Source organism: Heloderma suspectum, chromosome 10 (genome assembly GCF_057233095.1).
Source record: "Heloderma suspectum isolate Gila_16-S chromosome 10, 16-S_ref, whole genome shotgun sequence".
Taxonomy (NCBI): Eukaryota; Metazoa; Chordata; class Lepidosauria; order Squamata; family Helodermatidae; genus Heloderma; species Heloderma suspectum.
Genome location: NC_139467.1, coordinates 4,577,076 through 4,700,000, shown reverse-complemented (window position 1 = coordinate 4,700,000; position 122,925 = coordinate 4,577,076). Strand labels below are relative to the sequence as shown.

Below are 122,925 nucleotides of genomic sequence, written 5' to 3'. Positions count from 1 at the left end.
GCTCCCTTCCCAACTACGAGCTGTTTTCTGCCCTTGATGAGAGAGCTGTGGATGGCTTCTTCCATAACATTGTAAGAAACTGAAAATCCTGGAGGCCTGGTTTTGATTTACTTGCCTGTATGGCAGAGACGGAGAACGGTGGCCTTCCACATGCTGTTGGACTGCAGTTCCTATCAGCTCTAGCCGGCTTGCCAGTGGTGAAGGATGTTGGGAGCTACAGTCCCAATAACATCTGGAGGGCCACACTTTTCGCATCCCTGCTTTACAGTCTAGAAGTCTGATGGCTAGCTGGGAATCTGGATTCCTGGGTTCTTTTCCCAGCCCAGATGCTGCTTTTAACATACGGCCTCTCCATATTTCTTCTGATTCATAAGGCCTCGTTCCAAATATGACACATGTCTATTTGTGGCGTATTTCATGCAGAAGTGCTCATGTTAACATGGGACCATTCAAATAAAAGACCTGTCAGACACATGCGCAAACATCACAGCATATCTGTGTGCAGTTCTTGCAAAACTCTCATGGCTCTGAAGTATCTAGGATCAACTGAACCCATTTGATTGGCCTAAGCAGCAAACCCATGCCATGAGAGCCCGTGCAGTGTAGCGGCGAGAGTGCGGGACTGGGAGTCGGGAGACCCGGGTTCTAGTCTCCACTCGGCCATGGAAGCTCACTGGGTGACTTTGGGCCAGTCACAGACTCTCAGCCCAACCTACCTCCCAGGGTTGTTGTTGTGAGGATAAAATGGAGAGGAGGAGGGTCATGTACGCCACCTTGGGTTCCTTAAGGAGGAAAAAGGGTGGGATATAAATGTAATGTAATATATTAAGTGTAGGGCCACGGTGGTTTAGCAGTTAAGACACTGAATTGCAGACCGGAAGGTCGGCAGGACAGCAGTTCGAGACCCGAGTGCTGCGTGACGGAGTGAGCTCCCGTCTTCAGTCCCAGCTTCTGCCAACCTAGCAGTTCGAAAGCAAGAAATTGCAAGTAGATAAATAGGTACCGCCTCGGCGGGAAAGTTAACAGCGTTCCGTGCACCTCAGTGTACAGTCACGCCGGCCACATGACCACGGAAGCGTCTTCGGACAGCACTGGCTCTCCGGCTTAGAAATGGAGATGAGCACCACACCCTAGAGTCGGACATGACTGGTTGGGGACACCTTTACCTTTAATATATTAAGTATAACCTCTGCGCTCAAGAGCCTGCTCCCAGATTCTGACATCAGAAGCCCCGTATCAGATGCGCTCGCAAGGCTGGTTTCAGCACTTACGATCAACTGGAAGTTTGATGCGGGCCACATCACGCATGGTTGTGCAAATGGTCTTGGCAAGATCTGATTCAAATTACTTTTTTAAAGGGGTGTATGTTTTATTTGGCAGTGTGAAGCGTGACAGAAAATGGGGATACATGTGCAAATGTGTGTATTGAGACATACACTTAGCTAGGACAAGGCTGGCCAGTGGTTTTCTTTCTGAGTGGACTTTGAGTGACAAACTTCAGTTGCAACTGAGTGATGTGAGGACTAATTGGTCACCAGCACAGTGTGTCTTCAGGGAAGGGTTGGGTACATGACTCTGCACCTTTTTAAAAACAGAGTATCCTTTTTTTGTGCCAAGGGAAGCTGAATTTTTGAACTTTTATAAATGATACAAATTAAGCACAATTCTACATAATCTATTCTGCTTCTGCTAATTAGCCGGAGCAGCAAGGAGTTATGGAGAACATGGAAGCTTGTCCCATGACTGTTCAAGCACCTCCCAGAGTGAGATTCCGTCAGGCATCGCCCATGGAATCCCAAGCCTGTATTAACAACTAGCAGGGCCAAAAACTGGTTTAGAAGCAAAAATTAATTAAACTGGTACCAGCTGAGGCTAGCCAAAGGCAAAAGTCAAAACATCTGACTTCTATAAAATATGGCAGGATTTTATTTTATATACAAATTAGGGACCTACACAGCAGTACGTGTCAAAGCATTTCCTTGGACTATGGAAAAGAGACTAGGGGCACAATCCTATGCATGTTTAGGCAGAAGAAAGTCCTACAGCTCCCAGCATTCCCCAGCCAGCATAGCTGGCTGGGGAATGCTGGGAGATGTAGGACTTTCTTCTGCCTAAACATGCATAGGATTGCACCCTAAATATAATTGTTAAGGTGAAGCATTACAAAAAAAACCCAACCCAAGCAGCCTATGGATTCCACCTGTATCTTGGTTTGTAAGGTAAAGGAAAAATATATATGTTAAATGTATCACCCGCTGTCTATAATTCGATTTAAATCCCAAACAAAAAATAAACTAAGATTCTCAGTTTGCTGAACGCTGCGCTTGAGGACAGTTTTGTGCATGTTGTGAGTGCGCGATAGGCACAAATCCAGTTAAGGGTCCTTCCTCTAGAACAGGGGCTGGGAACCTGTAGTCCTCCAAATGTTGGATTTCAAGTCCCATCAATCTTAGCCAGCATGGCCGATGGTCAGGGATGCTGGGAACATCACCTTCATAATTTACCTACTAGTTTTCTCTGTGGGGCCTTTTTGGCTCCATTTCTGCAAACTACACCAGCACAACTGTGTATCTTGATGCATAGGGGAAATACAGTATTTTCTTTAAGGAGCCACAGGACTCTGTTGTGTTTACTGCAGCAGACTGTGGCTACCCCTCTGGAAGCAAGATTTCTGTAGCCCTGTGTTTTTGTACATGTAGAGAAGTGGAGAACTTTTAGGCCACATCTATCTCCTCCTTCCCCAACCTGGGGCCCTCCAGATGTTTTGGACTTGAACTCCCATCAGCCAATGGCCAGGAATTCTGGGAATTGTAGTTCAAACTATCAGAAGGGCAGCAGATGGCGGAAGGCTGAATTCAACATCTCATTATTCAACATAAGATGATTGGAAAGAGAAATATCTCTCTCCAGATCGTTCTCTTACCTTCAGAACGAAGATGTCCAGTTACAAGATGAAGCATCTTTTGTGAGACTGGGACAACTAGGCCACGTTTAGGGCTGCAAAATTTGCAGCAGAAACACAGCATGTGCGGATATTCAGGGCCAAATTTTGTGGAAATATGTGGGGTGAACTGTAAGAGAGGCCATTTACTACGATGTTGGATGCCACTCTTTGGTGATGGAAACGACTCTGTCCTGGTAAACTTTCCTGCGTCTGTTATTCCTTTTTTTTTTTAACTTTATGGTATACTTCATGCTGTTGCCCTTGTGATCAGCTGCCTGGTGAGACAACAAAGCATTGTACGCGCATGGCTCCCCTGGCATTGCCAACAGTTTCTGCAGCTGGGCTGTGGCTTAAATTACGCCTCGGGAGAGCGTGGAAATATATGCAAATAAAAAGGCGCATATTGATTCGCACGAGACTCGCGGAGGGGTGGCTGGGAGGTGGCCTGCAGGCAGAAGACAGGCTCACGGCCCATCTAATTCGCCCCTGCAAACTGCGCTGGGTGGGGCCGTAGTTCAGTGGCAGGGCGCACGCTTGGCGCACGGGGGGTCCAAAGAACTGGGTCGCGGTGCCAAAAGCTTCTCTGGTGCCGGTCAGAGCGCTGAGCCTGGCAGACCAGCGCTCTGGCTCGGCATATGGCAGCTGCCCCTGCCCCGAGAGCGTGCCGCCCTTTCCGACGGGGCCCTGGCCTTCGGGGGAGCTCAGCCGTTCAAGCCCTGGCCTTTTCGGCCGGATCCTCGCGCTCCAAGGAAAAATTAAAGGGACGGCTAGCCGAGCCAGCCGCGGGTGGAGGCTTCTTCCCGAGTTAAATGCCTCCCTTTTGTGAATCATCGCCGCCGCCAAAGCCCCGTGGCGCTGTCAGGGTTGATGCGGTGGGTCCGGATCCTTGTTCGCACGGCAGAAGCGGGCGGGGGGGGGGGCGCGTTTCGTTTCGTTTCGGTTTTTGCCCTTAGTTGCGAGGGAGACGCGCTGGTTTGTCGGGGAGCGAGCGCGGCGATGGGCTGGGCTGTTTCCCGGCCGCAGTCGGAGAATCAAGTTACCTGCCAGCCCTCCCGAGCCTGCCTTCCTTTGTCCAGGTGTCTGGGGCGAGCAGCTCACCTGCCGTGGGAGCCGCGGGAGGCCCGGCAGCGGCTGCTGGGCCGCCCCTCGCCGCCCCTCGCTCGCGGCCAGCCCCGCGCCCGCCCGCCGGCCGGCCGGCCAGGCGCGGGGTCGGGGTCGGGGTCGGGGACGGGGACGGGGGCGCGCCTTGGCGAGCTCGCCGCCGCTGATGTGGCGACCGCGGCCAGGGCGCCTGTTTAATGATTGACAGGCAGGAGAAATGCGAAAGGTCAGCTTGCGGTGCAAAGGATTCCTGCTGCCGTGCTTCAGGCAGACGCTGGAGTTTGATCTGGGGGCATCGCCAAGCCGAATGAAGTCGGGGTGCTGCGTACCTCTTTGGGGAGCGGGTCCTTTCAGGTAAGCTGCAAGCCACACCTGCCAGACCTGCTTTCCAGTACAGGTCACATGCCTCTGATGCGACGCGGAACCCGGTCTGTGGGCCCTCGGCTGAGAACTCAACGCCCGAAGACTTGGCAGCGCTTAGTCTTGATTTGCGTGGCATGAGGCTGCAGACCTCATCAGTCTATTAGTCAGCCGAGGCCAGTTTCAACTGGCGGGGCCGCGGCTTTCAAGGCACATCTTGTGAGGCTGTTTTGGCCCTAGTGTTTCACGGCAAGAGGGCATGAAAAAGTAATACCAAAGGCAGCATTTCAGCACGGGGTGGGGAGTTTTGTTCATTTGGTGAATTCCAAGTTATCGCACATCTTAGAAAGGCACCACTCCCCAGGTTTTCAACCGAATGCCAGAAAAGAGAGAATGGGTGTGGGTACTCAATGATCTATGACGTGCACTCTGTGCGTTCTTGAAGGCTAACTCACTATTGTTCGTGGTGGGCTGGTGCTGCTGAAAGACATTTCTGAGCCATGTTCACTGTCCATACATTGAGCTCTGGGCAGGTCTGGAGAAACAGTCAAATTCCAAAACAGACCCATTTGTGCTGTTTGAAAACCCACAATGACTGGATATGCTTCTGCCTACAGAGCACAATGGCTACTATGCCACTGAGAAGTTTTGCCAGAGCCAGTTTTGAAAACTACTGTTGTGATGGTGTGAAGGGAACCCACAGTTCTTCAGGCTGGGGAAATCATAACATCATCTCGGTTTACTCAAACAAGGATGGCTGACCTATTTGGAGCCGCACGCAGTGTTCCTGAAGGCGGGGCAGCCTCTCTGCTCAGGTGATGGCATTATGGGAGGGATGAATCCCAAAACCTGGAGGCCAAACATCTGCTTCAGGGATTAGGGAAGAGAGTACCAAAGTCATGAAAGGAGTCTTAAGGGGGGGATGAAATGGAGGTACCTAAAATGGTTCAATGGGATCTCTTTCCTCCCTCCCTCGCTCACAACACAGCATCACAGCATCCAGTAGGTTCAGGACTGATCAATAAAGCTCTTCACACATGTGTAATAAACTTGTGGAACTCACTGCCACAAGATGTGAATACCGGAAGCTGCCTCGTATTGAGTCAAACCATTGGACCAGTATAGTCTGCACCAGCTTTCCCCAAACCTGGTCCCAGGCGTGGTCTGAAGGCACACGAGACAGTCACTTCGCTGAAGCTAAGCAGGTCTGGGACTGGTCAGGGCTTTGAGGAGAGACCACCTGGGAACCACCTTGAGTTCCACAATGGAAGAAAGGTGGGATATAAATATAATAAATAAATCACAATTCCCATCACCTCCAGTCTGGCCTGGGGATGATGAGATTTGTATTCCAACACATCTGGGCAGCACCAGGTTGGGGAAAGTTTGTCTATGCTAACTGGCAATGGCTTTCCAGGGTTGCAGGGAGAAGCCTGTCCCCGCCCTACCTGGAGAGCCAGCAGGGCCGGCCCTGCCGTTAGGCAGAGTGAGGCAATCACCTCAGACAGCTGATGCTGGGGAGCAACGACGGCAGCCCTGTGAACATTCCCCTCTATTGGAGGACACAGGGGCCTGTTTGACTCGGCCTGCGGTCCCTGCCTTAGATGGATTTTAAACAAAAGGTTTGACAAATTCACTCAGCTGGAGAGGCCGAATGACAGCTCTTATCCATTATAAGCAAATAGAACCTCCATATTCAGAGGCCGCATAGCTTTGAATACCAGATGTGAGCGACAACCAGGGGTGGCGGGCTGCTGCCTTGATGTCCCTGCTTGTGAGCTTCCTGAAGGTTGGAAACAGGATGATGGACCGGGGCACAGAGCCTCTTCCAGCCAGAGGGCCAGATTCCATGTCAGAGAAGCTCTTGGGCTGCATTCCAGTGGTGTGCGGTGCCAAAGGCAATGGGGATGGGGCTGAAAATACCAGCATATTTCAGCTTCAAGCTTTTCCTGCTGTGAACTAAGCCTCCACTGAAAGGTGTCTCCTTTTTAGAATGGGGGGAAATCACGGAAAAGTCGTGAAACCACCAGTCAGCAGGCAGGGGGAAGGTGCTGGGGCCAGGGAAATGGGGCATGGTCGTCTGGGCAGCCCCGGAAGGCCAGATTTGGCCCACAGGCCTGAGGCACAAGACCCTTGGAGTAGATGGACCCAGCTGGCTCAGAACCAGCAAGGCAGCTCTTATATCAGCCCAGGTGTCTTTGGGCTTGAGCTTCGGCCCTTCTCATTCCGAAAATCCCTTAGTGGTTTTCTCCAATTGGTGTTTCTCGGGATACCTCTGGAGGTGTGATTCCGGCAGACTTTCGAACGGGAAGTCTGATCGAGCCATGAGAGCTATACTTGGTTGTTTACAAATCCACATCTCAACCCAGGAGCCAGGAAATTATAATAAATATGCACACGTACAATGACAAAATACACATTTTGCCTTTGATCAGACGTGCGGGTACCAGATGGCATCTGCTCTAATGATATTCCCCAAAGAGGACCAGCATCCAAACATAGGGAGCAAAATGGACTGCCGCCGACAAAAGCGTAGAACAGGATGCTGCTGTTCCAGTGCAGGACAGCAGCATCTAACAACCCCACCCCGCTATGCGGGGCATGGTAAGCAGACACAATGCCACTGAAAATGCCCCATTGAGATGAATGGGTGCAATTAATTTGCCTGCCCTCTAACTCCATCTTTTGGTCCTTTCCTAATCCCTGTTTTGTTTGTCTAACTGTAACTCATCTGGGTAAGCGTCTCATTATTACATGGCTGATTGCAGAAAAGACACTCTGCATGTGTTCAAAGGTGGTATCATCATCATCATTATTTATTGGCTGGATGCTGGAATTTAAAAACAGTTCCAGGACTGGCTCCACCCCTACCTAGGCATCTTCCTTCTAGGACGGGGTGTCAAACGTCTTTCAGCTCAAGGCCTGAAATCAATTTTGGAGAAGCTCTTGGGAGCTGCATTCCGGGTCAGGGGGAGGGCTGAAGGCAACAGGGGAGGGACCAAAAATGACAGCACATTTTAGTTTAAAGCTCTTGCTGCCTTAGGAGAATGAGGGCGGGGGGACCATGCAAAAACGGGGAAACCAGTAACTAGCTACCTATTAGCTACCGTCTGAGCCAGGTATTGTTTGTTTGTTTGTTTAACACATTTGCATCCCACGCTGTATCATTAAGATTTCAGGACAGCATACAGATAAAATCAATTTAAACAATATAAAACAATAAATAATTTAAACAGCTAAAACATATTAAACCATTAAGCAAGCTAACACCAATTTAAAATGTAAAACAATAAAACAGTTAAAACAGTGTGCTACTTTAGGGAATGCATTTCACCCTCAATGGCTTTGATAAAACGCCATGTTTTAACTTGGCGCCTAAATGAAAACAATGTCTGCACCAATCAGGATTCCAAGGGGAGGGTATTCCACAACCGGGCTGCCACAGCAGAGAAGGCCCTCTCCCACATCCCACCATAGTGTATGTCTCACACTGGTGGGATGCAGAGGAGGGCCCCTCCGACAGATCTCAGTCCTCAGGCAGGAATATATAGGGAGAGGCGCTCCCCCAAATATTGAGGCCCCAAGCCACTTAGGGCTTTACTTGTCATCACCAGAACCTTGAATTCCAACTGGAAGCAGTTGGCAGCCCGTGCAATTCCTTTAAAAATGGTGTTATATGATCTTTACAAGATGTTCCGGTCAGCAGTCTAGCTGCTGAATTTTGCGCTAGCTGCAACTTCCGAGTTGTCTTCAAGGGCAGCCCCACGTAAAGTGCATTTCAATAGTCTAATCGGGGAGTTACCAGCACATGTACTACTGTGGCTAGGTTATCCTTGTCCAGGAAAGGCCATAGCTGGCAGATCAGCCGAAGCTGGCCCCAAGTACTCCGAGCCACAGAGCCCACCTGGGGCTCCAGGGACAGGGATGGATCTAGGAGTACGCCCAAGCTACGCATCTGCTCCTTCAGGGGGAGGGCATCCCCGTCCAGGACAGGCCGTTTACCCAATTCTTAGACTCGGGAACCAACAATCCACAGAGCTTGTGTCTTGTCAGGATTTAGCTTCAGTTTATTGGCCCTCATCAAGCCCATTATAGCCTCCAGGCACTGGTCCAGCACCTTCACCGCCTCAGCAGGCTCTGACAAGGAGAAGAAATAGAACTGAGTATCATCAGCGTACTGGTGACACCCCAGCCCAAGTACAAGGTCTTGATGTTGGCATATAAAGCCCTGAACAACTTGGGACCAAGTTACCCAATGGATCGGCTTCCCCGATACAGACCTGTGTCAGCATTAAGGTCATTGGAGGAAGTCTTGCTAGTTGTACCATGAGCTACAGGCTGCCATTTTGCAGCAACCAGGAAGCAGTGGCCTTCTCTGTGGCGGCACCCAATTTATGGAATGTACAGAATCGTCTTCCACCTGGTATCTGGGAGGCGCTAACTGTAACATGTTTTAGGTGCCAATGAAAGGCCCACTTCTTTACCAAGGCCTTTCCTAAGTGGGTGCACTGCCCAGTCAGGTTGTAATTATGTGTTGCAGTGGTTTTAAACTGGTTTTAATGTTTTTATTAATGTTTTATATAAATGTTTTAGTACTATGTATTTAATGCATATCATGATGTATTTTAATGTTTTTAATTTTCATGTGTCATGTTCAGCGGCTTAGCTGGACTCTCAAGGGCCACACTAACATGGTCTGCACTCACAAAAAGCTTTATTCAGGATGGAGTATTGAGTCACCACGATGATTCAAATATCTGAGTGACAAAGAACGGAATTTTCAACCCTCTGATATAGTTGATAAACAGTGTATGTTAAACCACATTCCTCTGTGCCCTCCCCTTCTGTATTTGCTATTCATCATTGCGGTTTCTCATGTAAAGCAATAATGTGTTACGCTTCTCTACTTGAAGCCTAGACATAAGTTGATAAAGATTATGGTGACTGACAGGAAAACACTAGCTTAACTGCAAGCTCTATAGGAAACTAGAGAATCCCACAAACTACATCCTGTTATGCGTCACCTCCTGCATTAAGCAAAGCCTTCGATAAGTATTCTTGCCTTGCATTCTTGCCCTAATCTTATTACAGCCATGACACTTGTAAACTGCTTAGAGGTATGTTTAAATATGGAGAGCAGTATATAAATCTATTTAATAACAACAACAACAACAACAACAACAACAACAACAACTGATCAGCAGTCAGAGGAAAGTGGTAGGGGCCTGACCCTCTGGGGAACCCTGGAAGGCCAGAATTGCCCCAGGCGGGCAGGATTTGGCTTACAGGCCTGCAGTTCAACACCCCTGTTCTAGGAGTACATCTTGCTGGTGGTTTCTGCACCAATAATTGATTTAAAATTGGAGCAAGCAACTTCCTATCTAAGCTCGGTTTGAGGGCTGCTTCCTATGTCCATAAAGATTACTTCAGATGTGCCCATGATGCCTGATCAAAGATTGCAAATGTCCCTTTCTCCTTGCAGCTAACGAAACTATTCATTTCTCCTGCCACCTTCAGGGGCTTGGATACCATCACTTACTTTTGGACATGGGAGAGTCACAGGCTGCCCTAGCTAGAGACCACATAACCTTTGACACGGAATCCAGGGTCCACAACCCCCGGCAGGTGGGGTAGCTGTGGAAGCAAGGGGGAAAGAATTGTACTCTGTGCATGCTCAGCCCCCCTGCCCTCTTTACTATTGCTTCACACATTCCTGTAAATAGATTCCTGACCGGAGCCCTGGCTTAAATTAAGCCCAGCCTGTCTGCAAGCAGTGACCCTCGACAGTGTGCCAAGGGAGAAGCCAAACAAACTTCAGTATGCTGATATGCATTTGCCAAGTCTGCTGGCAGGGGATGCCAGATCTGCAACAGCCATAAGCGAACCACGTTGTTTGTTTAGCTACAGTGAGAATATTTGCAATATTTAAAAAAGGCATAAGGGCCGATAAGGCAGGGCATGACTGGGGCAGCTTTTGACCTCAGCTGGGAAGGGAAGCTGGGTAGCTAGCACTGCTTTTAAAGAACTTTTCAAGCTGCAAACAACAACAACATGATGCAAACATTTCCTCTGGAGTTCTGGAAGGAAAGGAGAGGCAGATGGAGCTTATTTGTGGACCATGGAGTCAGCCTTGGAATTTGCATTCAGCACTATAGATATTGACAAGAGTGCCTTTGAGAATGTGCAAAGTACCTTTTTCTTTATCACTGAGGATCCACAAACCACCCACACACCCAGGGCTAGGGCAAAGGCCTTCCTGGTTAAAGGGTGTGGCTTTCAGACATGCTGGAGCCTGGGCGTTTCTAGTTTTTCACTGTACTGTCCTGTTTACATTGTATTAAATTTTAGCAGTGCCTGGTCTCTTAAAAACACACACAGAGAGAATGAGAGCATGAAAAAGAGTTGCCAGGGTGAACTCAACTCTATTTGGAAACTGCAGACTTCAACTTGGACGTGCTGCCTGTTAATGCTAGACATATGGGGGCAAGCTGTGGTTATGTGTGTGCATGTGAGTGGGTGTGCATGGCAAGGATAAATGTACTCTGCATATGTTCAGAGGTCCTCTACTTGTCACTGCATATTTTTCTGGGGCAAAGCTTTGGCACTGAAAACAAGTTCAGGGGCTGAGCTAAATTGAGATCCAGTAAGCCCTGGATTTGAAGGCTACTCTTTAATTCTGTTGTGACGGGTTTCCTATCAGGTTTCTGTGTAAGAAAGGGGTGGGCAACTTGTGCCCCCCAGACTGCAACTCCCATCAGCCAAAGCCAGCACAGCCAATGGTGAGGGAAGATGGGCATTGTAGTCCAACAGATTCTGGAAGGCCACAAGTTGACAACCCCTGGTGTAGGGCTGCCAGTAAGTTGCCTTGCTTAGGCAATTCTGACCAGCATCTAGGATTTGACAAAATGGTCTTGATAGCTCATAATATTCAGGTGGCCTGTTTCTTCAGAAGTTAAGATGGTCCAGGAAGGTAATGGTCAGAGACCACTCATCTAGATTTCCCTTCTCTAGCCTGTGGGATGGGGGAAGATGTCCAGTGGCTCCGATGTCAGTGGGGCGGGGAATGCGCTCTGAGTTTCAGTCAGAACCAGTCAGGAGCTTTGTACCCTGGAGAGCTCCTTTCAAGTTCTGACTGTAAGCTGGAACGCATTCATAGCCCCACTGACATCGGAGCCACCAGCCTCCACTGGAGATGTCTGTATGTAGAAACAAGAATAGACTGCCGTTTTGCTTTTGGAGAGAGATTGAGAAAGACACGGCGTTTGGGCTCTGTAACCATCTTGGGGTGCTGGCTGGCCACCCTGAAGATCTCATCTGAAAGCACTGGACTTTCGTTGCCTGTTGGGAGTGTTTCTAGGCTCAAACTGTAAACAAGCATTAATATGACAAAATGCCAGTAAGCCTCCAGTGACCCCCTTCCAAAGGAAACCAAACCTGGGTAGGCGCTGCACCTGTGGAACGTCTACCTACTCGGAGAAGTGGGGTGCACAGAACAATTTTTGGAAGCGGGAAAGTTACCCTGCATCTCACACACAGGGCCTCCAAAGTTCTTGGCAGGAGAAATTAGGAGGAGCAAATGGAGCCAGTTTCCCCCAACCTGGTTCCTTCCAGATGTGTTGGACTGCACTGCCCTCCGCCCCAGCCAGCATGCTGCAACTGACCGCAGTTGCACCCCTCACATCTGGAGGGAAAGGCTGGAATACACCGTTGCTGTTGAGCTACGTGTTGAGCCTTTCCAGAGGTTTGTTTTTCCTCAACATCGCCCGGGAGATCGTGATGCTCCCTGCTCAGAAGGTGACCTGCCTGCCTTTTGATAAACTTGCCAAATCGCTGCTCCCGCAACCATATCCTTTTGGCCTTCACTTCTAACAAAAGCATCGCATCCCTTAAACTGTCAGTAGTAGTGTGTGTGGGGGGGAGGGGGTGTTGCTGTATGAAATGTCATCTCTCCCATTCTCAGTTCCAGCACCTCAGGGTGATATCTGTTACTTGAGAACAAAACCACTATAACAGCAAAGGGGGAAAATACCTGATTTTACTGTTTTCTCTGTTAACCTGGCTTTGCTGTTTCCTTTGTTCCTGCATTTGGGAGGAGGATTAATATTGTTTGCCTTGTAATCTTACCTCTCTCCTTCCCAAGGATAGCCCTGTAACAGGGCAGAGTTGAGGCAGCAGTTAAAGGGTCACAAAGCCCTTTACTGAATTGATTCTTTCTTTATTGTATTGGGCGTGGGGGGGGGGGATTTCTCTGCCATTACTGATCCTCTCATTGAGGTCGCCTAATAAGCTTCCAGGCCCACACTTTGGAGGCAACTGCTTCAGAAGGATGTTTGGGATTCTGGGTGCTTCCAGACAGTGGGCACCTGGCACTACCAACCAAACGCCATCATGCAGCTACTCCATCTTTTCCTCCCTGGTGGATTTTCTGTGGAAATAAAAAAACAAAAAACAGGAGAAACGGTGGGAAAACACAGGAGGGCTACAAATGGAAAGCGACGACATCTGAACCCCTGTAAGATTCTGTGAATGAGCCAGGGCGATTGCACAATGAAAGCTTTGGCTGGAAGCCCTCCTTTGAGGGTGATGTGCAACCAAATTTTGGGGAGAAAAAAACCCAATATTTGCAGATTAATATTCAGAGGTATCGAACTCCATCTTCTTTGCATATCTCATTATCTCTTATTTATTATTTATTTATTGCATTTATATCCCGCCTTTTTTCCTCTTTAAGGACCCCAAGGTGGCATACATAATCCTCCTCCTGTCCGTTTTATCCTCACGACAACAACCCTGTGAGGTAAGGTGGGCTGAGAGACTGTGACTGGCCCAAAATCACCCAGTGGGCTTCCATGGCCGAGTGGGGACTAGAACCCGGATCTCCTGACTCCCAGTCCAACACTCTAACCAGTACACCACACTGGTGCTCTTGCAAGTATTTCCCCCAATTTCCCTTAATTTCTAGCCACTTTCCCCTAATACTCCACAGATGAGGGCTTTGGGGCAGCAGCGCTAGAACAAAACCACAGAGCTGCAAAGTCTTGGGGAAGGTGTTTCAGCCTGTTTGCTCAAGGTGTCAAGGGCCCTCCAACATATTTTGGGAGGGAGTGGGGAGGAGATGGAATCTCAGAAAGAAAGACAAGGCCAAGAACAGGCAAAAAGCTGCCATTCCTAAAAATGCACAGACAAAATCCAAACATTACTTTTTTGTCTTGCATGCTTTCATTACCCGATTTGAACGTCTCTGTTCAGAGGGAAAAATGTGGGCTATAAATGTTATTAAAGGTAATAGAGACAGCCTCTGACCATGTACAGAGTGCATTACCTTCACAGTTGAGTCAGTCACCACAGGGGACAGAGCTCTGTTAGGAGGCTGAGCAGTCCGATGGAGAGGCATGGCGCACTACCACGTAGCCGCCCCCCTTTCTCTTCCTCTTGACACTGACTGTCATCAAGGGCGCAGGTTCCATGCACACCTCTGATACTGACCTCCGTTTGTATTGCTGAAGGTACACCGCGCTGTCAGCTGAGCAGGTGATGCGGAAAATTCTCAACAGACTGTTGGCGTGTGTTTTTTATGGATCCCCAGGGCAATAAACCTGCTTGTATTTGTTTGCTTAGAAGCAGATAAGTGGTTGTCAACTTGGCTACCTTAGCAAGAAACCAAGGAAGGGGGGAGCTGGTGCATTGTGTGGGTTCTTACAGGCATAGAGTTCTTTGTCGTGTCAGGTTTTCACTCTCTGCGGTAAATCGCCCTTTGCCCTCCCAGCTAGCATTTCCATTTCAAACCACTGCTTTCTTTCTCAGCAGAGGTGGCCTGGGTGCTCAAACTGTCCTTCCTCACGGTTTCCCTCCCCTCTAGTCCCAGATGTGTGGGTTGTTAGGTAAATGCACTCTGTGCATGCCCAGAGCACTTACTGTTTTATCCAGGGTTAGGCATATTGTCAGGAACGGGATCAGAGGCCTCGGCCCTCTTCTCTTTAAATGGGCTTCGGTTACTGCCTATCCAATGTGTACCTTTCTCAGGATCTGCGACTGGCTTTCATTTCTTTTATTCCTTCCTTAAAAAAAATGAAACTGTGTTCCTTCGCAGACAGGAATGACAAGTGGATCCTGAACTCGCTCCAGGAACAACCGTCATGTGGCATTTATGGTCTCCCCAGCTCTCTGCGGAGTCTCAGAGGGGCCTCATGTGTCCTCTGCCGAGGAGATAAGAGGGCTGGACAGTCGCAGGAGGCTCTGGGGATGCGGAGGGCTGGGATGAGCAGGGATCTCCCCCTGGGTCGCTGGGAGGATCACAGACGCCGACGCCTCCGTGGGGAGCTGGCACTGGAGCCAGCTGTTCGCGATCTCTGCACGGTGTCTGTGGAGAAGCGGATCAGGTGAGAGGGTCTGTGTGTGTGTGTGTGTTCTGTCTCGCCACCTTTATACCACTGTTGCTACCCAAGATGGTGAACAGTGGGCAAATTCCAATGTAAGTCCTATGCAGAGTAGACCCATTGAGGAACACGGGTCCCATATTTGGGGTGCATCCACCCAGAACACCCTCCCTCAGACCGACTGCTGCCTGACATGAGCAGGCAAGGTCGCCCAGGGAAGACCCTCTGAGGACTGTTGCAGGCCCTTCCCCAATCCGGTGCCCTCCCGAAGTATTAGACTGTAACTCCCATCATCCCCAGCCAGCATGACCAGTGATGGGCCTTGGTGTCCAGCACATCTGGAGAGCACCAGGTTGGGGAGGTCTGGTGTAGGAGGTCCTCCTGTGGTGCCTGGGCACGTCGTCCCCACTTTGGGGAAGCAGGCTAGGGTGACCCTGTGCTCTATTTTACAGAGGACTGCCCTCTATTTGAAGGTGTCCTCTGTTTGAAGGACTGTCCAGTCCAGATTAGAGATAACTCCAAGTAGAGAGAGACGAAGGGGCCTTGAAGGGCTCACCAGCAGTGTGCACCTGGACAGCAGACGGAGCAAGAGGCTCACAGCGCACCTGGTCGCAGTCTTCCTCACTGAGGTGAGATGCAGTGGAGGCTGGTGACTCTGATGTCAGTGGGGAGGTGAATCCACTCCGGGTTTCAGTCGGAACCAGTCCGAACTCTAAAGGAGCTCTCCAAGGTGCTTTGCAAATGTACCTGCTTCAGACCTTAGATAGCTCCTTTAGGGTTCTGATTGGTTCTGACCGAAACCCGGAGCAGATCCTCTGCCCCACTGACATCGGAGTCACCAGCCTCTACTGCTGAGATGTATTTCTATTTCAGTTCTAGTAATTATTTCTACATTTGCATCTATACATATAAACTAGCATGTCCAGATTTTATGCAGATCTGTGCCTTCTCTGACCTTCTCTTTTTTGGGGTGACGTGCTAGGCAAGGCGAGCTTTCCCCCCCCCCAAAGGACTGTTTTGTTTTGTTCCGAAAAACTGGACACTTTTGGATTATCATAGAATCATAGAATAGTAGGGTTGGAAGGGGCCTACAAGGCCATCGAGTCCAACCCCCTGCTCAATGCAGGAATCCAAGTCAGAGCATCCCTGACAGATGGCTGTCCAGCCTCGTCTTGAATGCCTCCAGTGTGGGAAAGCCCACCACCTCCCTAGGGAATGGGTTCCATTGTCATATTGCTCTAACAGTCAGGAAGTTTTTCCTGATGTTCAGCCGGAATCTGGCTTCCTGTAACTAGAGCCCATTATTCCGTGTCCTGCACTCTGGGATGATCAAGAAGAGATCCTGGCCTTCTTCTCTGTGACAACCTTTCAAGTACTTGAAGAGTGCTATCATATCTCCCCTCAGCCTTCTCTTCTCAAGGCTAAACATGCCCAGTTCTTTCAGTCTCTCCTCAGAGGGCTTTGTTTCCAGTCCCCTGATCATCTTTGTTGCCCTCCTCTGAACCCTCTCCAGTTTGTCTGCATCCTTCTTAAAGTGTGGTGCCCAGAACTGGACACAGGACTCCAGATGAGGCCTCACCAGTGCTGAGTAGAGGGGAACTAGGACTTCCCGGGATTTGGAAGCTATGCTTCTATGAATGCAGCCCAAAATAGCATTGGCCTTTTTTGCAGCCACATCCCATTGTTGGCTCATCTTCAGCTTGTGATCGACAACAATTCCAAGATCCTTCTCGCTTGTAGTGTGGTTGAGTCACGTATCCCCCATCTTGTAACTGTGCATTTGGTTTCTTTTTCCTAGGTGCAGAACTTGGCATTTGTCCCTATTAAATGTCATTCTGTTGTTTTCAGCCCAGCACTCCAGTCTATCCAGATCACTTTGAATTCTGTTTCTGTCTTCCAAAGTATTAGCTATCCCGCCCAATTTTGTGTCATCTGCAAATTTGATCAGCATTCTCTGCACCTCCTTCTCCAAGTCATTAATAAAAATGTGGAAGAGCACTGGGCCCAGGACTGAGCCCTGCGGTACCCCACTCGTTACCTCTCCCCAGTTTGAGAAGGTCCCATTGATAAGTACTCTTTGAGTCCGATTCTGTAGCCAACTGTGGATCCACCGGATCGTTGTTTCATCTAGCCCACTTTGAGCTAGTTTGCTCATCAGGATATCATGGGGCACTTTGCTGAAAGCTTTGCTGAAGTCGAGGTATATGATGTCTACAGCATTCCCACGGTCTACAAGGGAGGTTACTTGATCAAAAAATGAGATCAGATTTGTCTGGCAGGACTTGTTTTTGACAAATCCATGTTGGCTTCGAGTAATCACGGCATTGTTGTCAAGGTGCTTCCAGATGGATTGCTTTATGATCTGCTCCAGAATTTTCCCAGGGATTGATGTCAGACTGACTGGTCTGTAGTTCCCAGGTTCCTCCTTTTTACATATTATGAAATATTTTATATTATGAAATATTTTCTTTTAGAATGATGAATAAAATGTTTCAGACAAGGTGTTCGTATATTGCTATCCAACCTTACTCCCCCAGAATGATGTCTAAAGTCTACGTAACAAGAAGATGTTTATAGGAAGAACGGAGATGAAAAATGTCCAGAAATGTGAACCACCAAGAGAGCTTTGGCTATTGGGCAGTGTAGAAATGAAATAAATAAATAATTTTTTTTTTTAATATAAATCCTCTCTGTAAGATTCTCATCATAGTTATTTCTTCCATTCCATATTGAAATTATTGATTGAATGTATCTTTTACTCAGGACCAACCCAAGACATTTTGCTGCCTGAGGCAGACAAGATGGCAACCCTGTCTCCATGCTGTATACAAAAGCTGGCTGGATAAGCCGTTGAATCTTCTTTCGACATTGGTACTGGGATAGCATCCTCCACCACACCTCCACCCTACCTGAGGTAGCAGGCTAGTTTAGGGGGCCCAGAACATGTGTGGCTTACACAGCTCTGTCCTCCCACCTAATGGTGGAGCTGGGCCCTGCTTTTACATTTTGGGATGCTCCAAGTCCTCCGCAGTTTCCCCGCATGAGGCCAGCATCACTGTATCATAATATGTGATGAAAAAGTGCATTCTTGACAGTTGGGTTTTGTTCTACAGTGTCCTGCGTTTCTAGACTTGTTCTGTCAGATGCTGCAGGAGTCAACGAAGGTAGTTCTAAAACCCACATGTGAGAGACACTGTTATCCTGCCACTGCCACCACAGGCAACAGGAACAACATATGGAGTGTCCCACCTATGTTTCTTTAAAAAGAAACTTTAGGGGACCCACTGCCACCATTTTTAATAAAGTTTCCAATTAAACTTCACCATTAGGGAATGCTGCCTCCTCTATAAAATCTTTAATTGCTACCACCGACATAAACCCTCAAGACCTGAAAGAAAACTCAGTAGCCTGGTTCCTATGGCACAGGCATGGGACTGACACCACCACTTGGAGACAACCTTTCAAAATGAATAAAAATGAAGACATTTATTACGGGGATTCTTTTTACAAAAGGGAATAAAATGTCACTCTTTGAATAACAGGTTGAGATGGCTTAAAGGTTTGTAAATGAAATATCTTTGGTTATCATTCTTATCCTAATAGATAAGAGAATCTTCCCCAGCTAAATAAGCTTTTAGTAGCTTTTTCTTCAGACTGGATTTTCCTAAATTCCCCCCAACTAACCGAAACAGATGTTGTGCACCATTCTTCCTTTGCTTCCATCTCTTCTTGCTTCTTCTGGCTTCTAGGATGATTCAGATGTGTCAGGAACTACATGCTGAAGTTTCTAAAGTGTATTATGTATAACTTGGAATGGTATATTAAATTCAAGAGTATAGTATATTCAGGCAATAATTATAAATTTACATTTTGCTTTTAACTGTTTTTAGTTTTAATGGTAATTTTATGAGCAAACTAAATTGTACTTAAGAACAGTATCCAGAAATGTCATTCTGCTAATGAAAATCTGTAAAAAGCGCTAAAATAGTTATTGTGTATTTTTCAATTTTCCTCCAAATTTCTGCGTGTTTTTTACCTGCAACTCCCCTTGGGGAAAATTGGGTCTCCCCCCACCCGCCCCAGTGTCTTCAAAATTTCTGGACATTTTACATCTTTACAACTTCTTCCCAATTTATCTCTGTTTTGTGCATTGTTCAATCGATTTCTTGTCTCCCACCAGAGAGGAACAGGCATGGCATCTACAGAAGGCCCTTCAAGACTTGATCTTCCGTTTCCAGGACTGGCTGTTGGCAGCCGAGGTGACCGTCACCTCCGCCAATTCCTCCCAGGTCTCTTACGCCAATTCCAAGAAAGAGCTGCAAAGGTTTGAGGTAAGGAGGAATCTTCCGGAAGCAGGCTGACTGGCTCTTCCCAAGAACTGCGAAGATGTCCCTTTGCTAAACCTTCTCATCTGGGGAAGCATTTAATAGCTTGGGATTTGCCAAGATTAGTGTAGTCTTTTTATCTCAAAAGGAGCAGCGATGGGCCAAAAATAACAGAGGCTGAACAAACGAGGCATTTAGAAGCTGTTGCCCACCGTTCTGAGGAAAACCAGGTGGAGAGAATGCAGCTTTGTTCTCCCTCCGCTGACACTTGGGTGAATTTCCACCTTTTAACTCCCCAGCAATCCAGGTCACCGCATACAAGAGAGAGAGAGAGAAAGAAAGAAAGAAAGAAAAAGGAAGATGAGAACGGTTTGCTGAAACATTCATAGTATTCCAAGCAAGGCTTCTTGACTGTCAGCCACTATGCTTAATTGCTAAAAGGAAAGTTTCTGGGGCTCAAGGCTACTCAGCAATGTCACACCTTAATTTGTGGTATTTAATAACTTAAGGCGCAGTCCTATGCATGTTTAGACCAAAAAAAAAGTCCTACAACTCCCAGCATTCCCGAGCCAGCAGTGCATAGGATTGTAGGACTGTTTTTTGTCTAAAAATGCATAGAATTGCACCCTTAGTGTCATTGTGCTTATCTTATATTGTAAACACTCTCTCTGCCATGGCTGATTTAATGCTAATCACTTATCTCCTGGTCTCAATTTTGCTCTCCTGTAAAATGGGAGAATTAACTGGTTGCCTTTGACCAGGTCTTTGTGGTCTTTGAGGACCAAAATAAACATTCCTTTAATCTGTAGCTAGCAGCATTGTCTTTGTTCAGATTTACTCCAGAGTACGTGTAGCCCCCCCCCACCCGATCCAGGTCTTAAAAGCCCTCCTACCCCCCATTAGGGATGTATGGATTGTGTAAAATCCATTCCATCTGTGTTTCACGGATTGTCAGGCACCTTTCATTCCATTGTCCACCCAGTGAAGGAATCGGATTATTTTGTTTCCTAATTTGTGCAAATTTGCAAATATGTGCAAATCTGTACATGCAAAAATGCACAAGTTCCCCCCAAATGCACATTTTTGTGCTTTAGCCTATGAGAGAAATGCACAGTTTTGGCCAGGCTTTTTAAAAAGTTGTGTATTTTTCTACAACGAAATTTGCACAAAATTCGGGAAAGTTAGAAAACCCATCCGCAAAATCTGCCTGATAGGGAGAAAGCTGGTCCACTGCAGAATCCTCAGGGTGGATTCAGGAAAATTCAAACTCATTTGTTTCCATTGTGGATTTTTCCGACATCTCTACCTCCCATGCTAGGTGCCCGATCCAGACTGGGGACCTGAGCCTACTATAGGGTATAAAGACATTTTTTAAAAGAAAGATGTAGCTGTGAGATATGGAGTTAAAGCAACGTCTGTTTCGGCCCTGAGAGTATCGTGATAGAATCCCTGATCATCATGCAGATTTTTATTTTAAAAATCGCAGCTTAATGGGGAAATGGGACAGAATAGATTGTGGGCGAACACGTCCGAAACTGACGCAGGGCGGAAACTGACCGACTGGGTCTTCCTCAGTAATGTGTGGTCCTGTTCTACAGAGACTTTTGTCTGCCATTCATCTGACACCCCACTGGAGTTTCACTTCTTTCTTTCCACCAATTTGGCCACCAATTTGGATGGCTTTAAATGAGGGTCTCGTGGAGGAGAAGGCTATCAATGGCTACTAGTCCTGATGGCTATATCCTGCCCCCAGTATCAGAGGCAGTATGCCTCTGTACGCCAGTTGCTGGGGAACCTGGGCAGGAGGGTGCTGTTCCGCTTGTGTCCTGCTTGTGGGTTCTTGGTCGACAGCTGGTTGGCCACTGCGTGAACAGAATGCTGGATGAGATGGACCTTGGGTCTGATCCAGCAGGGCTCCTCTTATGTTCTTTCAGGCGCTGCAAAGGCAGCTCTCAGACAGGCTGTTGCTTTTGGAGACCTTGAACAGGCAATACCATCAGCTGGTGCGGAGTGGTAGCATCACCCCACAGCTCAGATCTACCACTCAGGAACTCAACCGGCGCTGGGATGACCTGCAGACCCGGGCCGCCGCCGTTTACAAGAGGCTGAAGGTGACTATGGGTTGGCCTGGCCCTGAGCGGGAGGCTGAATTGAGTGGAAATACAACTGTGTTGACATTTTATGTTGGGGATGAGAAGCCTCCCGCTGTGGGCTTCGTGCACATGCCGGCTCCAGGTTTTCGAGGGCCCTTGGGCAAGGCACCCTCAGGGGCCCCTCCCTCGGTGAGTCTGCCTCCTCTCCACCATTGTCCCAGCGGCTCTTGCTCCTCTTCCTCTTCTTGCTGGCTTGCCAGGCAGAGAGCCAGGGAGCAAGCGGGCCGGGGCATCTTCTGCGCCTCCTTCTTGCCACTTCTGTTGACTGGGCTGGAGTGAGTGGAGGGTGAACCAGCAAGGGGGAGGAGGAGGAGCAACTAATGGGGATTCTTATCACCTGCCAAGGGTGTGGGCCCTTGGCAGGTTCCCAACCATGCCTGCTCTTGATGCCGACCCTGCTCATGCAGGCTGCAAGGCTCCCCAACGCTTCCTACAGCAATCTCCCAGATTTTAATCTCCATCATGGTATGCTGACTGGAGAGTTTAAAACTACCAAACCTTCAGGAGTGTAGGTTGAAAAATGTCAGTTTGGGTTGGTTCTTTATTTTTTAACATTGTTGTGTTTTTGAGGAAGGGCTTGGCTACGGTTTTGTGCATGCTTGGTTCCCATAAAGATAATGTCCTGGTTCGCACAACACAATAAGCCATGGTGGGTTATCACCCTTGTTTGCTTCACAGCGGCTTGTTGTGATGTCCAGAGTGGCACAGTTTCTTCAGTGTGGTTTGTTAACCACACACAAGCCACCCTGAGAATCCGTGGCTTGTTGTTGGGTTATGCAGGGTGGCTTATGAGTGGTGTGAACTCGGCATGACGGCTTGTGAGTGGCTTGTCCGAAGCGGCTACAGAGCTGCCTGGCAAGAGCAGCGGACAACGTGGCTGCTACTGCCACCTCCCTCGTCAGTGCTCTCCACCCCTCCAGTGATACAGAAATTACACTTGGGAATGTCCATAAGTCATTTGTAACCTTTTTTTGAAATTATTTTTCCATGTTTCGGAAGTATGCGAATATGTTCATTTAAACGAAATTATTTGTATCTTTCTGTTGTTGGCAATTGTGCACATTCACCCATCCACTATTTACTTTCTTTTGTCTTATCAGCAGTACAGATCAATATTGTCAGTTTCCTCCCTCAGACGGAGCTCTTGAGGCGAGTGGGTGTAATAACTGTGGGAGCATGGGTGTGATTACTGTGGGAGCATGGGTGTGATTACTGTGGGAGCATGGGTGTGATTACTGTGGGAGCATGGGTGTAATAACTGTGGGAGCATGGGTGTAATAACTGTGGGAGCATGGGTGTAATTACTGTGGGAGCATGGGTGTAATTACTGTGGGAGCATGGGTGTAATTTCTGCACAAATGGGTTCTCCCCGCCCCCCTGTTTGCAAGTTCACTTGTAAAATAACATTTTAAAAAATGAAACCTATTTGTGCAGTAAGTACATTTGCCCACCCCAATGGCTCTGTCTTGTTCAGCCGCCAGTTCTGGAGTTCAGGATCAAGGGAAGCACTGAAGTGCGGGGAGGAAACTGACGCGTGTCAGCTGAAGATGTACTACTGTGAGAGGATGAACTTGACCAGTAGGATTTCAACACCTACAGAGGGGATATTGCTCTGTATTGCTGATAAGACAAAAGAAAGTAAATAGCGGACAGGCGAATGTGCGCACTTGTGAACGATAGAACAATAAAAATAACTTTTACAAAAACCCAAACTCATTTGCATACTTCCAAAGCACTGGGAAATATATTTTTTAAAGGATTGTGAACAGAAAAAATGCTCAGATAAGGGGTAGCAATCGGAGTGGGGAGGAAGCTAGAAACATTTCCCTCCGTATGGATGAGGATACAAGAGGGATTGTGCTGCAAAGGAGACTGGGATACATGCAGCTGGAGGACTAAGGCCACGACAAGTCGCAGAATGCCTGATTGTCTGTTGGGAGTAACACGGGCTAGCGATCAAACAAGCAGCCCACTGGCTTATTTCAGGATGGCTTGTTGTGACATGTGAACCCACCCGTTCCTTGTCTGTAGATTTTGGAATTATTCTTATGGACTAACACAGCTTACTTTGCTTTAGGTCTGTTTTTATGTTTTTAAATGGCAGTTGAATTTTTGCCCCGTTTTCAATTTATTTGGCTTTTTGTTTGCTACATTTGTATCCCACCTTTCCTTCAAGGAGCCCAAGGCAGCATACATGATCCTCCTCCTCTCCATTTTATCCTCACAACAGCCCTATGAGGTAGTTTAGTGTGAGAGTCAGTGACCCAGTGAGCTTCATGACCGAGTGGGGTCTACAACCTGGATCTCCCCATTCCTAGTCCAACACTCTAACCACCACACCACACTGGTTTTATAATGCCAACAAATCTTCTGGAGCTTTAGGCTGCAATCCTGTGTACACTGATGTGGGAATGAGCACCCTGTGAGGCTTGCTTCTGAGTCAACATACATTGGATTGTGCTGTTAGCCTAACAGTTTTCTCTCTGCAAAGTAGCAAAAGGAGATGCATTCATTACCTGTCATACCATTCCATGCTAGAAGGTTGCAAAAAATTGGTGGTTTGGGTAGCAAAGCTCCCTGCTTTTCTTGTCATAAGAATAACACATACAGAGTGTTTTTGAAGAGCTGCATCAGTGTTCCTACTCAAAGCTTGTCCGTGCAGCTCTGGGAACAAAGGACGGTGTTGGATCTGGCATTTCTTCTCACCTCCTCCCTCAGCATTTCGTGAACCAATGGGAAGAGTTTGAATCGGAGAGAGAGACCATCCAGGTGTGGCTGATGGAGCTGGACCTCCGGCTCACGCATGTGGAGCACTTCTCCAGAGGCACATCGCTGGATAAAATGATACAGCTGCAGGTAAAACTGAATAAGGGCCCATAAGGAAAAATAACAAAAACAGGCCGCACATATGCTCATCCATCCGTCCACAAGGCTGTGTGTTTTCTGAATCGGGGATTTGGCGTCTTGAGCAAGTCAGTATTTCGTGGGGCGGGGGGACAAAAAGTGATGTTTCTAGACCTTAGGATTCTTGCAAAGAAATGTTTTTCCACATATGGGCAGAAATGACGAAACGTAGGTGGACAAGGATTCCCCCGGAAGTGGGGCAATGGGCCGCTAGTGCCATGCATTTTTCCTACCCGCCCTCAATCGCTACACCCTCTGCTTTCCTGTCCTTGGCACAGCATCAGTTTCCTCATCTATAAAATGGGAATAATTATGGCATAACAAATGGTTTGTTCCATTTATTTATTTGGAAAGAAGATCTCAGTCCTGCCTAGAAGCTACAATCAGGGCCTGCCCTACCATTAGGCAGAGTGAGGCAGTCGCTTCCAGCAGGAGATTCAGGGAGATGGCAGCAAAGTGTTGGAGGAGAGCGCTGTGGGCCACGCTGCTTACCCTATGCCCACTGAGCTACCATGCTGCCTTCTGGTGTGGTGAATTCTGTCCCATTGCCAGTGCTGAGGAAAGATTCAACTGCCAGTCCAGTCAGCCTTTGTACATGGAATGGGAGGGCCACCATCCTGTCCCTCGCCTCAGGCAACGAAATGTCTTGGACCGGCTCCGGTTACAGTATGGGGCCAGCAAGTCATCCCTACCTTGTTCCAGATCTGTGTGGGCGAGGACTGCGGGTTTACTCAGATATTTGGGAGTAGCACGCTGCACGTGTGCATAATCCCTCTTGTTTTTCATTTTGTGTTGGCCTCGGTTCTGGCATGCTGAGATGTACAGCTGGAACCAGATTTTTGCTGGCAGAGTCCAGACCTGGGGCTTATGCAGCTGTAATGAGAAGGTTACCTCCGAGCATGGGCAGAGGGCATTTTGTTCACATCAACTGAATAACCGCACCCTACTGCCTTGGGTGTTTTTTATGGAAAGGTGGCAGTATAAATGTAACAAATCATACCCAAACACACACATATGCGGTATACAGGATCTGTTGCCTTCAGGGCGGCTTGGGATCTGGCCCCACTTACTTAATCACTGCTTATATGCTTTTTTAAAGGGTTGTAGAATCTGTAGCACAGGCATGTTCAACCTCAGGCCTGCCGGGAAAAATCTGGCCCTCCGGCCCTTCTCCAGTGGCCACGCCCCCTTTCATGTGGTGATCTCCCAGCCAGTGGCAGCTGGTGGCTCTGATGTCAGTGGGGCACCAGACTCCCCTGTTCGGTGTGGTTCCCTTGAACGGCCCGCTGCCGTTCTATAAAGGGTGAACTGCCTCGCCCAAGGCTTGGCTACGGGCAGAAAGAGTTTCATGCTACAATAGGCTGGTATTTGTTGTACTCTTTTCAGCGCCAGGTGAAGACCTTTTTATTTTGCTAGCATTTTAGCACTCTAGTCTTTTACCTCTGCTGTTTTAAATCTGTATTTTAAACCTCTACATTGCTGTTAGGTTTACTCTCGATGTACTTTTATACTGTGGTTTTAAGCTTTCATATTTTCATTGTTTTATGCTGTACTTTGTGGTTTTAATTTTTGTGAGCCACTCAGAGAGCTTCGCCTATTTGGTGGTATAGAAATGAATGAATTAATTAATGAATTCTCTCTCTCTCAGTCTCTCTCTCTCGCTCTCTCTCTCTCTCTTGGTATTTTGGCCACTCCCCTTTTGCCTTCAGCTCTGCTCACCACTGGAATGCGGCCCCCTGTAGAGCTTCTCCGAAATTGGATTTGGCCCTCAGACAGACAGAGTTTCTGCACCCTTGCTGTAGCGGAAGAGCACACGAGCAGGCCCCCCCCATGTCTCACTTATTCTAGCCTGGCAGAGCAGAACGTCTCCGCACCCGCTGCCCTGTTTACATGCGGGCTGAGGACACCTCCTGCGGGGAGGGCTCTTTCTAGGCCATGATATGCAACCTAAAAGTGCTTCCTGGTATCATTAACCTCTTCCGTTCTCCTTTTTAACTTGGTTCAGGCAGGACTGTGTCTACGGGAACCCCACCCCCAAATTCCAAGAGTTCAAGCATGAAGGTGACCTAGAATTCTATGCTAGTTAAACCTGAATTCCACAGTTGGAGCATGTTAGTATATATGCAGGTGTTGTTGTTCAGTCATTAAGTCGTGTCCGACTCTTCGTGACCCCATGGACCGTAGCACGCCAGGCCTTCCTGTCCTCCGCTCTCTCCCGAAGTGTGCTCAAGTTCATATTCATTGCATCGGTGATACTCTCTAGCCATCTCATCCTCTGCCATCCCCTTCTCCTTTTGCCTTCAGTCTTTCCCAGCATCAGGGTCTTTTCCAGAGAGTTTTCTCCTCGCATTAGGTGGCCAAAACATTTGAGCTTCAGCATCAGTATCTGTCCTTCCAATGAGCAGTCAGGGTTGATTTCCTTTAGGATGGACTGATTTGACCTCCTTGCAGTCCAGGGGACTTGTAAGAGTCTTCTCCAGCACCACAGTTCGAAAGCATCAATTCTTTGGAGCTCAGCCTTCCTTACAGTCCAACTCTTACAGCCATATGTTACTACTGGGAAAACCATAGGTTTGATTAGACGGACCTTTGTCGGCAAGGTGATGTCTTTGCTTCTTACTATGCTGTCTAGGTTTGCCATAGCTTTCCTCCCAAGGAGCAAGCGTCTTTTAATTTCATGGCTACAGTCACCGACTGCGGTGATCTTGGAGCCCCAGAAAATAAAATCTGTCACTGCTTCCATTTCTTCCCCTTCCATATGCCAGGAAGTGATGGGGCCAGATGCCATGATCTTAGTTTTTTTAATGTTAAGTTTCAAGCCAGCTTTTGCACTCTCCACTTTCACCCTCAACAAGAGGCTCTTTAGATCCTCTTCGCTTTCTGCCATTAGGGTGGTATCATCTGCATATTTGAGGTTGTTCATTATTCTCCCGGCAATCTTAATTCCGACCTGTGATTCATCCAACCCAGCGTTTCTCATGATGTACTCTTCCTATAAGTTAAATAAGCAGGGCGACAATATGCAGCCTTGTCGTACTCCTTTCCCAATTTGGAACCAATCGGTTGTTCCATGTCCGGTTCTTACTGTTGCTTCTTGACCCTCGTACAGTTTCTCAGGAGACAGGTAAGGTGGTATGGTACTCCCATCTCCTTAAGAATTTGCCAGAGTTTGTTGTAATCCACACAATCAAAGGCTTTAGTGTAGTTAATGAAGCAGAAACAGACGGTTTTCTGGAATTCTCTTGCTTTCTCCATGATCCAGCGAATGTTGGCGACTTGATCTCTAGTTCCTCTGCCTCTTTGAAACCCAGCTTGTACTTCTGGTAGTTCTCGGTTCACATACTCCTGAAGCCTAGCTTGTAGGATTTTGAGCATAACCTTGCTGGCATGTGAAATGAGCGCAATTGTACGGTAGTTTGAACACTCTTTGGCATTGTCCTTCTTTGGAATTGGAATGTAAACTGACCTTTTCCCGTCTTGTGGCTACTGTGGAGTGTTCCAAATTTGTTGGCATATTGAGTGCAGCACTTTAACAGCATCATCTTTTAGGATTTTAAATAGCTCAGCTCGAATACTGTCATCTCCGCTAGCTTTGTTGTTACTAATGCTTCCTAAGGCCCATTTGACTTCACTCTTGAAGATGTCCGGCTCAAGTTCAGTGACCGCGCTATCATGGCTATCAGGGACATTAAGATCTTTCCTGTAGAGTTCTTCTGTGTATTCTTTCCACCTCTTCTTAATCTCATCTGCTTCTGTTAGGTCCCTGCCTTCTTTGTCCTTCATCATGCCCGTCTTTGCACAAAACGTTCCCTTGAGATCTCCAGTTTTCTTGAAAATATCTCTAGTCTTTCCCATTCTATTGTTTTCCTCGATTTCTTTGCATTGTTCATTTAAGAAGGCCTTCTTGTCTCTCCTTGCTATTCTCTGGAAATCTGCGTTCAGTTGGATATATCTTCCCCTTTCTCCCTTGCTTTTCGCTTCCCTTCTTTCCTCAGCTACTTTTAAAGCCTCATCAGACAGCCACTTTGCTTTCTTGCATTTCTTTTTCTTTGGGATGGATTGAGTTGCTGCCTCCTGAACAATGTTATGGACCTCCGTCCATAGTTCCTCAGGCACTCTGTCTATCAGTTCTAATCCCTTAAATCTATTCATCATCTCCACTGTATATTCATAAGGGATATGATTTAGGTCATACCTGAAGTGGTTTTCCCTACGTTCTTCAATTTAAGCCAAAATTTTGCAAGAAGCAGCTCATGATCTGAGCCACAGTCAGCTCCAGGTCTTGTTTTGACTGACTGTATGGAGCTTCTCCATCTTTGGCTGCAAAGGACATAATCAATCCGATTTCGATACTGACCGTCTGGTGATGTCCATGTGTAGAGTCGCCTCTTGTGCTGTTGGAAAAGAGTGTTTGCTATGATCAGTGTGTTCTCTTGGCAAAATTCTATTAGCCTTTGTCCTGCTTCATTCTGTACACCAAGGCCATGCTTGCCTGTTATCCCGGTTATTTCTTGACTTCCTACTTTGACATTCCAATCCCCTATGATGAAGAGGGATTGTTCAGGCTATGCAGGTGTGCTTACTTTAAATAGGGTGCCAGATCCAGCTTTTCGTGGCATGGGATTTGGGTTGATTTGCAGCACAATTTGTGTTCCTATTTGTAATCTGTTGTTTTGCCCAGAGTATACGCAACCGGTACCCATCCCCATATGTATGGGGTGATGTACGTTGAAAAGTGTGTGGTTTCCAAACAGGTTTGAACCGCTACTCCAGGGATGGGCAACTTGTGGCCCTCCAGATGTCTTGGCCCACAACTCCCATGATCCCTCACCATTGGCTATGCTGGCTAGGCCTGATGGGAGTTGTGGGCCACAAACTGCCAAACCCCTGCAGAACACCGTAAAGCTGTGTCTCCCACCTGCTAAGTTCCACACTAGGAATGAGATTCGGTATTCTGGCCCAGGAGGCCTGAGAACATGTGGAAGATGGACACCTGTAGTTCTCCGCAGGGATAACTGCACCCTCCCCAATTCCTGATGATGCTTTGCCTTTTTCCTTGGTGTCCAGGCATTCCAGCAAGATGTACAAGCCAATGCAGAGCGCGTCGACCGTCTGCTGGTGCGCGGGGAATCTTTGATCCAGAAAAGCCAGCCGGAGGATGCTGAAATCTTGGAGGAGGAGCTGCAGGACCTGAGCTGTTTCTGCCAGGAGGTCTTCCGCAGGGTGTTCCTCTTCCGCTGGCACCTGGTCAGCATGAGGCTGGTATGCACAGCGTCTCCCTTGCTTGGGGAGGGGAGTGGGGAAAGCTGGTGTGCCAGGCTCAGGGCACTATGGAGAGTGAGACTTGGAATGTTATGATTAGGTTCCATCCACACGGGCATTGACGACCTGCAGCATCAAGTGATGACTTGCATGTCTGAATGGCACTATAGAAGCACAGAAGTTGTTACTGGGGTGCAGAATTCAGCACTCTGAGAATCTCGGCTTTTATTTACTTGCTTACCAAATGCACGTTTCTAGCCCTTAAGGCTGTGTGAAGATATACTTGAGGGTGTGTGGGCAAATCTCCGAAGACAAGGCTGGCAGCTGAGCAAAATTTCTGCTGGTCCAGGGGCTCATTGCTTACAGAAATCCTGGTCTATCACCATGACTGCAAGAAGGAGAGTAGATTATGAAAAACAAGATGCTGCACACAAATCTGCTAAATGTCCATGATTTATTAGGGCCAAGCTAGGTGTAACATGAACTTCGTGTGAGCAATCTAAGGCGCACATTTTATTTAGTTACAACATTTCTGGGCTACCTTTCAGGGCAGGAGCCCTCCCAAGGCAGCGTACAACAATAAGACTCACATAATAAAAACCGATACAGCAATAAAAAGAATAGAAGCAGTACGACAATAAAACTCACATAATAAAACCAATACAGTAATACAAACAGTAAAAACAGCAACAGCAGCAAACATCCTAAAAAACAAGCAACAGCAGCATAAAAACAAAACCTACTACATACAACTGCAACTACAACCCAGCCTGATAAAACTTAACCAGGGGAAGGCCAGAGTGAAGTGGTACACTTTCAGGGCCTCCTTAAATGCCTACAATGATGAGACCTGGCAGAGCCCCAATGGCAACTTATTCCAGAGGTGTGGGACCACTGCAGAAAAGGCCCTCTCTTGTGTGGTTGCCCCCTAATAGCCTTCACAGGTGGGCAAATGAGGAGGGCCTCTCTTGCCGCTCTCTGGGTGGTCCGTTGGAGGCCTGCTGGGTTACGGGGCTCAGGACTTTGCCCAATCCTGCATTGCTGGATTTGTTCCCAAGAGGGCTGGATTTGGCCTGTGGGCCTGAGGTTCAACACCCCTGCTTTAACTGGATGACAGCTCTTCCAAATATGCAGTTCCAATGTAACTGATAACAAAGTCAGCCTGACTATATCCTGTTCCCAGGTCTTTGAGGATGAGTGGCTGTCGGACCGGGACAGCGACTTGGAGTCCGACTGCTTCACGGAAGAATCCCTGGAATTAGATCCTGGTGATGCTGGAAGACCCCTGCCTCCAGCCAGTCCTCTGTGCCAGTCCACCCCAAAGAAAGTGCCCTTCCTCCGCTGCAAACGGGGGGCTCCCAGTGTAGGGGGAACCATGGATCTGGAGTGGGATCCCTCAGTGGATGTCGGGGGGTCCACATCCCACGACGAAGAGGACTCCTCATACTACAGCGCCATCACAGGTAGGCAGGGCCCACATGAGAGAGGAGCCTGTGGGTCCCTCGCTTAGGGCACAGAGCTGGCTAGAGACTTGCCCCCGTGTTTCAGACCTGCTGAACATTGGCTGAGCCTTCCTCGCAAGTCTCAAGACCTGAAGCCATCCAATGGTGCCCTCACGTTTCTGAGTCTTCCACCACATTCATGAAGACTAGTCATTCCTGGTTAGGGATGGTTAGACCACCTTCCCCAACCTGGTGCCCTCCAGATATTTTGGCCTACAACTCCCAGCATTCCATTGGCCACGCTGGCTGGGGATGATGGGAGTTGAAGCCCATCATTTCTGGTGGGTAACAGGTTGGGGAAGGCTGGGTCAGGGTGCTAAACTAGGACGAGGGAAAATCTGGTTCAAATCCCTACTCTGCCATGAAGCCCACTGGCTGTGGGCCAGCCACACTTTGTCTCAGCCTAGCTTGCCTCCTCAGAGGTGTTGTAAGGATAAGGGTGTGGGCCGAAGCACATACACCACCCTGAGCTCCTTTGTCAGGGACAAAGAAAAAATCACAGACGGCAGAATTTTGCCAAGTGCAGCTTTTCCCATCATATCTATCCTTGCAAATTCACATCTCTTGGCTTCTTTCTGGTGTGCCCCCCACCCAAATCTTGTGGCACCTGCTTCTTTATCGAATTGCTGCTTTTATTATTTCTCTGATATTATTGCTGCTGTTGAGTTTTATTTTCTTGTACTGTAAACCGCATTGGAAATGTTCACGGGAGGGTGGGATTGAAATGTATAAAATAAGTACCTCAATGTATTTTTTGCATTCAGCTTCTTCTGGCCATCAGGGTTGGGAAGCACAAACCAATGCAGAGCAGTAAAGTGCCTGCGCCCAACACATTCAGCACCCTGGTCATCCTGAAGCTTTTCAGAGCTTTTACGAGGCATCCTCCTGTAAGCCAGCCACAAGGGCTAGAAGCTTGATTTTTGAAAAAGAAAGCTCGGATTCTCAGAAGGTTGTTTATAGCTCAGAAGGACTTAGATTCCTTTCGCCTGCTTTACCGCCTTGCAGGAGTGGGCCAGTGGGAAGAACCTCACGGAAGGTGCAAATCATCCTCTGGTTGGGTGTCCCATTCTTTGCCTTTGAGGTGTGGCAGCCAAGAAGGCTTCTGTGTAAGTACTGGGGAAGGGCTGGCAGAGAGGGGCAGTGGGTCGTAAGCCCCGGGCCTGGCAGAAGGAGCATTGTCATCATCCCATGTTTCCATTTTAAAGAAAAGACATACTCACAAAATATTATCAGTTGCCCTGTTGTTAGTCTGTACCAAATAACTCCCCGCACCCCAAACGTACATGAACTCTGGTTCTCCCATCCTGGAATCTCACTTTTCTTTTTGCCAGCTTAATAAGTTTAATTGAGGTTTCCTGAAAGTGGTTGCTGGCAATGAAGGGGTTCTTTCCAAGAGCTGAGCTCACTACGTCAAAGCAGAGGTATGTTGGAAGGCCTCGGTTCCCCTGTGAGCAAGCAAATCGTCTTGCAAAACCTGAGCTGATAGATCAAAGTAGAGCTTCTTGCAAGACCTTACCTTGTTTGCAAGTGAACAATTAACATTCAAAGACCAAACCTTGCAAGACCTTCTTCACTCCTTTTGTGGCAGGGGTGCCTAAGTGAGATTTTACAGACTGAATAGAAGATGTGAGACTTGAATTTACAGTTCATGGCAATAGCATGATGCATCATGTGGTTTAGTCCTGTGTGTGGTTACTCAGGAATAAATGCAACTGAATTCAATGGAATTTACTTCCAAGAAAGTATGCATAGGACTGAAGCCTTAATTTTATTGCTCTGAGGATATAATCAGGAATAGGATAGGAATGAACTCAAACATGTTAAAAACAACAACACCTGCCTCAATTTTACTTTCATGTTGGTGAGACAATAAGGATAGTGGGTGGGGGTTCAAAACCACATTGGAGAGTATAAGAAAACACAAAAACTGTCTTGCCAGAATAAACCAGCATTACATTGCCAGGTGGGCAACCAAATGGCCCTGGGTGCTCACAAGACAGGGCATGAAAGTTATAGCCAGTGGAGGCTGGTGGATCTGATGTCTGTGGGGTGGTGAATCTACTCCGGGTTTCAGTCAGAACCAGTCAGAACTCTAAAGGAGCTCTCCAAAGTGCAGAGCAGATATACTGCCCCACTGACATCAGAGCCACCAGCTTCCACTGGTTATAGCTTTCCCCTCTTGTTGACCTCCAGCAGCAAGCAGTAAAAGGTAGCCTGTTGTTGAACTTGGAAGTTCCATTCCACTAATGTGATTAATAGCTTTCAGTAGACATCTCCTCTCCTAAATCAAGCTGGCTTAATATCTGTGGGAGGCCGTGCTTGGCTAGCCTCGCTACTCCACCTGAATGTAATTCTGGCATTCCCAAAAGAGGTGGGAGCTGGCTGTCACGTGCAGCTAATGAGCCCAAGCTGCAAAGGGAAAAATATAAAACTGGCCAGGCACAGGCAGAGAGGTGTGGTGGAAGGAGGAGAAAGGAAGGAGTCTTGTGTGTGAAGCTGTACAACAGATGGGCAAGTTTTGTTTGGAAAGGCCACTTGAGCCTTGGACTATCTATCAGAAAAGCAGCCGTCTCCAGGATGAGCTAGCTAGCTTGTGTTTAAAGCCAAGCAGGAGAAAAATTTAGCCTTCTCAGAGAGCTGAGAGAGACTAAACTGTCTCCAAGCAGTATTGTCTTTATGAGCTTATTGCAATATCTTTAGTGTGCAGATATGTGTAGGTCTGCAGAAAGTATTTTGGACAAGAGTAGGAGCCTCTTTCATCATTGCCCCCTCATTTTTTGAATTGTCTGGCAACTTCACAGGCACAAAATGGCTTCCGAGAAGACTGGGAACAGGTGAATTGGTCTGGAACAGATCAGAAAATAAAAAGATGCCCTTCTGGTAAGTTGGCAAATTTACCGTTCAGTGACTTCCATTCCCTTCTTAAAGAAAAGGCTGATTAGTAAATCTAACCAGCCATTGGGGGTGGGGGGGGGGGAGGCTGTGAATTTCTGCCTGTCACTTAAGAGATTGCCTGATAGCCAGCCAGCTCAGTTCCGGTGCTCATCAGGAGATGCCCTCCTGGTGTTGCCCACAGTTTCAGAGGTCCAGTCCATGGAACAGGGCCTTCGGTATCATAGTGCCCAATATCAACTAATAATCATCGTTGCTGGAGTTGAGGGGCTGCAATCTGGTGGGATGTTCTCCTGCACAAACTCCATTGAAACACATGATGTTCCCTCTCTTCTTTCTGAGATTCAGTGCCCAAAGCTGTCTGTATCTGCCTTTGAATTAATTGTTAATTCTTATCATGCTTCCAATGGTCAGAGGCCAACTACTCTGGAGACTAAAGCTCCATTTTTAGGGCAGGCTTTCAACTGGGTTGCCCTCTCTGGTAGGAAATTCACATCCATGGGAGCTAGAGCATCCCTCAAATCTGCTTGCGGAGAAAGGAAGCTGCCGCCCGATAGAACCGATGGGATTTGACCCCAAACGTATTGAGACCTGGCTGGGCCAGAACTGCCAGGAGAAGATGGGAGCACCAGCAGAGACAGAACAAGTAAGCTCTTCTGATGGGGTGGAACCAGATCATCGCAGTGTGTAGAGAACCTATGGAGCTGCCTAATACTGAGTCAGACCACAGATCCATCTACCTTAGTAACGTCCACATTGGCTGGGACAACCCACACTCAAGGTTGAGTATGGGTTGAAGCATGGGTTGTCATTGGAACAGGCGTTGTTGTGTGGTCTGAACCCAGCTGTCCTAACAACCATGGTTTGTTAACCACAGTCAACCCACAGTTCACAACCCAACAACAAACCATGGGTTCTCTTCATGGGTTGTTCATGGTTAACAAACCATGGTTTGTTAGCACAGCTTGGTTCAGACAACACAACAACCCCCATTCCAATGACAACCCATGCTTCATCGCATACTCAACTTTGAGTGTGGGTTGTTGTGTTGTGTGAACCCAGCCATTGACTGGCAGCAACTCCCCAAGATTTCTGGCAGGGGACTTTGGCAGCCATACCCAGAGATGCTGGGGATTGAACCTGGGACCTTTTGCCTGCCAAGCTTGTGATCTTAGTTGTGTTTAGAGCATGGGTGTAAACTGGTTAAACTATATCGGGAGCTCTTCTGGGTGCAATCTACTCGTTCATGGGAGCAATTTACGTGGCCATTTCAGCAAAGCCACTGAGGTTTGCAAGGGTGGTTTAACTCTCAAATAACCCAGGGTGGCCAGGTTTGCACAACACGGCAACCCCCCAATCAGGGGTCACATATTCGAAATGGTGCCTGGCACGTGCCACAGCTCATCGTCTGCGCAAACCAGGCCTCTGTGTGCGTGCCTTGCCTTCCTTTGTAGCTCAGTGGTCGAGCCCCTGCTCTGCATGCAGAAGGGCCCAGGTTCGATCCCCAGCATCTCCAGGGAGGGCAGGAGAAACTCCCGTCTAAAACCCTGGAGAGCTGCTTCCGGTCAGAGTCAGCACTACTGAGCTAGACGGACCAACGGTCTGACTCGGTATAAGGCAGCTTCCGACTTTCCTGTGTGCGCGCAGCTGTCAAGGCCCGGCTCCAGCACTGCCGTGGGCCGTGTAGGTTATAGCCAGGATGTGATCAGCAGCAGCCTGGAAGGGCTGGGCCTTGTCAGCCTCTGGAATGCCGGAATCGGTGTGAGCTTGTCTCTGTCGGTGTCCTCAGAGCAGGGCCGGGGGGAGTCGCCCCCCTCCCTGTCCACCTGCTGGTCTGGCCTTGGCAGGCGGGGAGGCTGGAAGCTGTCCGTGAGAACCTGGCAGAGGCGGGGTGGGGTTTGCAGAAGGGTCGCCCAGGATGGAGCATCAGTGCTGGAGAGCTGCGCGCTGACGCCCCGTTTAGACAGGGGCCTTGCGGAAAGAATAAAGGCCCGTATCTGTCAAGGGATCCGGAGGGGGTGTCTTACAGTCACGCCTTCCCTTCTAAGCTGATGCAAAGGCAAAGAGCCTTTGCTAGGAACGTCTCGTCTTCATTGCCTGAAGCCTTCTCTGTTTGGATCCATCATCATCTGGGCTTTTGGAGGCACTCTGCACATGGGCTCTCCCTTAATTGGAACTTTGGATTGCTAAAGACATGCCATGAAAAGTACCGTGAGGCTTTTCATAGACTTCAACTCCCGTTTGCTTGTGAGTCTTGTTTGGATTGTGAGTCTTGTTTGTCGTCAGGTCAGCATACTGGCAGGCTGGGTTTGATCTACGACTTTTGGACTTTCCTCTGCCTGGACGCATTCAGTGCGGAGTTACCAGTGCGAAAGTGGCGGCACGGAACTCCTTGCGGGTGTGGGTTTACCCTTCCCTTGGTCTTGATAGGCCTCGACCATGTAGCCTGGAGTTATCGACAAAAGATTCAAAGTTGGACTCTCTATGGGTGTGGTTTCGTTTAGGCCTTTCGAGAATTTATCCCATGATTGGCTGAGGGGTCATTCCAGGAATCATTCCCATTCCTTGTCTGTGGTTTGGAACCCCATGTAAGGATTGCCTGGGTTAGGAACGCCAGGAATCCCGAGTCCCTTCCCTTGTGTTCGGAACCGTGGAGATGGCAATAGGGAAACCACCTTGATGAGGATCTCAGTAATGGTACTAGTGTTTAGCTTTGGACTGTTCTGGAATTGCAGAGAGCCTATAGATACTGACCATCAGCTATATGATTTCTGAAGAGTGGAACCATTAAGCTTTTGCCGTGGGATTTCCTGCAATAAAGAAATCTCACTGATTTGGGTGTCCGGTGTCAGATTGCCTGAGCGTGTGCGCTGGGGGGATGGGGAATGCTGACAGCAGCCAGGGCTGCTCTCCCAGAAGGCCACTGCATACCTTCGGGGCCATTGCATTATGGTTCTTTTCTCACACCCCGTGCACTGTGGGGCATATCCAGTGCGGACGCTTGATGGGTGCGGGCGTGTGTTGCGCGAAGGAGCCTCTGCTGGTCTAGCGACATCAGCTCTGCCCAGCCAGCCACCTCTTTTCTTCCCTTTGCAGGGCATTGGATCATGCGTGCGCCTTCCCTGGCCTCCCACGGAGCTGCAGCTGGGGGTGACATCCCCGGCAGGCGGGCAGCGAGCCCAGCGGCAGAAGCCACCACAGCGGACAAAAAAGAAAGCCAGACCGGCCCTCACCACCCAGCCTGGTTTGGTGAGTGATTGGCAGGTAGGATCATCCCAGAATGCAGCTTGAGGCTTGTCGACTGAACCGTCTTGGTGAGCAACTGAAGAGTGAAACCAAAGCAATTTGGCTGGGAGATTTTGAAGCTATAAGGGAGAAGCTCCTGACCACGTACAGAGAGCCTTTCCCTCATGACTGAATAACCACAGCCATTCCCCACACACCTGGGTTTAGGGGGCTCACAGAGCTTGGGTTGGATCATAGGAAGCTGCTTTATGCCGAGTGAGACTGTGGGTCCACCTAGCCCGGTATTGTCGAAACCGACTGGCAGCCACGGCTCTCCAGGACTTCAGGCAGGATTCTTTCCAGCCCTACCTGGAAATAATGGGGGTTGAACCTGGGACTTCTGCATGCAAAGCAGGGGATCGGCCACTGAGCTATGGGCCCTGCCAATCCAGATCCAGGTTCTGGAAGGTCCGTTTGCCGATTTTTGGGGATCCCACTGCTGCCCCACACCACAGCCCACCCCATACAGGGTCTCCTGACTCTCTGTGTACTGTTTTCAGGGGGCCAGATGGGATGGGGAAGTCCACTTCAGCTGTCACAGTTGATCCAGCTTAAATCTGGATCCCACCGCTTGTTTTCTCCAGCAGTCTCAAGCTCTGGCCACCTCTCTCTCCTCTTATAGAAGGCTGGGCCAGACAAGTGCCTGAATGCATTTGCTGTGCTGTAAAACAGCGTTCTAGAAGGAAACTCAAAGAGACAGACCCTGCTTCTCTTTGCGCTGCCTGATTTCCCCCCCTCCTGTTGCATTACATCTGTTCTTAGATCTCCAAGAAGAAACAGCCCAGCTCCCCATCAGCAGAAATTGCAATAACCATTGAGAACAGGTAAGAGGCCTCTTGACGCTTCCGTTTTTAAAAACACATATTCCTGTATCACAGTTTCTGGGATGGCAAGTCCACCCCGCCCCTGTGCTGCACCTGAGAGCACCTGTGCTGCACCTATCCTGCACCTGCACCCTGTCCCACCTGAGAGGCAGAAGAAGAGCGTGGAAGGAGGCCCCTGGTGTCTCGTTTTCAGGTCCCTTGCCCCAACACCTTTGTTTCTCTATGTATTTACAGTAGAACATCCTTTCCCAATCTGGTGCCCACCAGAAGTATTGGACTACAACTCCCATCATCCCTAGCCAGCGTGGAAGTTGCCATAGAACATACCTGGAGGGCACCAGGTTGGGGAACCAGATTTAGAAGATTTCTAACAAACACACACCCTTCAGTAAAGAAAACTCAGGGAGGCACACAACAAAATGACAAAAACAGAATTTAAAAAAATCCTTCAAGAATAAAACAGCAATTAAAAGAAGGCCATAAAACTGAGCACTAAATTACGGCAAATTGTGTTACGTGCCTCTCTTGGGAGGGCATTCTGCAGACTGGGTGCCATCAAAATGGCCCCAGGCATCTCCTGCTTAACTTTAGATGATACTGAGGAGGGCCTCCGATGGTGAATGCAGAGTTCAGGCAGGGCTTTTAGAGGTAATCGCCAGCACTGCGCGCTTTTCTCCATGAGGCTGTTAATCTCTGTATCTGCTTTCAGTTTCATCACAGAACTGAGATCCGAGCTCTGTACAAAGAGCTTTTCCTTTCCTGCTTTCCCACTACATAACCCCTAGGTGGTGCTGTGCTGTAGCAGATTAGCACAAATGCACAAGTAGGAAAATACCTTTTCTTTTGCCATCAGAAATAATTCTAAAAAAAATCCAAGAAAGTGCTCTTAAAAAACAGAAGTAAAGCTGGAGGATCATGACGTCATCTAAAGAACCCATAAACAACCGTGAGTAAGGAATCACCAGTGCACAATAAATGCCTCGTGTAGAAAAGCTCTTTTAATTGTGCTCAGGAGTAGACCAGCACCCATTGTAGCTGTTTAAAGAGCTGGCAAATTAACATCCATATAATTGCTTCAGGGTTATAGTCACTGAGGAAGTTTCTGTCTGGATGTAGCCTTCAAGGGTGTGTGCACCTCTCTTTTGAAATCCAGACAAATACAGACTTCCCCAATCTCCCTCCAGATAAGAACATAAGAAGAGCCCTGCTGGATCAGACCAAGGGTCCCTCTAGTCCAGCATTCTGTTCGCACAGTGGCCAATCACCTGTTGACCAGGAACCCACAAGCAGGGCATGAGCGCAACAGCACCGTCCTGCCCATGTTCCCCAGCAACTGGTGCACACAGGCTCACTGCCTCTGGTACTGGAGGTAGCACATAGCCATCAGGACTAGTAGCCGTTGATAGCCTTTTCCTCCAGGAATTTGTCCAACCACCTTTGTCTATGGCAGCCTTCTCCAATCTGGTGGTGCTCTCCAGATGTTTGGGACTTCAACCCCCGTCAGCCCTCCCCAGCATGGCCAATGGTGAGGAATGCTGGGAGTTGTCGTCCAAAATATCTGGAGGGCACCAGGTTGTGTCTACAGGCTGTCTTTCCTTTGTAACTGAATATCCACAGCAAGGTCCACGCCGAGACATTTTGCTGCCTGAGGCAAAATACAAGATGGCGGTCCCCATCCCACATATAGAATCTGTCCGGACTGGCAGTTGAGTCTTACTTTGAGACTGGTGGCAGGACAGAGTCCTATGCCTCACCTAGAGGGAGCAGGCTAGCTTATGGGCGACTGGCCACTACCTCAACCTGCCCCAGCATCAACTGCCTGCCAGACGCGCTCTCCCCAGTGGCAGGGCTGGCCCTCCATCTGGGTTTCAGGGCCCCACAGAATTCGTGGCTTCCAGCAGGTGTGAGCCCCAGTATCTCTCATATTGGAAGGTAAGGCAGACCCATGTAACCCCCTCTTCGAAAGCCAGAATGCCTGGTGCCAAATGAGCAGCGATGTAGGAACCCTTCCGGAGAAATTTCATTGGTTTTGTCCAAAGCCTTAATAGGCTTTGCTTGAAACTGCCCCCCAAACAAAGAAATAAAAAAGATAAATTAAAATGTCAGTTTAGGTGAAATTTCAGTGTCAAATTACTATGGTTGTCTCCTGATCAAAGAAATGGCCACTGTGTGAACGGAATGCTGTACCTTTGGTCTGATCCAGCATGGCTCTTCTTATGTTCTTAAATCTTAGTTGATTGATCAGTTAAAACCACAATTAAATTGTATAAGTTTGCATATGGCTGATATGGTTTTGAAGGGAAAAAATTATTTGTTTTTAGATGTTGTACATATATGTCACAGCAGACTCTTGCTGTCCTGTGTGAGAGTGAAGCGGGGGGGCTGCCACAATTTTTATAAGTAGCTGTATTACAAACAATTAACATTTTAAAATAATGTACATGATAAATTAGGGGTGCCTTGTCTGTTAAAAGGTTTGCAATCATTCTAACCAATAAAAGATTACAGCCCTACACAAATTAATCCAGCAGAGTAAATACACGTAACTTTCCTTTCCTAGGAACACAGAAGCTGCTTTATACAGAATAAGACCCTGGGTCCATCCAGCCCATGGTTGTCAATGTGAACATGCGGCAGCGGCTCTCTAGGGTTTCAGGCAGGATTCTTTCCTTGTCCTACCTGGAGATGCCAGGAATTGACCCTGGGACCTTCTGCAAGCAAAGCAGGGGCTCTGCCACTGAGCTACAGCTCTCCTTTTTTTTCTGTTTGGCAGAAAAAAGGAGTAACTTATTGCATCCTTCCCCAACCTGGCTCTCTCTAGCTGTGTTGGACTACAATTCCCAGAACCCCCCAGCCAGCTATGGAGAGAGCTAGGCTGAGGAAGGATGATATATTCAAATAACTGATTCAGATAATGGAGTTTACATTACCTTGACACTGATTTCAATGTTTTCTGTGGGCTCAGAGTACCTACAGACTTGACTGCAATCTAGATACCCTTTAATCTCAGGGCTTGTCTACACGAGGCTGTTAATCCTCTGCATCTATTTTTGGTTTGGTTGCAGAATTGAGATGAGCACTATGTGAGCAGCGTTTCCTGCTTTTCCACTACGTAACCTCTAGGTGGTGCTGTGGTATACGGAATAGCACAAATGCACAAGAGGAAATTGCGTGCTCTTTTGCCAATCAGAAATAATACCCCATTTTCCCTGCTCTAAAACAACTTGCAGAAAGTGCTGTTTACAAACAGAAGCAAAATTGGAGGGTCGCAACATTGTCTAAAGAAACCGTAAGCAGCCGTGTGTAGGGAATGACGAGAGCATGACGAATGTAGAAAAACTAACGCTTCGGCAGGCCTGGCTTTTATTTATATACGGGTGAATGTATCACAGCTCTATAATACCTTTCCATTCAGAGCAGCATCCCAACAACTGACCTCCGAACACTTTGCAGATTTATGGGTCTGGCTCTTGTCCTTCCAGATGTAACGCACCACAGCCCTTGGCTTTCTGGAGGCTCCCTGGAATTCCCGCCCTGCGGAACAGGCTGCTGCTGCTCTTTGCCGCCGTCTCGCTGCTGCTGCTCCTGTTATGCGTCCCCTCCTCCCCCTCCGAGCCCTCCTGCCTGCAGACTAATGGCTACGCCAGGTCTTTCCACCTCATGCTGAAGTACAGCGGGCCACCGCCCACTTAGCCAAGGTGGTGGCACAGGGACCCTTTCTGATGGACTGGTAGGCAAGGCTGTTGTCTGTGGGAGTCCCGGCGGCTCCTCCAGGCCTTCTGGGAATTGCGCCTCTGGTCGGACGGCGGCTTGCGTCCCCTCGGAGACGGGCTCCAGCTTCTGGTGAACCAAGAGAGAACTGCTTCTGTGCGCGAGTGTTTCCGTACCTAGCTTCCAAGCCTAATAGGGTATGCTAGACAGAGTCCTCCTCTGCGAATGTCTCTGATCTTTTTTTAAAAAAGCAGCCTGTGCAAGTAGCCTGTGCATCTTCCTGTGGCCCTGAGCGCCATAGGTGATGTCTCCTTGCCTTTTGAACAGAGGGCCTCGCCTGAATTACAATCTCCACTCTACATTAAGTATGTGCTTCAGGGGTGGGCAGAAGGCAGATCTCCGCATGCTTTGGAATTCAACTCCCAGAAGCCCCTGCTAGCAAGGCCAATGGTCAGGAATGCTGGGAGTTGACTTCCAAAACACCTGGAGATCTGCTTTCCGCTCAGGCCAGCCAACGTCTTCCCCTTGGCCAGCCTGCCTGATCCTGGCGCCCTCCAACTGTGTTGGACTACCACTCCCATAAGCCCCAGCTAACTATGCTGGCAGAGGGATTATGGGAGTTGTAGTCCAACACATCTGGAGGGTGCCAGGATCGGGCAGGCCGGCCTAGGCCATGTCATGAATGGTGTAAGTCTCCGCTTTGCAGAGGTATTGATATCTTCGCTCAGCCTGCTACTTATTTAATATATTTGGCATTAAAGGTTTTCTAATTAAGAGGAGAAAAAGCGGTCTGATGTTGCCTGTGTTCATGGCAGGCACGGGTGGGGTGCAGCCCAGATCTTGAGACACACGTGGAAGAGTGCACCAGTTTCGCCCTTGGATCCTCAAAGGGGATTAGGGTCCCTATTTAGGCCAGAAGCCTGTATGATTCATACGCTCTCCCTGTGTGTTCAGTAGAACTACCTTGGACCGGGTGGGCAACATGGGGCCCTTCAGAAGTCATTGGACTGCCGCTCCCATCAGCCTTTGCCAGCATGATGGGAGATGTGGCTCTCCAGATGTCGTTGGACTGTAAGTTGAACTTGAAAGCATTAAAATATAAAAAAATATGGACAAATTAACTGCAGAAGCCCCTTCGGTCAGAAGCAGCTGTGTCTGTAAAGGGGACGACAAAGAAAGACCTGCGCAGAGGCACATAATTTGCGATTGCAGCAAATTTTTACAGATGGGAAAAGCTGAGGTTGGGTGTTTGGGCTCCAAGGCCCTCAAAAGCAGATCCCCCCCCACCTCCTCCATCCCTTTATCCATTAGACCACACTGCCTCCAAATGAGAGGGGGCAGAGGTGCTTCATCCCCTTTCTCCAAAGCAGGATGGGTCCCAGAGCACTCTCCATTAGGCTCTCTCCATGAACAAACCCTTTCCGGAAGGGGGGGGGCGCACGGGGTGAGCACCCTTATGGCTCTCGGCGCATCAGGCAAAGAGCATATGATATGTGTGTCTGCGTACGTGCATGTCTTCCTCGCGCTTCCACACCCCCCCATCATCCCACCCCCTTCATTCTGCACAACCCATCAATGCCCCTCTAGCAGTCAGGTTGCCATGGCAACCGGTCGGGGGGGTTGAGGGGATGGGCTGTGCCACTGTCTTCGCTCTAAGGGCTGCACCAGCCGATGGTCAGCTTTGTGAGCGGACAAGAGAGGAAGAAGCAGCCGCTGGGAGAGGTGGGGGAGCTTGGCCAGGGCACACATCAGGTAAGGGGAGGGGGCCTGCAGGGGAGTATCTGAGAGGGGGGATGCCAGTCACAGCTGGAGCCCCCTCCCCCATGGGGAAAGCATCAGACAGTGCTGTGTGGAGGGCACTGCCAAGATGTCGGGAAGCTGGGAGCTGCATGGCCTGACATCAGTTTAGCTTGGCACATGCAAACTCACCTGCTGTGCTGGATAGGGGAGGGTGGGGAGGTGAGAAGGCAGGGATGGAGGAGGAGGGGGGCATGGATGAAGGCTGAGGGTTTAACCCAAGGTTGCCAATTTCTATCAACTCCATTCCCTAACTGTTGGATGTCATAGCCTTCCGGGTACCAAAGGGGAGAAGCCCGAAGGGTTTCTGTTGTCCCACAGCTCTATGCACCCCTCTCCCCAAACAATAAGGGAACAAGGAAATTTAGGTGCCAGGTTGCGACTCCCCCCCCCCCCGTTTCCTAGGCACACCAGCTCCCTCCGAAACGGCTAGGGAGGAATTCCTCCCCTTGTGCCACAGTGCACAACTCTGTCGGTCCCCAGCCCAAACCCAAACATGCGCCTGCAAGCCACGAAGCACATTTTCCACACCACTTCCCCCTTCCAGAGCTGGAATCACGGATTTGCTCCCCTCTCAAGGCTCCACTCTCAAACGCAGGGGTGCAGGCAATTTTAGAGCTTGGACTTAATGGTCTTGTTGGTTGCAGTGGAGGCTGGTGCCTCTGATGTCGGTGGGGCAGCGAGTCCACTCCGGGTTTCAGTCAGAACTCTAAAGGAGCTCGGAGAGCTCCTTTAGAGTTCTGACTGAAACCCGGAGCGGACTCGCCGCCCCACCGACATTGGAGGCACCAGCCTCCACAGCCTGGTTGTAAAGAGGGGCTGGGGTGGGGCCTCATTAGATGTAATATGTATTTACTTCACTTACTCCAAAAAGTGGTCAAGACAGCTCTGCTGTGTTTGGGCCGGGCTCCTGCGCATTTTGCTGAGCGGGGCTCTTGACTTCTGTCCCAAAGTCCTGCTGCAATGGCACCACTGCTCAGAGCAAAGGTTAATGGTATTCTGTGTGTGTAGTTTCTGCAACACGGTGTTCTTATTTTTCCTCACAAGCAAATGCCAGGCAGCCTGGTCCCTAACCCTGCATTCTAGCAACACCCTAATCCAGGAGTAGGCACCCTCGTGCCCTCCAGGTGTTTTCACAACTCCCATCAGCCCCAGGCAGCATGAGCAATGGTTAGGGATGACGGGAGTTGCAGTCAAAACATCCGGAGGGCATGGGCTTGTCTGCTCCTGCACCTAAGCATTATTGCTCTGACCACTACGCCTTAACTTCCCCCACATGGAAATGGCAGCCAGCCAGGCCCTTCACAGCCCCTTTCTTCAGGGCTGGTGGTTCATAGGTGCATTTGAATTTGGGGAGTGAAATGTCATAAAAACAAGAGCCCCGCCAGATCCGGCCAAGGGTCCATCTAGTCCAGCATTCTGTTCACATGGTGGCCGACCAGCTGCCCACAGGGAACCCACAAGCAGGGCATGAGCGCAGCAGCACCCACCTGCCCATGTTCCCCAGCAGCCAGTATACCTAGGCATACTGCCTCTGGTACTGGAGAGAGCATAGAGCCCTCAGGGCTAGTAGCCATTGATAGCCTTCTCCTCCAGGAATTTGTCTAACCCCCTCTTAAAGCCCTCCAAAGTGGTGGCCATCCCTATGTCCTGTGGCGGGGAAGTCCATAGTTTGACTGTGCTGTGTGAAGAAGAACTCCCTGTGATCTGTCCTAAATCCCCCACCAATCAGCTTCATGGGAGGACCTCTTTGGATTCTAGTATTATGGGAAAGGGAGACAAATGACCCAAACTACATGCCTAAATTCCAGGACTGGAATTACCTACTAGCACCAGAGGCTGCAAGGATAGGGTGAAATCCAGCAGGGGAAGTTTTCTTCCATCATCTTAAGAGGCGTGGGAGCCCACCCAGGAAGAAATAAATAGATTTGGCACTCCAAGTCAAGGTGAATCTTTCCCCTTTTCAAAATGTGTCTATAGATCAAGTGGGGATCCTAATCTATAGACCATTAGTTTTCAGAGTCATGGGGTGGCTATTATTCTGCATTAAGTAATCAAGATTTTTTTTTAAGTATGTTGGCATTAGGGATCTAACTTTTTAAGGGTGCAATCCTGTGTACGTTTAGACAGAAAAACATTCTACAACTCCCAGGATTCCCCAGCCAGCCATGCTGGAGTTGTAGGACTTTTTTCTGTCTAAACATGCATAGGATTGCACCCTGATTTAAATTACTGAAATAAGACATATTTTAAATCAGTTAACACAGCATTCCGGATGAATCAGGCAATGCACTTTATATGTTACAGTAAGAATGATTCAGTACTTCTAAAAACTGCAGATGACAGGAAGCATCATTCCCCCTTAGCTCGCACACAGGAGGGAATACCTCTCCTAAGGGGGCTCCATTTAAATACAGGCACCATTGAAACATGTATACCTCTTCAAAATGATTGCTTCAGGATTAATCGTGTTATAATTTATTAACTAGCTGACATTCCTTTAACTGAGTAACAGGCTTGGTTGATAAGATCAGTACAGGTTTAAAATGCCATGAGGTAACAGCAGCAATTTACAAGCTCCTTTGTCCCAGTTCTAAAAATAAAAGATGCCCGTCTTGCAGTTGTTTGACGTTACCCTTATTTTGAACTGGACCCCACCCCCATCTGCGAATAAAATATGGATGGAGGCAGCTTGGGTGTGAAAGCTCTCTGAACATGTTCAGAGGCACTCTTTCTGGTTCACACCTTTCAGGGCTTGAAGCCCAGCTTCTGAATCCTTATAGAACCAACTCTCTCCAGGTACACAAAAGGGAAAAAAAGTCCCCCTCTCCTTCTGATCTTAGCTTGTCCCAGTTTGAGCAGAGCCATAAGGATGGCTGAACAGTATTCTCTTGCTTATTGTGCCAACAGCTGCAATGTCAGATGGCCTTTTTATAGTACATTTCGCTGCCACAGGGTCTTTGCTTGAAAATGCACAGGCCAGCAGAAGCAGCAGGCAAAAGGCCAGAAATAGATGTGAAATCTGGGGCTTAAAGCACCCTTCCCCAGCCAGGTACTCTCCAGTGTGTAGGACTTCAACTCCTAGCATCCTCCAGCAAGCACAGGGGATTCCTATGAGTGCCTGGCTTGTGAAAGGTGGTGACAGGAATAACATTAGCCTTGAAGAAAAAAATGGCTACCACATAAGCCCTACCACATAAGACCGCAGCCTAAGCATAAGAAATCAAGTCCCTTTAAGCACGGACAGAGTGCCTTTTCTATGGTTAGTTACTAGTTCCCAGTTCCTTATTTGCACAAAAGTTTGAAACAAAGCTCAGTCAGCAAACATGGAAAGGGCCTGTTTCCTCCCCACTCCCAGATAAGCTTTGGGCTGCCTTCTGTCATTTCTCCATGACTGGGGGACCATCCCTTTCCAGATAAACAATTCTGTCCAATCAAAATAACCATTTTTGTGCAACACATAACGTGTGCTGAGTCCAGATTACAATTACAAATAAGGAAATGGGGGTATGAATCCCACAGTAAGGTTGAGCCACCCCAAAAGATACACACACATCCCTACCGGAGTGTCCTCCCACTTCAAGATCCACTCATAGATTGCCAGACTACCTGCATTAGACTGGCAAGAATTTTTGACTCCCAATTGTTTAACAATACAAGAAAAAGCATTGTTCTTCCTGCATCTCAATTAAGCTGCTGGAAACTTTGATTAGTAGTAACTCAGACGTTGATCATCCCACTGTGTAGCGCATGGGGTAACGCTAGTAGATCATTGGCTCCGCCCCTGTGCCACCATTTTACATCTGGCTCCACCCATCTGAGCCACCATTTTATATTTGGGTCTGGTTGATGGAAGAGCCTCGTGTGGTGCAGAGTGGTAGGCGGCAGTATTGCAACTGAAACTATCCCCACGACCTCAGTTCGATCCCAGCAGAAGCCGGGTCTTGGGTAGCAGGCTCAGGTTGACTCAGCCTTCCATCCTTCCGAGGTCAGTAAAATGACTACCCAGCTTGCTGGGGGAAAGGTAGTCACAACTGGGGAAGGCAATGGCAAACCACCCCACTACAGTCTGCCATGAAAATGCCAGCGCAACTGGCGTCCCTCTAGGGGTCAGTAATGACCCGGTGCTTGCACAGGAGGAACCTTTCCTCCTGGTTGATGGACATTGGGTTTCTAGGAAAAAACAAAGTAGATCCTGCAAGCCTAAAGTCTGCCCTCATAAATCAATGACGTAGTGACCTTTTGGGGGGGGGGGGTGTCTAGAGGGCCATTTTGTATTACTTCAGTTTTGAAGCACCCACCCCTCTCCTTCTACATTCCTGATACATTAGAGCAAAAATAAAACAAGAGTGCCAACTGACTTAAAAAAAGAAGAAGCTCTGAACATGTGCAGTTTTGCATTTTAAAGTCACTTACATCATAGCACTGTTGTGACCACAGGGATAAAATGAAGTTTGCTTCTGCTACCTGATGCTAAATACATTTAATTGGGAACAAACATCATTTTGATTTAGATAACACTATATATTTAAAATAAAAACAATAAACAGGGTATCTGTATCCATGCACGTGCTCGGGTGGATACACCCTGACTATAAAACGTTTTCCAAAGGAAGAAAAAATTATGCTGAGGGGGGCAGCATCAGTCTCCGTAGGCCTCGGGGTTCCCATGCTGGCCCAAGAAATGACACTAGGCCTGCTTGCTGCTGCCCCATCTCCTGCTGCTCTCGCGGTGATCATGGACTTTGGCTGCAGGTCCATCCTTAACTGCCCACAGATCACGTTTTCCCAAGGAAATGTCACCATGATGCAGAGGTGTTGCTAGGCACTTAAATAATTTGGGGCCCTTGCCCATGAGATACACATCTGCATAGGCTAATTTATATCAATGTCTGTAAATTTAGAAGCAGATGAGATTAAGAAGAGGTGGAAAGAATACACAGAAGAACTATACAGGAAAGATCTTAATGTCCCGGATAGTCTTGATAGTGCACTCACTGAACTTGAGCCGGACATCCTAGAGAGTGAAGTCAAGGGGGCCTTAGGAAGCATTACTAACAACAAAGCAACAACTAAATCCATCCCAAAGAAAAAGAAATGCAAGAAAGCAAAGTGGCTCTCTGATGAGGCTTTACAAGTAGCTGAGGAAAGAAGGCAAGTGAAAAGCAAAGGAGAAAGGGGAAGATATACCCAACCGAATGCAGAGTTCCAGAGAACAGCAAGGAGAGACAAGAAGGCCTTCTTAAATGAACAATGCAAAGAAATCGAAGAAAACAACAGAATGGGAAAGACTAGAGATTTCTTCAAGAAAATCGGAGATCTCAAGGGAACGTTTTGTGCAAAGACGGGCATGATAAAGGACAAAGAAGGCAGGGACCTAACAGAAGAAGATGAGATTAAGAAGAGGTGGAAAGAATACACAGAAGAACTATACAGGAAAGACCTTAATGTCCCTGATAGCCATGAGAGTGCGGTCACTGAACTTGAGCCGGACATCCAAGAGAGTGAAGTCAAGGGGGGCTTAGGAAGCATTACTAACAACAAAGCTAGTGGAGATGACAGTATTCCAGCTGAGCTATTTAAGATCCTAAAAGATGATGCTGTTAAAGTGCTGCACTCAATATGCCAACAAATCTGGAACACTCAACAGTGGCCACAAGACTGGGAAAGGTCAGTTTACATTCCAATTCCAAAGAAGGGCAATGCCAAAGAGTGTTCAAACTACCATACAATTGCGCTCATTTCACATGCCAGCAAGGTGATGCTCAAAATCCTACAAGCTAGGCTTCAGCAGTATGTGAACCGAGAACTACCGGAAGTACAGGTTGGGTTTCGAAGAGGCAGAGGAACTAGAGATCAAATCGCCAACATTCGCTGCATCATGGAGAAAGCAAGAGAATTCCAGAAAAACGTCTATTTCTGCTTCATTGACTACACTAAAGCCTTTGATTGTGTGGATCACAACAAACTGTGGCAAATTCTTAAAGAGATGGGAGTACCAGACCACCTTACCTGTCTCCTGAGAAACTGTACGAGGGTCAAGAAGCAACAGTAAGAACCGGACATGGAACAACCGATTGGTTCCAAATTGGGAAAGGAGTACGACAAGGCTGCATATTGTTGCCCTGCTTATTTAATTTATATGGAGAGTACATCATGAGAAACACCAGGTTGGATGAATCACAGGTCGGAATTAAGATTGCTGGGAGAATTATCAACAACCTCAGATACACAGACGATCCCACCGTAATGGCAGAAAGCGTAGAGGATCTAAAGAGCCTCTTGTTGAGGGTGAAAGTGGAGAGTGCAAAAGCTGGTTTGAAACTCAACATTAAAAAAACTAAAAAAAAACCCATCACTTCCTGGCATATAGAAGGGGAAGAAATGGAAGCAGTGACAGATTTTATTTTCTTGGGCTCCCAGATCACTGCAGATGGTGACTAGCCATGAAATTAAAAGACGCTTGCTCCTTGGGAGGAAAGCTATGGCAAACCTAGACAGCATAGTAAGAAGCAGAGACATCACCTTGCCGACAAAGGTCTGTCTAATCAAAGCTATGGTTTTCCCAGTAGCAATGTATGGCTGTGAGAGCTGGACTATAAGGAAGGCTGAGCGCCGAAGAATTGATGCCTTCGAACTGCGGTGCTGGAGAAGACTCTTACGAGTCCCCTGGACTGCAAGGAGGTCAAATCAGTCCATCCTAAAGGAAATCAACTCTGACTGCTCATTGGAAGGACAGATACTGAAGCTGAAGCTCAAAATTTTGGCCACCTAATGCAAAAATCCCTGGAAAAGACCCTGATGCTGGGAAAGATTGAAGGCCAAAGGAGAAGGGGACAGCAGAGGATGAGATGGCTAGAAAGCATCACCGATGCAATGAATATGGAGTTAAGCACACTCTGGGAGAGAGCACAGGACAGGAAGGCCTGGCGTGCTATGGTCCCTGGGGTCATGAAGAGTCGGACACGACTTAACAACTGAACAACAACAACAATGTAAATTTAGAAATGACTACAAGGGTTTCTTTAAATTTCACAGGAAGCATAGCCAGCCAATGGATTTCTCAGCCAAATAATCTCAAATAAAATAAATTCAATTAATTTGCACCCTGACCCAGATCATTCCAGATCAGTGAGAAGGTTTTTTTCTCAACAATTGCCATGCAGAGGAATAATTTGGGGGAGGGGGGGGGCTTGTTGCAGCATGTGAGAGTTAACCCCTCCCAATTTACAATCCCCCATGAAAATTGTCCCCTGCATAGATAACAATTAAGCTGAAGATGAAACCTTCGGTTGGCACCAATGGACACCCAGAACTCTGTGGGAAAAATCCAGGATCCTGGGAAACAGATTCAGGGCTCAAGGCCCTCTCTTAGCAACGCCGCTGCCATGATGTCGTATTTACCCATCATGTTCTTGGAGCTGAAAGCTATGGGCAGCGTTTCTGTATATCCTTTCTTCTGCCTCCTCCTCCTCCTCCTCTTTAAAGAACAGAAATTACCTTATGACTTTTTTTTTTACATCTACCCAAGTTGGTATGGAAGAGATAAAATTGGGGGAAAGAGCATGTTCATGTTTAAATAATGGCTACACGTTTTTCAGTGGCTGATTTATCAACTACAACATTTGTTGTTTAAATAGTAAGACAGATTTTTTAAATTAGGAGCCCAAATTCTTAACTGGAGAGACTTAAAAGTAGCTATTTTGGCTGTGGGTGTGCTACTGTAGCAGTATCTTTCACATTTTTAATATAGCCCTTCCTTTTAAGAAATAAGTTCAATTGCGGTTTTGGCAATATACTTTTTTTTTTTAAACGAAACTTAAATTTAATTGATTTAGTCAGAGCAGATGGTTAGTTAACTAGGGACACAATCTTATACGTATTTTAGACAGAGAGAAGTCCTACAACTCCCAGCATTCCCCAAGGCTGCACTGGCTAGGGAATGCTGGGAGTTGTAGGACTTTTTTCTGTCTAAACATGCATAGGGTTGTGCCCTGAAATGTCTTGAAAATCAATGCACTAGTTTAAATAACAGATATTGTGCAGTAGTATCTCTGTTTAGCACAAGGGAGATACCTCTAAATACATGTACCTGTGGATGAGCAAGAGGGGTATGGGGCAGGCGTACACACTGCCCTACAGGTGCGGTAAGGGTTTTTCCTCCTGCGCATTCAGCTACAGCTTGGCTGCTCCTCTGACCCATTCTTGGTTCTGCCGTCAGTGTGAGTTTTTTGGGCTTTAAACCATGTTTTGGGCTTTAAACTCACACTACCTCTGGGCTGTGTTTATTCATTTTAATGTTTGGAACGTAGGAAGCTGCCATATACCGAGTCAGACCTTGGTCTATCTAGCCTAGCATTGTCGACACTGACTGGGAGAAGCTGCTCTCCAGGGATTCAGCCAGGAGTTTTTTCTGCCAGGGATTGAACCTGGGATCTTCCGCGCATGAAGCCTGTGCTCTACCGCTGAGCTATGTTCAGCTCCTTTTTCAAAAGGTAAAAGGGGGGAGAGAGTGGCTTCATGAATGCCAGAACAACCAGCGAATCAATACTTTGCACAGCCAGATTCTCCTGCAAATGGAAAACCAGCTGCAGCTGAGTGCGATTCAGTCTGGAAGCCCATGCATGTATGTCCACAAAGGGGCCAGTGGGGATCCACAGTGTACTCACCATTCAAGATACGTACAGCTGTCACCCAGAATCACCACACTATTCAAATTACTCATAAATCTGTTTTTTTCCCTCTTTGTTTAGCAGTCAAGTTTACATTCAAAAGGACTGAACCATTTGGCTGCCATGTTTTTGTGTGTGTGTATGTGTATTCTGCAGGAAGCCTTGAAAAAAGGGTTGCAAAACCCCTCCAGTCCCTTTTTCTACACCCGCAAGGGGAAAATAGAACCCTCTTTAATTGTGCAAATGGTAACCGATGTATTATGGGCTGGAAAGTGCCTGGTGAAGGAATCCCACCCCCCAAAGTAGACAACTTTCTGAAGGAAGGCAGAGTTGAGCAGCTGGATACCTGCTCCTGGCTGGCTGAAGAGTAATGCCGTTTTGAGAGAAATGGAACCATGGATAGCAGCAAACGAGATTGTGAGGAAACTTGAGGACTAGAAGAGCTGGCAGCATCCCAAAAAACTTGCCTGCACAGAAAGACAAAGGAGTAAGGAACAAAAATTGACTGAACTCCATGGAAGAAAACATGCAGACGGCGAGGGACAGGATAACAGAGGCCCATCTTACCTCCTACTGTGACAGCAACAAGACTCCTGCACTAGCAGATGAAATGATGAAGAACAACTTGATTTCGAAACCCTCTGCAGCGTTTGGGGCAGCGGTGTACAACTCTGAGCCTGGCAAGCCATGTCCCAAAGGAAGAGATTTCCTGAAGAGGAAGTGCCCATTCTGGCTGAAAAGGAAAGGAACAGCCAACACCCCGCAGGGTCAGGCGGTTTGCAAGAGCCGCCTGTGCATGGAGGCTAGCCATGAAAGCCCCATCCAGGCTGTCAGAAAGCCAGCCACGCAAGTTGAAACCCTGGGCTTGGACTCAGAAGAGGAGTCCACACAAGGGAAAATGGAAACCTCCTTACTCAGGAAACTGTTATGCCTGAAGGCCACTTCGTCTCAGCTGAAGAAGCCACCCCACGGCCTGGGGACATCACCTCTCTGCACAGCAAGCATGCGAAGTGGGCCCGTTGCTACCCTCAGCCAAACTTCAGACCCTCAAGGGGAGTCTCCTTTGAGGTGGAAACGCAGAGCTGAAAGGCAGAGCCCAGCGGAAGCAACCTCGGTCGCAGAGGTGGAAGCAGAGACCGTTGACGGTCCTGGTGAATCGTGCATGACAAAGCCATGGAGGACACTCTGGGCCCTGATCGCCTCCAGAACCAAGCAAAGATCAGTTCTCCCAGGGAATGAGAGAGATCACAGGACCACAGGGAAAGGGGATCTTTGCTTCTCCACAGAACCAGAAACCTCTCCTGCCCCGGGGGCAAACGAAGCCTCTGGAGAACCATCAAGCGGTGTCGCAGCTGAAGAGGACAGAAACCCATTGTCAGCATTTCCATCTAATGCAGGCAACAGCCACAAGGCCCGAGAGGATAAAGGAGGCCACAAAACTATGTGGCGCGGACTGGAAATCCACAGAAAGGTAGGAGGCGACGACATCTCGGAACCTCTTACTGAACTGGAAGCCGAGAAGCCAGACAGCTTGTTAAGACTGGAAAACAGCCTTCGGGAGCAGGGTCTGATCCGGAAGAACACTTCTGAACAGGTTTCTCTTCAGGCACAGGTTTGTGATCTTCCAGCGGCAGAAGCAGCTGTGACGGAGAAAGGCCCCGGGCAGGGAAACCATGGCTACTGGGTGGAGGCATCGACTGGAGAGCAGCGGGATCTTGCAGACCTAGCTGAAAATCCGGGCGGGCAGGGCATGCTGATGGGGACGCGGGATTTGGGCTGGCTGAACAGCGAGTTACTGGGAAGCCCAATGCTCCATGAGGTGGAGAGGGGAAGGCCCGTCTGCACCTGGGGCCGTCCTGAAACCCAGGAGATGGAGGAAGAGAACCTTGTTATGATGGATACCAGCAGAGGGAACGAACATACCAGTGAGGCGACCCTGGGCCTCACCTCTGATGTCACCAGTGCAGACACCAACTTTCTTCCACCACCTGCCTCAGAAAGCAACAGCCACCAGGCCGTAACGCTGGCCTCATATGATACCTCTGCAGCCTACATCCTGGCAGATGCAGGAACCCCATTTCCTGGCTTCCCACAGGAAGGGGACCCATTAGCCCCCTTGGAGTTGTCCCCCGTATTTCCATCCAGGGGCTTAGAGCAAGGCCTTCAGGAATGCCTGCTAAGCCAGCCAACGTCGCAGCCATATCAGGCGGCTGCCGTGGACGAAGAAAGGGAATGCAGCCAACGGCAAGGACGCCCTGCGAGGAAGTTGCCGCTGTCCACCGAGGAGACGCACAAAGCCACCATGTGGCTGGATGCCACAGGGCCAGAGGAGGAGCAAGACAAGCGGCTGGTCTACAGGGCCGCTGTGGAGATTGTGGGAGCTGCCATTGATGTGGCAACAGAGCAGCTGGCAAGGAAGGAAAACCAGGAGCAAGCAGGACTGGGGACAAACAGGCGCATCCCCTGAGGCCGCTGTTCCTGGGGCTGAGATGCGAGGGAGAGGAATCTTTTTACAGCCAGGCTGAGGGAGCAGGCTCTGACCTGGATTTCCCTGCAGCCCTCACCAACCTCTTCTCTCCATCGCCCTCGTTTGGTGTACCTTCAAGGGGTCCCCTCCATTTCCAACGGGTATTTCACTGAACAGCCTGTGTGGGTGGTGGTCCAAAGAAACACAAACAGATGATCATTTCGATTTTCTGTATTAAAGTAGAATTAAACTTGTTCCTAGTTCATGAGAGAAGTGAGACTTTGTTGGGTCTTTAAGTCATGTTTACACATCACCCCTGTGGGTTGGGTTTTGTCTACTTGTATCACACTGCCAGACCTGTGTGTATGCTGCGGTGCTGTGGGGGAAGAGCTCAGAATGCTGCACTGGACTCAGTTTAGTTTCCTGAGAACCTCAGGTGCTGCGTCTGTGTAGAGGGTCTTATGGGCTGCGACAACTTTGGAAGTATGTGGGAGCAGCCTGCCGAAGTCTCAACTGCTCCTGACAGAGTGAGATCCTTAGAGGCTGCCAGTGTCTTTGTCCCTTTCATGACTAGCGTAACCACAAATATAGTTTCTGCAATAACGGCAAACTAAATTATGCAGAGGAGACATGATTATGGAAATCTGCTGTCTGCACAATTGATACGGCTTGGGCATATGCAGACTGAACACGCTCCTTCATGCCAAATGCCAACATTCCCTGCATGTGGAGAGTTAGATGCCAGGGTGAAGGATTCTTGTCACAATCCAGCCAGGAAACCTGAATGCTCTCCAATACAGATATGAGGCCCCCGCTTAGTTTATACAGGCCAGGAACATGTTTTCCCTTCTCGCCTGCTGTTTGTAAGCATCCTCAGAGAGTGGCTTACTAAAGGTTACTTAATGAATTCACAGGTGAGGCAGGATTTGAACACGGGGTATCCTAATTCACAGCTCACCCTTCCCAAAGAGCTCTTGAAGTTGCCTCTTAAGGCATGGCAACATCTTACATCACGGTTAGCTAACTTTGAACTTCTGCCATTACAGCATCTGAGGAAGCCCCCGCCCGAATCCCAGCTGTTTGAGACTAGTCAGAGACTAGTTGAAAGTACTCTTCACACACTCAGAGCATGGTCACATCTCTTGTTCCAAGAGGAATCCTAGATGCAGGGATCAAACCCTGGCTGAATTTTAGCCCTGGGAGATAACAGAGAAGGCATGCGGTGGTGTCTTGGATAGAGCAGCTTTTCCCAACATGGTGCCACCCAGATGCGTTGGAATACAACTCCCAGCACTCCTGACCATTGCCCATGCTGGCTGGGGCAGATGGGAGGACCAGGCTGTCTCCCCCTCCCTGCTTTGAACTTCAGATGCCAGGAATGGGATGTGGGACCTTCCTTCATGCGAAGCAGGTGCTCAACCCACCAGCTATGGGTCCTCTCCAAACAGGAGGGCGCAAAGCACACACTAACACACAAGTTAGGGGGTGTGATTTTTTTTAAAAAATATCACTGCATAAAACACACACAGCTTTCCCTCTCCAAAGACATATGTACAATTTTAAAATAAATAAAGGTTATTTGAAAAGAAATCTTAGCCTCCCCCTCCCACTCCCCCGATCATCCAAATTGCCTTCCCTAACCTGGTGACCTCCGGATGGGTTGGACTACAGCTCCCACAACTCCCCTGCCCAGATTATGGGAACTGTAGTCCAACATAGCTGGAGGGCACCAGGTTGGGGAAGGCTGACCCAAGCCATCTCAAAACATCACATCAGAACAGAGGGACAGGAAGGAAGCCAGGGGAATGAAAAGGCAGCCATTAGCAGAACGAACCTCCCCACAGGAGACCTCTGCCTACAGCTCCAGGTGGATTAAAAAACATCAAAATTTAGAAAAGCATTTGTTAAATGCAGAACCTGGGCTGGGTAATGCGTTCATCACATGTTCCAAGTTCAGAAGGGTCTCTCTGCTGAACTGGTCGGGAAGACAGCGGAGAGAACGTCGCTGTGGAACAAAGGGTGGCAGAGGCGGAATGGACCACGTTGTGGATCAAATGTGGAAGGAAAAAGACGATTCCCATCCAACCTTAGAAAGAAAAGGATGGAAAGGAATGTCTCCGGTGCTGCGACAGTTGATAAGTAGTGCTCTCAGGGTCACTGTGACACACCACGGCTGGCACAGGCCCATGCAAGAGTTGCCTCTGCTATGAAGGATTTGGAAACACGAACTACAATCCAGCCAGGTGAACGCCATGCATAACCGGCCGCAAGCTGACAGAAGGGGCTCCCCTTCATCACCCCTTATGCTGAACCCCAAAAGTCACAGTTTGCCTGTTTTAACGCTGTTTTAGGAAACAGTTTCTGCAGGTCAGGACAGATAACTACTATGGGAAACGAATTCCATGTTTTCATAACGCGCCCCCCCCCCCCCCGACACCAAAAACATGTACCCCTGGACCCACTGGTGTTCAGACGTAATTCAGCCACCGTGCTCTTATTGGCGAGAAGGGCCAATCCTACCAACCCCACTCCCCCTTTCAACATCACCTTCAAAACAGCAGCCTCTTTACGGAGTTGGACATACCTGCTACCCACCTGTTCCCTACACAGAATTGCCATGCAGCCAGCCTTTTGGCCTAAGGCAGGCTTCCCCAATTTGGTGCCCTCCAGAGCTATGCTGGCTGGGGGGTTATGGGAGCTGTAGTCCAACAGGGCACAAGGCTGGGGAAGGCCAGACTAAGGGTGCCACCAAAGGGATGGGCACCCTTCACACATAACGACAACTCAGAGTATAGGTTGCTGTCAAACTGGGGGTTGTTGAATCATGGGTTATGTGTGAACCCTGCATTATGGTTTAACTATGGGTTGTTAACCACGAACAACTCAGCATTCACAACCCAACAACAAACTATGGGTTCTCTTCCCAGGTTGTTCATGGTTAACAACCCATAGTTTAACCATAGTGCAGGGTTTAGACGTAATGACAACCAACGGTTCAATAACCCACGATTCAACGACAATCCATACTCAACACATACTCTGGGTTGCCCTGACGTGCGAACCAAGCCTATGTTTACATCGAGACAAAGCTCTTTCACACAGACCATAAGCCTCCTCATACCTAAAGTGCAACTTGGCAACCACATATGTAGATAGGTACATATGCCCTCCTGTGGTCACTGATCACCGCCCAGCCAAGCAAGATTAGTTTGACACTGGGGGCAGCGGGTGATAGCCAGGCTGCACATAATCCTCCTTTCAGCTTTGGATTCACATACCGCCCCCCAATTTTGTGCACACCCTCCCCCCCGACTCCAAAACAATGCTAGCCACGTCACAGCGAAAAGCCAAAGTTGGGGACACCGCCATACAAATACCCAAGGGCCAGCAGGTGAGAACACAGACGGGCTGTACAAAACAGTCTGTGTTCCTGCATGAGAAAGCGCTTGTTCCAAACATGGCACGGGAGAGAAGCAGAAGGAGCAAATTCTGTCGTATTGTCCCATGATCCTCCTCTCCAGCGGGAGGCCACAGCAATCTCAGCAACTCCTGGCCCCAATGGGTGAGACAGGCAGACGGCCTTGCCTGGCCAAAGTCCCAGAGTTAGAAACCCAGAAGGTAATAAAATAATCTTTTAACCATATACAAATATATATATGTGTGTGTGTGTGTGTGTGTGTGTGTGTATATATATATATATATATATATATATATATATATGCATGTGTGAAACAAAAAAACAAAAAAGAACCACACGGCCATCTGCAACTCTTCATCCATACAAAACCCATCAGGAAGAGTGTATGACTGAGCACGTGGTGGCCAGGAGCTCTACTTTATTCCATCTTGGACATTTCAAATTTTGTGGTCACGATTTCCTATGGGGGGGAGGGAGGGGGAAGAAGCAAAGTAACAGCATTCAGTCTATATATAATACATTTCAAATATCCACAGCTCTTGACTTACAGTCTCTCAGGAACTGGAACTCCTCTTTACTTCCACCTCCATTTCCCTCCCCTTTGCGGTCCATTATAGACTGTAAACTCCTTGGGACAAGGATCCATTTGCTTGTACTCTTTAAAACACCATGCATGTTGATGGCGCTTTATTATCATCATCATTATCAACAACAACAGGAGGGAAAGAACATGATCATCCCTATATTCCAGTTGTGTGTGTGGGGCAAGGGTAGGGGGCTGAGGCTGAGAAACAACAACTGCACCAAGGCCACCTAGAAGTGGGGAACTCCTTGCTCACCTCCAGAGGCATGATGCTATACCAACTCTCCATTAATTACTGTTAGTCCTACTTAGTGTAGATCTATTGACATGAATGGGAATTAAGCCCCATTCATGTCAATGGGTCTACCCTACGTAGGACTAACACCGGATACAATCCATTTGCCCCAGCTCCCCATTGAAGACAGGCAAGCCATGAACTTGGCAGATGAACTCCAACTCCACTTCTCCCTTTAGTTATTCAAGGAGCATTTCTTCCTTTTGGGCGGCTAAATTTGAAAAATGCCCATTGCTTAGGACCTTCCAATGGCACCTCGTGGGTGGACATCCGACGAACAGACTGGGAGATGTTTGCTGGGGGGAAAAAACCCATATGTTGCACGTGCCTTATGACCCGTTACAATTTAGCACAGCCCTTCCCAACCAGCTGCCCTCCAGAGGTTTCAAACCTCAACTCCCATCAGCCCCAGGCAGGACGGTGGACAGTCAGGGATGCTGAGAGTTGTAGCCCAAAACATCTGGAGGGCACCAAGCTGGGGAAGCCGACTGAGTAGATAAAAGGCACTCTGTAGTCACAATGCAGCCAATTCTAGGGTGCAGCAGCGTCAGCCATCTGGGTGGCCAGCCCATGCAGCAGGGTCAGTCTGATAAAATCAGCAGCTGCCTCCATGCTTAAGAACCCAAGTGCCCTGCTGGATCAGGCCAATGTGTCCCGGGAGCAAGCAGGGCTCGATGGCAACGGCCCGGCTGCCACAGCTGCTCCCCAGCAACTGGTACCCTCGCTCTGATCCAGCGTGGCTCATCTTATGTTCTTAAGCGGCCCCTGAAGCCGTTTGCAACACACCTTTGGTCTCCCATCCCAGTAGCAAACCCCTCCCAACCCGGCGTAGCTTGCATCATTTGGCCACACCACGTGTCCAGGGGTGGTGAGTGGGGGGGGGGGGCCAAACAGAAATGCAACTGAAGTAGGTTTACCTCATCAGAGTCTAGCAAAGGGGGCAGCACTCTGAAAGAGAAGAAGCAGCGAGAAGGGAGGTGATCACCAACACAGAACTATGTAATAACATTTAGACTAGGGCTGCACACATCAACTGGGAAGTCAGGGAAACCGAAATCAGTGAGGCCCTTTAAGTTTAGGCTCAACCCTGGGCATGGGTTAAATCAGCCACAGCAATGACAAGCAGAGAAGCTGGAACTTTGGATTCGATGCTACGCATGTCCACACAGAAGTCAGCTTCTCCAAGCGCAATGTGACTTACTCTCAGGCCAGTGTACAAAGCAGGGGTGGGCAACTCGTGGCTCTCCAGATGTTTTGGCCTATAACGCCTATCTTCCCCACCCAGCGCAGCCAGTGGTGAGGCATGGTGGAGGCTGTGGGCCAAAATGGCTAGAGGGCCGCCAGTTGCCCACCCCAGCATAGAGGACTGCAGCCTAGAAGGCTTATTGCCATGGACAGCAGATGCACTGACGCGCTTCTCTTCCTAGCACCAATTCTGACGAAACAAAGAACCTTAGGAAATGAATTTTGTCTTCTGGCTTGTATCCAAAAGACCCATTTGCCTTTCAAGAATTGCTTCCAACAGCAAGAAGTGTGGCCGGCCTCTGAGGATGGTGCGTGACCAAACCCTGTGTCAACAGGGTCTTCTATGTCTCAATCTTCCACAAGACTGATGGGTCTTGAATTTGTTTAATTTCTGAAGTCATTTTGTGGGCTACTACAATAGGGAAATTTAAAATGAAAGGGGGAGATGGTTTTTCTGTAAACCGCCCAGAGAGCTTTGGCTATGGGGTGGTATAGAAATGCAATAAATAATAATAATAATTTCCCTTCTAGTGGCAAATGGTAATTTTTGTTTATTAGAACATGCAGCCATCGTTTACTTCAGAAGCCTCACAGAGGCATCTTCATTGACGTTCACTTTACTAAGTGCACTTTTTAAGCAACGTGTTACCCGCTGATACAATTACATGCCACACAGCCACACAGCTGACCAATTCTTTTTAAGAAACACAACAACTACATGTCTGACAGTCCAAATATACATATACGAATTATCTGTTGTTGTTTTTAAAACTTACACATCAGCCATAGAAGAGGGGATGTTTTCTTCAACCCATTTCAAGTCTTCATCCTGTGAAAGAAAAGAAACAAAACAGTTGAAGATGGCAAGACTGAAAGATCCGTAAGTATAAGGATTGCCTTGCTAGATCAGGCCCAAAGGTGCATCTTGCCCAGCGTTCTGTTTCCAACAGCGGTCAGCCAGATGGCTCCGGAACCCCGCACCGCACCCAGCACAGCATGGAAGCTACAGTCCTCGCTTGCTGCTTGTCTCCAGTGCCCACTATTCAGAGGTACACTGCCTCTATACATGGAGGCTCCATTCAGCTGCTTTTTGCATGAAAAACATGAGCTGCTCAAATTTAAAACCCTTTGTAATACACATAGTGACCAAGAAATGCACTGGTTAAAATTTCTCTTAGTCCTAGCCAGCCAGGAGACACACCGAACCCAGGTGGCAGAACAGACAGTGCTGAGAGAGTTCACTGTCTCAGAAAGCTAAAAGGGGGGGGGGGGAGATTACCATCATGGCAAAACACCGTATTATTTGTGAAGCATGTGAAGTGACTAGATACTTCGCTATAAAGTACTATGCAGCGAGAGAGAGAAGTCCTGGCGAGGTAAGTTACAATCTAAAACTGACAGAAGGCGAGGAAAGGGGGTGGGGGTGGGAGGGTGGCGCTTAAGGGGGCCACAGCACAGGATTCTTACCACTCTGGTGCCCTTGAGGATCCCATTGATTTCGGGTTTTCCACCCCTCATCTTCATCCCTTCTGCAAAAAAAAGACAAAAACCCTCCCAGTCAGCCACAAGCAAATCTCAAGGTTGCCAAAAGAGAAGCTACTTAACTGGATCTTATTGTGGGTTTAAATGGCCAAACAGAAGCAGTAAACCTTGCTATGCAGAGACTACTCTACACTGGAGAGAGAGAGGGAGAAGCTGTTTGTGGGTAGCAACTCCCCACTCAGAATCTCCAGTGCTCCAAAGCACTCACGGACGGTACGCAGCTAAGATCAGCCTGGTTCACACAAAAAACTACTGTAAGCTATGGTGTGGTTTGCTGAAGTTGGTTTGTTGTTCTGTTTGAACCCATCCCCCAAAACAAACCATGGTTCGTTAACCAGCTATAAACCACAAAGAGAAGCCATGGCTTGTTGTTGGCTTGTTTAAATCATGGCTTGCTGGGATGTCTGAACCCAGAACTGTGGCTTATCCCTGGCTTGTTTGTGCTGCTGTCCATCCTGAAACAGACCCCCTGCCTCCCCAAGCAAGAGCAGCCTGAAAGCAAAACTGCCTGGAAGGCTGGCAAAATGTGCAGAACCAGAAACAGGGAAAACAAGCCACAGTTTGTCCGTGAGACAATCTGTGGCTAAAAATACAAACCATAGTTAACATAAACCATGGCTTACATAAACCATGACTTAGCATTATGTTCAAATTCAGCCATTCTGTAGAAGGTTAACTTTCTTTAAAATCTTATCCTTTATTAACTTTCAAGTCCTAAATGGCTCAGCACCCAGGAACCTTAAGAGCTGCCTTCTCCCACATGTTCTCTCTCATGCACTCTGGTCAACATCAGAGGGGCCGGACCAACGTTCCCCCACCCCCCTCCCCTGACCAAAGAGTGGCGAGTAGGAATCAGGGGCAGGCCTCCCTTCAGCAGTGGTGCCAATAATGTGGCAGGACCTCTCTCCTCCCAGGGAAACCCGCCTTACTCTCACTTGCTTTTTAAAAATTCTACCCCATCCTTCAAAGGAGTTTCCTAGAGCGGCCCACAATAAAAAAAGTCAAAGCATCATGAAAAAAAACAATGAATCAAACAGCAGATCAAGAGTTCAGCATAAGAAACCAAAAGCTGGAGGTTAAAACCTAATTAAAACGCCTGGGAAAATAAAAAAGGTTTAACCTGGTGCCTAAATGCCACGTTAGCATACTTGGGGGGGGGGGAGGTTTCCATAAATTGGGGTACTGCCACAACAGAAGAGGCCCTCTCATGCTGCATTTGTGATGGTGGGGATGGGGAGGAGAGTCCAAGGAAAGGACTCATCTTTAGGGCATCTTTTAATTGTATGCCATTGCCTGGTGATTATTTTTGCTTTGTCTGTTGCTTTGGATTCTTTTGAAGAAAAGTAGGATAAGGCTTACAATGCATATACATACATTTTGAAGGCTTTCCGGTTGCCAAGATACGCATCCAGAAAGTGTGGAAGTGTGAGTGGGGAAAACCTTCAAAATCTGAAGTGCCAGAAGAATGGCTGAATTACGTTCGCAGGGGTCAAAGCGGGAGGGGAAGCACAAAGAGCTTCTTGTCCCCCTCCCCATGACTCAGCACAAGCAGAATTACGCAGAACTTAAAAATCTGCGAAGTAAGAGAGGCAGGCAAAAGTGTATAATCTGCATCACTCATCCAGGCTGCAAAATTCAGTTTTTCTTGGTGGAGATTATGGGGGGTGTCTCCACAAGCAATTTACTCCGAGCTGGCTGTGTGTGGAGGGCGTTAGGGATACATGACGTCGTGGCCTTCCAGCAGCCACCCTGGAGCTTATCAGGGATAAACCGGATTTCCTGAGGCTGCTTGAAGCCCAATTCTTTTCCTCAAGACAGGTTCTCCCCGGTATAGCTGCTGTGTGTCCCCCCTGCACTGACCTCGGGGGTGCTCACCCTGACCCGGTCAAGGGGTGTTTCCTGTCCCTGTGTTCCCCAGCACAAACCCAGTAATGTCTCCTCAGAAGTAACTCCCATTGTGGTCCATGAGGCTTGCCCCCTGAATGCACACACCATAGATCCCCCACAATTGAAATAACACATTTTAAAGCACTAATTCCCTAAAGGCCGTAAAGCGCTTTCCCCAGGCTGCGATTTTATGTTTGGTTTATTGCCTTCGGAAATAACTCAGACCTTTGTCCCTGCACAGCATCGGGTTAGAAAGGGGGTTGGTTTCCCCTCCCTTGTTTCCCAGCACAAACCAATTAGTGTCTACTCAGAAGTAACTCCCATTGTGGTCCATGGGGCTTGTCCCCTGCATGTGGGGGAACTTCTCTTATTCCCAAAGGAGAAAGGGGGGACAGCCTGGAGGGGAGGGGGGAACCTCTCTTACTGATTGAGCAGCCCCTGCCAGCCAGATGACATTCACTCCAACCCCTGCATCCTACCTGGAAGTATGTTCTATGAAGTGACTTTTACTGATGTGATACACTCGCTTGTGGAGCCCTGCCCGGAGCAAAGCTGGCTCCTTGAAAAATCCGGGTAAGCTACTATTGGCTTCTCTTTCCATCTCCTTCCATTGTCGTGGAGAAACCCCCTATAATGTCTCACCACCCTGGAGAACCGTGCATACACAACCTGGGAACTGCCAAAGCAAACCCTCGCCCCTAGGAAAGGGCACATACATGCGCCCCTGGCTTGCCCTACAGAATGCAGACCATGACCCAAGTGCCAGAAAGGCTGCCCAGGGAATGCAGGCGGGAACAGGAAGTCCAAGCAGATTCAGCCTGCTTACCGAAGGCCTCATTCACCATGTGCTCATCCTCGTCCTCCTGCTCGCTGCCTTCATCCACCAAGGGCATGAAGGCATATCTGTGGAGAGAGGGCAAGAAGCATGCATTATGGGATGGGGTCATTCACCTTATGGATGGCAACACTCACTGCTCTTGGCCAGGCTTCAAAGCAGGGGTGCTGAACCTCTTGCAGCCCCAGGGTGCCACAGCAGAGAAGGCCCTCTCCGACGTCCCACCATAGTTTATGTCTCGCACTGGTGGGATGCAGAGGAGGGCTCCTCCAACAGATCTCAATCCTTGGGCAGGCATAGGTAGGGGGTGGTGCTCCCTCAAATATCGAGGGATGTATGCTGCCCTGGGTTCCTTAAGGAGGAAAAAAGGCAGGATATAAATATAATAACTACATAAATAAAAGGGACTGAAAATGGCTGCTCTGGGCACCTTTTTTTTTTTTAAATGAGGACTTTAAAAAATCATTTAGGGGAAGCAGGGGCCACACAATTCCCCCCCCCCCACTAAGCCCAGTGTTGTCTACTCTGAACAGCAGTAACTTTCCAAGACCTTGAAGGAGAGGAGGGTCCTTCCAGCTGAAGATCATTTTAACTGGTGATGCTGCGGACTAATCGTGGCCCTTCCGCATGGGAAACGTGTGCTCTGCCATGGAGCTAGTGGGACCTGCCCTGTGGCTTGGACCACAACAAGCCAGGCCTGGCAAGGGGCTGCTGTACCTTTGGTTATTAGCTGAGGGTCTCCAGAGGAACATGATCACTAACAGGATGATGGAGAAGAGGAACCTCCAGAAGGCATCGTCGATCCAGAGCTCCCGCCAGTCCTGATGAGCAAGGAGGGAGGAAGGATGAGCACCAGTCGACAGCTGGCCGGCCACTGTGCAAATGGAATGCTGGACGAGATGGGCCCTTGGTCTGATCCCGCAGGGCTCTCCTAATGTTCTTACTGGTCCAGGCAGGCTACCTGGCCCGCCCCGCCCATCGGAGAGGTTAAAAATCCCTCATCATGAAAGCTTTGTAAACTCTCTCCCTCAAACCTAGGTTGATGCCAGCATCAGTTTTTAAAAGGGGGGGGGGCAGACACCCACTTGCCCTCCCAATCCCTTCCCCTAGGATGTGGCTACTCACTGACTGGCACGTGGCAAGCCGGAAAGTCTTAGTGGTCCAGATAATGAAGATAACCGACGCTGCAGAGGAAATAATTATAGGCATATCATGTCTGATGGGAGGGGGCTGGGATACCACATGCTTGAAGGGGGGTGGGGGGTCTCTCTTCTGGGAGCAATACAAAATCCTTAATTCCATAGACTTTCAGCTAGGCACACACCACCACGGTTCCCGACATCCTGTCTTCTAGTTGGGTGCAACAATTTAAAGGGCTACGAATAACCTGAAGCTCCTTTGAAGAATAAGATCAAGGGTGCAGAGCCTCTTTCCACCCGAGGGCCAAGCCCCCTTCCAGATAAGCTCTCAGGGGTTGCCTTCCAGAAGTGGGCAGGGCCAAAGGCAAAAAGGGGCGGGGCCAAAATACGAACGATACCAGCCTGTTTTAGCTTAAAGCTCTTTCTGCCAGTAACTAAGCCTCGGGAGAGGCATTCTGGCCTTTCAGGAGGAGCAAACAGCCGCACAAAAGCCAGGAAACCACGAAACGATTGGCAGCTGGGGGAAAGGAGGTGGGGCCAGGGCCTTTGCAGGGACCCCCAGAGGGCCAGATTGGGATCTGGGCTGCATTTGGCTGCCAGGTCTGAGGTTCTACAACCCGAATAAGATGGACAAGTGGGAACTGCAACAAAATGCTGCAAAATAGAGTGCTCCTGTTCAGCATTCCAGCCAGCCATGCCCTTTTCCAGGATATTCCATTGCACTGCCCACAACAGCCAATCAGCATTCCATGCTCACTGAGCATGCTCAGTCCTCACCGGGCTGTTTTGTGGTGTCCCCCTTCCACATTTTGTTTTTCCTAAAACGCTTTGAACTTCTGCAAACGTTGGGGTTCTCCCCAAGCCTGCTAATGCCTCCCTCTTGGGCATGGATGGTGCCACTTTAGTTACAGAAGGACTGGCTCGTGGCAAATTGAGTTCACTCTTAGGATCAGGGAAGGCATGGTTGGGCTCTTGCCAAGGGCCCGCGCCCTAGCAGGGGCCCACTGACAAGAGTCCCCTGGAGTTGGTCCTCCTTTTCACCAATGTGACCTCCTTGTTCACCAGCCTCTCACCCTAGCCCAGGCGACAGTGGTGGTGGTGGTGGTGAGGAGGAGGAGGAGGAGACGCTACGGCCTGTGTGCTCCCTGGCTCTCTGCCTGCCAAGCAAGCCAGGGATGAGAAAGAGGAGGAGGAGAAAGAGCAGCTGGGGACAACAGCCGTGAGCAGGCAGACTTGCTGAGGGAGGAGGGGGCCCGCTGAGGGTGGCTTGCCCAAGGGCCCCTCCATAGCCTGGAGCTGGCACCAGTTAGCGTATAGGACTTTAAAAACCTGAGGACATGCAAAGTATTAAGAGAGACGACTGGTCGCAGGAAGTGGACATCCCCTCCTCTCGCCCCCTCCTCCCCACTTCCTGCCCCAAGATGCACCAAAGCTGGGCCTCACCGATGACGGCAAAGATGAGGGTGTTGGTGAAATGGCGGTAGAGCGAGAGCTTCACCAGGTTCCGACGCAGCTTCAGCAGCTTCATGGTTTGCACCAGGCTAATGAGGATGTGTCACTCGTTAAGGAAGACAGCACTGTGTGCAGGGGGGAGGACTGGGAACGGGGAAGGGAGAGCAGCAGGGAGAGCCTCCTCGAGGAGGAGAACAGCCCTGAGCATTCCAGACTCTCAGGCCTGCCTCCACAGTATGACGGTCCCACCACTGCGGATCGTAAGATACTGGCAGAGGCCTTCATCCCTGCATCAGGGCAGCTTCCAAACCGGCTCAAGTCAGGCTGATTTTCGTAATGTCGGAAGAGCCCTGCTGGATCAGGCGACAGGCCTCTCCAGTCCAGTTTTCTGATCCCACAGGGGCCAAACAGTTGCCTCAGCGGGAAGCCCACAAAGTATGGGGGCAACAGCCTCTTCCCGCTCATGTTCCCCAGGAACTGGGATCGAGAGGCAGACAGCCTCTGATTCTGGCGGTAGCATATAGCCATCATGACTAGTAGCCATGGATAGCCTTCTCCTCTGTGAATGTGTCTGACCCCCCCCACCCCCAGGGGATTTATGTCGGTGGTCATCGCCAACTGCACATACCGCCTAGGGCACGGTCATCTTTCTTCATACTGTTTTGTACTCACATTCATGATGACAGAATCATAGAATCATAGAATAGTAGGGTTGGAAGGGGCCTACAAGGCCATTGAGTCCAACCCCCTGCTCAATGCAGGAATCCAAGTCAGAGCATCCCTGACAGATGGCTGTCCAGCCTCGTCTTGAACGCCTCCAGTGTGGGAGAGCCCACCACTCTGATCAGGTGTGTAGAAGTTTGATGATCAGGTGTAGAAGTTTGCTAGTGTGAAGCCAGCTTAAAGTTAAGGTCAAGAACCCCAAGATGCGGTGCCTTCTGACTCCTGGGCTGGAGGCCTTTTGGCCCAAGTCCCAGAATCCCCCTCTTCCCGCCAACACTCTCTTCACTTTCCGAGTTCTGAGCAGATAAGGCAAGTCCGGGTCTTTATGAGCAAGCAGGCCAACAGCCCAAGGAATGGGCAGTGGATCTTGATCGCATTGAAAGGTCCAAGAACTCTCTGGGGAAGTGGGAGGAGGAGGCAAGGAACAAGCCAGGCAAGGGCAGAGACAGGGCTGGCCCCAGCCAGCCAGGTGAAGAGGATATCCACCAGCAGAGAGCAGAGTCAAGCATAGCCAGGGGAATAGCAGCCAGCAGCACCAAGTCATCTTGCGCCTGGGATAAAACGAGAGAAAGAGAGAGAGAAGGAGAAAGAGGCGACGGAGAGGAGAGGCAGAAAGAGGGGGAAGGCACAGTGCAGGCAGGAAGCTGGATTTATTTGCAGTTCAGTACAGGCTTATAAACAGCTAGTCACCTATGGCGAGCGGGTATTGCTTCCAGATGACTATGCAGAGAAGCGATCGTAAAATTGGGAGAACAGAAGGGTTTATTATGGCCTTCAAGGCCGTCAACATGCGACACATAGGACCCATGTGGCTAACCACAATGTGTGTGTTTTGGAAAATACCAGATTTCGCTGTCCAGGAAAGGACTGCGAAATGGGAAGATGGCCTTCCACCACCTAAAGATGGAAGTTAGGGGTGTGTGTGTGTGTGTGTGTGTGTGTATATATATATATATATAAAACACACCCTCCAACAGTGAGGTAATACAACCTAAAGTTGACACACATTGATTCTTTACCTAGTGTACCCCCATTATGATCCCTGGCTCAGCCAATACAAAGACAAGGATTACTCTCTGACTCACAAAGCACCCGGGTCTGTTTCAATCAGTGCTGGAAACAGAACTGAGTAACTGCAGCTTCTCTGCTTTGGAGGGTGGGTCAGGGAGGAACAGCCATATTTTTGTTGTTCCAGCAGCTCTCAGTGCAACCAGAAATCTGTTTTCCACCCAGCAGAGGCTATTTTAATTAAATCTACAAATCACCTCCTACAATCCCATCTGAGGACTGGGGCTGGCGACAGAGGTCTGGACTTCTCCATCAACAAACAGCCTTTTCTCTTCCCAGTGTCCAGCCCAAACAGCAGCCCTCCAAAGCTCACTCCCTACTTCGAGACTTTTTATGTTGGCCCCAATGAAGTTATTACACTAAGGTGGATTCTGGATTTGTTCTCACGGACCAACATGGCTGCCTACAATTTTAAACACAGTTATGTGTGGGCAACTGGGCAAGTAGGAACTTCCGTGGGCCACCAGACCGTTTTGTGAGGCTGAGCCCCTCCCCCCGCCCCAGTCCCCATTTGGAGCCACAAGTTCTTCTCTTACGCCTCCCCTCCATGAGACAAAAAGAGATGAAGACAGGGCGCAGAGCTCACACACACATACAGAGCTAACTCACGCATACTAGTTCCTAGTAAAGGATATCCACCAGACGATACAAGAATCCACAAAAGCCAGAAAAATTTCGCAGATGAGGGTGGCTGCATTCGTTTGCTCCTGGGGTAGGGGACAATCAAACGCTGAGACAACTGATCCCAGGTTCAGTTGCCCAAATGCACACATTCGCTCCCTTCCCCACCCCAGCTGCCTTCCCCACTTACCGATTTCACCCTCAGGACCCCCTCGATGATAGAGAAGGTAAGGTACATCAGCCCGACACCCACGACGCGGTTCAAGAGAGCCCCCAGCCGTGGCCTGCCAGGGAGAAGCGGAGATCAGTCAAGGAGACGCATCGCCTGTCACAGAGTAAATCTCTTGAGCTCAGGGGCGCAGAACCTCTATCCACTCATGGGCCGCGTTCCATTTCAGAGTTCTCGGGGGCTGCATTCCAGTGGTGGGCAGGGCCAAAGGCAAAAGGGGCAGGCCAAAAATGCCAGCATATTTTAGAATGAAGCTCTTCCTGCTAGTAACTCAGCCTCAAGAGAGGGCTTTCAACTTTTTAGAATGGGGGAAAAAGTACAGAAGCCCAGAAAACACCAATTGGTGGTCAGGAAAAAGAGGGTGGGGCCCTCTGCAGAAGCCCCAGAGGGCTGGACTGGGACCCCAGGCAGGCCAGGGTTGGCTCCCGGAATCTGAGGTTCTGCTCCCCTGCTCTCAATGTTGGCTAAGATTTGTGGGCAGATCTGAGAGCCTGGGGAGGAAGCACTCCCTCGGATAAGCTGGGTTCAGGCCATTCACAAGAGGAGCAAACAAGGGAGTGCTTTGTTTCCAAGGTCATCTAGGTGCAAAGCATCCCCTAGCCCAGGAAGTGGGGCAGCTCCAGGATGCACACCCATGGAACAGATGAGGGAAGCTGCCTTAGACCAGCGCAGGCTATCTGTCCACCTAGCCAGGTCATGTCTATGCTGTCGACTCAAGGGGAGGTTTCTTTCAACATCTGTGTCAGGGTGGACACTGAGCCCACAGAATCCCAGAGTAGTTCTGATTCTGAGGAAGACCAGTCACTCCTGGGAGAGGAGCGCGCTCCTCTTTCCCAGGGCCAACAGCTGACGGAGATTCCTCCCACCAGCATTCCTAGCTTAGATAGCAGTCCAGGGAGTGACAGAGCGCAGGAAGCAGACTTGACGGACGCGCGACGCCAACACAGAGAGCTGCGCCAAATGGCTGCGCCCGGTTGGCGCGCAAACAACGGCTGCGCCCAGAGGATCCAAGGGAAAAGAGGAGGGACTCTCCCTAGCCCATAAGTTCAGGATCTGCCAGTGATTCCCTTTCAAACGGGGACCAACTGTTCCAACTTAGGGCATAGGTACTCTGCTGCTCATATCTAGTTGCTAACAGTAGAGTTGTTAAGTTGTAAAAGAGGAAAAGCTTTGAAAAGAATCCCTTTGCCTGTGTCTGGACTTGGCTACTGGATTAGACTGAGAGAGGCCTCCAAGGAGCCCTTGACAATCTGCTACTCAGTCCTTTTAATGGGGGATCCCAGGGGCCTTCTGCATGCAAGCCATGTGCTCTACCACTCAGCTGCAGTCCTCCCTCTCCCAGCGCACGCCTCCTCCCACTGTCCCCTGGCCAGGACACTCACTTGACAATGCCGTATCCCAAGCTAGCGATGATGACAAGCACCCGGGCCAACATCCGTTTCACGGCACACAGGACCTCCGCGAAGATCACCGCCCCTTGAACTGGAAAGTAAAGAGGAGAGAAGGGGTCACTGGGAGAGAAAGCACACTGGGGGGTGGGCTGCCTTTGGCTTCCATGGGGATGCTGTTGCTCGCCTCCTAACAGATGCGGGGGGGTGGAATTTCTTTCTTTCTTAATATATTTATATCCTGCCTTTTTTCCTCTTTCAGGGAACCCATGGCCCTCCTCCTCCCCCTCCCAGTTTTTATCTTCACAACAACCCAGTGAGGTAGGCTAGGCTGAGAGTTAGTGACTGGCCCAAAGTCACCCAGTGAGCCTAATGACCGAGTGGGGACTAGGACCTGTGTCCCTTGATTCTCAGCCAAACACTCTAACCACTGCACCATACTGAAATCATATACAAGGAGCTGCACTGGTTTCCAAATAGATGCCAGGCCCAATTCAAGATGACGGCTTTGAAAAACCGGTTGAAAACCTATCTGTCTTCTCAGGCATTTGCTGATTTTAATACCTTGTTTGCTAGATTTTCTTTGTTGTTGTTTTAATCTTAATCTTTTAATTGTTCTTTTAACACTTCTTATACACTGCCCTGTGATTTGATGATGAAAGGCGGTATATAAATATTTGAAATAATAATTAGCTTTTAAAAAGTTCTCTGTGGATTAAGACCCAAGTCACTTGGAGTGCCCCTCTCCCTGCATGCATGAATACCTCTCCTCCCCTGCCCCTGCTCACCATAAGCTTGCTAGCCAGGAAGGAAAGGCTTTGCTCCACATCCTGCAGTTGGACACCTGCAAGAAGGAGTAGGGCCTTTCCTGTTGTGGCCCCAAAGTGATGGAAGGAGCTCCACAAGGAAACCTAACTGCGAGTCTCTGATATAGCAAAGCCCACTTTGGGAGAACTGCTTTGACCCTTAAAAAAAAAAAAATCTTGCTGCTATTATCTACAGGCTTCACCGACACACGAAGTGGTGAAAGCCACTAGCTAAGATGGTTCTAAAAGAGGACTGGACAAATTCACGGAGAGGAGTTCCATCGAGGGCTTCACATCACCGTCAGGTTCACAGGCAGTCAGCCTCTGAACACCAGGTGTTGAGGAGAGGGCTGCTCTTTCGAAGCCCTGCTTGAGGCCTTCTCAGAGGAATCTGGATGGCCGCTGGGGGTGCTGGAAAATGGCACAATTGGTCTGACCGAACAAGTTCTCCTTAATTCCGCTGGCTGCTGTTGCAATGGCTTGCGGCAGATGCTAATAAAAATACCTATTCTATTCTGCTGGTTGCTGTTCCTGGATTTTTATATCCATTCCATAATGTTATAATCAGTTTGGTAAGCCACCTCCTGTACTGTATGAGGAGGTAATCAAACAATTGTCCCTTTAATTCACTGTATTAAGCTTCATTCTAATCTTATATCATGCTTGTGTCATGCTGTTTCAGTGCTTGGAAACCTTTTGGCTAATTTGGCCAACTTTTTGGCTAATTTGGCTAACTTTTTGGCTATTTCAATGCTTGGAAACTTTTTGGCTAATTGATACACTAGGAAAAAAAGATGAGGAGGAAACTCCAAATGCCGAAAAAAGATCTATTGGGAGGCCCAACATGTTTTGGAAATCCTGCCCCAGGGGCACTACATATAATTTTATTTGTTTACTGTACTTTTAAAACACTCAATAACTGAATCTCTCTGGACGGTATACAATATATTATAAATATGAAATAAAAACTTAACAAAAAATGAAAACAGCCCAGAATAAAACCAAGATAAAACCAGCAGCAAATGATCTCACTACATAAAAACAAATTAAAATCAGCAGCAAAATAAAATACTAAAAGCACAAAAAACAGTTCCTAGAATGCCTGGGGGAATGAAAAGGTCTTCAGCTGGTGCCAAAAAAAGTTCATAATACAGCTGCCAGGCAAGCCTCTCTGGGGAGAGCATTCTACAGCAGAGGTGCCCCCAATGGAGGCCGGTGGCTCTGATGTCAGTGGGGCGGTGAATCCACTCCGGGTTTCAGTCAGAACTCTAAAGGAGCTCTCCAAGGTGCTTTGCATGTTGATCAAGGGATGCTTCATATGTTGGATAGGTACTTTAAGAGTTCTGACTGGTTCTGACAGAAACCAGGAGTGTATTCACTGCCCCACTGACATCGGAGCCAACAGCCTCCACTGGGTGCCACCACTGAGAAGGCCCTGTCTCCTGTATCCACCTGCCTCACCTCATTTGCTGGGGACGCCTGGAGGAAGGCCTCAGATGATGATCTCAAAGTCTGGGTAGGTAAATATGGGATGAGATGGTCCTTCAGGTAACCTGGCCCCACATATTTAATATAACATGTATTTCCACCCCATTCGTGATGCCATCCTGTTTTTGTCATGGGCTTTTAACTGGTACGCTACATCACATTTCCCTGGACAGGCAGAGAGAACCAGCCAGCCAACCAACCCAGGATTCATTTTGCAAAGCAAGTTGCCATCAGCGGATTTGCTCCGCCTGGCAGAGGGGCCAAGCGAGCCCCACTTACCGGACATTCCTTGGCTCTGGATGCTCTGAAACTCGGCGTAGAAGACCGCCTTCTCCAACATGCCCAAGAGGATGACGCCGCCGATCCAGAAATGGATCCGCAGAATGTCCCGCCAGTAGCAGGCCAGGAGGGCCAGCCACAGCACCCCGTAGAGGACGTACACGATACACATCACCATATAGAACTGCAACGTTGCAGGGAGCGGGAGGGAAGAAAGGAGAGTGCCGAGGAGGTCAGAGCAGCAGGGGTGACACGTGCTGGAGGATCATCTCCTCCCATATGTACCTGCCTGGGCCCTAAGATCATCTTCAGAGGCCCTCAGCTAGGTGCCCCCACCAGATCAGGTGAGGTGGGTGGCTCCTAAGGAGCGGCCTTTTTCAGTGGTGGCACCGCATTGTGGAACGCCCTCCCCAAAAGGGCTCACCTGGCTAGGTGCTTTGTGGTCTTTCTGGCACCAGGTGAAGGCTTTTTTTATTCTCCCAGGTCTGTTTTAAACTCGTAAAGGTTTTTTATTTTATCATGTGGTATTTCGGGGGGGGGGGGGAGGAATAATTTTCATGAACTGCCCAGAAAGATTTGGTGGTATACAGATGTGGTAAATAACCAACGTACCCCAAAAGGGCCAAGCTTGGCTCCAAGGAGATGGAGGTGGAGATTCTTGCACATGGCGACTTAACCACCAATCCTCCTGCTTTGATTGGGGGTTTTAAGGCTGATCTCTCTCACTTCTGCTTCAGACTCTTGATTTCCAAAGCTCTGCCTTTGTGCTGGGCCGTTTTACTTTCACTGTTTGAGGATTCTGCCCAAACCCCGCAACTCAAAAGCGCTGAAAGGTTAAGCAGTGACTCTGTGCAATTCTGGGGGCACCCATGTGCCCACCCGAAACTATGACTCCCTGGGTTTTCTGTAGCAGACCTGCGGCTGCTAAGTTCGTTTAAAAACAAGACCAAACCAATAAAGCGCCAAGGCTAACGCGCAGATGCTCGCTTGGGGCAGCCCGCCTGCCTCCCCCACTTATTTTTAACAAGAACCACAGTGCCGCTTTCTTTCCATTCCCCAATGAAGGAAAAAGGGAGGCAGAATGCAAGGCTCGTGATTTTGAGATGATCCCAAAAGCCAAGAGCTGCAGGGAAAAAAGATGCAAAACTCGCTCCTGGAGCCCGTTCTCAAGCCGTGCTGTTTGGACACGTTGGCGGAGGGTGTGTGTGTGTGAGGGAAGCAGGCCTCCCCCAGGCTACGAGCTCTTGGCAGGGCATACAGAAGGGGGTTGGCGAGAAGTCACCCAAAACACACAGCAGCCGCGGCGCCTTTCTGCTTGGAACATACAGAGGGAAGGCAGCGAACATGGAGCAAAGGAGGCCGCTTCAGGTCGAAGCTGCTGATGGATATAAAGAGAGGCCAAACACTCGAATGAATGGCTTCTGGAGCATTTGAGAGAAACGACATTACTGCGGGGTGCTGTTTCCTGGACCCACATCTAACACTGCCAGATGCAGAAAACTGGAGCGTAGCAGGACGCAGACCAATATAAAATGCCATTCTTTGTGGGGAAGCCCCCGATTCTTTCTTAAATTAACGACAGGAATACTCAGAAGGATTCATGACATAGCCTGGCAGCACCAAAGAGGTCACGGGTGCAAAAGTCGGCAAAATGAGAGACCGCCCACTTCGCTTCCAAGCCCCGTTTCAAGCTCTGCCAAAACGCAATCAGACCAGTGCGCCTGCAGACACCTCCCCCCCCCCGCCAGTTTTCCTGCCACTCCTGATTTTTATTTTATTCCTTAAGATTTTTTTTTTAACTGGGAGTCTGGCAAACTGCAAAGTGAAGTGCTACCCTCCAGTACTATCTTTATCTGGGTTCTAAATAATGGTGCAGCGAAGTAATTTTAGACCCCGACCTAATGGCCTTCGGGGGGGGGGGAGGGGCTTGTAGATGGCCATGTGTATTACTTGAAGCACACAACTCACATTTCTCTTCACCCCACCCCACAACCTGCATTCCATGCTTTACAACTGCTTCTACATTTCTGATATGTTAGAAAAAACAACAAAACTGTTAGCCAATGTTGATTAAAAAAAACAATACTCTCCCAGCACGCTTCAAGTCTACCATCCTGGACCAAATTAGGATGGCAACCTATAGTTTAGTGCACATTGCTATGCACAAGATCCCCGCACGCTCACTCATCAGAAAGACAGTTGATGAAGCATTGGAGGAAGGGAAGGGTTCCAGAAAATAAAGAAAGCTTAGCGGGAGGAGTGGGGGGATTTGGGAAAGAGGCCACCTGGGAAAGACAAGAAATCATGCCTCCCTGCACAACACTCCTTGGGCCACCCATAAACGGCATTATCGAGCAGCCTTCCCCACCTGGTGCTCTCCACCACTCCCATAGGAGTGGTACTCCCATAGGAGCTGCAGTCCAGCACATCTGGGGAGCACCCAGTTGGAGAAGGCTGTTGTACAGTTCCAGCCACACCCAGAGGGGGAAATAAGTAAAATACAGCCCCCAGCTCACCACCATCAGAGGCCATTCCGAGGCAGAGATGTACTGGTAATCAGGATGTTCCATCTGGACGTCAACTGCAGGTTGCAACGGGAAAGGAGACACATGGATGAAAAGGTTACCGAAGGACAGTGCTTCTGGAGAAGCACCGTCCTACACCCTGGAAGGCCCCTGATGTTTTTGTTCTACGATGGCTTTGATGTTTATGTTCTACGGTGGGTTATGTTAGCTGCTCTCAGTATCAGATAAACAGGATACAAAAATATCAAAGCTCTAATTAAGAACATTAAAGTCCTCAGCTTTCATTTAAAGACAAAAACAAGTTCCTAGCCCACACTAAGAAAACCTTGAAGGACTGTGGCAGGAACTCATTTTCCTGCTTTGCTCTTTCCTGAACATTTCTTGCAGAAATATTCTGCAAGGAAGGAAGGAAACAGAAGACTCTGAGCGTAGGGAAGGGCAGTCCCCTCTGGGGGCTAGCCTGAGGAATTAGCTCTCCCTCCCACCCCGCAATCTCAAATGTTCCAATTGGAAACAGGGAAAGAAGGGAGCTTGATGCAGGGGAGCGGTGAGGCATCCGGGATCTGTTACCCGTCCTCCTAAGACAAGAGAGATGAACCTAGAAGGGCTGGTGTGCCTTCTGCTCAGTGCCCAGCACAAAGAACGAAGCCGTATTTGGCAGAAGCTATTGATACACAAGTAGGGGACAGGGGAGGATTTGGCTCGTGGAAGACAAGAACCCCGTCCCCGTCACACAAGCAGGTGCCTTTGTATTTAAGGCCAAGCCTGGCGAGAGCAGCCCTTTCATTGCCCCATCAGACATTTCACTCACTTGAGAGCTCCCAGTTGGAAGACAGGGTGTTGATGCTGAGGATGAAGACGTATGGTCCATCGTCCCAGGTTTCGGCTACCACGGAAGCCTGCATCACAAGAACATAAGAGCCCTGATTCTGGATCAGACCAAGAGTCCATCTAGTCCAGCATTTTGTTCACACAGTGGCCAACCAGCTGTCAACGGGAAACCCACAAGCAGGGCATGAGCACAACAGCACCCTCCCGCCCATGTTCCCCAGCAACTGGTGTACAAAGGCTCACTGCCTCTGATACTGGAGGTAGCGTAGAGGCATCAAGACTAGTAGTCATTGATAGCCTCTTCCTCCATGAATCTGTCTAACCCCCTATTACAGCCATCCAAATTGGGGGCCATTACTATGTCTTGTGGTAGCAAATTCCATAGTTTAACTATGGACTATGTCATGGCATCTGGCCCCATCACTTCATGGCATATAGAAGGGGAAGAAATGGAAGCAGTGACAGATTTTACTTTCTTGGGCTCCAAGATCACCGCAGACGGTGACTGTAGCCATGAAATTAAAAGACACTTGCTCCTTGGGAGGAAAGCTATGGCACATCTAGACAGCATAGTAAGAAACAGAGACATCACCTTGCCGACAAAGGTCCATATAATCAAAGCTATGATTTCCCAGTAGTAATGTATGGCTGTGAGAGCTGGACTATAAGAAAGGCTGAGCGCCGAAGAATCTATGCTTTCGAACTGTGGCGCTGGAGAAGACTCTTACGAGTCCCCTGGACTGCAAGGAGGTCAAATCAGTCAATCCTAAAGGAAATCAGCCCTGAGTGCTCATTGGAAGGACAGATATTGATGCTGAAGCTCAAATATTTTGGCCACCTAATGCGAAGAGAAAACTCCCTGGAAAAGACCCTGATGCTGGGAAAGATTGAAGGCTAAAGGAGAAGGGGACAGCAGAGGATGAGATGGCTAGATAGCATCACCGATGCAATGAATATGAACTTGAGCACGCTCCGGGAGAGAGCGGAGGACAGGAAGGCCTGGCCTGCTATGGTCCGTGGGGTCACGAAGAGTCGAACGCGACTTAATGACTGAACAACAACATGTAAAGAAGTCCTTCCTTTTAGCTGTCCTGAATCTCCCACCAATCAGCCTCATGGGATGACCCTGAGAGAGAAAAAAGGTTTCCCTGTCCACTTTCTCCACACCATGCATCATTTTGTACAGCTCTATCATGTCTCCCCTTACCTTCCTTTTTTCCCCAAGGTAACCAATCCCAGCTTTTGTAACCTTCCCTCATTGGGGAATTGTTTCAGCCCCTTGACCATTTTAGTTGCCCTTTTTCCAGTTCTACAACATCCCTTTTTAGGTGCAGTGACCAGAACTGGACACAGTATTCCAAGTGTGGTTGCACCATAGATTTGTATAGGGGCAGTATGATTTTGGCAGTTTTATTCACAATTCCTTTCCTAATTATGCCCAATGTGGAATTTGCCTTTTTTACAGCAGCTGCACACTGGGTTGACTTCTTCACTGAGCTGTCTACCACAACCCCCAGGTCGCTTTCCTGGTCAGTCACTGCTAGTTCAAACCATCAGAAGCCAAACACATTCTGGGTAAATCAAGGAGCTGCATTGCCGCCTGCAAATCATGACAACTTGGCATCTCCAGGAAGGGCCGGGAAAGGGCCCTGCATGAAACCCTGGTGAGCCAATGCTAGTCAATCCTGGGCTAAGAACGTAAGAAGAGCTGTGCTGAAAAGGACCAAAGCCCTATTTAGTCCAGCAATCTGCCTCTGATACTGGAGAAAATGGCCTGGTTTGCACATATTGCTAAGCCATGGTGTGGTTTGTTGAAATCTGGCTTGCCACTGGGGCTGTTTGCACGATACGACAGCCTGAAATGTCTGAACCTGTCCTTGCAAATAAACCAGCTATAAACCACAAACAGAAGCCATGGTTTGCTGTTGGCTTACGAAGTCTGGCTTGTTTAAACCATGGATTGTCGGGATGCCTGAATCTATTTTTCCCTGGCTTGTTTGTGCTACTGTCTGCCCTAAAACAGAGGCACCCAGCAAGAGCAGCCTGAAAATGAAACTGCTCCGAAGGCTGGCAAAATGGGTGCGAGAAAAACAAACCAGAAACGGAAAACAACCCGTGGTTTGTTTGCTTGTCTGGACAAAGCAATAAACCATGGTTAACATAAATCAGGGTTTACCATTATGTGTGAACACAGCCAACATATAGCCCTCATGACTAGTAGCCATTGGTAGCCTTATTCTCTGTGAATTTGTCCAATCCCCTTTTAAAGGCATCCAAATTGGCACCCATCACCACATCTTGTGATAGCAAATTCCATAGTGTCAGGGGCTCCGTGGAGGCCTCTCTCAGTCTAATCCAGTAGCCAAGTCCAGACACAGACAAAGGGATTCCTTTCAAAGCTTTATTCTTCTTTTACAACTTAACAACTATACCGTTTGCAACTAGATCTGAGCAGCAGAGTACCTATGCCCTAAGTTGGAACAGTTGGTCCCTGTTTGAAAGGGAATTACTGGCAGACCCCTGAACTTAAGGACTAGGGAGAGTCCCTCCCCTTTTCCCATGGATCCTCTGGGCGCAGCCGTTGTTTGCGTGCCAACCGGGCACTACGCCTCCTTTCCGCGCCCTCCATCTGGCACCGCTCTCTGCATCTGCGTCGCGCGTCCACCAAGTCTGCTTCCCGCGCTCTGTCACTCCCTGGACTGCTATCTAAGCTAGGAATGCTGGTGGGAGGAATCTCTGTCAGCTGTTGGCCCTGGGAAAGAGGAGCACGCTCCCCTCCCAGGAGCGACTGCTCTTCCTCAGAATCAGAACTACTCTGGGATTCTATGGGCTCAGTGTCCACCCTGACAGCTAGTTTAACTATGCACCGCATGCAGAAGTCCTTCCTTTTATTTGTCCTGAATCTCTCACCACTCTGCTTCATGGGATGAACCCTTTGGGTTCTAGTGTTACGGGAGAGGGAGAAAAACGTCTCCTTATACACCTTCTCCACCCCATGCATAATTTTGTACACCTCTGTCAAGTCTCCACATACCTGCCTTTTTCTCAGCTAAACGGCCTCAAATGTTGTAATCTTTTCTCACAGAGAGCCCCTTGATAAGTTTGGTTGCCCCTTTCTGGATCTTTTCCAACTTTACAATGTCCCTTTTGAGGTGCAGTGACCAGAGCTGCAGACGGACTCCTGGCCTGACTCGGCAGAAGGCCACCGCCTGGCCTGACTCGGCAGAAGGCCACCGCCTGGCCTGACTCGGCAGAAGGCCACCGCCTGGCCTGACTCGGCAGAAGGCCACCGCCTCTCTTCCACAGTGGTAGCACTTTAGGTCACGTGTGAAAACACTGCCTGCGGCCCCATTTCTCCACTAATTCTTAAGATCACAAGAAAAGGAAGACCAGCTTATCGCCTCTGTAGATGCGAAGAAAGCGCCCGAGTCAGTGTCTTCCCCTGGAAAGGTAGCTAAACCCATACGGCACAAGTCAGGGAGGCCAGCTCGCAGGAAAGCGGGGAAAACATTAAGAAAAGGTGGACATTCAAGCAACGCATGTCGAACAGTTCCACTGCATGACGCAGGCACCTCAGCAGGGCCTCTGCCTTCAGCAGGGGTGGATGCATTTGCGCCCCATGAGCAATTCTTGGGGACTCAGATGGGAGACTAAAAGCGGGGGGGGGGGCTGGGCACGCTGCTCTTACGAGCCACCAACCTCGAGCTTGTTCTTCACTGCGCTGCCTTTCGCCTTGGTGTCTCCCGCTGCCTTCCCGTCAGCTGGGGAAGGGGGCTTCTCTGCGGGGAGCTCCTTGGACTTTTGCATGTCTTTGGTCTCTTGGTTGGCTGCCGTTCCCTTGTCCGTCCCACCTTTCTTGGCATCCAACAGTTTGGAGACATCCCTTTTCTTCACTACCGAATGTGGCTGATGGGGAAACAGAGACACTGGCAGTCGGGGGGACGGAAGGAGAGAGCCCCCACATCCATGTCCCCGCAGTGGCCACATACTGGAAAAGTCAGAGGGGACCCCTTCCTCTCCACCCCACCACCCCAAATGAGAATAATGACAAACATGGGAAGTTGCAATTCCTGCCTGTTTTGCTTAACCAACATTCACTGTTTAAAAGAAAATCAGACACCCTTCCTAGGCCAAACCACAAACATTACTGCAAGGAGAACACAGTACAAAGAAACCACACAGCAACTCAGAAAACCACCACCATTCAGGAACAAGGCCCGATGGGTAGATACATAGCTTATGGTACAGTGGAAGTGAGACCATGTTGTACCACACCGTTTTCTTGCAATTACAGGAGAGGCCCTAAAGAAGGTTATATCTAACAGGTGATTCTGGGGCAGAGGAAGAGAACAGGGGCCCTGCTATGTTCCAACTGCATTGGTTACATTTGCTTTTTCAAGTGTGAGGCTCCAAGTTTAGAAATCCCCAGTCCTGGAATTTGTCAGGCACTCACTTTCCTCTGTTCAGGCAACAGTTGAAGACTTCTTAAGATGCAATCCTATGCATGTTTAGATAGAAAAAAGACCTACAATTCCCTGAATGCTGGAAATTGGAGATCTTTTTTCTGCCTAAACATGCACAGGATTGCGCCCTTATGCTCCAAAGCTTTTTAACAGCATTTCATTTGATTGCCGATTGCTGACCGGGTCTGTTTTAGTATTTTACTGTTGTATTGTTTGATGGGGGGGGTATGGTAATAAGTTGTTTTAAGAGAAAAGGGGGAGCCAACAGCTCCCTAATACCCCGCCTCGGTGAGGAGAGAGCAGCCCCCCCATACACAGACACAACAGAAAGAGAAGAGCCCTTCGAAAGCATGGATCCACATGAATCTGTTTTTCAATGGGCGTCCAAGGCACTCCGTGTGTGCGTGTGTGAAAGAGGGACGCACAGAGAATGACCAGGTTTGGACACCGTGGCTCTTCATGGGTTGGAATGGCATTTGATGGGGGGCTTATGTCAGCTGTCTTGAATGGGTCTGTTATTGAAATTGTGTACTGACACTGTTTTTAGTTATTTAATTATTTTAAATTTTGCACCTTAAAATGTTTTAGAACACATTTTATTATAATGTTGTATCAGAAGGTTGTAGTTTTTGTATTTTTGTATTTTCTTGTGAACTGTTGAGAACTGCCCAGAAAGCCTCGGCTATTGGGCGGTATAAAAATGAAATAATAAAAAATAATTTCACCCACAAGGAGCCACAACACCCATGGGTGCTGCATAACATATCTAAACCACACTGAGGGGTTGTCACAACATGTGAATCCAGCAAGCATGTATTATGCAAGGGTTAAACAAACCTCACACAACCCATGGTCTGTTTTAGGGTAATACAAGAGTTGTTTAAGCGTCGCATAACCCACACTCACTGGGTTTGCACGACATCACAACCTCCGAGAGGGGGCTGCATATTCAAAATGGCGGCCACACAAACCCCACACGTCTCACTGTGGATTAAAAAACCCACTCTGAGCTGTCGTGTTGTGCGAACAGCCCCAATGAAAAGGTGTGTGTTGTGTGAATGGATGCATGGAGGTTGGGGGCAATGGATGGATGGTTTGGGGTCTGTCCCCACCCATTGCTTACTCTGGCCCTGTCCAGATTTCTGCTGAGGGAATGAAGCCCTTAGTGGTAAAACAGTTGCTGCCCACTCCTGTTCTATGGCGTCGCTGGCTGCCTCACAGCTCCCCAGCTGAGGGGCAGAATTCAGGAATCGTCATGAATCGTCATGAAATACTAACAGGGGCAGAGGGTTTCTGTCCCACACTATCTATCACAGATCCATGGACCCCCCATGCCCACTCACACACACTCGCCCATCTCTTCCCTCCCCCAGTTCCCAGCATTCTAACTGACCGAACTGGTTATTTGCTGCTCTTGCAAATGCTTCAGCTTCCTCGGCTTTGGGAGTTTTGAGATTTGCAGCTAAAACAGAAGGGAGAGGAGACGGTCACATTTGCTGGCACATTTTCCCTTTCTCCCAACAAAGGCCAACCCCCCACCCCCCCAGATTGCTTTGCGGTTTCTACCCTTTTACTAAACCTGCCCCACGCGTCGAATCTGGAGATAACCCTCTGCTCCAAAGTGGTTGGACAGACACTTCCTGGCCAAACTCTTTGCTTCCCCTCAGAGAACAGAGAGGAGAGAACCCATGCTCCTCACACTCCAGAATGCCTCCCCAGCTTCCACCTAGCATAGGGGGGGGAACCTGTGGCCCAACAGATGCAGTTGGACTCCAACTCCCATCAGCTTCAGATGGCCACAGGTCAGGGATTATTGGAGTTGTGGCCCAACAACATCTGGAGGGTCAGTCTTCCCCACCCCTGACCAAGCTGAAAGGTCTTCTCTCCATTGGTCCAACCAGAACATTCCCCCCAAATCCAATTGGGCCCAAGGCCTCTTCTGCCATTCTGTGGCTTCTCAGGGGAGACGTGATAGAGCACTACAAAATTCTGCATGGTGTGGAGAAGGTGGATAGGGAGACATTTTTCTCCCTCTCTCATAATACTAGGACCCAGTGGGGTCACCCCATGAAGCTGACTGGGGGGAGATTCAGGGCAGATAAAAGGAAGTCCTTCACACGGCACATAGTCAAACTATGGAATTCGCTACCACAGGACGTAGCGATGGCCACCAGTTTGGATGGCTTCAAAAGGCTGGATAAAAGGTTGGAAAATTCCTGGAGGAAAAGGCTCTCAATGGCCACTAGTCCTGCTGGCTATGTGCTACCTCCAGTACCAGAGGCAGGGAGCCTGTGTACACCAGTGGCTGGGGAACATGGGCGGGAGGGTGCTGTTGCGCTCATGCCCTGCTTGTGGGTTCCTGGTCGACAGCTGGTTGGCCAGTGTGTGAACAGAATGCTGGACTAGACGGACCTTTGCTCTGATCCAGCAGGGCTCTTCTGGTGTTCTGATGTCCTCAAGGCCATTCCAGCAAGGCGTACAGGGGGATAGGAGAGGGGTAGCTGGACCAGCCCTGCTGAAAGGCTACTTCATTGTTTCCTCTTCCCTCCCCACCCCTATGACCTTGTGAGACATGCCTTTTTAGCTGTAAGCTTGCAGGCAGGGACTGCCTTATTTTACTGACTGCATGCAAGCTGCTCCAGGAGCACGTTTGGCTGAGGAGCAGGATAGAAATACTCTAAATAAACAAAGAGAGGTGTGTGTCCCGCTACCACCTGGCCAAATTCTTTTCTCTTCCACGGATCGCCTCCTCCCCGTTACGGAAGAGGCATCATCATTTGCTCACATGCCTCCCACCCTTGGGCCAGCTTGCCCAAGCCTTGCTTCCCCAAACCCCCCTTCTTCCTGAGGCAAACCCGCTTTGTATCTCTTCACAGAAGTTCCCTCCCCAACTCAGCAGAGGCCCCCGCTAAACTCGGCTCCCTTCTCCCCCAGCCTTGCCACACGCATCCGCCATTTTGGACGTCCCACCTCAAGGAGGTGGCCACACCGAGTCTGGTTGCTGTACCAAACATACTGGCCATCCCCAGCGGAACTGGCCTCGTTCTCCCGAGTCTTCAGAGCTTCCCGAGCTTCATTTTCCTGCAAGGAGAGAGGACGGGTGGGGTACAGCTCGCTGTTTGCCAAACAGCTCATTAACCAGAAATGGGTTGAGTGCCGGTGTTTCCCTGTACTGCAGGCATGCCCCTCCTCTCCCCTGCCCCCCATTTCCCAGAGGCCCTCGGGCCTTCCCGACTCCCCCCCACCCTATGAGCTGCTCACATTTATGTAGACCTCGTTGTGACAGCGGGAGCTGCGGAGGTGCCAGGTGACGTTGAAGAGCGCCTCTGAGCTGCAGATCTTGTGCAGAACTGCCAAGGAAAACACGGTTAGCCAAAGTCTCCAGGAGTCCAGCCAGAGCCCCACACCGCCCCAATCTCTGAGCTGAAACTGGAATCACTCAGCCTAATGTAGCCTGCTCCAAGCTGGTGCCCTCCAATCATGGTGGATCACAGCTCCCATCATCCGTTGGCCATACCAGCTGGGAATGATGGGAGCTGCAGTCCAACACATCTGGAGGGCACCGGGTTGGGGAGCAGTCGCCTTCAGCACGTACCCCTTTGGAGCGGCTCAGCACTTACATTTGAGGATAATCCAGGTCCCCTTAAACATCGTCTTGGGAAGGACAAACAGGTTCTCCGTTTGGTTCTGAAAAAGAAGGACAATGAAAGCGTTGTTGAGAGGCACACACAGCCTGGCATTTGGGCCATTTCCTCCCAAAACAAACCAACTCTAGCCACCATGGAAGAATTCTCTTCTAGCTCTTGAATCATAACAAGATCAAACACCTAGACGGGGTAGAACAGCTCCAAGTGGAAAATTTCAACCTCAAGACTACTCCTGGGGAGGAGGAGATGCTGAGGAGAGAGACCGTTCCAGCGGCTTGTGTTACAGGCAGCGTGTTCCAGCGGGTGAAGTTTCCAACAGGAGCTAGTGTAGCAGCCAAGAGCACACACCGAGAAGTCTCAAGCTCAAATCCTGTGCCAGGTGGGAACTCCCTAGGCAAGCCAGGGCTCTCAGTCCCCTTGCCTGCGTTACAGGGGAAATAATGACAGCCCACCACAGGATTGGTGGATTACTGAGAGAAGCATTCTGCAATGCTTCAGGCCCTTAAATGGCACTGCAACATTTTAAGTGTCATAAAGAACAGCCCCAGCACAGGAAGAGAGATATGCTCTATCCTCACTGTTGCTCCAGGTCTTAAACGAAAACTGACCCACAGAATCTATGGGCCAGGCCGTACAGCACATGCCATACATGAAGCATCCCTAAAAGGTGCTTGCCCGGCCTTTTTTTGAAAGTCTCCAAGGAAAGGCATTCCACTACTTCACTAGGCAGATCATTCTATTGCTGAACTGCTCTTCTAGCAGGCCTGTAAAGAGCCACTCACCTTGGGCGAGCTAGGTATCATCCCCAGGCGATCAGGCCAAGAAAGATTCCAGGAGTAGGTTCCTCCTCCTCACCCCCAACCAATGGGATGTTCTTTGAAAGTCCCACTTACAGTCACAAATGTCTCCCTAATGCTTGTCCATAGTGCATTTGTTGTTTAAACCACACGGATTCTTCACCTATCTCTGAATGGATCTTCGATTCCTTAAGGATACGAAGCTGCCTTATATCAAGTCAAACTATTGGTTCATCTAGCGCGGCCATTGTCTAGCCTGACTGGCCATGGCTCTCTCAGCCAGGGAGAAGGCTTTCCTGTCACTTTCATCTGGCGATACCGAGGACTGAATCTGGGCCCTTCCGCATGCAAAGCGTGTGCTCCACCACTGAGCTATGGGCCCTCCATAGCTATAGGTTTTTGCTTTATATGGAGTCGAACCATTGGTCCTTCTAGCCGCAGTATTGCATATTCTTGCTGGATATGGCTCTTCAGACAAAGGTCTTTCCTGGCCCTATTACCTATTTTCTAACTGGAGTTGCCCAGAATAGAGTAGAAGGGTATCAATGGCTACTAATCATGATAGCTATATTACTATTTACTTATTTTACCATCCTTCATTATCAAATCACAGGGCTGTTTACAAAAGCAAGGTATTAAAATCAGCAAATACCCTGGGATACAGACACATTTTCAACAGACGCCTAAACACAGTCAAGAATGGTGCCTGTTACACTGCAGGGAAGAGAGAATCCCAAAGGCCAGGTGCCACAACAAAGAAGGCCCACCCCTGCCTTGCCTCCAGTATCGGAGGCAGTATGCCTCTGTATACCAGTTGCTGGGGAACACGAGCAGGAGGGTGCTATTGTTCTTGTGTCCTGTCCTGTTGTGGGCTTCCTCTTGGGGCGTCTTGTTGGGGGTTCTTATGGATCTTCTGCGTGAAAATCCTACCAACCTGCTTTGGGCGCATCCTTTTATACCCTGCATTTGTCTGTCATGATCTCCCATAGCAAAGAAGTGGGGTGTAGCAACAGCAAGAAAACTATAGCTACCCCACAACCATCCCACCTACAGACAGACACAATGGGAGATCTGCCCAATGCAAAAATTCCTCTGCAACAGTGTGTTTTGAACCCCTCCAGGTAAACTGAACTTTACACTTGTGGTTTAGTCACAGACTCATATCACAGCTGATCTTCCTCTTCCCTCGGCAGACCAGGGGAAAACAGGTAGTGATGCCTATGACAAGGCCTTCTGTTAACCTCAAATTAAACCATGTTCTAACAAGGCAGGCCTGCCTTGATGCCAACAGAGATGGCATTCACGTGCTGTCCAAGTTAGCAATGCACCCTGTTGTTTTCTAGAGTTAATGAACATTAACCCAAGGGCAAAGTTTTTCCGTTTTTATTATTTTATAGTTTTGTAGTCCCCAAGAACAACAAAGAAGACTCACACCTCAAAACAGCCTTTATCTTGCATGGGGGTAAATTCAGTTATAGAAACACCTGGCCCAGGATTGGCAAGCCTAGGCAGAGGTTTAAGAACCTACAGAAAAAAACCTCTTGGCACAGAACCTGGAAGCCACCGAAAGTTGGAAGAGGGGCTACTACAGCTTGCTCAGGAAGGTGGTTGCTATAGCTCAAATGTTGATGCCAGGGAAAGCTCACATTTGATCAAAGCATTTGCATCAGTCCCCTCCTTTGAACAAGCCCTTTCCCTTTGCTTACTCACTACAAATATTTAACATGACTTTCATGCAATTCACAGGCAAGGTGAGGCACACGACACAGAAGGGGTGAGTTCCCTTCACAAGAGGATGACAATTCCACAGTGCCATCCTCTCGCAGGCTCCACCATTCTCTCTATGCCAGATTTGCACTAGCATGGAGAGCTGCAGCAGAAGCCTTGCTGTCCCCTCCCAGCCAGGGAACACAACGGTATTAGAAGGCCTGAAACGACAAACGGGACAGCGATTCAGAACACTAGTGGGAAAAGACAATACTAGGTAATGCCTAAGTAGGCAGATTATGGATCTGTTTGCACAGTAGCTGGAAGAGGGTGGCTGGAGGGTGGAAAAAGTGCAGAAAAGGGCAACTAAAATGATCAAGGGGCTGGAGCATCTCCCCTATGAGAGAAGGTGACTACATCTGGGATTGTTTAGCTTGGAAAAAAATAGGGTAAGGGGAGACAGTATAAAAGTCTACAAAATTATGCATGGTGTGGAGAACGTGGATAGGGAGACATCTTTCTCCCGCTCTCAAAATACTAGAACCTGGGGTCATCCTATGAAGCTGATGGGTGGGAGATTCAGGACAGATGAAAGGCAGGACTTCTTCACACAGCACATAGTCAAACTATGGAACTTGCTACAACAGGAAGAAGTGATGGCCACAACTTTGGATGGCTTTAAAAGGGAGTTGGACAAATTCCTGGAGGAAAAGGCTATCAATGGCCACTAGTCCTGCTGGCTACGTGCTACCTCCAGTACCAGAGGCAGTGAGACTCTGTACACCAGTTGCTGGGGAACATGGGTGGGAGGGTGCTGTTGCGCTCATGCCCTGCTTGTGGGTTCCTGGTCGACAGCTGGTTGGCCACTGTTTGAACAGAGTGCTGGACTAGACGGACCTTTGCTCTGATCCAGCAGGGCTGTTCTTATGTTCTTAGGGTGAGGCGATACCTCCAGCGTAGCCCTGAACTATACAATGTACCCTGACCATGTGGGCGGAAGATGTAGGTATTACCCAGAACAGCATGGCTGTAACCACGTCACTAAATGACGCCTTCTACTCCATCCCCACACACACACAAAAACCCATCTGAAGGGCGCAGTCCACACCTATACAGGGTAAGGGCCACAGCTGAGTAGCCAAGCCCCTGCTTTGCATGCAGAAGGTCCCGGGTTCAATCCCTGGGAAAGAATCCTGCCTGAAACCCTGGAGAGCCACTGCCAATTAGCGTTGACAACAGCAGGCGAGACGGACCAAGGGTCTGACGTAAGCCCAAAGCTCCCCCAAATCACAGGCATTTGAGATGTTTGACGCCTATCCACCCCACAGCCATAGGGGCTGGTATTCTGCCTGCCAATACCACCTCTTTCCAAGTTCACCTCTTCTGGTCCTTTCGCATTGTCAGCATAGATGAAAGCAGAGCAAAGGCGTATTTCCCACCTTGAGGTAGGGAACAGGGTGCGAATACTCCAGCTTCTGCAGTGCCACCGAATGTCTCCGCATATGCGGTCGTGGGTGAATCAGTCCCATTCAAGAAGAGAATAAAATAGGTTTCTTGTGCTGCTTCCTGCTGTCTCACATTCAAGGATAATATCAGGTCAGACAAGCAAGAAAAAGTATGTTCCATCTTGTTACTGCCTCTGGCTAAACCCTCTGCAACTGATTTCCCAGTCACTCATTCCACTACCCTCAAACAGCTTGCACTTGCTTATCAAGAGAGGCAAATATTCCCAGCATCATGAATTGCAGAAACAGTCATTCACATCCTGAAAACAATCCAAAAGAGAGATCTTTGGCACTCTTCCTTTCTCCGAGGCAGCCTCTCCCTCCATCTTGCTATCGTTTTATAGGGGATATGAACTTGAGCACTCTCCGGGAGAGAGCGGAGGACAGGAAGGCCTGGCGTGCTATGGTCCGTGGGGTCATGAAGAGTCGGACACGACTTAACGACTGAACAACAACAACTTCTGCCTTCTATGGGAGGGCCTTTCCTGCAACACAGACCCAGGAGGCTGATTTTTCTCTCCTCCAGTCACTCTCCCATGTCCCTTTTAATAGGCTTCTCTTCCACCTACAATACAGCGATTCCCAACTGTCCAAGAAAGGATGCGAAATAAATCTGTACTCTATGGACTCTGCTGATTTTACTTCCACAGACCAATACAGCTACTCTTTTGGAGTACCCAAGTCTTCTCCCCAGAAAGCAATTCTATGCTCCTTCTTCTACAGGATAACATTCTACCTGGTCCCTGTCACAGGGTGCCCATTCCTCCTACATCATGGAAAGATCAGCTTCCTTCAACACGCCCACTGAAGTGGTTCAGAGGATGAACAGGGAGTCGGATTCAAAAATACCCAGGAGCTCTGCTGGATCAGACCAAAGGCCCCTCTAGTCCAACATTCTGTTCCCACAGAGGCCAACTAGGTGCCCCAACGGGAAGCCCACAAGAAGGGCCCCCTGCCACTCACTGGTGTTCAGAGACACAGCGCCTCTCATACTGCAGATAATATACAGCCTTCATGACTAGTAGCCATCGATAGCCTTATCCTCCATGAATTTGTGTAATCCCCTTTTAAAGCCATCCAAGTTTGTGGCCATCACTAACATGCTGGGAACGCGCTGCACATGGATGTAAGAAACTGACTCATACCAGTGGTCTATTGCACAGAGTCTACTCTGAATGGCCGCGATAGTATCTCTCTTGATGGGAGATACTGGAAACTGAACCTGGGATCTTCTGCATGCAAAGCAGGGGCTCTGCCCCAGAGCTACAGAACCCCGCCCCCCTTGACATAGGCCATCCAGCACCAGGAGCAGAAAGCGGGGGGCCCCCCTCACCACAAAGCTCTCCCAAGAATAGCGCTGCTTTCCCCCATCAGAGCAACTGGCATCCATTCATTTGTACAGAGAAGTAAAAGCAGGGCCCTCAAGGGTTTTGTTCAACAACACAAGGATCCCCACGCAAAGGAGATGTTACACCCCTGGATCTCTCTGTATCGCCTGAGGCACCTAGCACTGGGGATGCAGGGCAGGGCTTTGCCTCACTGCCACGGTGCAATGCTTGGCCTGTTCCATGTGAATGAATGGCAACTACCGCAACCTGACATCGGCAGGGGAGGGTGTGCATGGACACCAACGGAGTGGAAGGCAAGTCTGAGACTCCTGCTGATGACTAGAACGTGGGGATTCTGAATATGTGCAGAGGGGAAGCGAACCACACCCACCAGCCCTGCTCCAGGTATCTTTCATGTGCTGATCTGGATCAAGGCTGGTGAAAGCGATGCACACTCACACGTTGATAATCCAGAAACTCAGAGTCTCTGCACTCTTTCCCCACTCGCAGACTTCCCTCCAGCTTGAGAATTATGCCTGCTCCTATCTAAACCAATCAGAGTTTATTATTCAGTCACAGACCAGTTCCGCCTGCTCCTATCTGCATAGCCCCACACGCATTTCTGCTGCTTGGTTCCGTCACACTTCGGAGTGTCAGAAGGCAGGGAACTTGCTTTCTGTTTAGGACAGGGGTTTCACACGCATACATATTAAGATCCATATTGGCGTAATACCTTCATTAGGCGTCGAAGAAAAGATCACGAAAAACGTGCAAGCTTTCGCGATCCCCAGAGCTCTTCATCAGGCAAGATGTTGGTGATGAAGACAGTGGGAGGTCTCAAAAGCTTGCAAGTTTTTTGTGATCCTTCAGTTGGCCCAAATGGAGGTATTACACCAATATGGATTTTGGAACTTTCTCACGGCCCGCACAGATGGCTTTGGGGGGAGCTGGACCACACGCATTAAGCACATACATGCGCAAATACATGTGCATATAACTTTTAGCAGCCGTGTCAGCACTGCTGCTTGCCCCACAATGATCTGCAGACGGGCACCTCCTCCCTCGCGCCCCCTGCCACGTCCCGGGCTGCCCCTGCGCCCTCCCTGCTCGGCTGGGGGCCAAGGGCTCCGCTCCCCCACAGAGCCCCGCGCCTCCCTGCCGCGACACTCACGCCGCTGGCCTCGAGCCTCCACCGGCCGGGCTCCGACGCGGCCCCGCCGGCCGGCCCCGGCGCCAGCGCCGCCCCCAAGAGCAGCAGCGCGGCGAGCCGGAGCGGGCGCCGCGTCCCCGGGCGCCGACCCGCCGCCATCCTCTTCCGGAACCGGGGGTCGCGCGGGCGAGGGGGCGGGGCCCGGCGCGAGCGGCCGGAAGAAGGCGGCGGCTCCCGGGCGGGGCGCAGGCGGCCCCGCCCTTCCGCGCGCCTGGCGGCCAGGGGCCGGGTGCAGAGGGGCGGCGCTGCGGAAGGGCGGAGCGTGGCGCGGCGCGGCGCGGCGCGCGAGAGGCCGGCCGGCCGGCCGGGCGCGCCGTCCGCTCGCCGCCCCGCCGAGCTGCGTAGGCGCGGCGCTGCAGCCCTTCCTCGCGGGGGAGGCGCGCGGTCACGCGCCCCCCGCGCTCCGCCCAGCTCCGCAGCGCCCCTCCTCGGCGCGCGGCCGCGGGCGGGCGCCGGCGGTTCTTCGCGCCGCGCCGCTGCGCCTTGCGCCCTTTGCGCGGCGCCTGGGGCAGTCGGGGCGGGTCGGGCGGGGCCGCCAGGCCGGGCCCGCGCAGCGCGGGGCTCCCGCTGCCTGGGCGTCCCCGCCGCGCTGCCGGCCGCAGCCCCAGGCCCCGTCCCGCGCGGCCGGCGCGGGCCCCGTCGCGCGCTCGCGAGGCTGGGGCGCTTTGCCCCGGCGAGCGTCGCTTGGCGCGCGCTGCCCCTGAATCGCAGCTGCCCTTCGTCCGCCCGGCTCGGCGGGATCGCTCCGACCCGCGAGCCCGGCGCAGGCCGGGCGCGAAACCCGGGCACGTGTTCGGCGCAGATAGTCGTTTGCCGGCGGGTCGGAGTAAACACAGCCGGAGAGGAGCTCGGCTTGATATTCGGAGCGACCCCTTATTGTAGCCTTGCCGAAACTGGCGCCCTCCGGACGGTTTGGACTACAAGTCCCAGCATTCCTGGCCATCGGCGGTGCTGGCTGGGGCCGATGGGAGCTGAAGTCCAAAACAGCTGGAAGGCGGCGGGGAGGCCCGCCCTGGCCGCTGCGCGCGGGAGGGCGGGCCGGCTTTCACCCGCGCCGCGGCCCTTCCGCACGCGCATTCCAGGCGCCTGATTCAGAGCCGGAGGCGAGCAGCGGAGCCAGACCCAGAAGCAGCCTCTGCCCGAGGAGCAGGCGCGCTCCGCTTCCTCCAAGTAGCCGAGGAACCGGCAAGGCGGGTTTGGAAGGAGGTTCCCGCCACCGTGAATGGCGATGCGAACTTTTCCGAAAAGCCGTGGCGCAAGAAGAGCCCCCCCCCCCCGAATAAACTGAGCAGTCCTCGGGTTAGAGGAAGAAATGGGCTCTGATCCGAATCCGCTGAGGCGCAACCCTCTGCGTGTTTCGACAGGGGTGTCCTACAATCCTATGCATGTTTAGGCAGAAAAAAGCCCTCCAACTCCCAGCATGCCCTAGCCATCCATGCTGGGAGTTGTAGGGCGTTTTTTGTCTAAACTTGCGTAGGATTGCACCCTAAAGGGAAAATGTGTAATTGCTTCGGATTCTTAATGCCAGGCAGCAGCAGCACTTCCTTCCTCGCAAACCGCTCTGTTGTCGTTCAGTCGTGTCCGACTCTTCGTGACCCCATGGACCAGAGCACGCCAGGCCTTCCTGTCCTGCACTCTCTCCCGGAGCGTGCTCAAGTCCATATTCATTGCATCGGTGATGCTATCCAGCCATCTCATCCTCTGCCGTCCCCTTCTCCTTTTGCCTTCAGTCCTTCCCAGCATCAGGGTCTTTTCCAGGGAGTTTTCTGTTCGCATTAGGTGGCCAAAATATTTCAGCTTCAGTATCTGTCCTTCCAATGAGCACTCAGGGCTGATTTCCTTTAGGATGGACTGATTTGACCTCCTTGCAGTCCAGGGGACTCCCTATTTCCAGGGGATTCAGAAGTATAGTTTGGCAATAAGGGGGAGAGTTTATGTTCTGTTTTTACAATGCAATTTAAAAACAGAAGGAACAGCCTGCTGGATCCGGCCAAAATGGGTCCATCTTCTCATCTAGCTTTCCCCAACCGGGTGCATGCCAGATCTGTTGGACTACAATTCCCAGCATCTCCCAGTCAGCCAGGACTTGTAGTCCGACACATCTGGAGGGTTTGAGGTTGAGGGAGGCTGTAATCTAATCAGGGTGGGTAACGTGTGGCCCTCCAGATGTTGCCAGACTACAATTCCCATCATTCCTTCACCACTGGCTAGCATGGGCTGATGGGACTGGGAGTCCAGCAAGTTGCCCACTCTTGATAAGTCTTGCTTTCCACAATGGCCACCCCGGGAATAACTGTCCCGCGGCTGCACCCCCGCATCTGGCATTCCGAGGTAGCCTACCTCTGATCATGGAGGTTCGAGTTAACTATCAAGGTTCATAAAAGCCTTCGATGGGGGAATGCTCCTCCGATTACTTCCGACTGCTACGCAGCTGTTACAAGCAAAGAAGCCCCTCTCCCCCTCTAAGAAACGGGGGAGCCTGGGAGGGGGAGCCGTAGGTCAGCGTTTCAGGCTCCTCTCCTTTTGTAAAAAATCTCCTGGCGGTTGTATTCCGCACCAGCTTCTTCTTTTCTAGTAAAGCTTCGGTGTCTTTTTAGCAGCTGAAGCGGCAGGCAGGAATAAAACCGGTTCAGCTTCCACTCCCACCCCACCCCGGCATGGGGGGGGGCGAGGCAGGGAAACTTCCTTACCAAACTTCTGCCAAATTGGGTCGGGGTTAAAGGCAGCAGCCCTGCCAGGAACCCTCCCCACTCACCCCCGACGTGCCCCCTCTGTTTCGACAGGAGGCGGCTCTGCTTTGAAGCCGAAGTGGGGCGGGGAAGGAGAGCTGCGGCGCTAGGGCCCGGCGGGATCCCCCGGCCCGCTCCGCCGCAGTGACTCGCCCGGGCGTGGTGGATCCCGCAGTGGCTCCGCCGGAGATCCGCCCGCGGCAGAAGCGACCCCGGAGCGGCCTCCGCAGCGAGGTAAGGGGCGGCGGATCCAAGCAGGGAGGCTGGCTCGGCCCGAAGGCACCTTTTCCCTTGCGGTGGATCCCCTCCGTCTCCTGGAGATCCCACGGGAGGGATCCATTTCCCCCCTCTTCTTGGGCAGGGATCGGCTTCCTCCCCCTGGGCCTCCTCTGCTGCCCCGGCCGTAAATGCTAATATCTCCTGCCCCTGCCCGGTTAAAAAAAAACCCTGCATCTTGGGATCCGTTTCCCACACACTTCAGGCCTCTTGGATCGTTTCCCGTAGGCAGTTACTTGATCCCGCCACCATTACTGGCCGTGCTGTAATCCACTCCCCCCCCCCACGCCCGACTTCGCCCCTTCTTGGGAGATCTCTCGTTTTCCCGTTAAATGCTCATCTCTTTCCTTTTAGTGCCACTAAACTGCTCCAGCCCCACTGGATCCCTTGGAGATCCAGTGCCTTTCCCTCTTGCTTTGACGAGCTTTCCCTCATTTCTTCCTCCCTCCCTTCCTCCTTTCCTTTTCCCGGGGTCGTCTTCTTTTTAGAATCTTCTTTTGGATCGTCGGCGCGCTTTCTGGATCTCTCTTCAGGCTCTCGGTGCACATACGATCCTTCCGCACAGTCGATCTCTTTCCTGCTGCGCTCTCGAGAGACTTTCTGCTGCTCTCTGGAGCTGGTGATTTTCCGCAGGGGATTCCGCCCCCACACCTCCGTTTCTCCCGAACGGTCCCGGATCCCTTTGGGGAATCTGTTGCCCAGGACCCCGATCCCTGGTCATTTCTTGAGGATGTCTCTCCACCAATTTTGGGATTCTAGGGCCTGTTATGTGGTGGTCGTCATGCTTGCCCACAAGGGAAATGGTTGTGTGTGTGGGGGGGGAATCCAGTAGCAAGGAATCCATTGACCACGCTGGATTTAATATCTTGCAGCAGTTTTATACTTGGGTGGGGGTGCCCCTAGTTCCAGCAGGTAGTGAGAAGTGGGGGGTCTCCCTGTTGCTATGCATGGGGTCGCTCTCCATTGGGGGGGTCACTTGGAGGATCACCACACCGCCTGGATCCCAGTCTCAGTCTCCAGATCCCTGTCTCACTCTCAAGATTTGGGTGCCCATGCTAAAACAGACCGGCCATCTGGCACCCCTTTCTAGGAGTTGGTTCTTCCTTGCACAGGGAAACCTGGAGCGGCCTTCCCCGTTCTGTCAGCCTTCAGATGTGTTGGACCGCAACTCCCAGCATCCCCGGCCAGCTGTGCCCCAGATGTTGGGCCCCAACTCCCATTGGCGTGGCCAATTTCCACTTCGGCGGGAGTTGCACTCCTACAACATCTGGAAGGACACCAGTTCTCCACTCCCTGTCCTAAAACAGTTCTTAAGGTACGGTGGAGTCCTGTGCATATTTACTCAGAAGTCGGTGCGGCTGTGCTAGTGATGTTAATTCCCAGGTAGCCCCGCAGAGGGTGGCCGCACAATTAAAATGTAAAACAGTTTTAACAGTTACGGCATCCTGCAGGGAACCCTGGGAGTTGTAGTCTCATAAGGCAGGCTGGAAATCATAATGCCCCATCACGGGAGTACACGCCCCAGAGTTCCTTTTGCGGGGCCTGTGAGGGACGGCTAAGCCAGTTTCGCGTTGCCTTGTGGACAGGCCAGCCAGTTTCGTGGTACGGGCATTTCTGACGCTTCAAAGCAGTTCCTTCCTTCGGGGTCTTCCTGTCCCCCACCCTTAGGGATTCCGCCCTGAAGTGATAAGCGTGACGATGATGGCGTAAGGAAGGAAGCTGGGACTCCTGGGTTCTTTCTCTTTGCAGCCCTGGGGAGCGGAGAGGTCTTGCTTGGAGAAAAGTAGCTAGGAGGCTGGGGCTCTTTCCCCCCAGCTCTGTAGGCAGAGACTAGTGCTGCCTCTCCTGACCTGACATCCTCTGGATGTGTTAGACTACAACACTCATAATCACTGGGGATAATGGGAGTTGTAATCCAACACATCTGAACGACACCAGGTTAGGGAAAGCTCTAGCACAGGGGCAGGCAATTTGTGGCCCTCCGGATGTCGTTGGACTGCTGTTCCCATCAGCCCTATTCAGCAAAGCCGATGGTGGGGGTGATGGGAATTGGAGTCCAGCAACATCTGGAAGGCTACCTCTGCTCTAGCAGCTGGATCAGAGAGGGTAGATGCCAGGATTCCTAGGTTCTGTTCCTAGTTCTGGCTTGGAAATAAATACTGGTGATTAGAGCAGGAAAAGCAGATACTGCTGTTTCCATGTGTCCCTGTCTTTTTATTAATCCATGTGGGATTAGAGAATATTTCTAGCTGTTATATTTACAGCAGTGGCTGGGGAACCTGGGCGGGAGGGTGCTGTTGCACTCATGCCCTGCTTGTGGGTTCCCGGTCCACAGCTGGCTGGCCAGTGTGTGAACAGAACACTGGGCTAGGTGGCCCCTGGGTCTGATCCAGCAGGGCTTTTCTTACGTTCTTAGCGTCTCCGTGTGCTCTGTTACATGCCCCACTCCCGTTTTGACCTAGAAACACCGTAATTCAAGGGTAAGGTAATTAAGCCTGTCTTTCCCCCCACAAATAGTGACTTTATTTTTAGCCAGCTAAACCACCTGATCCCTTTCATAAGTGCTCTTCCACTGTGCGTGTGTGTTTTGAAGTAGGCTCAACGCAAAGTTTGTCCAGCCATTGTGTTAGTGCCAGAGAGAGTGATTCATTGTGACAGTTGGATGGTATCTGCATGCTGTGCTTGTCCTCTGAGGCTGGCCTTGAAACCAGTTGGGTCCCCATGTTGAGGGATCCAGCTTCAAAGGACCTCAGCTCCAAGCAAATCTCCAGAACGCTGGCATCTAAAAAGCTAATAACTGGCAGCGAGGCATTTTGGGGTATATTTATTTTTATTTTTGTGTTGGCCGCTTTTAATTTTCTGTCGGAAAGAAAAGCAGGATGGACCCTTTTAAAGCAACAAATAATAAATAAATAAATATTTGGAAGCAATCATTTTTTTTTTTTTTTTTAAAGATGTAGGGCTCTCTTTCCCCACTTTTACTGGATCCGCCGTCTGTGTTAAAATATTGCTACCTTCTGCCCACAATTGGACACACACACCATATCTCCCCCCCGCCCAGTGTTTAGCTGTCAATACAGTCAAAACAACAGTGTCCATTGTTTAACAAAGACAGGACAGAAGATAAAACCATGCAGCATTATCTGTTTCGGAAGTCCAAAAATATATTCCAATTTTTAAATATACTTTACAGTACAGTGCTATGGGTATGCTATGGGTCTACTCAAAAATAATCTCCTTTGAGTTCAGTGGGACTTATTCCCAGGTAAGTGGGTATAGGATTGCAGGCCTAATCCTATGAACTTTTTCCCTACCTCCCCAGAACCTCCATAAATGTGGTAGCTTGACTCTTGTATCTGTAGTGTTTCCCAGATTCAGTTTAACTATTCTCAGAACTGAGTCGTTCATGATCTTTCTGTTTTTTAGCAAGTTCCACCTTTGCCAGTTGTGAGCCGTCTCCTGATACGGCATTGATTGTTCCACAGGAAAAATAGAGTATAAATACTATTAACCTAAACTGAATCTTTTGGTGTACTACGTTCTTCATCTACCCCCTATGCATTTAATGTAGTTTTATTTATTTAAAACATTTCTGTCTCCAAAGGTCAAGGGGAATTGCAGCCTTTTTTAAAACTGTCAAGCTGAAGTTGCCATTTGTGTGAGATCTTTTCTTTTTTCCTTTCTCTTCCACAGACCATCTGCATTAAACCGCTTTCTTAGCGACTTCTGAAAATGTTCCTTGTCAAAAACTTCCTTGGAGGAGGAGGCGGCGGCGGCGGTGGGGGGAATATCAACATCGGCAATGTCATTGGGGGATTTTTAAGTGGGGGAGGGGGCGGGGGGCGGGGGGGCAGCGGAGGCGGCGGGGGAGCCATGGGAATCCTGGGAGGAGTCATCAGCGCCATCAGGTGAGCATGCGTCATTACTGTTGTAACAGGCTTGCAAATAACCACTTCCCTGCTTTTTCCTCTGCTCATGCGCATATGCAAACTTGCAGGGGTACGCATCTTACTTGATTTTATTTATTTAATAGATTTATGTGCCACTGAATGTATTTAAAAACATCTCTAAGCAGTCCACAAAATACATTACAATATACATTAAATATCTTAGGGCACAATCCTACGGCTGCTAGTCAGCAGCTAGACAGCCATAGGATTGGTCGGTTCCTGGAGAACCGCCCTCCACCCCCTCCCATGCCGCTTCATAGGTAGCGCAGATTGGCCCCGCACTTGGAAGAACAGCATGGAGCGGGGGAAATGAGGTGTTCCTGGGGGCGGGAAGTTCGGGAGTGCCAGTACAACACTTCGTGTGTGTTGTCCGGCCTCCCCACCCCATACTCCAAGGTCCCGCGGCTAGACAGCTGAAATCAGCTGTCTAGCCGCGAAAGCAGTGCGGCAGGAGCGCAGAGGAGATCTGCTCCTCACCGCTCTCCCTCCCTGCAGTGGATGGGCGGTCGCCTCCAAGTTCAGAGGCAGCCTCCCCCCGCCCCCAGGATTGCTCTCTTAGTGATGAACAAGCAGGTGAGGAATAGCTACTTCTAAAGCAGCAGGAGGAATAGTTTAAACAACCCTTCAAGATCAAAGTTACAGACTTTATTTTTAACATGCACACGCATTATAAAAGAGCTGGGAATGTTAAGAATTGTGGTAGACATCCGTCAAGGGTACCAGCTTGGGGAAAGTTGCTCTAGGTCAATGAAGCAACAAGGTGGTTCAAGAAAAGAATGGAGGTCTCTGATTTTGGAAACGTGGAAGAGGAGGCAGAATGGAATGAGGAATATGCTAGGAAAGAGTCAGAACTACTCTGACTCTTTGAGGAATATGCTAGGAAAGAGGAACTATCTTGGAGACCAAGCAAAGCCCAGATTAATCTTATTGCTGGGGGTGCCCAGACAAAAAGAAAGAGCCACTTGGTGCCCAAACTCAAAGGCAGGTAGAGGTTTCCAGACAAAGAGTACAAAGGACTCTTTGTCTGGATCTGAGGCTGGACTCAGGGAGGGGCAGAACAAAAGGAACAATAGTTTGTCTCTGGGAAGTAAAAGGAGCCCTCAGGGAGGTCCCTTGCTATGGGCTGGCTGTACAATGCAGGAGCCATGCTATGAATGCTAATTAGCTCCGGACGTGCAAAACAAAAGTGTCACAAGGGCTGCCAAGGTGGTATCTAAACGTGTTGACCTGTCTGGTGGGTGGGAATGCTTCAGGATTGGGTTGTATTTCCCACCAGAGTTCTGGATTGGCCAGTTTAACAGTACCCTTGTGAGTCAAGGGCCAAGCAGTGGTTTGGCAGTCAGGTAGCATTTGTATGTTTCCATAGTTCCTCGGGAACAGCTCTCCGTAATCAGTGGAAGAAGCAGAGATGCAATGACTCTGGCCTCTCTCCAGCCACCCAGGGCACTCTCCTCATCCCTGGCAACCTTTCACGCCCATTGCTCTGCTTTCTTTTCCAGAACAAAGTGGATTCTTCAACTAAGTTGTGAGAGTAGTGTCAACAAGAATACAAAGCTCAACTACACATGTGGAGCTCCTCTGTGACACTGGTTGCCTCTGGCGAGTGAGAATTGCCCACCAGGCAATCAGAAAAGGGAAGCTATTGTAAACTGGAAAAGAGTTGTTGGTTTTACTTCAGGCGATTGAAGTACACGACACATAGCTGATATAGTTGGTATGCAGAGGCAGGCATGGAAAAATGGTTGTCTAGTAACTTATTTGCAAGGGTGTGCATTTAAATTCCTGTGTTTCAGCATGCAAATCCTATATGTGCTTGGACAGTCCAGCTGTCTGGGTTGTTTCCAGCCCTAAAGATTGGGGCTTCCCTAGGTCAACAGGCAGCAGCTGTTTTCTCACTGCACGGCAAGGAAACGGCATGGTGTGGCTCGCTGAGACGGGAAAACGACGTGCAGCGATTCATTTGAGCCAGGATTCAGCCCCAGAACTAGTTTTCATTGCCAGGACCCAGCCCTATGAAAGAGGAAGTAATAAGCAAGGGGAGAGGGAGTCTGAGCATGTGCACGTTGCCCCCCCCCATAATTCTGAGCGCTCACATCCGCACACGTCTTGGATTAAGTTTCCGGGGCAGAAAGAATAACCTCTGGGTGGCTGAGCCCCCTAAACCTCTCTCTTCTTCTGAAACCAAGTATTGCTTAGGATTGGGTGGGAAACCTCTGAGAGTCAGTGGATGTGGCTTCAATGCCCAAGCCATTCTGTATCCTCCTGCCCCGATATATATTCTCCCCCCGCCTTTCCCCCCACCTTGCCACCCCAGCACCACCTGATTTGTCTTCTTCTCAGGGGAGGAAAATGAAGCAGCATGAATTATGCAAAGTCCCAACGTTTGCATCGCATCGCTGCTTCGATTTTGCATAATGTAGTCCTTGTCATGTGGAGCTGGGGGCGGGGTTGGGCCTCCTCTGGCTCACAACAGCCGCATGCCCCCGGTCCTGAACAGCCCTGGAAGTGAGAGAGAGGAGGGTGGGGGGAGGGTCTTCTCTGCTGGGTGGTTTTTTGTCTGCAGGCCCGCAGGCCCGGCCTGACCTTGTTCTGCCTCGCTTGCAGGGATGGGCTGGCAGCTCAGCATTACTGGAGCCCTCTGCTTTGCTTTTGTTTGCCGTCAAACTGGTTTGCTTGCTAGCACAGGGAAGCCCAGATCAACTGCAGAGGCAGGCAGATGTCCACCCACTGGCAGGCTCAAACTCCGGTCTTCTCTACTCAGGCTGTAATCCTAGGGTGTGGGCTCCATGGAATATCATTTGAGTAAACATGTATAGTAGCCTCCCCCAACCTGGTATCTTCTAGATGTGTTGGACTACAACTCCCATAAGCCCCCAGCTAGCCTCCCCCAACCTGGTTCCCTCCAGGTGTGTTGGACTACAACTCCCATTGTTCCCCAGCCTGTCCCGCATGGGACTTCATAGAACATGGAGGGCCTGGTTCAACGTGGATTTACCTTCTCATTTGATCCTCTTCTCAGCCCCTCTGTTTCTGCCCTAATGTCTCCTGCTTAGAAGCTGACAGCATCTTCTGTGCGATGACAACGGTGTTAGTGATTGCCTTGTTACAGTGAATGCTCTGGAGCACATGGATGCATGCGTGTTACTGACATGCAAGCCAAGCCTACATGTGATCTCTTGGCATTGCATTCTGGGCGTGGAGGAATGCCTGAGGGAGACTGAGACCGCAGACAATGGCCTTGAAAGCCATTATTTGTTTTGTTAGAGAAGAATTTGAATAGCACCTCAGGTGAATTAGAAATGTACATCCAAAAGACATTCACACGAAGGAGGTTAGGGGATAATAAGCCTTTAATAACCAGCGGTACAGCTAGATATATAGAAAATTGTGCATGTGTTCAAAAAGAAGAGGTGGAAGCGTGGTGCAGTGAGTGTTTTTAATGCAGGCATTGGACCTAAAGCAGCATCCAGCACTTAAGTAAAAACTAGTCCTTGCAGGAGGGAGTAAATGCCAGCCCAGAATACTGTGGAGAAAACTATGTGAGCGTGTGTGCCTTCCCAGTGAAGTATGCGTAAGGCTAATTTCGGAGAAGGGGGGAAGAAACGAGGGAGGAGCGATGTTTCAGGCTGGGAGGATTTGAATGGGGAAGAAACGGTTGTTGCGTTTGGGAGGGGAGGGCGATGGAGCAAATGGAGGGGTTAGGGGAGAAAGTAGACGGGGAGGCTTAAAAGGGCAACAGGGAGCTCCAAAGGATTTTGGCGTTGGCGATGGGGTGGAACGTTAGGACAAAGACAGAGAAAAAGAGCTAATGGACCGATGAGAAGGAAAAATAGGAGTTCGTGCAAATATTTACTTTTCCTTATCTCGTGATTTATGAGTGCTGGGAGCTCTGATGAGTTTCTTTGGAATCAAGAAAGGGAGAGAGAGAAGAAAGGGGAGAGGACCAGTTGCTCCCCTGAGCAGAGAATGAGAGCTCTTCCTATATTGAAAAACATCTTAACATCCAGAGACGGGGGCGGCGGCGGGGTCCTTTATCCCTCCTCTCAGGATTCTGTAATTAAAATACAACTAATTTCTCACTTCCGGATGACTCGTTGGGTTTGGGCGATTCATTTTAAAGGGTCAGTCAGAGAGAGAAGAAAATGGCTTTTCTTTCTCCTTCCTGATGTGAGGGGAGGGGAGGAAGTGTCGTCTTTGCATGGGCATCTGTGGCCATCACAGGGCCAGGTGAGAGATGGACAGGGGGATCTCGGTGAATGTCTTTAAAAAATGGGGGAGGGGCTCAGTGAGGTGACAAAGGACGTAGGCTTGAACCATCCCCATGCCGCACTTTATGGCAAGGTTGCCTTCTTCCCCACACCCCCAGTTCAGTTCTGATACAATATTTGGGTTTGGAAGCTTTAAAAGGTGTAAAGAAGTTAAGAGTGCAATTCTATGCATGTTTAGACAGAAATAAGTCCTACAACTCCCAGCTTTCCCCAGCCAGCCATGCTAGCTGGGGAATGCTGGGAGGTGTAGGACTCTTTCTGTCTAAACATGCACAGGATTGTGCCCTAAACCAAGTAAAACCTTCCATCTGGCTTAAAGAGGAAGGCTAAAAATTAGTGTCAAAACTTTACTGCTTCTGTGGCTGTCACAAGATCTGCAGTTTGCAAGCATTAACAGAGAGGAGTAAATCTGTGTGCCAGATGGGTGGCTAATCAATCAATCAATCAAACAAACAAAAGAAATTGGAAGACAATGGGCTCACCAGAACGGTGATTTGCAAAGAGTTGCATGTGCAGTTCCACTTGGGACTTGCAGGGCCTGAATTCTCCTCATAGAGGTTGTTCCTGTGCCTCTTTCAAGGCCAGAATGCATCCATTTTCCAGATGCAGGCTACCTCTTCCCCCAGTAGTAGAATTTAGTGCAGGGGTGCACAGCCTGATTTGTTGTGCACCCCTGATTTAGGGGTACATTGTAATAGCTTATTTCTAGTGTTCAAAACACTTTGTATACCTTATCGGAGTAAACCTTAATAACAACCCTGAAAGGTAGGGTTTTGCAGAAAGGTATTGCAGATATGGGAAATAGGGGTAGGAGCTGAAAGAACAGTGGCTTGCCTATGGCAATGTTGTGAGTTCATGGCTGGGGTGAGATTTGAATCAGGGACTTAGCCAATAAAGCATTAACTCCGGCATCCACTTCTCCTTAGCTGCCAAAACATTACTAGTTTTATATGCAGCTGAGGGGAGAAAGACAGAGGTTGCTTGTGTGTGTGTGTTCTCACTTATTCTTTTTTTCTGGCTAGCTGGATCATAACTGGAATTTTCCTAATATCCTTTATGCAAATAATCCCACTGCATAAGGCAGACTAGTTTCAAGTGACACATACAGGACTGAGCCATGGCTCAAAAGCTGTAGTTCTGAGCTTTCTGAAAATGCTGCTGCCACCTTTCTAAGTTTTTCTCTGTGGTGGTGAGGGCTAGAAACTTACTTCTGGAATATATATACTTTTTATGTGTGTGTGTTTTTTCCCCCTCTCCTCTTCCTTGCAGTTTTATATTAAGTCTCAGTTGTTTAGCAATCTGGGGTATTGTTTGTTCACATACCTTTTAAAAAGATTTTTCAATAAAATGAATACAGTGCTTCTCAGAATGCTAGATGGGTACCAGATTCTGGACTTTTGGGGTAGTATCCCGGAAGTGGAGAGCACAGATGTTAGACTAGGCCTGGGGAGGTTCAAATCCCCACCCAGCCATGAAGCTCACTTGTTGACCTTCAGTCAATCTCTCTCTTAGCCTAACCTACCTCATAGGGTTGTTGTGACAACAGCGCATCATCTGAAGGCACATGGAGCTGAAGTCTGGTTGGTGCCTGGATGGGAGACTGCCGGGTTCCCCTTGTAAGCTGCCTTGAGTCCCATGATAGAAGAACAGTAAGATATAATAAATATAGCCAATAAAAGGGTGTTGGACCTGTGTACATAGCTCTAAGCTCCTTAGAGGAAGGGTGGGATATGAGTGTAACATAAAGAACGTATTCCGCTGTGCGCCACATGCGAGTGAAAAAATGTACAAGTGTGGAATCGTCACATGAAACGGGCCACGATGAAATTTCATGCTCGTTCCTACGCAGAAATGCACCTCCCTAATCGTGTTTCTCCTTTCTCTCCCCATGCCTGCATTACAGTGAAGCAGCAGCTCAGTATAACCCAGATCCTCCGGTAAGTCCCTCATCTACTCTGGAGCAATGGATAGGATCTGCCTTTTCTCGCTCTGTGGCTTTCTGTGCTGCTTGCACTGGAGACAGGATACTGGACTGCTGGCTCAGAAAGTCCATCTTATGCAGTTTCTGAAACATCCTGGAGTTCCTTCTTTGAGGGCGGGGAAAGCCTCTGTTACGTTCATTACCTTCCCTCTCCTGTTTCCTTCCCAAGTGTAAAAGTTCCAATTTGCAGCCAATGTTCAAAAACTGCTTCTGGTTAAGCATGCAACAGCTAGGGTGTTAACCGGATGCTCTGAGCACATTTCTCTGGTCCTTAAAACTTTGCCCTGGTTTCCAGTGTGTCTAGGTCAGGGTTAGGCAACCTGATGTCTTCCAGATGTTTTTGGACTACAAATCCTATCATCCTTGACTATTGGCCCTGCTGACTGAGGCCCAAGCCATCTGGAGGGCTCCAGGTTGCCTAACCCTTGTCTAGTTATTCAACTATAGAGCCCTAAAGCAGGCTTCCCCAGCCTGGTGCCCTCCAGATGTGTTGGACTACAGCTCCCATCATTCCCAGCCAGCATGGCTGTTGTAGTCCCCAACACATCTGGAGGGCACCAGGCTGGGGAAAGCTGCCTGAAATGGCTATGGCCCAGCGTGTCTGAAGTTTTGCCTTCTCCCATGTCAACCTGCCCTTCGCCTATGGTCATCAGTGGGGTTCTTTCTTCGGCTGCCTGCACCATCAGAGGTGAAGTGGGTGGTGACTGAGTAGACGTGCTTTACTACTGCATGGGTATGCATAGGATTGTACTCCTGGGGCCCCCTAGGGCGCAATCCTATGGCTGCTAGACAGTGGCTAGATGGCCATAGGATCGGTCAGTTCCTGAGAACCGCCTCCCCACTCCCTCCCCCACCGCCTTGTAGGTGGCGTGGATCGTCCCCACGCTCAGAAGAGCAGCGGGGGAAAGGGGGTATTCCTGGGTGTGGGGCAGGGAGTTCGGAAGTGCCGGTACGACACTTCCTATGTGCCATCCGGCCTCCCCACCCCACGCTCCGAGGTCCTGCAGCTAGACGGCCGAAATTGGCTGTCTAGCCGTGAATATAGGGCGGCTGGAGCGCGGAGGAGATGATCCCCTCTGCGCTCCTCCCGCCATGCATTGGATAGGCGGCCGCCTCCGAGTTTGGAGGCGGCCATCTGTCTACATAGGATTGCTCCCTTAAAGACTCACAGCGTCATTGCGGCAAAGCTTAACTGCTTCTTTTTATGTTTAAATCCGCCTGTGTTGGCCGCCTCAGTTACGCTGGGTAGAAAAGCGGGAGGGCGAAACATGTTTCAAATAATGCATGAGTGCGCAAGGCCACGTCAAGTGCCATTTGCGCAAGCGTTGCTGGCAGCTGCTGTGGGTGTGTCGTCCCGAGCGGTGGGCTGGCTGCTCACGCCCCATTCTTCTTTTTTCCTTTTTACGCTTTGTGTCCTGCCATTCCCCGCCTCGCCCAGCCCCCTCGCACCCACTTCTCCAACATCGAAGCCAATGAGAGCGAAGAGGTGCGGCAGTTCCGGAGGCTCTTCACACAGCTGGCGGGAGACGTGAGTGACTTTTTACCTCTGCCTAGTGGCCCTTCCCTTAAATATTGAGGACTAGCCTCACAGGGCTGTGAAATGAGAGCTTTGGCTGACGGGAGGAGAAGCGGCAGAGTTGCTGAGCCACGTACAGAAGTGGCAGCGCCTCGTCCATTCCTCTCTGCTCTTCCGTGGGAGCATGTCCAACGTGGGACATACGTCCAAGGAAAGAGGCATAGGGTTGGGCTGTGTTTTAATAGTAGCAGGAGGGTCTGAGCTTTCCCTGGCATCAAGAGTTTTGGACCTCTTCCAGCCTGAGCATCAAATCCAGTTTCAGAGGGGACACATACCAGTGGTGGGTAAGGCAAAAGGGGCGGGGCCAAAAATGCTGAAATGCCAACGCACTGCACCCCAGAGCAATTCCTGCCAGTAACTAAGCATCAGGAGAGGCATTTCAACCATTTTGCATGGGGGGAAATGTTGCAAAAACTGGGAAACTCCCAAATGATTGGTGGTCAGGGGGAAAGGCATGAAGCCAGGGGAAGGGAACATGTCCGTCTGGGGAGCCCTGGACAGCTGGATTGGGATGGGGGGGATTTGGCTCGTGAGCCTGAAGTTCTGCCCCTCCACCCCACCTTTCATGATGCAACCTACATTTGTTTTTGTAGGATATGGAAGTGAGCGCCACGGAGCTGATGAACATCCTCAACAAAGTGGTGACCAGACGTGAGTGGAGGATGTCTTTCCTTTGGGGTCTGTGTGGGGTGGAGGGGTGTGCCAGTCCCCGCTTCCCATGCTAGCTGAGAAGGATGGGACTTGCAGTTCAGCACATCTGGAGGGCACCAGGTTGGAGAAGGGTGGCATGTGGCCGTGAAAATCAATATAAATAAAGTGGCATAAGGAGCCTCTGTCTTCTCTTTCCTTCAGTGGAGGCGGGTGGCTCCGGTGTCACTGGGGTGGTGAATCTGTTCCGGGTTTCAGTCAGAACCGGCCAGAACTCAAATGGAGGTATCTAAGGTGCAAAGCAAGGAGCACCTTAAATAGCCCCTTTAGAGTTCTGACTGAAACCCAGAGCCGATTCACCGCCCCAGTGACATCACAGCCACCAGCCTTCATTGCCTTTCTTTCACAGATCAAAGCTGTTGTTAAAAATGTATTCGAACTTGGTGCCCTCCAGATGGGTGGGACTACAACTCCCATCATTCCAGCCAGCATGGCCCATGGGGAAAGATGATTTAAGGCTCAATCCTATGCATGTTGAGACAGAAAAAAGTCCTACGACTCTCAGCATTTCCCAGCATGGCTGGCTGGGAAATGTTGGGAGCTGTAGGACTTTTTTCTGCCTCAACATGCATACAATTGTGTCCTTAAGCATCGAAGCAGAGCCTATCAAAATGAAAGCATTCTTTCTCCCCTTCCAATTATAAATCATTTCCTCTCTAATGGCACTTCTGTCTCCTAGTCCTGACACAGTCCCAACCATTCTTGGCTTCTTTTTAGATCCGGACTTGAAGACTGATGGATTTGGGATTGACACCTGCCGCAGCATGGTGGCCGTCATGGACGTATCCTCCTTCCGGCTGGAGCCCTGGGGCTGGGTGTGGTTAAATGCACTCCTGTTTGTTCACAGTTTGTTTGTGGAGGGAGGGCACGTCAGGTGCGGTGTGATGGTGCCTGTGGATTTAGAAGCATCGGACTTCCTTGTCTTTCCTACCCAGGAAGCCTCTCTGCATTTACTCGGGCCAAAACCGGCCCTCAGGGATTCCCCAGAAGGCCGCCCCCTCTTTCTGACAAACACCCATTGTTCAGTGCTTTGTTGGCTTTTATGCAGTATATTTCCTTGCATTCTACAAGGTTGACAATGCCTCTTTAAAACTTGCTTACTGGCAGTAAGAGCTTTAAGCTACAATATGCTGGCATTTTTGGCCCTGCCCCTTTTGCCTTTGGCCACGCCCACCACTGAAATGCGGCCCCCGAGAACTTCTTCCCTCGGGCTGCAAGAGGTTCAACACCCCTGTGCTAGGGTAATAACACAAGGATGCTGTTAAGTCTGGCAACAGAAGAGTTTCCCCGATTTCTTCCCTGCCCTCGGCCCTATGAGGCAGGGGTGCCTGAGCTGCATCTGGCTCACCCCACTGGCTCACAATGACTTCTGCCCTCCACCTGGGGGCTTTCTGCTTCTGGAGCTCTGGCCTTAGCTGGGGACCTTGTAGCTGGCTGCTTGCAGCTTTTAACTCTATGGGTCCACTGTCCATTTCTGGAAGCCTCTTGCCCTGCTTCAGAAAAGGGGTAGGGGGTGCACGTGGGGCTGAGAGGCGGCGCTCTCCCTTTCTTTTTCCCTTGACCACCCCTTCTGCAGAGCGACACGACTGGGAAGCTGGGCTTTGAGGAGTTCAAGTATCTCTGGAACAATATCAAGAAGTGGCAGGTAACCAAGCCACCACCTGGCTCTCGCGTTGGGCTCCCCTTGTGGGGGTGGGGGTGGGGGGGACGGAGCTGGGCTGGCTTTGTGTTGAGAGGGGTCAAGAGCGGCCTTGGGCGAGGCTGGTCTGCTCTGAGCTGTGGGAGGTCCCTTTCCTGTGGGAAGCTTTTAAAGTGTATTTTATTGCTGTAAGCCGCCTTGGGAGGGCTTCCGCCCTGAAAGGCGGCCAAGAAACGTACTAAATAAATTAATTAAATAAATAAGCTCACATGCAACCGCCTTGCCCTCCTCCTTTCTCCTTTCTCACTATCAGTGTATCTACAAACAGTACGACTCGGACCGGTCTGGGACCATTGGCAGCAGCGAACTCCCAGGAGCCTTTGAGGCGGCAGGTAAGGGGCAAGGCGGGAGGGAAGACAAGGGCAGGGCTCGGAGGGAAAACGGCGCTCTCGCAGCCCCGCTGTGGGGAAGACTGATTTGGAAAGACGCCGGTGCTTCCGCAAACAGATCCGCTTGGAGCCAGGCCAGAAGGGTCTGCGTCACCCCTCCCACCCCTTTCTTTCCCTTCGTCCCGTTCTCTCTCTACCCATTTTCTTTCTTTCTTCTCCATTTTCACTCTCCAGATGTCTCCCTCCTCCCCTATGCAGCAATTTGTTTTTTTTTTAAAGCCTCCACTTGTTTCTGTGTGGGGCGATGGGGGGGGGGTCACAGCACATGGGGAGGGAGTTTTAGCCTTTCCCTTGCCAGAAGTGACTCCCCCTGAAAATGCCCCCTGCAGAAATTAGGCTTTTAACAAAGTCTAATTGCTGTGCTGTGGGTGGGGTTGGGGGGTGGCAGAGGAGAGGCTGTGGGTCAGACGGTTCGCCCTGCAGGGGATGTCCTGCCCAATGGGCAGAAATCCCCCACCCTGGCCTATGGGATTGACAGCCGGGGTGCATAGTTGTGAGTAAGATTGGAGAGAACGTAGCACTTGTGTGGCCAGCTGGAGCACCCCCCACCCCATGATGCCTGATCTTTAGTGAGGGGTGAGGCTGGCATGGTGGGGGGGTCCGATTGGGAAGGGGTGCCTGACGTTTGCAGGGCTGCCGAGGTGTTTTTAAACGGGGGGGGGGGCGTCTTGTGAGCGTCGCCTTCCTTCCCACCCCGCTCCGTCGGTGTCCTTGCCAGGCTTCAAGCTCAACGAGCAGCTGTACAGCATGATGGTGCGCAGATATTCAGACGAGAGCGGGAACATGGACTTTGACAACTTCATCAGCTGCCTGGTGCGCCTGGACGCCATGTTTCGTAAGTAGCAGCAGCAGGAACGCCGCGAATGGGTCCCTGCTTGGGAATCCGTTGTCCTGAAGACCTGCTTTGAGCAGGGAGGGAGTGGATGTGGGCAGTGGAGGCTGGTGGCTCCGCGGTCAGTGCGGTGGGGAATCCGCTCCAGTTTCAGCCAGAACTCCAAAGGAGAGCTCCCTCAGAGTTCTGACTGAAACCTGGAGCAGATTCAGCGCCCCACTGACCTCAGAGGCACCAGCCTCCACTGGATGTGGCCAGTGCCTTGACCCCCGACTCCTGCGTGCCCTGCCTTGAACGTCCTGTTGCCAAAGATTTCATTTTCTCTACACTGCTTTTGAGTCTAATTCCGTAACGGGGAGCCAGATTTTGCTCCGGTGTCTTGAGTTGCTGGCCCCCGCGAGAGGTCATCTCCTTTTTGGTCTTGAGGGACTCTCCGTGGAGGCCTTTCTCCACCGGCTTATTTTGGCTCCAGCCAAACTTCTGAGAATGCGGAATCGACCACCAGGTTTCGGGTCAGCCTGTGAAGCACAGCCTCGATCTGTTAACGTCCCTTCTGCTTTCAGGTGCCTTCAAATCTCTGGACAGAGATGGCAGCGGACAGATCCGCGTGACTTTGAAGGAGGTGAGAGAGAAGCCCACTATTTGTTCACTTCAGGCCTGAAAGGAGGAGGGCAGCGCAGCAAGAATCCAGCACTTGGGGGCGGGGAGGGGTCAGGAAGGATTTCCACAGGATGGGGCTTCAGGAAACTATAAGAACTGTGCCAGAAAGAAGAAAAGAGCACATATGTGCACATTTTACATCATTTAGATAAGAACATCAGCAGAGCCCTGATTCTGGATCAGACCAAGGGTCCATCTAGTCCAGCATTCTGGTCACACAATGGCCAACCAGATGCTCACGGGAAACCCACAAGCAGGACATGAGTGCAACAGCACCCTCCTGCCCATGTTCCCCAGCAACTGGTGCACATAGGCTCACTGCTTCTGACACTGGAGGTAGCACAGAGCCATCAGGAGTAGTAGCCACTGACAGCCTTCTCCTCCAGGAATTTGTCTAACCCCCTTTTAAAGCCCTCCAAGTTGGTGGCCCTCACTACATCTTGTGGTGGGGAATTCCATCATTATCTACACGCTGTGTGAAGACATCCCTCCTTTGATCTGTTCTGAATCTCCCACCAATAAGCCTCGTAGGAGGACCCCATTGGGTCCTAGTATTATGAGAGAGGGAGAAAAATGTCTTGCTCTCCGCTTTCTCCACACCAGGCACCATTTTGTGCACCTCCGTCACATCCCCCCGACTTGCCTTTTTTCCAAGCTAAACAAGCCCCGCTGTGGCCACCTTCCCTTGCTGGCGCATTTTGACCCGCAGGATGCTCTTCGCACATTGGCTTGCCTGCTGGAGAGCACTGGCACGTTTGCCAAGCATCCCCAGAAGGGTGTTGAGGATTAGGAGGGGCCGTAGCGCCATGGTAGAGCCCCTGCTTTGTATGCAGAAGTTTGCTGGTTCGGTCCCCGGCACTTCCAGGTAGGGCCAAGAAGGAATCCTATTTGAAACCTCAGTGAGCCGCCGCCAGTCAGTGTCGACAATACTGGGTAGATGGACCCATCGTCTGACTGAGTATGAGGCATCTTCAGGTGCTCCTATGATTCTAGGTGACACACTCAGTTCACGTGGGGCGCGTGCCAGGTCAGTTGGGCTGTGCCATCACCCTGTGTGAACTGAGTGTGGAACGAGCCCGATGCTCCCTTGCGGCTGTGCATGGCAGAGAGGACTGGTTAGTGGATGGGCGATGTTTCCTTCAGGGAAGTGTGTTTGCCATTATTGATCTCCCTATTGAGGTTCGCCGGGTCCCTGGAGCGCAGTGTTTGTCAAAGCCACTGGTCTAAGTGGATTGCAGAATTCAGCTCCTCTTGGGGCAGAATTTTGAACTGTGGCTGGGGGCGGGGGCCAGCCTGAAGGTCCAGGAGAAACGTTGGTAAATTGGGGTTTGGGGGAGAATTTGTCCGAGATGGGGCATCTCTGCAAAAGTTACTGTGTTTGGTGGGCCAAGTGAGGACTTCGACCCCTTGTCAGTTTGCTAGAACAGGACCCAAAGTGTGGGTCAGGAAAGGCTTGGAACAGCACAGAGGTGGTCGTGGGAGGAATGGGGCAGACTGCGGGAGCAGCAGACAAGCTTGCCTGACATAGAGGAAGATGCGAATGGGGAAAGCAGCTTGGAGAGGAATTTAAAAATGAGGACTAGAAGCTTGAGGAGCATTTGGAGAGTGACATTTATCTTCCTGTTGCAGTGGTTGCAGCTCACCATGTACTCTTAAGGACCAGCCTTCCAATGAGACCATGCCTCCCTCCAACATCACCGAGCCTGTTCTGGAATGTTTTAAAGTTCTGTGCTACATTTGGTTTGCAGCCCTCCTTTTGATTGGGGACGGCTGGAGGAATCCCGCTATCCCCCTCCCCTTTTTTTGGCTTTGTCTTCTGACCCTTTTTCTAAAGCAAAAAAGAACCCTTTTACTATTATTTTGTGTTGCATTTTTAATTGCCATTCGAAAATTAACTGCTGGTATTTAGTTTAACCACTCTGATTCGTTTACTAACACCGCCTTTATCTAGGCGCAGATGGGTGTCTTGTTAAAGAGGCTTCCAGCTTGGTGTTTGCTTTCTTTTCCCAGCTGGCTCGGTTTCTAACAATACCATGCAGAATCTCTGATTTTTGCAAGCTTTACCGTGGAACAATTATCTATGTTTCGGATGAAGAGCTGCTTATGGAACTCCCTCGAAATGAAACCCCGGCGAAGTCTCATCACCTTGTTCACTTTGGGGACCCGTGTGGGAGGGTTGCGAGATCGTGATTGGTGTTCCATATGCTCATGCTCTCTTCTGTGAGAACAGCGCACTGCGACTCGTGTTCACCGCCACTAATCACTGACAGTCCACACTTACTGGGAAGATGGCTGTTGGCCGCCATTTTAACTTCTCATTTTACAGGCAGATAGGCCACAGCCGTTGAGATGGGAATAAGAATCGATTGTTGTGATAGCAGCAGCACATACACTCCATAAAATGGGGGAGAAATGCCCCCCATTTTAAGAACTGGGGAACAGAGTCCTTTTATCACTGCATGGATGTTAACTTAAAAAGCAATAGATTAAGGACTGGGAAAGTCCACCAGAAGCTATTTAAATAATGCTTGTTATAGAGGCTGTACTTTCTGTTCTTAAGATCCAAAGACAACTGGTATAGTCCTGCCCAAGAGCAACTGTGTGAAGTATGCTTTCTATAACAACAGCCAAAGCCAATAAACCAAAATATTAGCTCTTTGGCACTTAAAAATATCCCCGTATTGCAAATTGTATGAACGCTCATGGGCGATGCAGACACCCGAAGCGCCATATCCGCATTGCATGCGATTTCTGTGCATGCATTTTGAAGGAATGAAGTGCAGCAAGACAGCTAGTTCTGCATACTGTGCCTTGAATGATAAAGTTTGGCAACAGGCTTCCCTAAAAATGTGGCTCTGTTGCCCTCTATGGGCCACACGAAGTATTGTTGCTGAACTTCCCCCATTTTGATCTTCAGCTCCTTAGCAGAGGTTGGACTCTGAAGTTCAGAAATTGTGGGTTCAAGGCTCATAGTTGGTGCCTTCCCATTTTTAATGGGTTAGAAAGGAAAACAGGGGAAAAAAACTATAGGGGGAGGGGAAATTATATTTCAGTAGTTGCTTCTAAATACCTGTGATGAATTTCAAAATGTGGACAGCTGAAATTGAATTATTTTGAATCCAGGGTTTTCAAACACAACTTTTGGAATTGATTGTTCTAATAAAATATTTTTATGCCTGCCCTCCAGAAAACTGACATAAGATCTGATACTCTACCTTCAAAATGGGTCATTGTGGGGAGAGTTTATTCTTAAACAGTGTAATTAGGTTGATTTGGGATTTTCTAATCCTAGTGAAAATATCACACTGGCCCAGTGAAACCCGGTTGATTAATCTTGGTTAAAGGCCAGTCCAGCCTGATAAAGAGAATGTATACTTTTTGGTGGGGGAGGGGGGAATTAAATACAAGATGGGAGGGTTGTTTCTCTTTTGGATCATGGAGGGATCCTTCCAACTTTCCTGCCAGTGCTTCCAGTGTTGGGATTTGTCTCGAAATGTGCCAGCTGTCTGTGTCTCTCTGACACCTTTGTTTTCTAAAAGCTCACTAGCAACAAGAATAAAAGTTGCATAACACGAATCATCCCATGCTTGCGCCTTCTGTCTTGCTGTCCCATGGGCTCTGTGCCTGCTCTGGAGGAAGGTGGATTCATTCTGTGCTTAATGTTTGACTGTGTTTGTTGTTGTTGTTCAGTCATTAAGTCGTGTCCGACTCTTCGTGACCCCATGGACCATAGCACGCCAGGCCTTCCTATCCTCCGCTCACTCCCAGTGTGTGCTCAAGTTCATATTCATTGCATCGGTGATGCTATCTAGCCATCTCATCTTCTGCTATCCCCTTCTCCTTTTGCCTTCAATCTTTCCCAGCATCAGGGTCTTTTCCAGTGTCTTTTCTCTTCGCATTAGGTGGCCAAAATAGGTGAAGCTTCAGCTTCAGTATCTGTCCTTCCAATGAGCACTCAGGGTTGATTTCCTTTAGGATGGACTGATTTGACCTCCTTGCAGTCCAGGGGACTCATAAGAGTCTTCTCCAGCACCACAGTTCGAAAGCATTGATTCTTCGGCGCTCAGCCTTCCTTATAGTCCAGCTCTCACAGCCATACGTTACTACTGGGAAAACCATAGCTTTGATTAGATGGACCTTTGTCAGCAAGGTGATGTCTCTGCTTTTTACTATGCTGTCTAGGTTTGCTGTAGCTTTCCTCCCAAGGAGCAAGCGTCTTTTAATTTCATGGCTACAGTCACCGTCTGCGGTGATCTTGGAGCCCAAGAAAGTAAAATCTGTCACTGCTTCCATTTCTTCCCCTTCTATATGCCAGGAAGTGATGGGGCCAGATGCCATGATCTTAGTTTTTTTAATGTTGAGTTTCAAACCAGCTTTTGCAGTCTCACCCTCAACAAGAGGCTCTTTAGATCCTCTTCGCTTTCTGCCATTAGGGTGGTATCGTCTGCGTTGCGTATTGTGCATTTGTGGGTTGTGTCTCTACCCTGAGCTAAATACATCAGGGATGGGCAGAAGGTAGATCTGGATCTACTGGTAGATCTCTGGGTTATTTGCAGTAGATTGACAATGATCTCTCTCTGTGTGGAAATGAAGGAAGTTTGGGGTACCCAGGAGCGAATGAATTGTGAGTTCCATCCAGTCCTGGTAATCAAAAGAAATTCCTGGGCTCGGAATCAGTGGTGTAATGGTAAATTTTGAAGTGCAGATGTTCATCATGGCAGTCCCTGTAGCTACACCCCCAAAGAGAGTCCAAAAATGCCAGCCACTGTGTTGATCCATATCATCAAATCAGTTCTAGCAGTTTTCTTCACCAGGAGCAGGTCTTTTGCAAAGGTAAGGGGTCTTAATTGCCCATTCAAGACTAAGTCACCCCAAAATACTTTATATTACAAGGAACAATATATTGTTGCTGGGAAAATTCATTTCCCTCCAGTTTCTGTGAGGCTTGGAGCTAAGTTCAAAGCCAGCACTTTGAATTGGCCCCGAAAATTGACTGGGAGCCAGTGAAGATGATGAAATACTGGCATAATATGTTCATAACACCCAGTTCCAGGAGGTCTGTACATTTGTACGCAAAGCTCAATTGTCATACACAGCAGCAGCCAAAAAGTGATCACCAGGGTATAATATGTGAGGTGGCCTAGTTGCCAAGATGCTCCTACTGCACAGCTGACAAAGATGTCCAAGCTTCCTGGGTTACTACACCAGGTCACCAAGATGCCCAGGAGGTACGAAATCTTGTGAGGTGCCCCAGTTGCCAAGATGCTCCAGTTAGGATGCCAGCCCATGCCATGTGAAATGCCACGCCCCAGTTTAACGTTGCCTGAATTCCCAGTGATGCTGTTCTCCCCTGGGGCTTAAAGTTCAGTCCGTCTGGTGCAGAGTTGCCCAGGTGAAGATGCCAAGCTGCCTTCGCCATCCTCCCTGGCTCACGTCGTCGGGTTGCCCCTGGCAACAGCATCCCCTGGAGGAACGAGGCTGGGTACCAGCCCAAGGCTTTCCCAGCCCTACCCTGCCCTGCCCGTTTCTTCAGCCCGGCAGCCAACGAGAGAGCTCCTCCAGCTGCCTTTCAGGCCGCCGCCCAATGAGGTTACTCCGGGGGCGGGGCCAGCGCTATCCGCCGCCCCTGGCTGAGGAGGCGGGGCTCCATCCCGAGCGCTGGCTTGGTGCTGAGGAGGGACGGAGGGAGGCCAGCAGTCTGGACAGAAGGAGGGCATAAAAGGTTAAAAACATGCGGGCGGGGGACAGTTTGGGGAGGGGAAGTCGTTGCAGTCTGGGAAGGGCTGTGGGAAGTAGGCTTCAAAGGGGTTTGGAGGGTTGTTGTTAAGGGAAATCTTCAGGAAAATCTATTCGTAAGAAGAATCAGCATCCGTAATACTGTTTTATAGCAGAAAGGTAGAGCTTTTATTTTTTTGAGAGGCTTTGGAACAACCCCCTAGTCCCAATGCCATGCTGCAACTAAATTAATATGTGTCATTGAAGTAACTGTGTATTCTTCTCCTGTTTACCTCCCTGTCTCCACTTCCCTCTCCTTTCTAGATTGTCTCCTCTATGTTGCATTATAGATTTTAAATACCTAGGGGCAGGGAACAGTCCTCTCATTCTTTGTAAAGTGCTGCTGCTACCATCATCTTCAAATAGAAAGCACATGGTTTTCAGCATCTCTTCCTTTCACCATTTTCATTCCAATATTTGATCAACTTCAGACATTTTCTCTGTATTGAAGTAACTGTGTATTCTTCTCCTGAGTTTGTAGCCAGTGAACTTCTTTTATGAACCAGCATGGTCAATGTTGCCCCCATTGGGAACTTGTAATTTATTTAAGGGAATACAGACCACTATCTAACAAGTGATAACTTACTACCGTATGCTGGACGTAACCATTTACTATGCCTGTCATCTGTATTGCCCTTGTGAGGAGAATTTTGCCTTGCTTTTCCACCTGAATCCAGAGAAAGAGGGAGTGCTACAATTCTCACAACTTAGCAGACCAATTCAGACAACCCAAGGGGCAAGTAACCCAATGTTAGTCCTGCAAAGTAGATCCATTGAAATGAAATGACCCATGTGCCCAGCCGGGTTTTCATATGCACAGCAGCCAACCCCGCTTAGCTTCCGACAAGTGCACACATCCAGCCCTTTGCTTGTTGCTGAGGAAATGGGGGCTGCTGAGGAAGCTATGTGATTGGTAGCTGGATGAAGACATGGGGCTGTTGAGAGCTGTGATTGGACAGGAGGGAAATACAAACACCCCCGCATATGGACAGGTGGGGGAGGGGACTACGACTGGATATGGTAGTGAGGGTGGAAAATCAGAGCACATTAAGGGGAAATACCAGGATATTAGGGTATTGAAAGCGGGAGCACGGAAGTGGGAAATTCTGGTTCCAATTCGAGGCGGCTACTGCGTAGTGTGAAAGGCAGGCGGTGAAACCTCATTGGAAGCGAAAAAAGGCAGTAAGTGTAGATCCATCCCTAGACTGGTGGGGACAAGGGAGAGGGCCTTCTCTGTGGTGGCCCTCACTCTGTGGAACTCCCTCCTTAGGGAACTCCAACATGCCCCCTCTTTAATGAGCTTCCGCTGTGCATTAAAAACGTGGTTATTCAGGCAGACATTTGGGGTGGGTTAGGGTATTCTTGGGGCCGCAGTGGCTTAGTGGTTAAGATGCTGAACTGCAGACTGGAAGGTCGGCAGGTCAGCAGTTTGAGACCCGAGTGCTGCGTGATGGAGTGAGCTCCCGTGACGGAGTGAGCTCCCATCATCAGTCCCAGCTTCTGCCAACCTAGCAGTTTGAAAGCAAGAAATTGCAAGTAGATAAATAGGTATCGCCTCGGCGGGAAAGGTAACAGCGTTCCGTGCACCTCGGTGTTCAGTCATGCTGGCCATATGACCACGGAAGCGTCTTTGGACAGCGCTGGCTCTTCGGCTTAGAAACTGGGATGAGCACCACACCCTAGAGTCGGACATGACTGGCTGGGGACACCTTTACCTTTTTAGGGTATTCTTAGAAAATCATGTTTTTATTGTACAATTTTTATTGTTTTAAACTGTTCTGTTACATACTTTGTACATCGCCCAGAGTGGCTGGGTGACCAGCCAGATGGGTGATTAATAAATCTAATCAATCAATCAATAAAATTGACTATTGGAAAAATAAATCTCATTGGGTTTGCTATTCATTTTTTATTTAGGTAGCTTTTCTTGATCTACGTATTGACTGAAATGAAACCAACTTTGTTATGGAAACAAGACACGAAACATTGACTGATGAACGCATCAATGATCGTACAGCCCTGAGTCTGCCCTGAATCCACTGTGCTCAGTGTCCTGTTTCTAGCTGCTGGAGTTTCTCATTTCCCAGGGAAAAGAGATGTGCGGATGGATATAGGCTCTTTTGACTGCTGACGGATCTGAAACCTTATTGTGGTGAGATGATGTGATGCCAGTGGAGCAATGCACATCCCATTATCTTCCAGGCGCCACACATCCTCTCTTGATGGATAGCTTCTAATGCAGTTCTTCTAACATGAGACGACTGAGCTATGCTGGCAAAAGTGTCAGCCTAATCCAAGGCTGGGCTTTTAGGTGGGCGAAGTTGGCTGTGCTTCACTGTGAGACCGGACCTTGACAAAGGGGAAGCGGAGTCGTAGCGGGCCCTGTCGAGCTTGAAAGCCACCTTCCCCGACCTCTCCTGCTCCTCACCACCGCCGTTGTCTGAGCCAGAGCAAGAGGCAGGACAACAAGCAGGTTGCAATGGTGGAGGAGCAACTCCAGGGTGCTCCTGTCAGTGGGCCCCTGCTGGGGTGGGGGCTCTCGGCAGGTGCCCGGCCATGCCAACCTCCGGCGCCGGCCCTGGAGGCGCCATTAATGAAGGCGTGGGGGGATCACTCTCCCCTCTGCCATTTGCCAGACCCGGTGTGAGCAATTCTCCAAAGCCCCCGCATCGCTGCACACGGGGTGGCTTGTCTGTTCTTATAATAAACAGTTAAATGTGCTGATGCATCAGGTCAGTGCCAGCTCCAGGTTTTTGGGGGCCTTTGGCAAGACACCCTCAAGGGGCCCCTCCCTCAGTAACTCTACCTTCCCACCACCATGGTCACCAGCTGCTTTTGCTGCTGCTGCTCCTCTTTCTCGTCACTTGCTTGACAGGCAGGGAGCCAAGGAGCAAGTGGGCTGTGGCATCTCCTGCTCCTGTTCCTCACCACCACGGCTGTCTGGGCCAGAGCGAGAGGCAGGTGAATGAGCAGGTTGCAATGAGGAAGAGGAGGAGCAACTCCAGGGAGCTCTTGTTAGTGGGCCCCTCCTGGGGTGTGAGCCCTTGGCAGGTGCCCAACATGCCTACCCTTGACGCCGGCCCTGTATCAGGTACACCCGTCAAAAATGCCTTTGCTGCCTTAAGCAAAAAGGTGGTATTGTTGTGATATATAATAAGGTGACTGTAGCAAATTCTTTTCCAATACACTGCTTTTTGCCATTTATTCTTGACTATATATATATAAAAACAGACCTTTGAATTTTACGAAGAGTGTTTCCCTTCTCCATGCCCCACGATGCACCTGAAATACGTTTTTGGTTATTATACAACATCCACTCCCTTGAGCCTTTATTAGATGGTGGATGGTAGACGTTTGGTTAATGACCCTTAACAGCTGGTGGCTCCTAGGATGGCGGAGTTCTTTCCAGCCCCCTCTTCCTGTGCCTTAACATCTGCAGTTATTAGACAACACAAATGCGCTTGTCTTTACAGTGAAAAGTTTCACCTGCAGGTTTTCCCACTTCGTGCTGCTGTTAGAACACGCCTTCCTTTGTGGCTTTTTCTCATGAACTGGTAACTCGAGTGGGTATTCCAGGCTACTAGAATGTATGTCACACTTCACTTGCCTGCACGGGGATGGAAAGAAACAGTTTTGCTCTGAGAATGAGGGAAACAGAGATTTTTAAAAATAGTGCGTTATATCTGGAGATTCCTGGAAAAAGCTTGCCATGGTAACACAATCAGGGGGTGAGGAAGAGCCCATGAGAGGGGGTGGAAGCAGCAGTCAGGGACCTGCTTTCGTGCCCGTGCCCACCCCTCCCGCCTGCTATCAGCTGCCACTGGTGATGACTTCAGAGGAGGAGGGAGCGGCAGCTCTTCCACCGTGTTAGATCCACCTCCAGGACCTGCTGAACTTGGCAATTAAGAAACTAGTGTCTGAATTAGCTTTTTTCCTCTTCCCTCCCAATCCCCTTTCCTTTTGTGTCTTGTCTTTGAGATTGTACATCTGCAGGCTGGGACGGCCTTATTTCTTATCTTGGTAAGCTACTCTAGGACTCTTTCTGGCTAAAGGCTGGGGCAAAAAATGTTTTTAATGAATGAATCAATATAATGTTTTCTAGGACATGGTCTGAAGGCACAAAATTCAGCTGCTTCATGGAAGCTAAGCAGGCCTAGGGCTGGTTAACACCTGGATGGGAGACAGCGTGGGAATCTGATGAGTTGCACGAGGGCAGAATGGAAGGATGTGTGTGTACTAAAACAAATAAAATGATATCGGGATGCAGCCAGGTGGCCGCTGGTCCTGCACCCTTGCTGCCTCCTTCCCATTGGCTCAACATCTACACTTGAAAATAAATTAAAATAAATTATTTCAAAGTGCACAAAATTTGCTTATCAGCCTTGATGAGTTTTTAACTTTTCTTCTAAACTAAAATGGTCGAAAACACATTTTAGCCTTTTATTGCGGAGAAGATGCTTCAACAATCCATCCATCATTTTAGGGTGCAATCCTATGCATGTTTAGACAGAAAAAAGACCTACAACTCCCAGCATGCTGGCTGGGGAATGCTGGGAATTGTAGGACTTTTTTTCTGTCTGAACAAAGCATAAGATTACCCCCTTAGTAGCTCTTCTCTGTACCTCTCCCCCAAACCTCTGCATGATAACTGTTTTTGAGTTCCAAAGTTTAAATATAGCATTTCAAATGTGTTTGCGCCATCAGCCTTCCCTTACCTGGTGCCTTGGACTACAATGATGACCATGCTTGCTGGGGATGATGTGAGTTGTAGTCCAACCTATCTGGAGGGCACACGGTTGAAGAAGGGGAAGGCTCACAGCCTTATGATACTTGCTGTTTTGTCCTCTAATTGTTCTTAAACTACTTCTATCCCAACACAACATCTTTCCTTTCTTGGGCTGCCTTTTGGCTGTCAGCTCAGAGAAAGAGTCTCGCTGTTGCTACAGGAGTACCTCCTCATCCTCTTTCTCATGTTTGCCACCCGTCCCCCTCATCTTCTTTGCAGTTAAAAAACAAATGCACACGGCATGGGCACCTATTTTTAATATGCACTGATTCTGCAAGCAAAGTGGAGCAACAGAAGGTGGGAGCAAGGACAGGTCCTGGGATGGTGGGTGGTGTTTTGTGGCTCCCGACAAGCAAACAGCTGCACTTTTCAAGCACGATAATTATATGGTTTGGAGAGCTGCTGAAGAATCATACCGCAGAGGAGGAGGAGGAGGAGGGGGCTGGAGTTATGGCAGGTGTACAAAAGTATGCATGGTGTGGAGAAAGTGGATAGGAAGACATTTTCTCCTTCTCTCATAATCCTAAGGCTTTTCTACATTGAGCTTTTAACCCACCACTTTACCAAGGCTTCTGCTTCTGTTTTCTTTGCAGGATTAAGATTGGTTCCTTTACATGTGTTCCCCACCACCGGGAGGGGGGGGTGTTCTTTCTCTGTCTTTCTGTATGTTCCACTACACAAACACTAGCTGGCGCTGTGGTATAGCAGAATTCCACAAATACACCTGGGTGTTATGCCACCATTCAAGGAAATACCAGACTTTCCTCGTTAGAAAAAAAACCCTGCTATAATGCTTCCAAAGAATGGGAGAGGCTCTGGAAGATGATGAGGTCATGTAAAGTACCCGCAAACTACCATGAGTGAGGAATCATGAGCGCACAATAAATGCCTCATGAAGGAAAGGCTCCGAGAACCTGATGGGGTCACCCCCTGAAGCTAATTGGTGGGAGATTCAGGAGAGATAAAAGGAAGTCCTTCTTCACACAGCGCAGAGTCAAACTATGGAATTCACTTCCACAAGATGTAGTGATGGCCACCAGTTTGGATGGCTTCAAAAGGGGGTTGGACAAATTAATGGAGGATGGAGACTGGCAATGGAGATCACCATCCTGGAGATGTAAAAGGTGGTGCTGAGTGACACCCTCGGTAGAGGGCGGCAGGGGAGTATGCAGTGAAATTAAGCAGTTCCAAACTATGGAGCTCACTACCACAAGACGTATCAATGGCCACCAACTTAGATGGCTTTAAAAGCAGATTGTCCAAATTTGTGATCAAGGCTATCAGTGGCTGTTATTATGGCAACACCTCCATTGTTACCTCCATTGTTACCAATTACCTCCAGTGTCACAGGCGGTGTGCCTTTCTATACCAGTTGCTGGGGGACACAAATGGGAGGGGGCTGTTGCATTCATGACCTGCTTGGGGGCTTTGTGTTGGGTACTATGGATATGCACTGCTCATCCTGATTTTCTGATATGGATCAGCCCCACATCTACTCTTGCTTAAAAATAAATGAATTTTAATGTTTTATTCCATTCGCTCATAAATGAACATTTTCTTACAAACATAGGGGAGGAGAATATTCCAAATGATGAGGGTTAAAATCCCAACAGACTGAGATGACAAACATAAAATGGGTGTGCAAATACAATGTACTCAAAATAATGTATGTGCATCTTCACGATGTAACATGAAATCATATAACATGGC

The 122,925-nt window shown here is 49.5% G+C and overlaps 5 protein-coding genes across 24 annotated transcripts in view; 4 read left to right on the top strand and 1 right to left on the bottom strand.

Annotated features, from left to right (window-relative positions):
- ALKBH6 (alkB homolog 6, nucleotide demethylase) overlaps positions 1-491 on the top strand; it is a 12,829-nt gene extending 12,338 nt beyond the window's left edge. For 8 of the 15 annotated variants that reach the window (XM_084814719.1, XM_084814732.1, XM_084814724.1 and 5 more), the window contains one exon: positions 1-488. This exon is cut by the window's left edge and continues 766 nt beyond it. The gene's annotated coding sequence lies outside the window, so the exon portion shown is untranslated. The other 7 variants (XM_084814721.1, XM_084814720.1, XM_084814727.1 and 4 more) reach the window with 4 other exon arrangements.
- Positions 492-3,349: 2,858 nt separating this feature from the next.
- SYNE4 (spectrin repeat containing nuclear envelope family member 4) lies at positions 3,350-42,766 on the top strand. Of its 6 annotated transcripts, XM_084814715.1 has the most exons (14): positions 4,275-4,399; positions 13,137-13,202; positions 14,496-14,784; positions 18,962-19,112; positions 21,041-21,217; positions 23,978-24,115; positions 29,231-29,425; positions 30,609-30,888; positions 31,933-32,033; positions 33,729-33,807; positions 34,305-34,465; positions 36,916-37,083; positions 37,867-37,928; positions 41,411-42,766. In XM_084814715.1, exons 3-14 carry the CDS (start codon positions 14,648-14,650, stop codon positions 41,619-41,621), a joined length of 1,860 nt encoding a protein of 619 aa, XP_084670841.1. In that variant the 5' UTR covers positions 4,275-4,399; positions 13,137-13,202; positions 14,496-14,647; the 3' UTR covers positions 41,622-42,766. The 6 variants fall into 6 exon arrangements, with proteins under 6 accessions (XP_084670837.1, XP_084670838.1, XP_084670839.1 ...); XM_084814711.1 differs by lacking the exons at positions 4,275-4,399; positions 13,137-13,202 and adding an exon at positions 3,350-3,816 and having other exon boundaries at positions 14,500-14,784; XM_084814712.1 differs by lacking the exons at positions 4,275-4,399; positions 13,137-13,202 and adding an exon at positions 3,462-3,816 and having other exon boundaries at positions 14,500-14,784; positions 36,916-37,068.
- Positions 42,767-52,193: 9,427 nt separating this feature from the next.
- Positions 52,194-55,056, top strand: LOC146337496 (uncharacterized). The gene has a single exon (XM_084814708.1). It carries the CDS (start codon positions 52,623-52,625, stop codon positions 54,573-54,575), a length of 1,953 nt encoding a protein of 650 aa, XP_084670834.1. The 5' UTR covers positions 52,194-52,622; the 3' UTR covers positions 54,576-55,056.
- Positions 55,057-58,318: 3,262 nt separating this feature from the next.
- Positions 58,319-91,704, bottom strand: LOC146337495 (transmembrane protein 87A-like). The gene is made up of 20 exons (XM_084814709.1): positions 91,548-91,704; positions 85,013-85,079; positions 84,654-84,742; positions 84,363-84,473; positions 82,786-82,854; positions 80,629-80,835; positions 76,910-76,997; positions 76,090-76,154; positions 73,574-73,757; positions 70,995-71,094; positions 69,574-69,667; positions 69,398-69,469; positions 66,963-67,071; positions 65,506-65,564; positions 65,098-65,201; positions 64,372-64,448; positions 61,584-61,645; positions 60,893-60,945; positions 59,789-59,819; positions 58,319-58,453 (listed from the first exon to the last, which is right to left on the bottom strand). The coding sequence occupies exons 1-20, from the start codon at positions 91,683-91,685 to the stop codon at positions 58,412-58,414; spliced, it is 1,821 nt and encodes a 606-aa protein (XP_084670835.1). The 5' UTR covers positions 91,686-91,704; the 3' UTR covers positions 58,319-58,411.
- Positions 91,705-94,461: 2,757 nt separating this feature from the next.
- Positions 94,462-113,845, top strand: CAPNS1 (calpain small subunit 1). Its single transcript, XM_084814710.1, has 11 exons — positions 94,462-94,549; positions 98,285-98,499; positions 104,713-104,746; positions 106,229-106,318; positions 106,960-107,017; positions 107,792-107,856; positions 108,651-108,719; positions 109,027-109,105; positions 109,881-109,997; positions 110,558-110,616; positions 112,284-113,845. The coding sequence occupies exons 2-11, from the start codon at positions 98,324-98,326 to the stop codon at positions 112,308-112,310; spliced, it is 774 nt and encodes a 257-aa protein (XP_084670836.1). The 5' UTR covers positions 94,462-94,549; positions 98,285-98,323; the 3' UTR covers positions 112,311-113,845.
- Positions 113,846-122,925: the final 9,080 nt, after the last annotated feature.

Bases quoted from the DNA above. Each gene is read 5' to 3' on its own strand.
- LOC146337495 (XM_084814709.1), bottom strand. From the start codon at position 91,685: ATGGCGGCGGGTCGGCGCCCGGGGACGCGGCGCCCGCTCCGGCTCGCC. The intron at 85,080-91,547 runs GTGAGTGTCGCG...CTTCTTTTTCAG, and splicing joins GGAGGCTCGAGGCCAGCGGC to AACCAAACGGAGAACCTGTT. The intron at 80,836-82,785 runs GTCAGTTAGAAT...TTTCCCCATCAG, and splicing joins AGCAGCAAATAACCAGTTCG to CCACATTCGGTAGTGAAGAA.
- SYNE4 (XM_084814711.1), top strand. The intron at 19,113-21,040 runs GTAAGGAGGAAT...ATGTTCTTTCAG, and splicing joins AAGAGCTGCAAAGGTTTGAG to GCGCTGCAAAGGCAGCTCTC. The intron at 29,426-30,608 runs GTATGCACAGCG...TCCTGTTCCCAG, and splicing joins ACCTGGTCAGCATGAGGCTG to GTCTTTGAGGATGAGTGGCT.
- LOC146337496 (XM_084814708.1), top strand. From the start codon at position 52,623: ATGGAAGAAAACATGCAGACGGCGAGGGACAGGATAACAGAGGCCCAT.
- CAPNS1 (XM_084814710.1), top strand. From the start codon at position 98,324: ATGTTCCTTGTCAAAAACTTCCTTGGAGGAGGAGGCGGCGGCGGCGGT. The intron at 98,500-104,712 runs GTGAGCATGCGT...CCTGCATTACAG, and splicing joins GGAGTCATCAGCGCCATCAG to TGAAGCAGCAGCTCAGTATA. The intron at 109,998-110,557 runs GTAAGTAGCAGC...TTCTGCTTTCAG, and splicing joins GCGCCTGGACGCCATGTTTC to GTGCCTTCAAATCTCTGGAC.